A 144,179-nucleotide genomic window follows, 5' to 3' on the forward strand; every position below is an offset into this window, starting at 1 on the left:
CTGACCCTTCGATTTATCTTAGAAGCTAGATTAAGGAAGGGTAAACCTACGTTTCTAGCATTTGTAGACTTAGATGAAGCTTTTGACAATGTTGACTGGAATACTCTCTTTCAAATTCTGAAGGTGGCAGGGGTAAAATACAGGGAGCGAAAGGCTATTTACAATTTGTACAGAAACCAGTTGGCAGTTATAAGAGTCGAGGGACATGAAAGGGAAGCAGTGGTTGGGAAGGGAGTGAGACAGGGTTGTAGTCTCTCCCAGATGTTATTCAATCTGTATATTGAGCAAGCAGTGAAGGAAACAAAAGAAAAGTTCGGAGTAGGTATTAAAATCCATGGAGAAGAAATAAGAACTTTGAGGTTCGCCGATGACATTGTAATTTTGTCAGAGACAGCAAAGGACTTGGAAGGGCAGTTGAATGGAATGGACAGTGTTTTGAAAGGAGGATATAAGATGAACATCAACAAAAGCAAAATGAGGATAATGGAATGTAGTCGAATTAAGTCGGGTGATGCTGAGGGAATTAGATTAGGAAATGAGGTGCTTAAAGTAGTAAAGGAGTTTTGATATTTGGGGAGCAAAATAACTAATGATGGTCGAAGTAGAGAGGATATAAAATGTCGACTGGCAATGGCAAGGTAAGCGTTTCTGAAGAAGAGAAATTTGTTAAAATCGAGTATAGATTTAAATGTCAGGAAGTTGTTTCTGAAAGTATTTGTATGGAGTGTAGCCATGTATGGAAGTGAAACATGGACGATAAATAGTTTGGACTAGAAGAGAATAGAAGCTTTCGAAATGTGGTGCTACAGAAGAATGCTGAAGATTAGATGGGTAGATCACATAACTAATGAGAAAGTATTGAATAGGATTGGGGAGAAGAGAAGTTTGTGGCACAACTTGATCAGAAGAAGGGATCGGTTGGTAGGACATGTTCTGAGGCATCAAGGGATCACCAATTTAGTACTGGAGGGCAGCGTGGAGGGTAAAAATCGATGAGGGAGACCAAGAGATGACTACACTACGCAGATTCAGAAGGATGTAAATTGCAGTGGGTACTGGGAGATGAAGAGGCTTGCACAGGATAGAGTAGCATGGAGAGCTGCATCAAACCAGTCTCAGGACTGAAGACCACAACAACAACAACAACAACAACAACATGATGTTTTGATACAAAAAAAGAGAGGAGATACACTCTTCAATTTATTAATTCCAGTATATCTTCACTTGTTTGTTTGTATAAGTGGTAGCAGGCAGACATATGACTAGCTCCATCGTACCAGTATTGTTTAAAAATGTGTATTACAATATTATAGTAAAAAGAGTTATAACAGTTATTAGGAAGGTCAAGTTTATTCATATATTTACATCAAACACACCCGTCTGGTCATCATTTCACCCACGCTGAGAATCCTGCATCAGGAGGTTCGAAGCAGACAAGAGGAATTTGCTCGATCCTATATTGTTATTATAGTAATCAGCACTACACACAATGGAACTAATGTGAAGCAGTACGTAACCCAAAATCTGAATATTGATCTTAAATGTATTGACACTGAAGGTCTGCTGATATTAGTACCAGTTAAAGTGCACCCAGGATACGTGTACAGATTCATAAATTACCTTCCAATCATTTTTTTTTTTTAATTATTCAAGCATCAATTACTAATCAGTTTCCATTTTTTGCCAACCCACCTATATGCCACTATTCATCTTGCACAATTGATCCAAGACACACCACCAATATTGGTAATTTCAAGTAGAAAAGGAAATGAGCATTGTCTTCGGTTTCAATTTTATCATTCGCATCTTTTTTGGTCTCAGCAAACATCGGAGACCTAGTGTGCACTGTCATTTTGTGGTAGGTTCATACCGATAACACCAGTCATTACCCATGATGGTTTTGCCAGAAAAGAACTGTCCACTTTTTCATCATTTAAATCAAGTCACAGCAGGTGTCCATAAGCCATCCTTTTTATTTGCGAGTCAAAATGTGCAGGACAATTTTTGAACACACTTTTCTCTTCTTCAAAACATTCTGGAGAATGTCTTGAACACTTGATTTATAAATATTCAGTTCTTCAGTGATTCTGCGTGTAAGATGACAGCCAGGTTTCATAATATCACGAACTTTCTCAATGTTCCTGTTTGATGGACTCGAGTCAGGACACCCTGACTTCTTGCTGCCCCAGGTAACACTGCCCTCATTTGAAGTGTTTAAATACTCAAACATTCGTGCATGACTTAAAAAATTATTGTCATAAGCCTTTTTCATTGATTCAAATGTCACAATGGCAGTTTTATCAAGTAAAACGTGAAATCGAATCATTGATTGTTGTTCCACTGCAATTCCTTTATTTATTTGTTTTTACAGAGTATTACACTTTTCTCCTTGTTCCATTTATTTTCATATTGACACAAGAAGAATGCTTGCTTAAGTTCCTCTGTGTATACAGTAATTAAACTAATCTTCTCTTAGCAGTGCTTGCAGGAGAAATATGTAGGGGGTTGAAATATACCCTCAAATTTCTACCAAATGTTGGCTCTTGGTGCTTTGAAAGTGGGCTTTTATGGGATAGCTGGCATATATTTACAGTGTCTGCGAGTTGAAGATTTTCAGCATCTTCAGAATGCTTTCCAATGGTTCAAACCAGCCAGTAAAAATTTCTATTGCTCTTTTTTGTGCACGTTCAGTGTCCTCTGTTAGTCCTATTTGGACTGGTTCCCTCACACTTTAGCAATATTCTCAGTTGCATGAGTGTTTTGTAAGACGGCTCCTTTGTAGACTTATTGCATTTTCAAAGTATCCTACCAATGAACTGTAACCAGTCACCTACTTTACCTATAACTGAGCCTATGTAATCATCCCATCCCATATTGTTATAAATTGTCACATGCAGGTATTTCTACGAGTTAAGTGACTTCAACCGTGACTTTTTGAAATTGGAGCCATAGGATACTACATTTTTGCATTTTCTGAAGTTCACAATTTTACATTTCTGAATAATTAAAGGAAGTTGCCAATCTTTGCATCAGTTTGAAATCTTATTAAGGACAGAGAAAAGTATTTTTGCAAAATTTTTCACAGTACTTCATTTCAGAACATTGGACCATCCGAGGTTACTAATAATATTGTCTGCAATATCACTAATACACAACACGAATAGCGAGGATCCTAATATATTTCCCCTTGAGTTATGCTGAAGTTACTTCTATACCTGTTGATTAGGTTCCATCCAAGTAATGTGCTGCAAGCCTTGAAATCAACCCAGTCAAAAACTTTGTTTTATACCCATACGGTTATTCTTTCACAAATAATTATTTGTGCAGAACAAGAGAACTGAGTTTTGCATGACCAGTGTTTTCAGAATCCACTCTGGTTGGAAAGGAGGTGGTCAATTATGTTTAAGATACCTCACTGTTTGACCTAAGAATATTCCTCACATTCTACAGGTGTAAATCTATTCCCTTTGATAGAAAAGTTCATCCTTTTTTTCAGCAGAAAATTACACATACCAAGTAATGATCCTAGCACCTATCAAAGTTGTCCCCTTGGTGACATATTCAGTTGTCAATGTTTCTGGAGGTCTGGGAAGCAAGCAGGGAAATTTTGAACTGCAATGACTGTAAGCTTATTTGTCACAGCCCATTGGATGTCTTTGATATCCTGATGAAGCTTTCCTTTGAGTTGCCTTTTCACTCACAGAAACAAGAAAAAAATTGTAAGGCGAGAGGTCAGACAAATATGGTGGATGTGCAATGGCAATAACAGAATGTCTGGCCAGATACTTGGTAGAAAATAAAGTAGTGTGTGGTTTTTCATTGTTATCTAATAAGAACTAGTCCTGAGAATGCCAAAAATCAGGGCAGCAACATCAAATTGCTTGTAGCCAACATTTCAAGACTTTGATGTAAAGAGTTTGGTACATTCTTTGACCTGAAGGAACAAACACGTGATGAAATACTCCTTTCTATCAAAGAATGCAGTCAACATTGTATTTGTTCTGGAAGGTTGTCATTTGATTTTTTTTGTTTTTTGCTGGTGATCCAGTACTCCAACATTCAGCACGTTCACATTTCATGCGAGGGTCATGCTTGTGAGGTAACGGGCGAGTTGTGGTGCCCTGAAGACATTCTAAGTTCGGAGTTGGCGTGGCCGCGCTAGGGCCTCTCGGTGGGCCGCAGCTCATCGGCAGCCGCATGTTGCCAAACATTAGCCATGGTCCAGGCCTGCCCGTGTGGCTGGGAATTCCATGGTGATGCTGTGTCAATGAAGGAGACATGCCGGGAATGCCAAAGATGGCAGACTTTGTGAAATCTTACATCAATTTCCAAAATTTAAACGGTTCATCCAATTTTCTCGATTGGTGTGTCTTTAGAAAGCTATTAGTGTGAACCTAAATTGGTAGAAATTACAGGTGTGTAACTTGAATAGTACCTGAATTATTAGAGGTCAAAGTGGCTGATTACTATCAATTGTGTCAGGCCATAAGTACTCCACAGTTACACGAAAAAATGTTAGCAGCATGCTTATAAATATATTTATTCATCTATGTCTTTGCTTATATACAATACATACTATTCATGAAGAAATTGGTCAGTTATTTACTGTGTTTTAGACAGCACTGAGACATTAGGCTACTGGCTTACTTCTGTTCTATTCCTTTGGTATATGTTTATTTAATTTGTTTATGTATTTAATAATGTGTGTTAGAGCATGTTTATGGTCCAGAAGTAGGAATATTTATTTAATTTCTAGTTATTTAAATGTAAATGCAGTATTTTGAATGTGTTTCATTATGTTTGTGAGTTTGCGTTGACTTGAAGACATGGCGGGAGTGCTCTAGCCAATCACAGCACTCGTGAATGGGGAGATTGGATGGCAGTGAGAGTACAGTATGGGAGAAGACACAAAAGAGTGCTGGACAGTACGGCATGACAGACCCACAGTCGCGGTAAAGACTTGGAGACTGGAGCAGTTTTGCGTATGGTAGCGGGAGTGCTGACTTGTGCACTAGTGAGATTTCCATGGCTTCCGCAGCGAAGACGTAGTAGGCATTTAGAAGTGAATATCTCATGAGCTATGTTGCTGTTCATAACTAATCATGTGAAGTAGGAATCTATTGTTTACCTGTTATTCAACTTCTATTTTATTTATTGCTGGACCATGGGCACCAATAAGTGTTTGCAGCAATAAACAGCATTCTAAAAGGTACTTCTGCTATCGTACTCATCATTTATAGTTGTTAAGATAGTACCTGCATATTTTATTTAATTGCAATCTGTCGTTTATAAATTACTATGTTGCATTTAAAATTCGCAATTGCCGAGTGATAGAAACCATCGACCATTCGATTCATGTGTCTATTCATATTGTATACTGTAGACCCAGCAGTATTTGGCTTGTAATGCAACAATTATGTATCCCAGCCCCTACACAACTAAACCAGCCACAACTTTTAATATTTCAACTCTGAGTCCTTAGGTATGTAGTGGAGGGCCACCACACCCTCATAACTTTTTTTTTTTATTTGAAATCCCGCATGCTGGTAGCACCAACTTTCATTCCCACCAATAATCTTTGACAGAAGTGTGGGAACATGTCTGGCTCTATCCAATACCTCGGCAGAAATTATTTGTCTTTTGTGATATTCCAAAACAATGACTTTCTCAAGAAAGCGAAACACGTGCTCGGTGTGACGTGGTCGGGCTCCATCTTGCATAAACCATTCAGTACTTGGTCGATCCTCTAACGCTTGCTGTGTGGTGACAAATTGTTCCAAAATTGCAATGTAATGTGCACCAGTGACCGTTTCTCGAATGAAGAAAGGGTCAGTAATGCTTCTGCTGCATATTGCAGCCCACACAGTAACTTTAGGAGAATACAGTGGTTTTGCTTCACACCAATATGGCTTTTCAGAACCCCAAAATTGCCAGTTCTGCTTATTCACGTATCCATTCAGGTGGAAGCGTGCTTCACCTGTAAACCAGATGCAGCCAACATCAAATCCTTCACTATCAATCATTGGAACGCTTCAAACCAGTCTCAGATGCAATTCTACGGACGGATGACATTGGATTTCGCTGAATAATTCCACAAACTGTGGCGATATTTTCAGGCGTAACTGCGGTTTGCTTGCGGCCAACATGCCCCACTAGATCATCAGTTACGCTGCCAGTTCGTTGAAATTTTGCAAAGAGCATACGAATGGTTTTCGCACCGGGTCCTTTTGAAACATTAAATCTTGCTTGAAAACTTCACCTTGTTGCCGTAGGACTCTCTTCTAACCTGTGGTACTCTAGCACCAGAAAAACGCGTTGTTCAATGGAGTACATGGTTTTAATCGCTTCCTTCGGAACGCTAACCTCCTTTGAAGTTTCAATAGTGGAACTGATCGCTCTGGGCTTCGGATCACTATACTAGGCATTACGTATGGCGATTACAGCGCCATCTGTTAGCAGCTTTTGTAACTATTATTTTAAACTCCTGTATAAACTTCTTACTGCTTTCACAATAAACATACCATTTACTGCATTCCTCTATTGATCTTTGTTTTTGAGATATTTAATTTTGAAATCAGGGAGTCCTTTTCTGGACACCCTGTAAATAACAAAAAATAAACACTGATACTACAGTGACTGGATCCCTACACATAAAAGTAACAGTGGATCCAGAAGCACCTAATTATGAGACTGCGTACAAACAAAAGTGTACTTGCAAACATTAAAACATAGTGGAGAATACAAAAGACTAAACCTGCATAGTTAAAACCAAAATATCCATAGGGCAGATAGTCAATGAGTAAAAAGTTTGGGAACAGAAAACATCCCGTACCCTGTAATAAGGACGCACCAATAACCAAAGAACGAAAGTGAAGCACTGGACCAAAAGCAACATATCGTTGAGATGACAAGCAGATGGCCTCCCAGCAAGTCACCACATCATGGAGGCACCTGAGTGAGCCACAGCAACCACCGGCCAGGTGGCTCCATGATGTGGTGACTTGCAGGGAGGCCATCTGCTTGTCATCTCAGCGATATGTGGCTTTTGGTCCAGTGCTTCACTTACGTTCTTTGGTTATTGGTGTGTCCTTATTACAGGGTACGTTATGTTTTCTGTTCCAAAACTTTTTACTCATTGTCTATCTGCCCTATGGATATTATGGTTTTAACTATGCAGGTTGGCTCTTTTCTATTCTTCACTATATTGTTTACTATGTTTTAATGTTTGGAAGTGATAATGAGGTCCCATACTCCAAGGAGCATAGGAAACGATGCAGGAGACCCACACCGCCGACTAGGTCGTAGCAGAGGTGGTTTGCCATGCCTTCCTCCGACCGTAATGGGGATGGATGATGATGATGATGATGATGATGAAGACAACAACACGCACTCATCTTGAAGCAGGGAAAATCTCTGACCCCGCCAGGAATCGAACCCGAGGCCCTGTGTGTGGGAAGCGAGAACGCTACCGCAAGACCATGAGCTGCGGACATGTTTGTAAGTACATTTGGGTTTTTATCTGTTACCATAACTAGGTGCTTATGGTCGCACTGATGCTTTTAGGTATAGGGGTTCAATCACTACCAGTGTCTATTTTTTGTTGTTCAGATAGGCAGATGTTTTCCATTGCCCAACTATTTATACATTGACTTCACTTATGGATATTATGGTTTTAAATCTGAAGATTGAGATTTCTACATTCTCTGCCATATTGTTTACCACATTTTAATGTTTGTAATGTGCACTTGCGTTTTTATCTATTATAGCTTTGTATCACTTTGATATAAAGAGGTTAAATCCCCATCACTGTTTCTGTTTTGTTTTTTAGATCTGCACCTGATGATGTGGCTATAAGCCACGAAAATGGCAGTGCCTTGATAAAACTCATACAAAATACAGTTGCTTGCAGGGTTCTTGCCATAAAATTTCTTGCAATAGCTGGGGTACAGATAGATGGCCTAACTTACTGCAAATCCTATATAGTCTGATATGGAATCCATTAGGCCACGCACCTTTAAACTTTTTCAATGACACAGACACTCATATTAATGTCGTGCACCTTTTCAGTGGTGCGAGAATTAGATTAGGACAGTACTCCTGAATTTTCCTTTGTAAAGAAACTTTTGAGGAGAGTTCAAAATTTCTGCATGCTGCTCTATTTCTTACCCGTCAGAATGATCAGGCAGAAGTGTTATGGAAATGCTTCATTATTTTGGATCCTTACAGGGAAGGTGGTGGTCTTCTGGCAAAATGCTACTGAGGAAGTTTACACAACCAAAATTCGCAACAAACACCATAATAACTATACTGTCTGCAACATTCACATAGTGTAAGGACAAAATAAGGTGGACTGGTTTAATGAAGGCATTCGAGAATGGAACAGAGAAGGGGATGGTTAACAATGGTTCTAAGTACCCTCCAACATTTACTACGCAGGGGATCACAGTTTATGTATGTAGATGTAGATAAATTCCAAGATCTGGTCACTATACTGTAAACAGGCAATGATAACTATCACTTTTTAACTTTCAAAGGCTCCTTCCACGGTTTTAGGTAATCTTAGAAAGAAGAAAGCCTCAGCATAACATACTGAAGTTAAAAATCCACATAAACACTCCAGCTTTCCTGTAAACAATACTTTATTCTCAACTTAATAAATCTTGCAAAAATCCTTACTTTGATCAGCTAATTTTACACACTTAAGTAAAAATTTTGGGTTCTCAGCTGCAACTACTCGACCACTGTTAATGGTAACAGACTGCCTTGTAGATGCTATCCTTATTCTTCTGTAGCAATTGTATTGGCTGTGATATCATCAACACTCAGTCCACTGCTGTGCGAGACAATGTTTTTGTCTTACACCTACTATGCCCATATTAACATCATTATGGCCAGCTTCCTTAGTGTGTTCAGCTGCAAACTGCTGTGTTCTGTGATGGTGTGATCAGATATTTTGATCTCTGTAGCTTCTTTAATTAAATTATCCCAATAACTGTTAGCCTTTGTGATGATGGGGATGTCTTTGAATGCAATTTTGTTTCCATTTTACAATGCATATTCAGCCCCCTCCAATTTCTCACAATAGCGAAGATGCTCACAATGTGAAGAAAATCGTCTTGAGCTTCCAGACACATCAATTCTTTATCCAAGCAAGAGTTCTTTATCCGTGCAAGAGTTTTCATCTATCTCTGTTGTCAAAAACTTACCCCAAGAACTGGACCACCTACAAAATGGTATCTGTGGAAATGGCTACAATAATAAACAATGTTAAACAGATATCACAAGTTTATCTCCACAGCGCGTTTCAAAGGTTTAACCCTCCATCACAGGTGGATTTACATTTGTTAATATGGCATTTGTGTGTGTGTTGTGTTACAATTTTTTGCAGGAACTTGTGCCACTGTCAAGCGGGGAAACAAAACACTATTTCAGAACATGGTATTGGGTTTCTTTTGACAAAAAATTAAATGTGTATCTAATGGTAAACATAAAAATAAGGAAAATCAAGTACCTCCAGTTGCCACAGGTCCCTTTCACTGTTGTAACGCATCACATGTATACTCTCATATTTTGTAACCAAATATGGTGTTGGAAACTACTGGGTGCATGGATCGTATAGCAGATGAGAAAACATTATGACAAAGTACAAACAATATACGTCCTAACAACATTATTACAGAATAAAATTTTTTGAGGGATTTGTAGGTGTTGTTTGAGGTGTTGAATACATTCGTTGGAATAAATACCTTAGGTGGTATATAAATCCAATTCTGACAAGTGAAAATAGCTTAAACTTTATACTCATTTATACAATCAGGTGAAGTGTTATGAACTTTATGTACAATAATCATATTGGCTACAGTGGTAAAATTATACACAAATAACAATTTTGGTTGGGATTCACAGATAGATATGAAAGGCTGGAGGCAGAGGGGGAGAAAGAGAACGAGGAAGTGAGAGGGGGAGAGACTGGGTGAAAAGAATGTTTGTATGAGAGCAAACTTACAAGACAAGGGGTCTTAAGATTATATCTGTTAGATGTAATAAAAGAGAAGAAGTCCTTACACATACCATTAAGACTACATTAAACAAGAATAATTCAATAATTCGAAAAGCTGACATGGGTAACACAACTGTTGTAATGAACAGAGCAACAAATACAGAAAAAAACTTTAGACTTCTTCCAAACCAACAACATAACAGAGATACACAAAGATCCAACAGCCAGAATACAAAAGGAGATTAAACACATTTCAAACAACATCAGCTTCCTACTCATCATCCAAGAAGCAAGAAATATTGTAACTATGAGCCCACAAGCACCTTGCTTTAGATCACAACCTAAGATACACAAAGATGGGAGCCCCACCAGGCCTATAGTGAACAGTAGGAACAGCCCAACAATCAAACTCAGCAAAATGCTCTTCAAAATTCTCAAAGACGCATACGCACTCAATAACGAAAGAACACTTAAAAACAAACAGGATTTACACAACATGTCAAAAACATAGATGTACCTGCTGGAGCCACACTTGCCTCATTTGACATACAAAACCTTTATCTCTGCCAATAGACCCCACACTACAGATAATCAATGCCAACCTACAAAAGCACAAAAAATTCCTTCACCAACATAACTGAACTAATGGACCTGTTTGAATTCACACTTTCACACAACTATTTTAAATTTTACCATAAAATCTACAAACAAACAGAGGGTCTGGCAATGGCCTCGAATCGTTCAGGACTGCTAGCTGAAATATTTGTAAGTAACTTAAAAGACAAAATCCTGAATTCCAATCACAACCTCTACAAAAATATCATCTACTACTACAGATATGTAGATGATACCATCATTATAATCAAAGGCACCACAGATAATATCAGAAAGCTGAACCAGTTATTCAACAACTCCCATGAAAGCATAAAATTCACAGCCGAACACCAAACAGATGACAGTATAAATTTCTTAAACCTTACATTAGTATAAGGAATAACAGATATCAGTTTGAAATTTATAGGAAGCCTACCACAACACATACTACAATCCACAACTCCTCTTATCATCCGACAGCCCACAAAATGGCAGCATTCCTGTACATGATCAATAGAGCTATGCAACTACCACAAGACAAATGTGATCAAGAATTTGAAATAATGAAACAAACAGCTATTGCAAATGGTTATAACAGGTCCATAGTAGACATCCTGAAACACACAATAATAATGGCAAAGAGCAATCGCAACATAAAAAACAAAAAGAAAATAACATTTTCCAGACACACCCCTTTCTATGTAACATTTCATATCAGATTACCAATGTCTTCAAATGAAAAGGGATAAGCATATCCTTTACCACAGACAACAAGATCGGACAGAAGTTACCCCACATCATCTGCACACGAAACCCACTGCATCACACAGGTGTGTACAAAATGGAATGTTTGGACTGTGACTGCTTCTACATAGACCAGACACACAGATCATTTGAGATTGTTCAAAGAGCACATGGCAGCACCAAAAAACAGAAATATACCATACGTCAGCAATAGCCACCCACCTGCATGAAATAAAACACCATGTTAACAACACAAGTATCAGCATCTTACACAACCACCCAAAGGCAGAAACCTAGACATCCTTGAAACACTCCAAATATACAAAACAAACAAACAAAACAACCTGAATCCATCTTAAATGAGAAAAATGAAAATATTTACAATAGTATCATCTCTGTTTTCAGCAGCTGCCTACATCATTAAAACTTCCAAAGTGCGCGCGCACGCCCCCCCCCCCCCCCCCCCCACACACACACACACACAAACATTTACCATAAATATTTAGTTATGTTACCAAGACAGCCCCCGAGTGTACAAGAGATTGACCTCATTTACAGATATATCATCACACCAAGAGCTTGTACCCCTTGTCAGCTTCAAACTATATGTACATCACCTACTGGCACAAATTGCACAACCATCTGCATATTTTTAAGCATTAACCAATATATTACCGCAACCTTTAGGCAGTTATTACAAGTAACAGATATAATCTTAAGACCCTTGCCTTGTAAAGTTTGCTGTCATAAAATCACTCTTTCCACCCTCTCTCCCCCGCTATCTTGCTCTCCCTGTGTCTCCAACCTTTCATATCTATCTATGAATCCCAACCAAAATTTTAATTTGTGTATAACTTTACCACTGTGGGCAATATGATTATTGTACATAAAGTTTGTAACACTTCACCTGATTGTATAAATGAGTATGAATTTGAAGCTATTTTAACCTGTCAGAATTGCATTTCTATACCATCTGAGGTATTTATTCCAATGAATGTATTCAACACCTCAAATCCTTTAAAAATTTTATTCTGTAATAATGTTGTTAGGGCGTATATTGTTTGTACTTTGTCATAACGCTTTCTCTTCTGCTATACGATCCATACACCCAATAGGTTTATGACGTCATATTTGTTTACAAAATATGAGAGCATACATGTGATGTGTTACGACAGTGAACCTGTGACAACTGGAGGTACTTTATTTTCCTTATTTTTATGTTTACCATTAGATACACATTTAATTTTTTGTCAAAAGAAACCCAAAACCATGTTCTGAAATAGTGCTTTGCCTCAAGTTCCTCCAAAAAATCTTAACACAAACACACACACACACACACACACACACACACACACACACACACACACACACAAACTTCATATTAACAAACGTAATTCCACCTGATGATAGAGGTTTAAACCTTTGAAACGCGTCGCAGAGATAAATAAACAGTGACTGGTAACAGTAAACTTTTTGTTTCATTTAGTCAATAACAGTCACGGTAAAGCCTAACTTAAAATGTTCACATTTAAAGATATCACAAGCATTCCATTTCAAGAGGAACCTGCAAATAGAACACTGTTGAGGAGGACAGTTAAAAAGATAGCATTTTTGCTATTGTGAGTTTTAATTACGGGGAAGATTAACTGACTTCTGCATATCAACTCAATTTTCAGTCTCCAGCTAAAATATGCCAATTCACAAGGCCTATTAACTATAATGTATGCCTCAGAGTTTCTAGCATTCATAAAAATTCGATGTATGAGATTTGACAGTAATACATCTGGGTGGACCATGCACACAGAACACCAGGCTGTGATTACACTATCAGGAGAAATTGGCAGAAGCCGAACATTTACTGAAAAAATGGATGCAAAGTTGCATTCAATGACACCTCTATCACCACAAAGGTGAATGGTTCCTGGGACGGCATAATAAAGTGATTACATAGATCAAAATACCTGATAACATGATCAATAAAGATTGCACTTCGTATTTGAGCACAGGATGGAACCCAGTATCACAACTGTAAGTGGTCATGGCAAATGTGGGACATAAACATTGTCTTATATGACAATGGACAAAGTACTGCTGATGTCACAGCCAATTTAGTCAAACTGCCATGACACCATGTATTCATAGAAATTAGTTGTCTGATTTGTACTAAACTACTGAAAAAACTTAAAAAAACATGAGCTTGGACTAAATCCTCATGAGTTTGACTTTGAAATCAACAAATGCTGATCAGCTATTACTGTAGCACAGTTGCTGCCATAAAATCACACATGCCTATGCTAAAATGACAAAATTTTATCTGTGAAACTTTGGGACTGACAACAACACATTGTATAAGGGCCTTTTTGGGCCTGTCTCGTTCCTTTTAGAGTGTGCAAGACGAACTTGCAAGTTTAAGCTACTACCATAGTCTATTAAACATGAAGTATTCTTAACTGTCTCTGTAACTGCAGAATAGCTGGCTTGTTTCACACTGGTTCAGCCTCTATTAAACTTAGCACAACATTCCTTGACACTGTCACCTATCAGAATAACACTTGTGAAACTAAATTTGGCAAAATTATGACCAGAACATTTCTGTTTTCATGAGAAACCCTCTGAAAACTCCAACCAGTGAAAGCATTCCATGAAGCTACACTGTGCTCGGATTTGGGGCAATCCCCCCCCCCCCTTTCTCCATCATAAATCTGCCCCCGGAAGTGATATCCCAGCACCTGCACAGTTCAGATTGCCAATGACTATGGCAGTTTGCTGAACAGCAATGAAAGGGCATCAAATTACTCTCTGGATTGAAATCTGGATCAAATTACTTCTTTGATCACCCATTCCTATTGGCTTGGAAATGATATACTCTATCATTTAAAACTATGAAATCCCTGATCATGTGATCAGATATTAACTTTAGGTTGTTAACCACAAATGAAAACTGCAACTATATTCTTGTGAATAAAAGGATTATCAAGAGCAGATAAGGAACCACTGGAACATGTGGAAATAAAGAGAACAGTTACAGCTTGAATAAAATAATTTTTTGACTGACAGACTGCATTAGCTGGTGCAGTTTTGCTAGAATGCAGGCAGCCCCAACTGACAAGATTCAACATTTACCAAAACAGATAACAGTGAGCATGTGGCACTTAAGAGATAACTGAAATTCTCAGGTACACATTCAGTACCACTCACTTCATTGAGAGGTCAGTCACAAAATTATTTTAATCTAGCAAGTCAAATTCAGCATTCTGCCATTGACAGTTAATTTATCAGAAAATTAGAGAGACAAATATGCACAGAATACTGAACAGTAAGATAAAGTGTAAGCTAGGCAACATAAAATAATGTACAAAATGTTAATCATACAAAGAGAAGAGAGTATTACAAATAAATAGTAGCTTAAAAATTCTGCATATGATACTGTAATAATGTTTTTTAATGTAGGTAATAATATTTTTAATTCTTCAAAAAAGAAAATAGGTAACCTGAGATAAATGTTTGCTAAGTAATACTTAGTAGAAATTCATCAGTTAATAATGATTACCGCTATGTACTTTCATTTAACAAATAATATTTCAATCACCATCATTTTCTTACAATATGTATAATTACATGTTCATTATGTCATTTCTCTTTAAATGATACTCTATAATTGGTAGGAAGTTTTGATAGGAATATAAAGTTGGGGAAATAGCATGGAAAAAGACTAAAAGATACAATAAAAATCAATATATTGTGACAACTGCAGCAATTGTCTGTATGTACAAAAACATTCATTACAATTTTTGGAAGATCAAAACAGGCACAAAGGAAGGCCACCTTTGACACACAAATGAGACCATAAGTGAAGCTGAAGTATCACTTAAGAGGGGAGCCCAAACTGACATTTTTGATTTCTCAGTCAAGTTTTGGAAGAAGAACGATATGGGAACTTAAATTGATTGTTTCTACAATCACCAAGTATGATCACGTATATTAACCCTTGCTCTTCTTATATAAATTCTAAAACAAAGTGCAATGCACTTTATCCAATAAGCTGCTCCTCTCCTTTTTTTTTACTTTCAGTTTCACAGTAGCTCTCTGAGCTATTATTTCAATCATGTTAACATGACAGTTAAACACCATGTTTACTCATGCATTTACACTGAGGTAGCTGCAGTCAACACCATCATGATGTCGTTGTCATCAATGTCTGTCGATTGAATAAATACTGAGTAATGCCACTCAAATATAGCGGCACAGAATGATGAATGTGGAGGTTTTCCTGAATAAAATCTGGTAGAGATGAAGAAAAGGCTGTCTCCAACAGGTCAAGACTGTCATCAGATTTCATCTGCAGAAAAATGTAAAATGTAAAAGTTTTTGTCCATACCAACTAAAGTACTTGAAAACATTTTTACACTTAACTAATAGACATTACTTAACAAAATTGGTTCCAGAAAACATATTTACTGACTGTCACAAATAGCTGTTGTTTTGTATATTGTTATTTACAAACAGTTTATAAGGAAACTACAACAAACGTAGCCTGAAACATGTTCTAGATCTTCTATTGTAAATGCAAACACAAATGCACACACCAAGTCCCACTTCCCCTATGAACAAGTGATCCTTGCGATCTCTTAGTCAGTTGTTGACTGAAGATCGCCCAATAATCTGACAACTAGTTAGAAATAAAAAAAAAAAAAAATCTGTTGAACATAAACAGTTTACTTGTTGTCGTTGTTGTTGTTGTCTTCAGTCCAGAGACTGGTTTGATGCAGCCCTCCATGCTACTCTATCCTGTGCAAGTTTCATCATCTCCCAGTACCTACTGGAACCTACATCCTTCTGGATCTGTTTAGTGTATTCATCTCTTGGTCTCCCTCTACAATTTTTACCCTCTGCACTGCCCTCCAATACTAAATCGGTGATCCCTTGATGCCTCAGAATATGTCCTACCAACCGATCCCTTCTTCTAGTCCAATTGTGCCGCAAATTTCTCTTCTCCCCAATTCTATTATACCTCCTCATTAGGTATGTGATCTGCCCATCTAATCATCATCATTCTTCTGTAGCTCCATTTCGAAAGCTTCTATTCTCTTTTTGTCTAAACTGTTTATCGTCCTCGTTTCACTTCCATACATGGCTACACTCCATACAAATACTTTCAGAAACTGCTTCCTGACACTTAAATCTATGCTCGATATTAACAAATTTCTCTTCTTCAGAAACGCTTTTCTTGCCATTGCCAGTCTACATTTTATATCCTCTCTACTTTGACCATCATCAGTTATTTTGCTCCCCAAATAGCAAAACTCCTTTACTACTTTAAGTGTCTCATTTCCTAATCTAATTCCCTCAGCATCACCCGACTTAATTCGACTACATTCCATTATCCTCGTTTTGCTTTTGTTGATGTTCATCTTATATCCTCCTTCCATGACACTGTCCATTCCATTCAACTGCTCTTCCAAGTCCTTTACTGTCTCTGACAGAATTACAATGTCATCGGTGGACCTCAAAGTTTTTATTTCTTCTCCATGAATTTTAATACCTACTCCGAATTTTTCTTTTGTTTCCTTTACTGCTTGCTCAATATACAGATTGAGTAACATTGGGGATAGGCTCCAACCCTGTTTCACTCCCTTCCCAAACACTGCTTCCTTTTCATGTCATAGGACTCTTGTAACTGACGTCTGATTTCTGTACAAGCTGTAAATAGCCTTTCGCTCCCTGTATTTTACCCCTGCCACCTTCATAATTTGAAAGAGTATTCCAGTCAACATTGTCAAAAGCTTTCTCCAAGTCTACAAATGCTAGAAATGTAGGTTTGCCCTTTCTTAATCTATTTTACTTGTTATTCAACCTTAAATATTGATTCAGAGACAGAGGATAGGAGAACTGTACTGTGATGGAGGCATGTTCTCAGCTTGTAATTCACATGTGAATATTTGGGGGAAGGGGGAGGCAGAGAGGAGGGGCTGAGGATGGGGGAGTTTGGGGTGAAGCAGCACTGCAGTTATCCATGTTGTAGTGGGCACCATGCTCTGCCATTAGTTGGTTAACTTGTCCTTGGCTAAGCTTTGCCAACAGTAGTTCACAGAGGTGGACAACTGCTCATTGGTCCCCTTGTTAACTTTAAAAGCTTTGCAACTGCCATTCATAACTGAAATAAAAAATGAGTTTCACAGAGGGCCCTGTCTCTTATGAGAAAGACATGATATACCAATGGCAGAATTATATCAAGGGGGCATATGTAGACATGCCTTTTATACAGATATGAACAACCAAGGAAGGAAGATAAGTGTTAAATCCCATTGCCGCTGAGGACATTGAAGATGGCGATATGGACCAATGGCAGAAAATGGCATGTGGGTGGATCAGAATACTTCTTAGGTTGGCCAGTGATGAAGATTTTCTGCACAATGCTACTCATTTTAGGGCACAAAGCAGGACTGTTAAGTCACATCTCTGTGCAATAATAATGCAGGGTATTATTTACAGCGGGCATAAACGTTTTGGCAAGAAAACCGAACTAAGTTATGATGATTGTTGTTTGGTATTTGATAAAGCAATGTCACATCATTCTGGAGTACGTAATTATTGTGGCTGTCAATGCAACAACATAGTGTATGACCATTATTGTTCTCTTATGCTTAAAGAATTATTGTCAAATTGTCTTAACAGAATACCTCACTTTTGTGTTGTTATGTCAATGTAAATGCATGACAGGATATGCTGGATAATTCTCGTTACAATATGTGAGATATATAATGTAATTCAATGGTTATTTTTGCAAATATTAAAAGAAAAAAAAAAATTGTGTTTAATGTCCCATCGAGGATGAGGTCATTAGAGGCAGTGCATAAGTTTTTGCTATTGTTGTTTTCATTATTAACCATCACTGTTTCTGTTTCACCTTTTTAACTACACAAATATCATCACCATTATCTTCCTTTCCAGGATTAGGCTGGTGCCTGTTCTGAACTCAAAATCAAGTAGGGTGCAGTACCTAGAGGTGGCAGCCCCATCATGCAATTTAATCTGTGCAGTGTTCAAAACACAGCTAGGAGGTTATAAAGTTAATGGCAGACTCATAAACAGCCTCAAATACAGGACTGGATCAACTGAACTATACAAATATGTAAAGAAATATTTGATGGATTGTAGAATTTTGTCTCTGTTGTTAGTTTCATCATAACTGCTGAAATGTGGTCTCTATTGAGCAAAAGGTTCTGTTGCATTTAGTTCACGCTTTTATTGTCTCTTTTACCACAACTTTTTATTCCACATATATACATTTTAAGAGTACTTCAGCTTAATCCAATGTATTCTATCATGTTCCTATTAAGTCCCCTATATATGATAACTTCTTGGTCAAATTTGCTGTCTCCTATCCATGGGTTTGTCACGCAAGTGTGGTGTTACAACACAATCTGGCAAATTTAGCCTTATTTTTGAAGCAGCTGCCACACTATGCATATCGTGCCACGAAGTATTTTGACACTAGTGGGAATTGCTACCAATACACGGAAAACATTTCTTGCACTGACTTTAGCACTATGTATAAAGAAGAAAAATAAAACAAAATGCTGGTCCACGGAATGATTGAAATTCAGAAATAAATATACACATGAAAATCTGATAAAGGAAACATTGCACACTGAACATGATGATTACATCAACTTTAATTTATTTTTATTTCATTCAGCTCCCACTTTTGCGTTGTGCATGGAATACTGGTTTTCTTCTTAACATCTTGCTGCAGAATATATGCCCAGGAAAGACAACTCCTTAATCATTTTGGTAATTGCTGGTGCTCTTTTTCTCCATCCATATTTTCCTTAGGTCATAGTTTCCACAGTTGTGGAAACTCATGAAGCAATGAGACAAACTATAATAAAAACTCTTCCTCACTTACATTGCATTGCAAAACATCACATATCTGTCAAATCGTCTGTCAATCAAAATTTCTCTCAGACATCTGAAACACATCAAACAAAGTTGTAGACTGCCACATAATTTGACAAACTAATGATTTTTCTACCTACTTACAAAATCTTCTGCTGTAAATATAAGTACTTTAATCAAATAATTGCCTCTTTCATCTATGTCTGTATAACCATTATTTTTGAAGACGTTGAACTTGTTTGGTAACTATTATCAGGTATGTCACCCAATTCTTAAGTTAGTTACTTCATTCCACATTTCTGATTTCTACCTAGTGACTGTATTTGTTTCTAGTTTTTTACCTTTTTATTCTACATCTCGTAAGTCAAAAGTTCTTTAGGACCATCACATATTCAATAATTTCTTTACTGTTTCACAAAACTTACTCACTTTCATTTCTTCCTTACCTAGTCATTTTATGCTTGTTTCTTTTGAAGGTGTGTTGAGGGGAAACGTGTTCCTCTTAGCAACTTTTTGCTAATGTATTATAATCCAAAGTTCCCCACTGAACAAGAACTGTTTTAGGTTTTTGTCCTGTTACTTTTTATTAAATTTCTCAGCCCTCCCGCCTTCTTCCCCCAATCATCTTGTGGTGGTGGTTGCCGTCACTGAACAGATTTTGTAACTCTTCACAGAGCACCTCTACCTCATCAAAATGTGAAAGTGTTGGATCACAGACTTCAGAGATTTCTATAAAATATTTTTGTCTACATTTAAAACAATTATTACAGTTCTGTCTGAGATTACTTCAATATCTGTACTAATGTTATCAATTTTCTAGTCCACTGTAAATCGTATATGTAGTAATAAAACTTATTTCCCAAGTTTAATTTGAACATGTCATTCTTTCAGCTCACTTTTAATAACCTCATTATTTCTCATTTAATGTTATGTAACAACTCTTCTTACAGCTCCACTAACTCACTTTTTAGCCCTGAAGTTCAGCACTTTATTGTCTCTCAATAAGAAGTAGTCAAAACAGTTGGGGTTTTAAGGTCTCTGCAACTGCCCATTCAGCCAATATTTGTGTAGTACTGTGGAGGCACAGATGGACATGGGCAAGCTATTGGTGTGAGTTGTCATAGTCCATGCTCCCATCAATCTTTGACCTGGGTCAGGATACAGACTACCCATCATACAGTTGCCTGTCGTAGCTTAACGAGCTTGGTAATGCCTATTTATAGTGCAAAATCTCTGGAAGAGGATGGCTCCTAGCAGCCTCAACTCAGGCCTGAGTGCTTCTATACATGAGAGCTCTAGATAAACATTACCAGTTCACATACTGATAATGCACCAAAGGAGTCCAAGTCAATACTGTAATTAAGCTGTCAGTCAGTCTTTGACAGACACAGAGCAATCAAATATAAAGGATAGAAACACCATGCATTATGCAGTGTAGTTTAATAATAGTTCATCCATATTTGCTCCTTAAAAATGGATCCATCAATCTGGTTACATTATGAGTCTAACAGTTGCACAACCTTGAACAAATGGAGTGGAAATTAGGATTTACCATAGGTGGTCTCCTTGTATACACACATCCACCCACAACATTCCTGAGATACTGCGGACACACATGCATGCACCACTCAGGTTTTTCTATAGTACTATGGACATCCATATGCATCCTGGGCAGTCAACCTATCACTGCTGCGGACGAGTTCCTTCCATATCTCAGTGAACAAAAAAAATTCATACAGTATACGGGACTCATTGCATGCTATCATTTGAAAAAACACCACACCTTGTTTTGACATTTTGAATCGTTTATGAGATGCGACAATTGTTATGACCACATGATTTGCAATGTGCAGGGACGTGAATGGGCAAATTGTGCATGACTGTCCTTCAGATATACAACCCAATAACTCTAGAATGAAGTAGATATTGTTTTGCTCTACAATTTAAACAAAAATTCGAAATCTTATCTACATTTCATTTAATGCAATATATGAGCTAAAATAAACCATATGCAATGGGTTTTTTTACCTCTGCAAAATCTTTAAAATTTCGTGCAGTGATTTACTTAATTTGATTCAGTGCAGTAAGTATTGCATCCTTTATCAAGCAAAGACAAGACTATAAGATGTGCAAAAATCAAATTTTTTCCACCTAATAATTTTTGCATAATTGGACAATAAGTATTTTATATTGGCTGAAATGTAATATTTCAGCAGAGGCACCAGCGTTTGGTGATCAGTTCAGCCATAACAAAAAGCATTTCAGCACAGAATACAGAGAGGTCATTTGTAGCAGTGAAAGTGTTAAGATGCAATTAAGGGAGAACCCTCCCATTCCAAATGTAATAACCACAAGAATTAGTGATTAGGAAATATTTTACTTCATGTACTTTTTCAATTTTGGTTAATACAACCTCACTTGGTCATTTGCACAAATCATTACAAACTAACCATTCCATAAAAGCAGATGATGTTAAGACTTTTGGAGTGAACCATAGTGTTTCTTCAAAGCCAGCATGGGAAAATTTCTCACTTTTATAATCTTATGATGAAGGGTCATTCATATCTCTAACAACTACAGAACTGCAAACCACCACAACAGCAATTATGTAACAGTATCAGCTTCTTCAAGTGGATTAGGCATTTATGTGCTCCGAAGACAGTCTTTCATATTATGTTAAATAGAATGTATCTTGAAGTAAAAAGAACTCACTTCACATTGAATACCATCTTCAGCAGCCATGTCCTTTCCTACATAGCTGTAAAGGTGTATCTTGCATATGAACAGAATGGGTATTTACCAGCACTTATTTAAAATAACAGATAATCCCGACCAGTCTTTTCTCAGTTGAGGCTGATATGAAATGTTACCACTTCAAAAAAGTTCTGGTTTCATTGAATTAAGAAATTAAACCTTTTCCACTGTAGAAAACTACTCCTTGCAAACACCCTCTTACTCCTGTCGCACCACTAGAATTGTACAAAATTACAGACACAGCAACATACGAAAGCTCACATGACTTATCAACTAATGTGTGTATAGAGCTGCTCTTTGTGTAGGAATGACCACCACTAACCTGGCTGAATGTATGATTGAAAGAGACCTGTTTATTTTTGGGTGTCTAGTACCCAGCTGCAGCCCCTGCTCCATAGTGTGGCTAGTGTGGCCTGAGTGTTAACACTACCACATGATCATTTGAATCCTCCCACCTATCATTAGTGTTCCTGAACTCTAGAGATGAGAACTTGCTCTCCAACACAAGCTCGAATTCTGCCACCCTTTATGACTTAACAACCACTAGTATAACTTCCCTCCCACCCTTTCCTTCATGGTAGTTATTAGAATTTTATGACTTGCTTATTTATTTTCCTTTTTCACCATCTCTTTTGCCATTTTGTCCACCACAGCACTTACTCATCTAATGCCTTTCTCATTTCTCACAGCAGGTGGCCCCACTCAAGCTATCTTCTGGGTAACGAGCCCATTTATCCCCTCTGTCCCAATATCTTTTCTGGAGAATGAACATATTATTACGAAATCTAGAAGTCTGTTTCCTATTTTAAATATTTCTATTATTAGTATAGAAACTTGAATCTTCTGAACAGAGGTACTGGCTAGTCCTTCTGCATGTCTATAATTTTAACAACACTTAATCACAACCATTGGTAACTGAAGATGTTTATATCCAATTCTTCAGTATGACAGAAGATTTTAATAAGGAATTATGATAACTAATCACAACATCATTCAGTTCCTTGGGTACTTTGTATGAAACCTTTGTAGACACATCACATCAAACATGCAGTTATTTCCCAAGTTACCCACAATGAGATAATTTACAGCTGCAATTTTTCACATTTTCCTCTCATCAACTGTCTACATGTTGTAAGATTTTCCATGTCATTGCAATTATAAAGGTGACTCTGATACATAGAAGTACCTCCAACATATTCATCTCAGGAGAACAGTAGCATGTCAGTGGTTAAAGCCACAGGTCTTAAGTCTCTGTGTTCATGGACAATTGTCTCACTGTTTTAATGTTATTAACATGACAGAGACTGTGTCCATTTACACAGCACTTCACTCACTATCTGGTATAAGTCTTGTGTTTTCCTATATGCCTATACATCAATTTGTATAGAGATAAAGAAAAACATAAGGAAAGCCACACAAATGCATTAGTTAGTTACCAACACTGTATTGCATATACAACACAGCTTGAAATAAGACCATGTTGGTGGCTCAAGCTGCTGTTTACAGGGAAACTTACCTGATAAAAGCAATGTCAATAACAACCTGGGGAACAAGAATTAAAAGGTCAATTAAAACTGGAGACACTAGTAAATGATCTCCAATGACATATCACTGGATAAGAGGGCTATAGTTTATAAACAGAGCTTCTGGTACAGATTTCTGTATCAATACTATTCTATATGGGGCACAAAATATAATTCATTGCATTAAACAAAAATGTAACAATGAAGGATGATTACATATAAGAACATATAGGTCACTGAGTTAATGGAAACATAGACAGCCCATTTGAGTCAACTTTATTATTATAAGAGATTCACTGCCACATGCCCAAATTAGTATTACAGCTGCAGAAATAACCTAGAGAACAAATGAAATGTTCATTCTGCTTCTCAAATAAATGAATCAAACTAAAATATGAATATCCTTATGTGGATGACATGCATGTTGTGTTACCTTAAACATGAGGTGATCATCTTGTGAATCCGCATACATGCTCGCCAGACGGTAGTGATTCTGTTGAATGCGATCTATCTTATAACCCAAAAGCACATAACAAGCTTCACGAAATTCCTGGCCGGAAGATGTAAATGCCTCTTTCATTCGCTGCATTTTGAGCTGATAAGACGTCAACTGCTCACGGAGTTCTGTAAGAAGCAAAAATATGTTTTATAAAACTTCTTAACTTAACACATTCAATAAAATATGAGGTGATTACAAATGGGCACAGTCCTAAAGATATTACACTTCATAAAAGAAAGGCATTAAAGAAGCCTCTTCCAGCAACAATATTTTTTCCAATATAGTGAAGTGTAGGTGCAGCACACATTCTGCACTTTTAGTAAACTTTCTCCACAACTGATTACATTGCTAACACACCGATCAGTACTAGTATTACAGCTGCATTATGGCAATTATTGCTGTGATGCTTCCACCACCCACAACAGAACATTCAGTCACCAAGGTGACATCTATACACGTTTGGCCAGCCAGCCACCAGGACACTGAGCTGCTCAGCCACTATATCTGTATGGCCACCATACAGCCAGGCCCTGAGCAGTTTGACAGTCATCCATTCGAGAATACGGGCTAATGGGTATCCATGGCAGTCAAGATGGAGTAAGAAATTTGGACCTGCCTCCAAATGGAGTATGGAAGGGAAAGTGTTGGTGTATAAATTAACAGCTGGACGACAGGATTATAGAAGAAAGTACCAGCCCAATAGAGGCACCCAAGGTAACTGCATTCAAAAAGAGCAGGAATGAGAGGAGAGAATACTTACGCTGTGATTATCAATATTTAAACTAGTGGTTAGGCATGGAATGCTTACACAATGTTGAATGTTACGGAAACAGTGAAAAACAAAGGTTTTACAATAATGGATTTATAATGCAGATACCATCACTTGGCAGTAGCACAAATTGATCAATACGAGACTGAGTTTACAGGTGTGCGCGCTTGCTATTCATAACACAAATACCGTTTGGATTGAAGAATGTACTGGTGATGTTCCAGCACCTGTTAAACAGAGTACTACCAGGCCTGAAACCAAGGCATTGTGTATGAGGATGCTGTGTTTTCAAAGGACATCCAGGAGCATTTAGCATAGTTACAGATAGAACCTTGACTTTTACAAATTGCATGGGAATTTCCTATACCTAATGAAGCGAGATACCTGCAGTTCTTTATGGGCATGGCTAAAACATTACCACAAATTTGTGCACAGCTTTGCAGAAATTGGGACACCCCTCATATATCTTCTGAAGAAGTGGGTAGTTTTCTTGAACACCACATTGTGAAGGAACCTTTATGTGGTTGAAGGACTTATTGAACACAGATAATATTCTTGGCGGATTACCAGAAGCAGCCTATACCATTGTGATGGCTTTGGTTTGTTTGTTTTGTTTTATCTTGTTTTAGGGTGCAAACACAACTAGAGTCATACATGCCCATGTCCGAATTATAGAACACTAAGACAAAGGGAGAAGTTGAAAATGACTACATGCTAATCTCAAAAGACAGACGAGAAGACAGCTAAAACCAGGAACATATAGAAAGGTCTATAAAATATGCCATTGAGGAATGGAGGCCCTAAACTAAAAATTAAATGGCCTGCTGCCATATTGCTACAATGGGTAAAAAGTGAAATACCGTCGACAGCCAAGTCATTCACTAAAATGACTGATAACTCAGATAACAAACACAAATGAGAATGTAAGTGGATTAAAAAAGGGAATTCTGTCAGGAAATGGCAGACTGTCAAACGTTCAGGTCAATGACCACAAAGTGGTGGGAGAGCACAACTTAACAAACGGTGAAGGCTAAAAAGACAGTGCCAGATGCGCATCCTAGCCAAGATGATCTAACAGCGAGGGAGCCAAGACGAGGTTGTCCAAGCCGCTGAGAGAGGCTTAATAACCCAGAACTCGTTTCCATGAAGGGAGGACCAGTGGTATGCCAAAGTGGTACCACCTGTTGACAGATGGCAACACAGAGACCGATGTGGCCAGAAACCCACATAAACATCACATTGGCTCCATCAAGAGTGACCAAGCGACAGCTTTCCTGGATGCGTCGCATTAGGGGATGGATGGTGTACAGCAGAGTGTCTGAGCAGGTGACGCAATTCCAAAGCCTGTGTCGCGGGATGTACTGCGTCGCCTGATGCAGGACGAAGATCTCTGCTGTAAATACTAAGCAGTGTTTCAGAAGCTGTTGCTGAAATACATCGGTGCCGATAACGAAGGCACACCCAACACTACGGTCAGTCTGAGAGCCATCAGTATACACAAAGGTACTATCGCGAAGGTCCTTGCTTAGGTCGTGAAACTAAAGGCGACAAAGCAAGGCTCGAGCAGAGTACTTAGGAAGAGAATGAAGGCTTAGGTGAACGTGAACTGCCACACGAAGCCAAGGTGGTGAAAGGCGCACACCCACCGGGAAAGTGGTATGGAGTGTGAAATTAAGCTGCCAGAGCAAGAGCCAAAATAGAACTCCAGGAGGTAACAGAGACATAATGGTGATCAAAGGAGTCACCGAAAGAGGCGGCATAGGTTTGGTAGCCACGCATAGCAGACAAACAACATGCATATCTGCTGAGGACAAAATCACGGTAGTTTGGCAGCTTCTGCATATAGATTTGCAAACAGGCTAGTCTAAAAGGCGCCAACGGCCAAATGGATGCGATGATGGTGGATAATGTTACATGGCGTAGGAGGAAAGGATGTGCAGATGCATAAACAAAACAACCATAGTTTAGTTTCAAACGGACTAGGTAACACTACAAACGGAGGAGGGTGGTATGATCTGCTCCCCAGGTAAGTACCGCTGAGGACACACAAGACACTGAGGAACCACATACAGCAGGCTGCCAAGTAAGACACACGGGAGGACCAAGAAAGTTTCCTGTCAATCATGAGCTCCAGGAATTTCATAGTTTCAATGAATGGAAGACTAACAGGCCCTAGATGTAAAGACGGTGGAAGAAACCAATTGCGCCACCAGAAATTCATACAAATGGTTTTGTCAGAAGAAAAATGAAAGCCATTGTCGATGCACCATGAGTGAAGACGACCGAGACATCGCTGAAGATGCCGCTCAATGAGACAAGGCCATGGAGAACTGCATTATATGGCAAAATCGTCAACAAAAAGGGAGCTCCAGATGCCTGGCGAGAGACAGGTCATTATAGGTTTAATGGCGAGAGCAAAGAGGGGCAACACTCAGGACGGAACCCTGAGACATACCATTTTCCTGCATAAAGGTGTCAGACAATGCAGGGCCCACAAGTACCTTGAAAACTCAGCCATTTAAAAATTCCTGAAGGAAATGGGACAGGCAGGCAGCCACAGAAGCCCCATGACTAGAGGGTACAGATCCTCTGGTATTCTACCCGTTCTCCAGTAGGTGTTGTAGGCTTTCTCCAAATTGGAAAACATGGGGCACAGTCTGCGATTTCCGCAGAAAACCATTCATGACATGGGTGGATAAAGTGATGAGATGGTCAGCTGCAGAATGGCGCCCTCAAAATCTACACTGAGCAGTGGTTAATAGATTGCGAGACTTGAGCCACCATACCATTACCTTGCAAATACAAATGGTGAGAGAAATGAGGCGGTAGCTAGAAGGGAGGTGTTTTTACTTAATGGGCTTAGGTAGGGGTGTGACAGTGGCTTCATGCCAGTGTCTGGGAAACGTGCCCTCTGTCCTGATGTGGTTGTACGTAAGAAGCAGAAAGTGCTTGTCCACAAGAGAAAGGTGCTGCAACATCTGAATGTGAATATTGTCTGGCCCTGAGAGCATGATCTAACTCCCTCATACTAAAGGCAGCATTGTAGCATTCACGATTCTGAGAAGAGAAGGGTATCGTCCAAGACTCCTCCAGTCGTTTCTGATGGAGGAACACAGGGTGATAGCGGATGGAGCTTGAAATCCCAAAAAAAATAGTGGCGAGAGATAGCAATAGTGTCCACTATGACATCATCTGCTACTGTCAGGCCATAAAATGGGAACGGATCTTGGTCCCAGAGAGCCGTCAGACATTAGCCCAACCAACAGAAAGGAGAGTGGAGATGTTAAAAAGAACTAGTGAATGACATCCAGCTAGCTTCTTTAGTACACTGTAGAATTCTATGACACTGTGCACGCAACTGTTTATAATGAATGCAGTTTGCCATTGCAGGATGACAGTTAAAAATGCAGACAGCACGTCTCTGCACACAAATTGCATCACGGCATGCGTCAGTTGACCAAGGAACTGGGACACGGCTTGGTTCAGAGGAAGTGCAAGGGATGGAACATTCTGCAATGGTAAGGATAATGTTTGTAAGATATTTGAATAGTCATCACAACTGGGCAAATATTCTTCATTGAAGGTTGCCATGGAGGAGTAAAGCGTCCAGTCGGCCTTGGTAAGCTGCCATTTGAGTGTGCACGTAGGTGGGGTAGGATTCTGCAAACAGATAGCACATGGGAAATGGTCGCTCGAGTATGTGTCAGAGAGAACAGGCCACTCAGGACGATGGGCAAGCTATTGCAGAAGAATAGGTCCAAATAGGAATAGGTGTGTGTGGGGTCTGAAAGGAATGAGGGTGTTCCTGGGTGTTAAGGGGTGAGGTAGCTGCCCAATAAGCTGGAGGAAGTAAAAGGCAAACTGCAACAGCTTTAAGGTGAGTAGTCGGGGAGATGGGCTGGCTATGAACATCATCCCATATGAGCATCATGACTCTCTCATGAGACAGAATGCCGTCCTTGTGAGGGAAGGTCAAAACGGACCAGGAAGAAATGCAAGGACTCAAAGCGGTTGTCAGGATGCAATTTTGTTTCCTGGAGGCAGAGAACAAGCAGACGCTGCGATTCTAAGAGAAGCCATAAATCCTCTGTTTGAGCGAAGGCCACAGATGTTCTATTGAAGGAGACCATAATGAAGAAAGGGGAGGAGGGAAAAAAATGAAGGACTGTCACCTCGATGGCTGCTGAGTTGGCGACAGAGAAGACCACTTGGCTTTGTTTGACTTCTTAAATTCTTTGTTTGGCAGAGGCAGACCCAGATGTTTGTTGGCTAAAGGGACATAGGAAGTCTTTGTCGGAGTATTCCTTCTGCCCTTTCCGGCCTGCCGGTTGTGTAGCAGGTGACTTCACCCCAGGAGAAAAATGTTTGGTGGCTTGTCGCACAGCTGGATGAGGAGACAGCAATGCTACCTTGAGACTGGGCAATTTCACAACCTCAGTGCTGAATTTGGAGGTCACATGTCTGCATGGCCACGTCCTTCATGGAATGAGATGTAGCAAAAACAGTACTGTAAGTGCCAGATGGTAGAACGGAGGGTTTGCAGCTAGCCAATAACTTGCAAGCGACCGGAAAGGACACTTTGCCCTTTACCCGGATATCCTGGACAGCCCGCTCATCGAAATACATGGGACAATCTCAAGAGGAGGCAGCATAGTAACCACTGCAGTCGATACATGGGGAGAAGGAGGAGGACAATCGCCCTCATGCATTTCCCTACCCCAGGTTACACATTTAGCCAGGTGTCAACAAGACACTTGAGTATAGTGGAAATAACTACACTGGTAGCAGCGCATCGGATTCGGAATGTATGGTCGGACTATAACAACTTCATAGCCTACTTTGATCTTGGACAGAAGCACCACTCTATTGAAGGTGAGAAAAACAGTGCTTTTGGGCACTAAGGATGCATCTATCTTTTTCATCACCCGATGGACAGCAATGACACCCCGATCAGAGAGGTTTGTTTGGATTTCTGCCTCGGTCAGACCATTGAGCAGCCTAGTATAAATAACACCATGGGAAGAACTAAGAGTTCTGTTGGCCTCAATACGAACAGGATAACCACGGAGAAGCAAAGCGGCAAGCAGTTGTTGTGCTTGAGAATCAAAAGTCATCTCCAAAAGCAAAATGCCACTGCGTAAACGAGAGCATGATTTCACAGGACTGGCAATTGCATCAACACCTTTCTGAATAATAAACGGATTTACCATAGCAAATGGTTGACCATCTTCAGTGCATGAAACCACAAGAAACTGTGGTGCAGCTGGGAGGGTCTTTGAGTCAGAAGCTTCATTCCATTTACGTTTGGTAGATATAGAGTGCGAAGATGATGATGGGCTCATTGCGAGAAAATTCCCCATGACTACCAATATCTCCAATGGCGCACTCCTTCCAACTGGGGGACCTGCATCAGAGGGAGTGGGGGTATCCACCTTAGGTGATTGTTCACACCTCAGGTCGCACCTCCCGAACACCTGACAGAGGGACCAATCGGCAATCTGGGAAGGTAGCAGCTCAGGCAATTACCCCTCCCTGGGCCTGGCCCGTACCAGGGGGCATGTGCGTACCCAACTTGTCGACCCGGGGCTGGGAATTACGTGTCACTAAGTTACCTGTTAAGTGTCAGATGCATTGGCTGGCCTTCAGGAGCACACAGGGAAAAAGAAGAAAGAGAGGTACCTCAAACACCAAAGCAGAGGAAGGATACGAGAAAGTGAATAAAGAAAGAAAGAAGAAACAAAAAACAATGGTTAGACTGTTCTGATGTCTGCCACTGAAAACGCAGAACACATTCTGGAAACACCCCAGATATATTCCACAAGGGAAGAGAAAAAGAATAGTAAGAAGACAGACATGCAGCATGGTAGGGGAAAGATGCTCCAAAGGCTGGGGCCCTGTAGTAAGCAAATGCAAACTGTCAAAGGGTGGCGAGCCCCTGTGGATATATCATTGTGATACTAACAACCACACCTTACAATACATGTTAAGCAAGAAGAATGTGGAACAGAGCACCTAACAGCCTATGTTCCTAGGCATTTGAACAAGGCTGGAAGAAACTTTTCTACTATGGAGAGCAAGATGCTGTGCGTGATTTATGATATCACATATTTCCATTGCTACTTGTATGGTGTATGCTTCAAAGTAGTAACTGCTCATTCAGAGTTAAAATGGCTTGTAACCCTGAAAGATTCAACTAGCTGCCCCAGCTGAGGGGCCTTATGTCTCAGTGAATTTGACTTTGAACTTTGACTCTTGGTAATGCAGATGATCGAGTCAAAATGCATGTGCAATAGAATGTGTTGGTATTTCTGCACGTGTATGGTGAACTGCGCAAGCTGCTAACTGAGACTGTCAACAATAAACAATACAAACACAGTTGTAGGCTGGTGACAGGAAACCGTATTCAACCTAGCATGGTCAATGTATAGTCGTTCCAGCAACTCTACACAATGAGATGTTGGAGCAGGTCCACAATCCTATCTTGGCAAAATACTGAAGACAGCTAGATCTGAATGCTCGATTACAGTAAACTATTGGTCGTGGCCTTGCAAGTGAAATTTAGAGCAACACAAGGAGAAGCTTACAATGCATGTAAAGGGCAGAACTTAATCATCAGACAATGTCTTTATAAAGATTACTGGAAGTCAGTCAAGCATCTAAAATGAATAAATATGTACAAAACCCTTTGGCGAACACCATGGGGAATCACTATGCCTTGAACACTTCTTGCATTGACAACTATTGCCATCCCTGATCAGCAGGCTCAAACAGTGGCAAAAGCTGTGGTGAATAGTTAGGCATGGGGTGCTCTCCTAACTGATTAACAAGCAATTTTATGTTGCATCTACCAATGGAGTTGTGTCATCTCCTGTGAATCTGAAACTTATATACAAGCACATAACTTCTGCAAACTGATGGAAAAAAAGAGCAGCTATTTAGAGCTTTAAATAAGACGCTAAGTCATTATGTTAACAGCCATTATAATGATTAGAATGCCTCATTGCCATATGTTATAATGGACTATCACTCTGCAAAGTTCTCTATGGTTAATAAAACCATGCCTCGGAGAGGTCATTTTAACCGTCTGTGGATTCATGATGAGATTTAAAGCAGTGTGGCTCCAAGTTCAGAAAACAATCACTAAAGTTACAGAAAGCCTGGAAGGAGCACTATGAAAGTAAGGCAAATGATCAAAATTCCACAACAGTTAGTAGTTAATGCTAAATAATTTATACACTCCTAGGGAAGGAAAAAAGAAAAGTTTACCACAAGACATGAGAGGCTCCTTGTCAGTAGCTGAAATGACATCTCTGGTTAATGTTAAATTACAGCTTCAGCGTCGAGCCACCATGGTACACAAGGAGCAAGTTTGATCCTCAGAGGCGCAAACTATGGATTATTCTTGTATGACTAATGTGGAGGCAACATAGGATGATAGAATTCTTCTGTGAAGAATAGAAGATGGAATGCCATGCAGCCACAATCTCCTTGATGGCTCGATAGTTTATGAGGGAGACAGGTAGCCCACCAAATGTTATTCCATACCTGAGTGAGTAGAGGTCTTACCTGCACCTGCAAGTTCACATCGAGGATTGTCAAAACAATCGATTGGTGAGTAATTGCTTATCTAGCCAAGTGATTGAGCAGTTCATTCCCTGAGATACACATTTTGGGAGCCAGAGAAAGGCAACTGAACAAGTATTATGTGGAAACAATTTTTTCTTTCTTCTTCTTCTTCTTCTTCTTCTTCTTCTTCTTCTTCTCCTGCTCCTCCTCCTCCCCCCCCCCCCCCCACCTCCCTCTCTCTCTCTCTCTTTTGAACAAAGAGACTAATCCAGTGCATGAAAGGATTTGAATGTGAATCTCACCACAATAAAAGGAATCGATGATCTCAACGACCATTATGTCAGTTTTGCTTTCATGGAAGCACAAAATGCGGAAGTAGGATGGCAGCCCATCAAGAGGGAGGCGGGGCTTATTCCCTCACACTGTTCCTCTCCCCTCAGGTAGTCTAAGTTCTCATTTGTGTATGCTCGCAGCCGGCTGCCACAATATACTGTCCACACAACAGTATGACTTAGCTCTAAGAGAAGATTGCAAGCTGCCACAGGGTGACAAGAGTAACATGAATCAAGAGCATGAAGACTATAAATCAAACCATCGTCAAGGGAGATATATTTATTAAAATACAGAGCTCTGCTAATGGCTGGGGAAGATGTAAAAGCATATGCTTTATCCTGTCCATGGTTTTAGAACCAAGAATGTGAATGATGCAAGCACTCTGACACTCTTGAAGAAGTGAATGGAACAGAGGTCAAGAGGTCATGGGGGCAGCTGAAACTTTAGGTCCTTGCAATAAATTGATCTCAATTTAAAGTCTGTGCAATAAGCAAGGAGCAGTGAATGGGAATACAAGGGAACACATTGTTAGGGGAGTAACTGAACATCCCAACTGAACATCTCAAGGTGTATTTAAACCGAAAGTCCCAACTGAGACCGACCATCATCAGATAGTCAACCCCACCTGTATAGGGTGGTGGTGGTGGGGGGGGGGGGGGGGGGGGGGGAATTCCAATAAGTTAGGCGACTAGGAAATTGCCATATGCTGACTATTTAAGTGAGGAAGGGCCAATAACATTGGAATATAAGAATTAAGAACCTCAGTTTAGCGAAGAGCCTGCCTACAGGACTAGTCTGGAAGGCACCGGTGACCAGACTTACTCTACAATAATGTACTGGGTCCAAAAATTTCATAGTCCAAGGTGCCACTTATATATAAACCTGGAGAGTATAGTTCAGTGAAGATGATACCAAGGACCAATAAAAATAGAGTGGAGTTGTGTGGTCTGCACTCCAAGAGGTGTTGGTGAGGAAGCAGAGAGCATTAAGCTTCCACATGCAGCTATTCTGATGTAGACAAATAAAGGGAAGCCATCTCAGCTTTTTATCAAAGAGGAGTCTCAAAACAAGGACTGCACAACAGTGTCCAATTTTTGGGTACACACACAGTGCTCTGAGTCAAGATGAAATCACCATGCAATGATAGAAATACATGACACACATTTTCACAGCAGAAAACTGGAAAGGTTATAAGAAAATTTGTTGTGGATTGTCCATCCCAGAGACCTCACTGATAAGTGTACTGATAGCAATGTGGGTGATTAAGTGCAGTAGTATTTTCCTTATTGGGTGATAATGGGTGTTTTCTGGGGTCACAGAGTCTAGGCCATTATGTACAGAGAAGCATGTTGCCACTGAGTTTTGCGTCACACAGAGTGGAACTGCAGACAATGATATTATTGTAGATACTACAGGGAATGCGAAGGATGTTGCTGATGTTCACAGCTGTGTTGCAGATGTTGTGGAGGAAGCAGTATAGATGCATAAACGGGGTAAACATAGGAAAAAGAAGAGGAGATATAGTAATCAGGCTGAATCTTTTGAATGTATGCTTGAGGTTCAGAATGTTACAGTAGTGCAGGCACTATGTCACAGCCTAACAGAGCAAGCTGTGACAAATGCTGTAAGCTGCTTACCATTCAGCTGCAGTCCGACATGCGTGACAGGGATAACGTAGGTGAAGAGTATGACGAAACCCTGAGAGTAAACTATCATGCCTAAGTTGACCCTCAGTGAGTCATGGAAAAACGTGAGGGAACAAAATTACAGCTAAGGAAAGCTGTCAACAGTGGAGTACTGTCACAAGGTTCACCTGTCTTAAGCAATACATTGATTAAACTGTGAACAAAATCACTAAGGCTTAATTCGTATGATGTAGTGCTATTAGACACAAGGAAGTTGCTTTCAATGAACAGGCGTACCCAAGAGTAAAATATTTTGAGAGAAATCCAATCTGTGATGAGCATTACAGTGAGTGAGTTAAGGGACATTGCCTGTCGACAAATGAGTGTAGTAATATATGTGGAACAAGTATGAAGATAGTTTGGTGAATTATTTTATAGGAAAGCATAAGGGGAACTGTTGTAGGGCAAAGTTCTGACAATGTTCCTAAAAATCAGGTTAAAAACCCATCATACTGACAAGGGAGATGCCAAACAAAGGAATTTTGTGGTGTTAGACTGTACTGCTAAAGGCGATTTGTTAAGAATGAATTATTAAGACAAAGAGTACTTCAATATTGTTCTAACTTGTAAGTGAATGGGAAAAGTAAAAGATGATCATTTTGTGTGTGGAAAGTATTAAGGAGAGGTAATGTAGCATTGCCATTATTTTTTGAATGTTGCCACAGAAACTAACAGCCCAGCCGCAGCAGTTGGAGGCAGCTGGCATGCGCTAACGTTGGCATGCCCATTGTGGCACCAGGGCTGTTGAGTATACAGCACGAGGTGGACTACTGCACTGGTGAGATGCCTCCTGTCCCTCCACTGCAGCAGCCCTGGAGGGCAAAGGAACAAGACTGGCACGGTACAGTTGCCCACGTTTCCATGCTGGAGCTGGAGCCTAGGTGCTGTCACCCACAGGAGTGAGATCCATCACCAGATGCTGGCATGTCCTGCAAGCGCAGCAGTCTTCAGGACTGCTGGCTTCATTTGCATACCACTGTGTAAGCTTCTAGCTTCTGGAGTAAGCTTTCCAGGATACCAATAAAACATAGCCGTCAGTTCACCACTGCCACATGCTGTGTGTGTGTGTGTGTGTGTGTGTGTGTGTGTGTGTGTGTGTGTGTGTGTGTGTGTTTTATGACTTTTGATGCTGTTCGTCTTAGCTACTAACAGTCTGCTCCCTCCATCGACTCACTTTGCACAGAAGTGGCTCTGCACCCATGAACCACTTCATGTGTGTCAATTAATCCCTGCTCAAAACAACCAGATTGGCATTGAACATTTATTTCAACACATGCACTGATACTGAAGGAACTACGACCACCAAGCTACCATGATGAGAACCTCATCATTGGCCACCATCTTGGTCCTGCTTGTGGCATGTGCAGTATGCTTTTGCCACTGATGGAAAATCAGCCAAACCTCACGCTCATTTTCTTCTGCCTACAGCTTTGCACAGACACAGTCATAGTTCAGGAAAAGTCAGCATGAATGAATTAAAGCTGTGTCAGGTCAATGTGAATTATTTCGTGTAAATAGTTTCCCATGAACCAGCCTCAATGAATAATTTGTGTACAGAAAGTTTTGAATGGTGGAGGAATGTTACAGCAAGACGGTGTAGCACATTTTCCATACCTTTTCCTCATGTTTCCTCACAGGTGATGGCAGCAGTAGTGCACTGACTGTTACCAGTATTAAAATTGCATTACAGCAAGCCATGAACGTGGTCATCGAATTAACATTGAGGCAACCATCAAAAGGACTCTGCCACCAACCGTAGCAAAATATACAGTCACTGAGATGCTATTCATATGCACACAGTCTGCCACCAGGGCACTGCGCTGCTCATTGGCTGGGCAGCCATTGTTTATTCCACCAACCACCAATTGTTATCGAGGTATGGAGTTTGGCAACAGCAATAGTGTCTAGTACTATGGTCGTAGACTATAACACTGGATGACCAGAACTGTGGCCATGATAACCAGCTGCCAGTGTCAGCACTCAGCTCAAACTACAGTATAAGACACTGCCAACCTTCATCTGCATGCCAGGCTGGCCCTCTGACAATCCACTACGCCCGATGCTTTGCCACCACCATACTCCATGTGGTCCAGCTTACTACACCAGATCATTTTGGGTCTTATTGTTAGTAAAAAAAGTTTCCCCACCTCCAGTTGTGGCCCTACAAACCCTGCCACTAATTAAATTTCTCAGTGCAACTTTCTAAACATTTGATTTGCATTATTTGAAAGAAAATGACAAATAAGGCACATCTGTTGTGTTTATTTTCGTTGTTGGACCGCACACCCATCATTGAATCAGGACATCACAAAAATCTTTAAAATTGGAACACATGCATGTCCAGGACATGTGCCTAAGATACTTCAAGCTGGTTAGATACATAAGGTAGATTGAATCCCTTAAGTGTGGTAATCATATCGATTTGTAAATATTCAAACTCTGCATGCTGTATTACGGTATGTAATAGTGGACGCATTGAATAATATTCATTCCTCCTCCCTGCTCCAATTGCGAATGATGCACACGAATGACTGCCGGCAGAACTGTGTGTGATGGTCCACCATCCCCTGCAGAATACTATTTACATATCTTGTGAAGATAATACTATGATAACCAGGTTTCAAATAATGGAGTCACATGGCCTTGATCCACTCTATTTATGAATTAGTCATACTTCAGTATATTTCATTTACTTGATGAAAAGACCTCCTTAAAACACGGCTGATTATAGAAGACTGTATACATAAAGTTCTATGAGAGACTTACTATTACTTTTGGTTGGAATTTTACTACACCCTAAATAATCTAAATTTATCATTGACATTAAACCTAAACAGCACAATACATGACAAGGCACACACATTTTAAATTCATTAGGTACCTGTTCTTGAGAAACAGAATAATTATTTACTTATCACACACGCATTAAGTCACATGTTACAAGGAGACTTCCCCAGACACGGGATTGGTATTTCGAAATCAACTACACAGTGGGGCAGGTTCAAGTCCAAGGTATCACACCAAGTACCCACTCACACTGACCGACACTTGTTTACAAGCAATCAAGAAAAAAGTATTTCTCATGATGTACTAGAGTTTGATAATCACTCAAAACTTTAAAACTGTGCCATTCTGTAGTGATAAAGCTGCTTGGCTGGTGTGCTGAAGGTTGTGGGTTTAAGTACTGTTGGGTACTATCTATTTTGTTAGACCTTTATCAAAATGACTGTGATCATTATTTTTATTTCATTTTAACAACAATGAAAATTCCTGGATGGAATAATAAGTAAAATAAAAGCAACCATTAATCTATAGCTGAGTGACATGTGGTGCAAAAAAACACTCAGAAGAATACAGTACTTACACTAGCTTTCGAGCTCGTGCACTTTCTCTAGCAAAAGTACACAGATTAGCAAAAGTACACAGATTCACACAAATCGCTGACAGGCATACAAAAGCTTACACCTGCAGCCGCAGGTATTTTCATGTTACGCCATGTCTCTTATTCAAAATACGCTGCAATGTAGTAATATACCTTTCACTTCCTTGCTCCCAGCCACATTTTCTTCAACAATTTGTGTAACATTGACTGCCTGGCCCGCCTCTAAGACTCTTACTCTTTCCCGCAAACGTTCACATTCGACCTGGAGACTAGACAGCTCCTCTGTTCTCTTGTTATGCATTTCATCTGATGGATTTGACCTGTTAAGAGAAAAGATAAAGATAAAAATGAATCAGGAAAGAAAATATTTACCATCTGTCTTTGGTACTTCTTTTTATTTATCAAAGGGAGAATTGCTATTAAAATAAACAAATTATATAATAAACAGACGATCTGTTGAGTGTATTTAGGGCATCATTCGTAAACTAGCACTGCAAGCCCTGGCTAGAAGTGGGAGAAGTAAGGAAAGTTACAGTTAAAATTCGTGCCAATGGTGAGGTCATTTGACCTGGAAGATGTGAGGTGCTGAGAATATATATATATATATACCATCTCAGGCTTAGACTGGACAAGGATGGGGAAGGAAATCAGCCATGCCCTTTTCAAAGGAATCGTTTGCGTTAATCGTCAACAGTCGTGCCAAGGTGGATACACTGGCTCCCATCAGGTCACAGAAGTTAAGCACCATCAGGTGTGGCCAGTAGGCCTACTTGGACGGATGGCTGCCAGTACACGAAGTGCTGTCGATAATGTACCCTTTGCCTTTATGGCAGAGGGAAGCAGATGGGTGGGAGCATGAAGTCCACGATCACCATTCTCTGTGTCAATATCCTAAATAAAATTCCAAACCTCTCCACAGTGTGTTGCGAAGTGAGGGCACATGACACTGTTGATGGTGACCCATTCATCAGATGGGGATGTTAAGTTCAGTGGCCCCCTCGGTGCTCTTTGAGAGGAGTAGGCTATTGCCGGCACCAGGTTTTACCTTCTCCCTTCTCTTGTCCTCCCCGACATGAAGACCACACTACAGGCAAATGGAAACAATGACACAGAAATAAACGAGCAGGTAGAAAAGCAGAATGATTTCAGAAGAGTGTCTGAAGCCTGATATGGAGCAAGGATGTACCCCAAACCAGTAAAAAGGTTATATACCGGTCATACTATGTCCCAATCCTGACATATTCATCAGAAACCTGGGTTAGAGAGAAAAGCAAAGTACAAGCTAGTGAGATGAAATTCTTGAGAAACAGTATTGGAGTGACAAAGATAGATAGGTTAAGAAATGAGAGGATCAGAGAGTTAATGAAGGTGGAACCATTACAAGAGGAGATGGAGAAATCAAGCGTAAAATGGTTTGGACACGTTAAGGGAATGGAAAGAGAAGAGGATACCAAGGAGGATACATGAGATGGAACTGGAAGGAAAGAGACCAAGAGGAAGACCGAGAGACAGATGGCTGAAAGGAGTAGAGCAATGCGTCCAGAAGAAAGGAGAAGAATGGACCGAGGTGAAGACGGAGAGATGGTGGCAAGACAGAAAACAATGGAGAGGCCTATGTTCCCAACAGATCCAGCCAGAGGCTGGAAAATGTCCAAGATGATGAATGAATGGGAAAAATCTAAAGCTGGCTGCTTTGATAGGGATGTAAAGCTGACCTTTTTCAAATGAGAATCCAGAGACTTAAAACCAATGTGCCATTTCACTTGTTATTGGGTGAAGTATCTTTTTCCTGTTAAGTCGACAATGTGATCTTCATATTACTGATACGATACTCCAAAATCTCATTTCAATTACAGTACACAATTATTGATGCAATGAATGTTAATTCTAATAGTTGTTACAAAGCCATGGAGGAGGAGAGCAACCATGCAGTCTGTAGAAAGCTGAAAGGCTCACAAGGTAATAAATCACTACTGAATACAAATTGACTTTAATGGATCATAAAATCATTTTGTATTCAATTAATGACTTAATACCTCATAACTGACTCTGCTTTCTACAGACTACATATATCTAGTGTTTCAAAATCTTAAACTTGGCTGCTGAACAGTAACTGTGTAAATCTGAAGAGGCCGAAAAATCAGACAACCTTTTTGCAACTGGTTGGCTGATTTGTCAACCTCTTCATATATCTAGTAGTTGTGTTCCTGGTGTTGGGGAACATATGAATATCTTCTTTGGGAAGGAAATACCCAGCTCTGGATGCTCTTATAAATTTCAAGATAAACAAAATAATTTATGTTGATAAAGTTTTTAAATAATGTTAGGGAGATGAAACCAGGATATCCGGGTATCACAGTAACCTACAGAAAAAAGTGGGAGTTATACTAAATTTTGCTTTGAAATAATAAAATTAAACTACTTTCAAATTATACACATTACTAATAAATAGTTGAAAGGATCTTCTTACAGTCAGAGAAATGTATTTCATTGTATAATCTACAACATAATGTAACTCTTACAGTTGACACACTAAGTCATCAGTAAGTGCACAACGCTCCTGGCCTCAGTCTCCACTAGTCCCTGATCCGAATCCACTTCCATCCCTGCCCCATGACCCTGACTTCACTTATCCTGCACTCACACTCCCCCTCTCTCACTCTCCTCCCTTCCCCCTGTCCAGTTCATTCCTTCATGTCAATTGTGTGCCAGGCACAACTCACCCTGTCTATGGCCAGAATGACCTCATCAGTGCCACACTCCTATCCCATGAGCACGCAGCTTTTCACACTGAGCTTTCAGCTGCCCTTCCCCCCTTCCCCCCTCCCCCCCCCCCCCTTCATGCCTTCACCCACTCCATCTGACAACTACTCACCCCGGTCAACTTCCAGTGCTGGCCCAATGTAGTCGGCAGGAGCAATGTAGCCAAGAAAGCATATATGTATACCTATGTATTCTGTTAGCTCTCAAGAAGGTAATGGTAATTTAAAAACAAACGATCTTTGGAAACTAGGCTGATTACTTCAAATCCGTGAGCAAAGTGGGATAAGAATATTCTATTAAACTATCTTATATTCACACAGCAACTCATTCTATAATATTTTAGTGCCATTCATCCAAATAAGAAAATTGTTAGGAGTATCTAATTAGGATGAGGGTAACCTTTCAGTGGATTACGGAGAAAAAATTTACATTTATGTCACTGTGTAACACCACAACCCCTTGGGATCGTGTATCCTATTCCTATCTCATCTTCACTCTCCCAAAGAGGGCATATATAATAACAATAATAGTAATTTACACTAATTTAAACTGCTGTTTTGACAATGTTTACAATGAGCCTCACCAGTATTTTGAATGAAGGAAACATGCTGGATTAAAAACTAATGTACCACTACAATTCACATGCAATACAAACTTCAGGAACATGGCACGAATAATTTTGCTATTGCAATTATGGAGTAATTAACGATTAAAGTTAGGATATTTCCAAGTCATCGAGAGACAGCTATTTTTATGTTTTTAAACCATAAAATTGTTTGAATCTCTAATAAAAAATATGACACAATGATTTTTCAGTCAGAATTAAACATACTTATGATGTAATTGGTGTTAGATAATAGAACTGTAATTATGACCATACAGACTGGTAAAATTTTACTTGTTCAAAATTTAATTAATCGAATATAGGCCTTTCATTCAATAAAACTAATTGCTCTGATCATCTGAAAATAATAGGATGATTTTCCTTTAAGTAAATAAATTGTATATGCAAATTAACAAAATATATTTTTGCAATGATAAAACATGTAATTTATAGAGTTAACAGAAACGGACTCCTTCCTGTCTTTGTATGAAATTATTCACTTTTATTCCATGTAAATTTCTATAATTTGGGAAGCTATATGCAAAAACTTTAATTGTATAAATCCAAAATTCAGTATGTAACAATGACAGTAATTGTTTAAAACCCTATATATAGAGGCAATTTGTATGCTGCCAAAGCTCAGTCTTAGGTAAATCTTACTTCAGTCTTAGACCAAATATTGTATGAAGAGACTTTTTAAGTTTTATGTTTGGCGCCAAGCATCTAGTGTGTGAAATATAATCTATTGTAAACATGTAACACTGAAACTTATTCAAACTATTGCATAAATTCCGTGTGATGATGCAGTAACGTCAAAATGAGCTTTGACATCATAAAGATGTAGCACCCAGGATTACGCAAGATACGTATACATTTGGTGGAGAATATTTCTATTAAAACATGGCTACTATACATTGTTTCTCTTGTGTTAAACAACAATACACATCCCAAAATTCACCACAAAAACATTTTTGCCACATTTTACAACAACTGTAAACAGCTACTTCTCTGTACTAAACAGTCTTCAGAGCCGATGAAAATTCGTATCACATTTCATCTATCTGAAATGTAACTAACAAATTTCCTTAGCTTTTATTCATATGTCTTGTATTGGGAGAAGTTATGTTGCACTTACCTTAAATGCAACACCTTTGTTGTCATTGGATTGAAGTCACCCTTAAGAGCTCTATATTCAAGTTCTATCTCAAGCTCATCTCTCCGTTTCTGTAGAGCTTCTTTTTCCTTCTTCAGAGATTCACATTCACTTTCAAGCTTTTGCAATCTGACTGAAATTTGCCCACCACCTATAAAGAGAGATATTCTGGTTCATGGTTTATAGCTGTATTTATCACATCTCAAATGTAAGTTAGTAAGGAATAAGGTGTTCTGTGACAAAATGATTAATATAAATATGAATTTTGCTTTCTCAGAACACTGTCAGTTTGTAAGTGGAAGTGTGTGGGGAGGCTGGGGGAAGGATTTGGGGGAAAACAAAGAGTTGGTGGGGAGGGGGAGAGAGGTGAGGCGGGGGGAGAGGGGGGGCAGTACGGAGGGGAGAAGGGAGAGGCAGGATCGGAGAGGCAGGATCGGAGAGGCAGGATCGGAGAGGCAGGATCGGAGAGGCAGGATCGGAGAGGCAGGATCGGAGAGGCAGGATCGGAGAGGCAGGATCGGAGAGGCAGGAGAGGGGGGTGCGGTAGGGGGTAGAGTGAGGGGGGTGCGGTAGGGGGTAGAGTGAGGGGGGTGCGGTAGGGGGTAGAGTGAGGGGGGTGCGGTAGGGGGTAGAGTGAGGGGGGAGCCGGAGGGGGTAGAGTGAGGGGGGAGCAGGAGGGGGAAGAGTGAGGGGGGAGCAGGAGGGGGAAGAGTGAGGGGGGAGCAGGAGGGGGGAGCAGGAGAGGGGAAAGGGGGGAGCAGGAGGGGGAGCAGGAGAGGGGAGCAGGAGAGGGGAAAGGGGGGAGCAGGAGGGCAGAGAGGGGGGAGCAGGAGGGCAGAGAGGGGGGAGCAGGAGGGCAGAGAGGGGGGAGCAGGAGGGCAGAGAGGGGGGAGCAGGAGGGCAGAGAGGGAGGAGCAGGAGGGCAGAGAGGGGGGAGCAGGAGGGCAGAGAGGGGGGAGCAGGAGGGCAGAGAGGGGGGAGCAGGAGGGCAGAGAGGGGGGAGCAGGAGGGCAGAGAGGGGGGAGCAGGAGGGCAGAGAGGGGGGGAGCAGGAGGGCAGAGAGGGGGGGAGCAGGAGGGCAGAGAGGGGGGAGCAGGAGGGCAGAGAGGGGGGGAGCAGGAGGGCAGAGAGGGGGGGAGCAGGAGGGCAGAGAGGGGGGGAGCAGGAGGGCAGAGAGGGGGGGAGCAGGAGGGCAGAGGGGGGGAGCAGGAGGGCAGAGGGGGGGGAGCAGGAGGGCAGAGGGGGGGGAGCAGGAGGGCAGAGAGGGGGGGAGCAGGAGGGCAGAGAGGGGGGGAGCAGGAGGGCAGAGAGGGGGGGAGCAGGAGGGCAGAGAGGGGGGGAGCAGGAGGGCAGAGAGGGGGGGAGCAGGAGGGCAGAGAGGGGGGGAGCAGGAGGGCAGAGAGGGGGGGAGCAGGAGGGCAGAGAGGGGGGGAGCAGGAGGGCAGAGAGGGGGGGAGCAGGAGGGCAGAGAGGGGGGGAGCAGGAGGGCAGAGAGGGGGGGAGCAGGAGGGCAGAGAGGGGGGGAGCAGGAGGGCAGAGAGGGGGGGAGCAGGAGGGCAGAGAGGGGGGGAGCAGGAGGGCAGAGAGGGGGGGAGCAGGAGGGCAGAGAGGGGGGGAGCAGGAGGGCAGAGAGGGGGGGAGCAGGAGGGCAGAGAGGGGGGAGCAGGAGGGCAGAGAGGGGGGGAGCAGGAGGGCAGAGAGGGGGGGAGCAGGAGGGCAGAGAGGGGGGGAGCAGGAGGGCAGAGAGGGGGGGAGCAGGAGGGCAGAGAGGGGGGGAGCAGGAGGGCAGAGAGGGGGGGAGCAGGAGGGCAGAGAGGGGGGGAGCAGGAGGGCAGAGAGGGGGGGAGCAGGAGGGCAGAGAGGGGGGGAGCAGGAGGGCAGAGAGGGGGGGAGCAGGAGGGCAGAGAGGGGGGGAGCAGGAGGGCAGAGAGGGGGGGAGCAGGAGGGCAGAGAGGGGGGGAGCAGGAGGGCAGAGAGGGGGGGAGCAGGAGGGCAGAGAGGGGGGGAGCAGGAGGGCAGAGAGGGGGGGAGCAGGAGGGCAGAGAGGGGGGGAGCAGGAGGGCAGAGAGGGGGGGAGCAGGAGGGCAGAGAGGGGGGGAGCAGGAGGGCAGAGAGGGGGGAGCAGGAGGGCAGAGAGGGGGGAGCAGGAGGGCAGAGAGGGGGGAGCAGGAGGGCAGAGAGGGGGGAGCAGGAGGGCAGAGAGGGGGGAGCAGGAGGGCAGAGAGGGGGGAGCAGGAGGGCAGAGAGGGGGGAGCAGGAGGGCAGAGAGGGGGGAGCAGGAGGGCAGAGAGGGGGGAGCAGGAGGGCAGAGAGGGGGGAGCAGGAGGGCAGAGAGGGGGGAGCAGGAGGGCAGAGAGGGGGGAGCAGGAGGGCAGAGAGGGGGGAGCAGGAGGGCAGAGAGGGGGGAGCAGGAGGGCAGAGAGGGGGGAGCAGGAGGGCAGAGAGGGGGGAGCAGGAGGGCAGAGAGGGGGGAGCAGGAGGGCAGAGAGGGGGGAGCAGGAGGGCAGAGAGGGGGGAGCAGGAGGGCAGAGAGGGGGGAGCAGGAGGGCAGAGAGGGGGGAGCAGGAGGGCAGAGAGGGGGGAGCAGGAGGGCAGAGAGGGGGGAGCAGGAGGGCAGAGAGGGGGGAGCAGGAGGGCAGAGAGGGGGGAGCAGGAGGGCAGAGAGGGGGGAGCAGGAGGGCAGAGAGGGGGGAGCAGGAGGGCAGAGAGGGGGGAGCAGGAGGGCAGAGAGGGGGGAGCAGGAGGGCAGAGAGGGGGGAGCAGGAGGGCAGAGAGGGGGGAGCAGGAGGGCAGAGAGGGGGGAGCAGGAGGGCAGAGAGGGGGTGCAGGAGGGCAGAGAGGGGGGAGCAGGAGGGCAGAGAGGGGGGAGCAGGAGGGCAGAGAGGGGGGAGCAGGAGGGCAGAGAGGGGGGAGCAGGAGGGCAGAGAGGGGGGAGCAGGAGGGCAGAGAGGGGGGAGCAGGAGGGCAGAGAGGGGGGAGCAGGAGGGCAGAGAGGGGGGAGCAGGAGGGCAGAGAGGGGGGAGCAGCCGGGCAGAGAGGGGGGAGCAGGCGGGCAGAGAGGGGAGCAGGCGGGCAGAGAGGACAAAATGTGTCAGAATTTTTCCTTAATCTTTACTCAATGCAAGAGACAATTATGAAATTATTCGGTTGCACACTACATTAATTGTCCAGAAACAAGTTCATTGTCAATATACAAACTCCAATAAATTTCAAAAATATATTTTACTGGACTGCTTCAGTAAGTACACCATTCTGAAAAAACTTTAAAACTTGAGCCCTCAAATATTTTATTGTAATATCCACAGGTTAAAAGAGGATGTTCTGCAGATTTGTGGCTTCTAGCTGGTGAGCACAGCTGGACATGAACTCAGCGATTAAGTTCTGAATTGAACATGAGAGGTCTGGGCTGACAGCAGCTAGCACCCTGTACTAGCAGTATACAAGTTAACAGAGATTGCTGTTATGGCTGTGCAAACTATTCCACTTTGGCACCTTGATGGCACCATTGTTTGCTCTTATTGAAGTTATTAGCTATGACACCACAACACAATGCATGTACTGACAGCAGCAACTACTACAGTGTACTGACAGCAGCAACTACTACAGAAACATAATACTAATGATTGCACTATAACAAATTGGAATGCATTTCCATCTTCAGTCCACACAAATTAGTTAATGATTGTGAGACCATGTTTTGTTGGAATATGGTATGATTTCATTAATCTGAACAACCGGAAGACACCTAGATATGTAATACATCATGAAAGTGTTACATCAGATATATGCCTCTTATCTCATTAAGATGGATAAACTACACAACAATTTTGTTGAGGTTTTGCAATCACAGAATTGTTTCAAAACTTGAAAAGTAGTTTTGCAGCACTAACCACATTAAATAACAGGATATTTTTCCCACTTGTTAGGAAGAGAGAATTTATCGTAGTAATAAATGGCTTGATGGACACTATGTGATCAAAAGCATCCGGACACCTGGCTGAAAATGACTTACAAGTTCATGGCGCCCTCTATCGGTAATGCTAGAATTCAATATGGTGTTGACCCACCCTTAGCCTTGATGACAGCTTCCACTCTCGCAGGCATAGATTCAATCAGGTGCTGGAAGGTTTCTTGGGGAATGACAGCCCATTCTCCATGGAGTGCTGCACTGAGGAGAGCTATCGATGTCAGCCTGTGAGGCCTAGCACAAAGTTGGTGTTCCAAAACATCCCAAAGGTGTTCTTAAGGATTCAGGTCAGGACTCCGCAGGACAGTCCATTACAGCTATGTTACTTATGTTACTGTCGTGTAACCACTCCGCCACAGGTCGTGCATTACGAACAGGTGCTCGATCATGTTGAAAGATGCAGTCACCAACCCCAAATTGCTCTTCAACAGTGGGAAGCAAGAAGGTACTTAAAACATCAATGTAGGCCTATGCCGTGATAGTGTCACACAACCACACCTCCGAATTTTTCTGTTGGCACTACACACGCTGGCACATAACGTTCACCAGGCGATCACCTTATCCACACCCTGTCACTGGATGTGTGTACCGTGATTCATCACTCCACACAACATTTTTCCATTTTTCAATTGTCCACTGTTTACACTCCGTACACTAAGCGAGGCATCGTTTGGCATTTACCGTGTGATGTGTGGCTTATGAGCAGCTGCTCAACCATGAAATCAAAGTTTTCTCACCTCCCACCAAACTGTCATATCACCTGCAGTGGATTCTGATGCAGTTTGGAATTCCTGTGTGATGGTCTGGAGATCTGTCTATCTATTACATAGTACAACCCCTCTTCAATTGTCAGCGGTCTCTGTCCGTCAACAGACGAGGTCAGCCTGTACGCTTTTGCGCTATACTCATCCCTTCACGTTTCCACTTCACTATCACATCGAAAACAGTAGACCTAGGTATGTTTAGGAGTGTGGAAATCTTGGGTACAGACATATGACACAAGTGACACTCAGTCACCTGACCATGTTTGAAGTCTGTGAGTTCTGCAGAGCACCCCATTCTACTCTCACAATGTCTAATGACTACCGAGGTCACTGATATGGAGTACCTGGCAGTAGGTGGCAGCCAATGCACCTAATATGAAAAAAACATATGCTATTAGGGGTCCAGATACTTTTGACACAGTGTAAATAGGAAGCATTTATCTCCACTGCACCCTAGGTTGTCTTCCAATAGGTATTGTTCTTTCTACCTTAAATGTATCTGTCAGCTGTACTTCGAATTCCATCTAATGAAAGTAGTACTGGTCAACCATTCTGCTCCCTTGAAACTTATATTCATGTAGTTATAATGAATCTTAACCCACAGTCTTTTCTTCTCAACATCTAATGTTCCCTAATCTGTTGGATAATAATGTAATAAATTTAATAGTTTTACGTATCTGAGAACCTATCCCAAAAATTGTTAAATCAAAGCTGAAGCAGGGGAAGTAAGTTCTGGGAAAACAGCAGAGATAATAATGCTAAGATTGGCACAGGAAGTTATCTACAAGTATTTCCATCATGAAAATAAAACAGAAAGAAACTTCCACATGGGAAAAATATATTAAAAACAAAGATTCCAAGACTTACCAAGCGGGAAAGCGCCGGCAGACAGGCACATGAATTTGATGATCTGTACAAATCAGTGATTCAGTGAAGGAAGGAAAGAAGGAAGGGAGGAAGGTAAGTAGTAAGTTCAGTGTTTAACATGCGAAGATACAAAGAGATGTAACTGCAATTATTTCAAAAAAGAAATAAATAATCAGTGACAAAAATAATAATTTAAGTAATGAGGTAATAAAGAAAATGTTAAATAGCGGGTGATTCAAGTCTGCAATCAGATGGAACTCAGTTTGGCACAAGGTGTATAATAGACAACTAATTCTCATAGTTTTCTACTGTGACTCTTCACTGCAGGTGAATTTATACTCATCTAAATCTAACTGCAAGTACAGTATTATCAATACCTTCCATTAATTTGCATTCAATATTTAATTCACCTGGTCTGGCTCAGTGTATACTGGTCTACTGACAACTGTATGTTAAATTAAATTACACTTCAATATAAGTAACAATAAATAAATCTCTGGTATTATGACCAAGAGAAACATCAAACACAACTGCGTTTACACATTGTGCAACATTAAAGTGAAGAATGTGCCAACTGTGCCAATAATCAGTTAAAGAACAGCACCAAACAGATCATTACTGGTTACATGACTTTTGGACATGAAGAGTAAAAGCATACCTCCCCCATCCTGAAAATTTGCCACTTCTGCTTCTAATCTTTCTACAAGGTCTTTGTAGCCATCAAGGGTCTTTTGTAGTACTTCTATTCTGTTTGCCTGTTGTTGGGTCCGAGACATTGTTGAAGGAGATGCACAAAAGGTAAGTTCATTTTCATAACTATCCAGCTGTGATCTGTAACTGTCCCTTTCCTGAAATAAACTTTTTGTATTTATTACAAAAGAAGAAACATGTATAACTCAAAATTAAAATTCTTTTAAGGAACAAAATTTACACAATTCAATCAAACACAAAAAAATGAGGAACAGCATAATAAAAAGAGAAATAGAGTCAATGACAATAGTCAATGATGAAGGGAATGTCTTTTTCAATGAATGAAACAATGACCTTGACTTTCTGTCAAATCGTCACTAGCTGGCTTACCAAATTAAAACCTGATTGGATGCAAGGTAAGAGTGTTGCTTGGTTTTCTTCTCTCTGCCCCGAATAACAAAATTTTCCTGATCACTCAGGATCTCCAAAAATCTAGTAATTATGAGTCTGAGTTATATAGAGGACAGGGGGGAACCAAAGATACTTTCACTCAAACGTCCGGGCCACTAGTTTTTGGTGGTACACCGGAGCATTGGGTGAAGATGGCAGAGTTTCCATTTGCCATGAAGTGGCATTTTAATGAAACCTATGAATCAGAGAATGAACCACTGTGCTGCATCCTATGTGGGCATGACAACCAGCATGCTATATGTCTGCATGAATGGTCACCGACAAACTGTGGCCAAGAAACAAGTGGCCCATCCTGTTGCTGTGCATGCTGCCAACATGACATCCTTCCAGAATGAGATTTTCACTCTGCAGTGGAGTGCGCACTGATATGAAACTTCCTGGCAGATTAAAACTGCGTACCAGACCGAGACTCGAACTCGGGACCTTCACCATTTGTGGGCAAGTGCTCTACCCTAGGTTCGCAGAAGAGCTTCTGTGAAGTTTGGAAGATAGGAGATGAGGTACTGGCAAAAGTGAAGTCGTGAGGATGGCCTGTGAAATGCAAAGGTCCCGAGTTCGAGTCTCGGTCCGGCACACAGTTTTAATCTGCCAGAAAGTTTAATGACATCCTGCCAATCATCACCAGCTTTTGTGAAGTGTGCATGTGGGAACTTTTCCTGCAATGTACCCCACGTTCCCATAACCCTCCTGGCCTCAACCTTAATTAGTCATTGTCCTCTCCCATCCAGATCCTTCTCTGTTCCCATTCCAGAACTACACATCCCTGTGTCAGTTTTTTTACTTCTCTCCTTCTTTGCTAGCTCCCACCCCCACCCCATCTCTCCGCTGCCCTCTGTCTAACCTCCCAACTGCACATAGATGCCCTACCCTCTTTCCACCTCATTCCTGCGTGCTCCCCAACAGCATGTCACAGTCTGCCACACCTACCATACTATCACTCCTCCTTACTCCCACCCAGTCGCCACTCCCATCACGTGCTAATGTTGCCGCTCGCAGTGTGGCCACAGTTGCCTGAGACTGCAGTCATGTGTGGGAGTTGTGTTTGCTGGAGTGTATATGTGGGTGTCTGTTATCTAATTTTGACAAAGGCCTTAGTGGCCGAAAGCTACATTTGTGATAGTCCTTGTGTAGTGCCTATCTGTGACTCAGCATCTCCTCTGTATGGTGAGTAGCAACTTCCCTCTTCACAGTATTGTTACATTCCATCCTGGATTTTCCACTGTTAAAGAATGTGAAGAACATCACTTTGCCTCTGGCTGGAAATGTTTTAACTTCTGAGGAACATCTACTGGGATTCAGAGTTGAGTTGACAACTATGAGGCAAGAAGATGGTTTTTGATATACTCTTGTAGAAAAAGAGTGTCACTGCTTGGGGAAAAAAGTAAATTATGTGAATGTTACAAAGTCAATAAAAATATTAAAGTAACATTCAGAGTTAAAAACTCACTTTTAAAGAAATCCTACATTTAACAACTATTCCTGTCTGTGCTGGTGAAACTCCCATATGAACTATTTTATTCCTCTCTACATTTAATGAACCTCACTTTAAGAAAAAGTGGTCTTTTAAGGAATGAACAGAAAATATTCTGCAAATTAAAATCCAGTTTTATTCAATTCCTAACATGTCCAAGGGAGTGTCATGCAATAAGAGTAAAAGGTAATCGATTCTTTGAGTCAACCTGTACCTAGATCATTGTCTTCTGGTCAATAGCTCCATTTTCCTTGTAATGATGCCAGAAAATGTGTCAAATTAATCAGAAAGCAATTTCTGCCCTGCGTATCATGTGGCCTTGATCATATGATCTGATGTCACAGTCACTGAATCGACGAAGTGCGAGCTGACAAGTGTAGTTGTTTAATGTCAAATTTATCAATGTTTACTTCAGTAGAGTTATGACCCGAAAACATAGAAAGCTGGCAATTTAGAAAAACCAGATCATCATCCACAATGTCGAGGATAAATGTAACAAAAAATTTTCAGCATGATTTGGCACAGTCTTCACTGTGCAGCATATTCAAAAGAAAGAAGCAATCTTACTTGCCAACCCTAGTGCTTTGTTTGGATCCAAAAGGAAGAACATTCACATGTCAATGTTCAATGAAGTGGAATTTTAATTTTTATTTTTATTTTTTTATTTTTACGGTGTCAAGGAACGAGATGTGGCAGCATTCCTATAAGTGGGAACATATGACAATAGCACATGAAATTTCCCTGAAGAACATATGACAATACCACATGAAATTTCCCTGAAGAAAACAATCAACTATTTTTGATTTTTAAATAAAGTGTATATATAAGGCACATTTACTTTGGTGTATTGGCGTATATTTTCAATTTTGTTTTTGTAATGAGTATAACCCACCCACTACATTATTGCACTTCACCTCCCATGGCTGTTATCAGAATCACATAGTGACATTGCAGTAAACAAGTACAGTAGTGACTAAGGAAAACAAATCACATTGCGAATGATTTCAGGAGAGTTATGCATATACTATCATCAAGTGGTTCAGTGTGCTCTTGTGAACTACCATGATAAAAACTCATGATAAGCTGACTGAAGTGCCCTCATTCCCAGGTGCAATAATTGTGGTTAATACATATTAGTAAAACAAATATTGCACTAGACTGATTTGTGATCACTACACATAAAATTCTGCTTTAAAAATAATTTTGTTTAATGGGAAATAATCCAATTTCTTTTGTCAGTGCTGGATGTTGCATGGAAAACATGGTGAATACTATTTGCTTGGACTGAGTCAATCTCCATATTGGCAAAAATAAAATTGCAAACATCTGCCAAAACACCAGACAAATGCACCTGACAACACTTAGAAGAAAACATACACACAGGACATTTAAAAAAAAGTTTTCCAAAAATGTGAAAGGTGGTAAAACAGACCAAAGCAAGGAAAAATGTCCAATAAACATGGGCTCTAAAATCCACACCTAAGAGCTATGTGCACTTGTTCAGTAGAAAATATACATTTTATAGTAGCAAAGAACAAGTGCTCATTTCCCCTTTTAGAGCCCATGTTTACTGGAATTTTTATCTTGTTCTGATCCATTCTACCACCTTTCAAAACATAAAATAATTTACACTAGCTTTCAAGCTCTTGCTCTTTCTCTAGTAAAATTACGCGTTTTTGTACACACAACCACATGGAATGTTTGTTTCTCTAGTAATATTACACATATTCAAACACACAACCACACAAAATGTATATATGTGTAATTTTATTAGAGAAAAAGCAAGAGCTTCAAAGCCAATGTAAAGACTGTTTCTGTTGCATGTTTCTTTTTGTGCATGTACTGTATTTAAAGTTTTAGCACAAGATATTGATAAGTTTGTAATTAAATAGCACTTATATCACTTAAACATCCTTGAATTATTATTTTGGGTCATTCCTTCCATGCACTTGGCTTAATCCCACATTTAAGGGAAACTGCTGTTGAAAAAAAAAAATATTTCGGTCTTCCGATGGTCATTAAAAGGGGTTTTGTTATAATATTCTGGTTAATAGTTTCATTATTTAAATGTATTGTTAGCAAGAAGCAAAATATTGGAACTTGCACTGTGTAGCATTAAATTTGATAATATTCTAAGCAAGAAATATAGAAAGACGAGTTGATTGTTGCAAAATAATTAGTAATAAAACACTCATTATCTAAGAGACGTATGTATTTTCTTCGAATATCAGTGTCCCTCTATTTCAGGGATGGAAATTCTCTCTCCAACATATCCTGGACCCTGGACTTCAACCTTTATTAGTCTCACCCCACTCCCCTTCCCATACTAATGTTTGTCAGAATTTCGCCTTATTCCAATATACATTTATTTATTTCATCTTCCGCATGTGTGTGTGCCCCTTTTTCCTCTATCTCTCTTTTCTTTCTTTTTCATCTCTATCTCCATTATTTTCACATATTTTCAATTCTCTTTCTTTTTGCCTTTAATCCATCATTACTTCACACACTCTCTCTTGTATCACCTTTCGAGCTGTGGGCGGTGTAATGCACTAACTCCTACCTTCAATACTGTTCCATCCTTTTTCATATCCAAGCTCCCTAACCATTTCCTTGTTCCTCCATGAAGAGGGAAAGAGTGGTAGGAGTTAAGAGTGCTACGATCAGTTCTATTGTGTTTCTACCGAAAGTAGGCAAGTTGTTCCTCCTAACTGCAATTGTTATAGTATCTTTACAGACAAGTCTTCTGAATAAATTCATATCACAAAAGCAACTGTAAATGGTCTCTCAGACCATGACATGCAGTTCATAAAGTTTATTAACAAAGAAATATGAGTATTTGAGGAGGCTTTTCAAAGCATGAACTTATGGCTTGAACGAAAATACAAAACATTCACTAGTAAAACTGTAATCTAATAACATTTTCCCCTAAAAGTAACTCGGATCAAGTAGATACCAACAAGAAAGAAAAGGGAATAGCACCTGGATTACTTTAAGAATAAATAAATCTTGTAGGACAAAAAGGAAACATTCTGTAATTTTGGAAAAGTTATGATGTCAGTGAAGCACATTAAAAGGAGTATCATATCTGTGAAGAAAATAATCCTAACATCTAACCTAATGTATTAAGCTATATTACGAAAAGGATAGTTGCTACTCACCATGTAGAGGAGATGCTGAGTCACAGATTGGAACAACAAAAACACTGTCACAAACAAGCTTTCGGCCAACAAGGCTTTTGTCGAAAATAGATGGCATGCATGTGCCCACGCACGCGAGCACTCTCTCTCTCTCTCTCTCTCTCTCTCTCTCTCTCTCTCTCTCTCTCTCTCTCTCTCTGACACACACACACACACACACACACACACACACACACACACACACACACACAGAGAGAGAGAGAGAGTGAGAGAGAGAGAGAGAGAGAGAGAGAGAGAGAGAGAGAGAGAGAGCAGTGTCTCTAGCAGCTGAAGCCACACTGCGAGCAGCAGCAGCAGCAGCAGCAGCAGCAGTCGCAGTGCGTGATGGAGTGGCAACTGGGTGGGAGTAAGGAGGAGGCTGGGGTGGGGAGAAGGTAGTGGCGGGGTACAGTTAAGTGATGCTGGGCAGCTGGAGAGAGGGTAAGGCAGTTAGGTACAGTCGGGAGGTTAGACAGATGGCAGGGGAGAGGTGGGGGAGGGGGGGGGGGGCGGAATAGAAGAAAAGGAGAGAAGTAAGAAGACTGGGTATGTTGGTGCAATGAGGGCTATGTTGTGCCAGAATGAGAACAGCGAAGGAGCTGGATGGGCGAGGACAATGACTAATAAAGGTGGAGGCCACGAGAGTTTCGGGAACATAAGATATATTGCAGGCAGAGTTTCCACCTGCGCAATTCAGAAAAGCTGGTGATGGTGGGCAGGTTTCTTATGGCGCAGGCTGTGAAGCAATCACTGAAATCAAAGATGTCATGTTGGACTGCATGCTCAGAAATAGGGTGGTCCACTTTTTCTTGGCCACAGGTTGTCGGTGGCCATTCATGTGGACAGACAGCTTGTTGATTGTCATGCCCACATAGAATTCAGCAAAGTGGTTGCAACTTAGCTTGTAGATCACATGACTGCTTTCACAGGTAGCCCTGCCTTTGACAGGACAGGTGATGTTTGTGACCATAGGTGGTGGTGGGAGGATGTATGGAGCAGGTCTTGCATCTAGGTCTATTACATGGATATGAGCCATGAGGTAAGGGGGGGATGGGAGCAGGGATTACCATAGTGGGCAGAATACTTCTCATTTCAGGGCATGATGAGAGTTCAAAACCCTGGGGGAGAATGTAATTCAGCTGCTCCAGTCCTATGCGGTACCGAGTTATGAGGGGAATGTTCCTCTATGGCCAGATGGTGAGACTTTGGGAGGTAAAATAAGGCAAGGGAGATTTGTTTTTGTACAAGGTTGGGAGGATAATTACGATCTGTGAAGGTGTTGGTGAGACCCTTGGTATATTTCGAGAGGGACTGCTCATCATTGCAGATGTGATGGCCATGGGTGTCTAGCCTGTATGGAAGGGACTTCTTGGTATGGAACTGGTGGCAGCTGTCAAAGTGGAGGTACGGCCCAGTTCCTTAACAAGTATTTTCCATTTGTTACTGATAACAGTGGAGTAGTTCAATTAAGTAAATAATGCCGGGGAATAACTCAGGTTTGCCTTTGCAGATAATTTCAGCAGTACAGATATGCAACTTAATTATTTTACTGGCAGAAGTAACATCAACCATAAAATCTTCATTCCCTATGATCATCCAACAATGATACTGTCCTGTAGACTACAACATGGTCAGTGGCAAAATTGATAGTGATGCTGAGCCTATTTGATAAAAAGTTAATATTATGGAACTGATAGATAGCTACTTACCACATAGAGGAGATGTTAAGTTGCAGACAGGCACAACAAAAGGGCTGCTATGCATTTAAGCTTTTGGCCAAAAGACTCTCTTCTAAAGTAAAAAACACATACACACACACACACACACACACACACACACACACACATATTCATGCAAGCACAACTCACATACACATCGCCACAATCTCTGCTCACCGAGACTGGACTCTTGTTGTGTACATCTGCGATTCAACATCTCCTCAATATGTTGAGTTGGACTCTGTCTTTTTCATAATATTGTCATTATTCCATTGTTTAAGATAATGTTTACCTATATTAAGAAGATCAGTGGTCTTACAATGCATTGTTGGTGCACACTCAATATGAATTTTATTTCTGTTGAACATTTACCAACAACTGTGATGACAAACTGGGATGTGTCAGTTATAATTATTTAAGGCAATCATATCTGTAAAGGTAATACATATGATCATAGTTTGGTAATTCGTGGATAATGCTGTATAGTGTCAAACACCTTTCAGGAATCTAGAAAAATAGGCTCTATATCCTCACCTGCCCCTATTATTTACAAGATGCAGTGGGTAAATAAAGCAAGCTGTGTTTCACGTGAGTTGTTTTTTCTGAAACTGTGCTTATTCTCTGATGGAAGCTTTTTTCCTAGACACATCAGAATGTTCAGCTCACAACACATTTTAGCATTCTGTAACAGACAGATGTTAGTGGCACACTGTTCTTTTGGCGTGCCTGACAAAAGTTGAACAGCCAGTTATCAATGTAACTTCATATATGTATACACTACTGGTGGACATGTTAACAATTATGAGATGCAGTTTTCTGCAACGATGAAATGGCCACCAGAGTAAATTAGTGTTGTTCATGTGTTATGTTGTTATCAGACCTGGTAGAGTATATAAGGGGCACGAACAGTGCCAAATGTGGAGTGATGACTGAAGGACATGAAGATGCTGCGTATTCGTGAGAAACAGTGTTAGCATCACACGACAGAGTTATGGCGGCAACCAGAGAGAAGGTCCCACTCTTTCAAAGTTTTGGTGTTTCTTCTGGCATCATGATATGGGGAGCTATCATGTATGACTTCAGATCAAGGTTTGTATTAATAGAGGATACTGACAGCACAATTGTACGTCACAGACATCCCTCACATGTGCCATTTATCAACAGGGCAATACTTGTCCACATATGGAACGTAACTGTATGAACTGCCTGTGTAATGATGAGGTACTACCCCATGGCCAACAAGATCCCCAGATCTTTTCTCAATAGACAATGTGTGGGGCCAGCTCAGATCTCTACTCTGTCCCAGTGTCGGTATTCAGAACATCAAGGACCAGTTACAGCAATTGTGGGACAGCTTGCAATAGGAGAGGATACAACAGCTTTACGACAACCTTCCCAACCAAATCAGTGCGTAAACCCAGGCCAGAGAGAATGGAACACCATACTGATAAGTGAGCTTGTAATGTCAAGTTATCCATAAATTTGACTCGATTTTTAATCACTAAAATAACATCACAGACATCTCAACTTGTTAAGTTTCATTTTGTTTCCTCCTCCCCTTCACGGTGTTTCACTTTTTTTGTCACACACCAGATAATTAGTCGTACGAGGATTTTGGAGCACAATACATTCTTAACAAATATGAGTCAGTAAATCTAAAAGGTGTTGCAATAACAGGGCTAATTATTTGAATATATCTCATTTACAGGTTTATGCAATGGTCAAACATTTGTTTGGTAATGTCAACGCATACTGTTGACTTTTAGCAATGAGACATGGATTTTCAATGGGAAAACAGATCAAACACAAAGATACTCAGTGAGCAATGTACAGATGCACAATGGGAGTTATTAGAAAAAAATGTGGATCAGGGAACAAATTGGAGGGTGAAAGGTTAAGTATAGCTGGAATGAAAATAAAATGGTGGGCAAGCAAATGGGTAGTAAACAACACAAGAAGGAGGAGAAATGTGGGAGATAATATGGAGAGTTCTGAATTTGGTAAGTGTCCACATTGTTTTATGGGATTATCATTACTATTCAAAGATGATGTGTTTTTAACAAACCCAGTTTGTTAAATATACAACTGCTATATATACATAAAAGAATGGAGTTGGGAATAAAAATATCTTTTTCAATTTAGAACTAACCCCAGAAACAAGAAGTAGTTTCTTCTGTAGTCTTCGAATCAGTAATGTTTGTTGCTCAGCTTCTGTCTGGTTCTTGGCGGTATCTGCTTTTATCTTATCTAGTTCCGATACAACAGAATCAAATTTCAGTTGTAAAGCCTTCAATCTGAAAAGAAAATTAAATAATATTTGTGACAATTTCTGAGACAGTGGGAATGTTAAAGCTTGTTCCTGTATATAACATTACAAAACTGATATACACTGTACTAAAACCATCACATACAAAAAATAAATTAAATAATATATTTAAGTTCTAAGACTATGTCGCCTTTCATGTTAATAATGTGTCACCGTCACCCAGGAGCAAGTAGACTACAACAAATTGAGTAGCATGTCCAAATTAAATTTTCTGAAGGTTAAAAGCACATATATGTGGTTTCACATACTACTATAGTTCTCAAGAATTGACCAACAAATGAGCAAACTGAAGTACAGCTCCTATTTTGTTCAATCTGTCTTTTCACCTCTCCCTCACTTTATTTACAATGTGAGAGCCATTCCACCACCCATATAAACTCATTTTTTCTCTTCCAGTTTCATGCCATTTTTCAGATAACATCTAAACCAATAGAAAAAAAGTTATAAATACGAAGGACAAATGGGCCAAGTATCTCTGCTAGTGTCTGCAATAGGTTCCTGTAAGCTGGCATGAGATAAATGAACAACATAACAAATGCAAAAGAATGTAAATAAAATTGGGGTGGGGAGGACACAGGCAGACAGATGCCGAAACAAATGCAGGAAGAACAAAAAAAATTGAGAACTGGGTGAATAGTGTTATTGGCATGAGCTACCAAAAACTAAATTGTGATAACTGATGATATAAACTATTTCTATATTAATTACAATAATACTGACTCTGTGCTCAGTGATCCATTCTCTGACTTCAAAGACAGCTCCCGCTGTTGCAAGGCCCGAACCACAGAGCGAACCTTCTCAGCCATTGGAGTAGTAGCAGAAGCAGATGACTCACTTTCTGCAGGCCCACAGACCTCTTGTCCTAGAGTCTCCCACTCCTGAAGACGGTGTTGCAGGGTCTCACAACTGGCCTGAACACGAACCAACTCTCGCTCCCGTTCATCTGCTCGCTCTTGTCGCTCCTTTAGATCTGCTACCATCTCCTCCAGCAGTAACTTGTTTTGCACAGCGTTCCTGTAAAATGTTGTTGCTATTATTTGATGTTTTATAATGTGCTGAACAAAAGTAGTTCACATCTCAGTACCACATTTCACAACTGTGAGGAATGCATGTTCTGAACTAGACAATGGCCTAGAAAGTTTGAGTGAGGCTGAATTTTCATCTGAAGTGCCTTACATATCAAAATTTTGCACCAGACTGGAAGTCAACATGTACCTTTGTCTTTCATATGCGAGTCTGTCCCCGACAGACAACCAGGTAGATGTAGCAATAACTCTAATCTACTTTCCTAATTCGCAGAAACATGACTGCATACCTCGTTCTAGCAAGGGTGTTGTGAAGAACGGCTTAGTCGTGATCTATAAATTATTTCCAGAATGAATATTTCGCTCTGAAAATGTAATTTACACTATGAGTAAGCTCACAGACAGATTAATGCTGTGTGCTGCATTAGCAGTTGAATCAACAAAAATCTACATCTTCATCTACACTCCTGGAAATTGAAATAAGAACATCGTGAATTCATTGTCCCAGGAAGGGGAAACTTTATTGACACATTCCTGGGGTCAGATACATCACATGATCACACTGACAGAACCACAGGCACATAGACACAGGCAACAGAGCATGCACAATGTCGGCACTAGTACAGTGTATATCCACCTTTTGCAGCAATGCAGGCTGCTATTCTCCCATAGAGACGATCGTAGAGATGCTGGATGTAGTCCTGTGGAACGGCTTGCAATGCCATTTCCACCTGGCGCCTCAGTTGGACCAGCGTTTGTGCTGGACGTACAGACCGCGTGAGAAGACGCTTCATCCAGTCCCAAACATGCTCAATGGCGGACAGATCCGGAGATCTTGCTGGCCAGGGTAGTTGACTTACACCTTCTAGAGCACGTTTGGTGGCACGGGATACATGCGGACGTGCACTGTCCTGTTGGAACAGCAAGTTCCCTTGCCGGTCTAGGAAGGGTAGAACGATGGGTTCGATGACGGTTTGGATGTACCATGCACTATTCAGTGTCCCCTCGACAATCACCAGAGGTGTACGGCCAGTGTAGGAGATCGCTCCCCACACCATGATGCCGGGTGTTGGCCCTGTGTGCCTCGGTCGTATGCAGTCCTGATTGTGGCGCTCACCTGCACGGCGCCAAACACACATACGACCATCATTGGCACCAAGGCAGAAGCGACTCTCATCGCTGAAGATGACACGTCTCCATTCGTCCCTCCATTCATGCCTGTCGCGACACTACTGGAGGCGGGCTGCACGATGTTGGGGCGTGAGCGGAAGACGGCCTAACGGTGTGCGGGACCATAGCCCAGCTTCATGGAGATGGTTGCGAATGGTCCTCGCCGATACCCCAGGAGCAACAGTGTCCCTAATTTGCTGGGAAGTGGCGGTGCGGTCCCCTACGGCACTGCGTAGGATCCTACGGTCTTGGCGTGCATCCGTGCGTCGCTGCGGTCCAGTCCCAGGTCGACGGGCACGTGCACCTTCCGCCGACCACTGGCGACAACATCGATGTACTGTGGAGACCTCACGCCACATGTGTTGAGCAATTCGGCGGTATGTCCACCCGGCCTCCCGCATGCCCACTATACGCCCTCGCTCAAAGTCCGTCAACTGCACATACGGTTCACGTCCACGCTGTCGCAGCATGCTACCAGTGTTAAAGACTGCGATGGAGCTCCGTATGCCACGGCAAACTGGCTGACACTGACGGCGGCAGTGCACAAATGCTGCGCAGCTAGCACCATTCGACGGCCAACACAGCGGTTCCTGGTGTGTCCGCTGTGCCGTGCGTGTGATCATTGCTTGTACAGCCCTCTCGCAGTGTCCGGAGCAAGTATGGTGGGTCTGACACACCGGTGTCAATGTGTTCTTTTTTCCATTTCCAGGAGTGTATATTCTACAAACCACTGCAAAGTGCAAGACAGAGCATACTTCCCACTTTATCAGTTATTAAGGCTTATTTCTGTTCTATTCACATATGGAGTGTGGGAAAAATGGCTGTTTAAATGCCTTTGCAGATGCTTTAAACAATCTAATCTTGTTCTCATGATCCCTATGGCAGTGATATGTAAGGAGTCAAAGTGTATTCTTACTTTCATTCTTTAAAGATGGTTCTCAAAAATTTGTATGTAGACTTTCTTGGGATCATTTGCAACTATATTAAAGTTCTGCCAGTTCAGTTTCTTCAGCATCTCCATGACACTGTCCAATGGGTCAAACAAATCTGTGCGCATTCATGCTGTCCTTCTCTGTATACATTCAATGTCCCCTGAAACTCCTATGTGATAAGAGTCCTACACATTTGAGCAATATTCTACGATGGGTCAAAAATCAAAATCAAATGACTCTGAGCACTATGGAACTTAACTTCTGAGGTCATCAGTCCCCTAGAACTTAGAACTACTTAAACCTAACTAACCTAAGGACATCACACACATCCATGCCCGAGCAGGATTCGAACCTGCGACCTTAGCGGTCGCGCAGTTGCAGACTGTAGCGCCTAGAGCCACTCGGCCACTCAGGCCGGCTAGGATGGGTCACATTAGGGTTTTGTAAACAATCTTCTTTGCAGACTGATTGCATTTGACAAGTATTCTACCAATGAACCAAAGTCTGCCACCTGTTTGACCTATGACTGAGTCAAAGTGATCATCCCATTTCATATCCCTATAAACTGTTACAACCAAGTATTCGTGTAAGTTGACTGATTCCAATACTGAATCATTGATATTGTTGTCATACGACATAACATTTTTTTTGTATTGTGAAGTGCATAATTTACATTTCTGGATATTTAAAGCAAGTTTCCAATACTAACACTTTTTTGAAATCTTATCAAGAACGAGTGAAATGTTTGTGCAACCGTTTTCAGACAGAACTTCATTATTATAACATAATCTGCAAGGAGTCTTGGAATACTGTCTAGTCTGCATAGTGTCTGCATACACTGAAGTGCCAAAGAAACTGGTACAGGCATTATTATTCAAATATACAAGCATTGTTATTCAAATACAGAGATCCGAAAACAGGTAGAATATGGTGCTGCACTCAGCAACGCCTATATAAGACAACAAGTGACTGGCACAGTTGTTAGATCAGTTACTGCTACTACAGTGGCAGGTTATCAAGATTTAAGTGAGTTTGAACGTGCTGTTGTAGTTGGTGCATAGTGATGGGACACAACATCTTACAGGTAGTGATGCAGTGGGGATTTTCCTTTATGATCATTTCACGAGTGTACCATGAATATCAGGAATCCAGTAAAACATCAAGTCTCCAACATCGCTGCAGCCAGAAAAAGATCCTACAAGTATGTGACCAATGACGACCGAAGAGAATCGTTCAATGTGACAGAAATGCAACCCTTCTGCAAATTGCTGCAGATTTCAATGCTGGGCCATCAACAAGTGTGAACCTTTCAATGAAACATCATCGATATGGGCTTTCGGGCCTGATGGTCCATTCGTGTACCCTTGATGACTGCATGACACAAAGCTTTACGCTTCACCTGGGCCCGTCAACACCAACATTAGACTGTTAATGACTGGAAACGTGTTGCCTGGTCGGACGAGTCTCATTTCAAATTATATCGAGCAGATGGGCGTGTACTGGTATGGAGACAACCTCATGAATCCATGGACCCTGCATGTCAACAAGCTGGTGGAGGCTCTGTAATGGTTTGGGGCGAGTGCAGCTGCAGTTATAAGGGACCCCTGATACGTCTAGACACAACTGACAGGTGACACATATGTAAGCATCCTGTCTGATTACCTGCATCCATTGATGTCCATTGCACATTCCGAAGGACTTGGGCAACTGCAGCAGGACAATGTGACACCCCACACTTCCAGAATTACTACAGAGTGGTTCCACTGACACTCTTCTTAGTTTAAACACATCTGCTGACCACCAAACTCCCCAGACATGAAGATCATTGAGCATATCTGGGGTGCCTTGCAATGTGCTGTTCGGAAGAGATCTCCACACCCTGCAGGATTCATGGTGTCAGTTCACTCCAGCACTACTTCAGATGTTACTAAGACCATGCTACGTTGTGTTGCAGCACTTCTGCATGCTCACGGGGGCCCTACAAGAAACTAAGCAGGGGTACCAGTTTCTTTGGCTCTTCAGTGTATAGCACAAACAATTAGTCCCAGCACACTTCCCTGGGCACACATTTAGTTACTTCTACACCTGACAGGTTGTGTTCTCCCTAACAAGAAAATGTCAATTCAGTCACAAATATTATTCAATACCCATACATATGGTTGTACTATCAATAATAAGTGTAGGTGTGGCACTGAGTCAAATGCTTTTTGGAAATCGGGAATTACAGCACCCACCTGACTTCCTGGATCCACAGTTTTTGGGATATCATGAGAGAAAAGAGTTGGATTTCATATAATCATTGTTCTCAGAATCCATGCTGGTTGGCATGGAGAAGGTCATTCTGTTCAGTTTATCTCAATATATTTGAGCTCAGAACATGTTCTAAGATTCTTCAGTCAATGGATGTCAAGAATATTGTATGGTATGAAACTTAATGACAGATTAAAACAACATGCTGTACTGGGACTTGAACCTGGGACATTTGCCTTTCACAGGCAAGTGCTCTACCAACTGAGCTACCCGAGCACAATTCATGACCCATCTTGACAGCTGCACTTCTGCCATTGTATCATCTCCTACCATCCAGACTTCACAGAACTTCTCCTGTGTAACTTACAGGACTAGAACTCCAGGAAGAAAGGATATTATGGAGACATGGCATAGCCACAACCTAGCGGATTGTTTCCTGCATTCATTCTCAATATTGGATAATAGTCTTGTAGACCAGTTCTGCTACTCTTGTAGATGGGTGTGATCTGCACTTTCTTCCAGCTACTGGCCATGATTGTTTGTTCAGGAGATCAGTTAAAAAGAGGGGCTCATTCAGTATAGAATCTGATAGAGAGTCCATCAGGACCTGTAGCTTTGTTCGATTTTAGTGATTTCAGCCCTTTCTCAACATTAGTGCATTTGCCTTGCCTTGACAGACTACACATAGTACCTTTTCCAACGAATGAAATGAGGCTCACTGACTCACTTTCAGTTTCAGTGGAAGACAACACCTTGAACTTATGGTTAAGGGGAAGGGTGTAACACTGAGTTCTTCCTGGTCCCTGTCTGACCTGTACAGGATGCCTATACCTACCACTGGCATGCGACTCACTGTCAAGTGGGCACGTACTGGTAGATACTGTACTTGCTGTACAGGAGACAGGATTCACAGGAGAGGACAGTACTTGAGGTACCTTTGGTATCTCTGGCATACAAATCTCACGAGCCCTCTAAACAAACTCATTCAGAGCAGCTTATGAATATCAACTACCTCGTCCCACGTTTGAGAACAATATCCACTGTTGGGCTGCATTATGGCTGGTGCAATGTTTCGCACAAGAATACACAAATAACTTTAAAACAGACCTGCTCATTATCTTTTAATTTCTGGATCTGTTAACCTAAAGGTATTACTACAGTTTCTATATAAGAACTGAAGAATTTAACACGTAAAACAAGATTTCTGGAGGGGGGGGGGGGAAGGTTGAAACTTTTTCAAGATTAATAATTTATGTAAATGCAGACAATATACAATTCTGTTGAAAGGGAAATCCAAATGTGATATAATACAATAGTTATAATGTGTGCTACAAGTTTAAATCATACACTGATTTACTACAAAATACTCTATCTGATCAAAAGTGCTGAGGCCGCCTACTTCGGACATTGTAGCGCCTACTGCATCGGTATCCCACTCTATCTCCAACCAACATGGGATGCCTGCATCAGGGGGTGTATATTCACAAGGAAATCCTACGTCACCTGTTTTGTCAACACAAATACTTACCAGTGGCCACAACCCGACACGAGGTCTTCACCAATGGCCACCAGGGACCACTAACCGTTTGCAGAGCCTGCAGAACAGCTTCACCAGAGGTCGCAGCTAGCCCAGGAACTACTTTGATACATCAGGCACGTGATCGAAAATAGTTCTGGCAGATACATCTGCCAACGGGCTTTATAAGGCGGCGCACTGCTGGCAAAAGGGAGTTTGATGCAGCACTTTGAAGGATACAGAGCTGCCGCCCCAGCAGCTAAGGTCCGACGCCTCTTCTAGCTGGTAGATCTCTTGTAGATGGTCTTGGTATAGTCAACAAACCTCTCGACATTGTAGAATTTTTTACTGTTGTCATTCCCCATGAGGAGTCGGGTCATTCCTGTTATTATTGTTGTTATTTTGTATTGGTGTCAACACCAGTAGAGAAGAGTTGGTTGTTCTTTTGGAATTTGTATTACTGTTTCGTTTTGGTGAGTACAATAAATTGTTTTTGGATTTGTGTTTTCTGCATTTCTCTTCAGCTAGTGCAGATACTTCAAAAGGTGTCCTGACACCTATTAGTGGAACTGATATGGAGGGTGTTCACCATTTGCCTTAACAATGGCTTGAACTCTGGTGGGGAGATTTTCAGTGAGGTGTCTGAATGTCTGTACAGGAATAGAGGCCCATTCTTCCTCAAGAGCCGAAATCAGAGAAGGTAGTGATATTGGATGAAGGTGATGTTGGATGCTGCAGTTTGGAGTGAAGTGGACTTTCTAGCTCATCCCAAAGGTATTCCATTGTTCAGTTTGAGACTCTGGACAAGCCAATCCATTTCAGGAATGTTATTGTTCACAAACCTTTGCTTAACAGATGTTACTTTATGGCAGGGTACTTTGTCATACTGATACACTCGTCTTCAAACTGTTCCTCTGCAGTTCCAGTGCCATAAAATGTGTTCACATACTCCTGCTTTTTTCATTTTCTTAAGCACAATAAGGGGACCACATCCTATCCAGAAAAATCACCCCAATACCATAACACCCCCTCCTCCATACTTCTCTGTTGGTATTACACATGACGGCAAGTAACATTTGTAACATTTTTAAAATATTTGCCAAACCCTTGCCTTCCATCAGATTGCAACTTGATGTAGCATGAATCATCACGCCAAATCACTTACTTTCAATTATCCACTGTCCAGTGGCATCACATCTTGCATCACCTCAAACATTAGTACTGGGTACAAATATGTTTGGATTAGGAGGAGCTCCTTGAGAATTGTACCCCATTCTTTTTAACTCCCTACACAGTCATTATGTGGGCTGGACTGCTGGTAGCATCTTGGAATTCATGAGTGGCTCTTCCGCAGATTTCATGTGATTTTTACAACCACCCTCTGCAATGCTTGATGATCCCTGTTCATCAATACATGAAGTCAGTATTGATGAAGCTACAGTTCTTCCTTCATGTACCCACTTTAAAATCACATCACCAGTAGTTGATCTGGGCTGCTTTAGAAGAGAGTAAATGTCACTGATGGATTTGTTACACACATGACATCCAATGACTAGTCCACATCTGAAGTCATGAGCTCTCCTGACTGATCCATTCTGTTGTTACAGCTTCTCTACTGACATCACGATAATTCCCATGCCTCTTCTTATTCTGGCAGATCAGCCTCTCTTGATGTGTAATGGTCAATTCCCAGTATGCAGGGATTTTCGGATGCTGTTACTCAGATAGCTTATTGTTATGCACTACACTTGTAACAGCCAAAAATTCTCAAAAATATATGTTTATACAAGTAGGTGTCAATCTGTATATTGATCAAGCAGTGAAGGAAACAAAAGAAAAATTCGGAGTAGGTATTAAAATCCATGGAGAAGAAATATTAACTTTGAGGTTCGCCGATGACATTGTAATTCTCTCAGAGACAGCAAAGGACTTGGAAGAGCAGTTGAACAGAATGGATAGTGTTTTGAAAGGAGGGTATAAGATGATCATCAACAAAAGCAAAAGGAGGATAATGGAATATAGTCGAATCAAGTCGGGTGATGCTGAGAGAATTAGATTAGGAAATGAGACACTTAAAGTAGTAAAGGAGTTTTGAAATTTGGGGAGCAAAATAACTGATGATGGTCAAAGTAGAGAGGATATAAAATGTAGACTGGCAATGGTAAGGAAAGCGTTTCTGAAGAAGAGAAATTTGTTAACATTGAGTATAGATTTAAGTGTCAGGAAGTCATTTCTGAAAGTATTTGTATGGAGTGTAGCCATGTATGGAAGTGAAACATGGATGACAAATAGTTTGGACAAGAAGAGAATAGAAGCTTTCGAAATGTGGTGCTACAGAAGAATGCTAAAGATTAGATGGGTAGATCACATAACTAATGAGGAGGTATTGAATAGGATTGGGGAGAAGAGGAGTTTGTGGCGCAACTTGACTAGGAGGAGGGATCGGTTGGTAGGACATGTTCTGAGGCATCAAGGGATCACTAATTTAGTATTGGAGGGCAGCGTGGAAGGCAAAAAATCTTAGAGGGGGACCAAGAGATGAATACACTAAGCAGATTCAGAAGGATGTAGGTTGCAGTAGGTACTGGGAGATGAAGAAGCTTGCACAGGATAGAGTAGCATGGAGAGCTGCTTCAAACCAGTCTCGGGACTGAAGACCAGAACAAAAACAAGTAGGTGTACACTGCAATTTGAAGTAAACATCTTTTTTATTATTTTATTTATCTATTAACTTTTTTCTGAGGAGATGACTGCTGAAATTGGGGCAGCTAGTAATGCAAAAATGCACCAAGCTTGACCTTATGGTGATAAAAATTTTTATGGTATATTATTAAACTGCACTTCTGCACAGGATTTACATTTTATATCAAAGTAATCACAATTTCTTTAATTACACTTGAGTGTGGCATTTGCTTATTAAGCAACAATGATTAGGAGCGCTAGCAACAAGAATTTAGGGAGATTAGTCATAAATAAATCTCTTTGGACCACAGTTATTCAAATCCAATTTACAAATTACTTTTACTCATGAAAAAGGAAATAATAATTTGCCCATTATCCATTACAAGAATCTCAGGGTCATTACCAGGGTGTTCAAATTGTGATTACTGTGAGTCAAATGGAACTGGCAGGCAGACATAGATGAGATCTGTAATGCAGTGATCTGGTTTCTATTGGTGTGGTATAAGACATGCTGCAGGTCAGCACCGTGAAGGCAGCAGGTAGAAATGCTGTGATTGGCTGGCGTATCTCCTGGCAGTGCATAAGTAACAGGCAGCGCTGTCTTGATGACAAGTCTCCTCTTTCCAGTACCTGCCATTAAGTGACCCCTTCAAGGTGACTGCTTCGTGTTCTCCAGAGACATGGTCCCGCCCAAGAGCTCAACTGGCTAGTTTATGTTTCTCTTCTGGCCAAGCAAACTATTGAACATCATCATTGCTAAACATTTTGTGCCAGCCACAATTATCATGGCTGGATGATCACATACAGATTTTATTGTGGATGGAATTCCTCCATTGGGCGAACTCCATGTCGCCAGTTAAGAACAGATATCCTGTGATTGTCTATCCATTAGTCACAGTATGTGCAAATGCTAAAGGGCATTCACAGTGAGCATTCTTCCCCTTAGCAAATTGCGTGATGTTATTTTCCATTATCACCTCACATCCTGTCTGTCCTCTCTGCTCCACCCACTAACAGGTCACTTCTACTCTTCTCAAAATCATTCTGGTGTATGATAGTGACTGTCCAGGGACAGAGAGTCTATTGTTAGCATGAGCCATGCACACTTCACAGGCTAACTGAGCAGTAACACTTATCAAAGTACTTGTAACCAAAATGGTGCGACTGATATGAAAAATGTATGGGTTACAGTGGAAGTGGAAGTTTCAGGGAAAGTATACCATCACTGGTGATAGTGCACCTTCACTGGTCCATTTAGTTAAAGTGGATTACTCATTCCAGTTCTCCCACACAACACACTAACTAGGGATAGTGCACTATCATTAGTGAATGTATACCTTCAATGTCAAGAGGTAAGGAATGTGATGCATGGCTGTAATAACGAAACAGTTGTACTTTGAAAGTTGCATTTATCACCTATAGTTTGAAAACAGTCATACTATGCAAAATTCATTTCTTGCAACAAGGACGTGCACCGAGACAATTTGAGTTGCACAACACATTTTTGTTTTTGCAAAAGCATCCCACAGTCTGGCATTTTTGCTGGCAGTTGCATTTGAAAAATCCCTGGACACTTCCCATCGACTGTCCTCAGGACAATAGTTTTCTCTGCTGGAACTTCCTCCTCTGAGGTTATTCTTAGAGAGCAAGTATTGAACTGGGAACTAAAGCAAAATGTAGTTATAGCTTCAGCGGCATATAGTATCGTCCCTTCCATAATTATTTAAAAACAAACAATTTATTACCGTGCATATAGTTTGCTCAGCACACCATCTCTCATCTCGATTAGGTAGAAGCCATAGACCGTTGTCTTGAGGATGACACCTAAGATTGTCCTAGCATCTCCTCTTCCTCTATCAAAGTCAGGAACTGGAACTTCCCACTGTTGGAAAACAGCAATCTGAACACTGCCATGTTCTTTGCACTTGTTATTCTAAGCACTTGTATGCTTCATTTCTGTGGCTTTTAATAGCACAAGTTGAATCGTCTAAATCAGTCAGGCAGTAGTCATTGTTAGGAGTACTTTCTCTGTGTTTTCAACCTATGTTCCTCTTGGTATGTTACCCTCTTGCAATGAAGATTTCCTGTGACAATTATCCTGCAACATTTCATCCCTGTCTCACTGCTAACACTCACTTTATTAATTTTACTTTCACAGTCACCCTCAGAGTGAACATTCGTCAATGCTCCAGCATATACACTTGTTTAAGACAAACCATGTTTAGGAGGGCAGCCAACAAATTTAGTGAGATGGTCCTGACAAACCATTATAAATTTGTAATCGCTTTGTACGGAGATCTTTTAATTCCAAAGTGTACAGCGCTATTCTTCATTAGCTGCCCATATCTTAATGCATGGCTCCATTCCACAGTGTTGTGCTCCTGCATCCATGTAGTTAGCATATTTTCTATCTCTTGATTTGCTCACTCTACAATGCCTTGGCTCTGACTGTGTCTAGGTTTACCGTGGACAATCTTAAAATTGAGCCATAGTTCAGTTGACCTTCTCATTATTTTGTTAATGAACTCTCTACCATTGACTGCAACATACTGAGGGAGCGCCTAACAACGTAAAAATATCAATAACGTTATCGCATATCTCTGTTATCTACTTAATTTCCCCCAACTAAGAAAGGGTATAATTCGAGGGAGGGCTGGTAACCCCACCCAGGCCCCCAGTGCGGTCTTCCACTTGGCGAAATCAGTGGGCCCACGTGAAGGGGGGAAGACCGCAGGTGAGGATAGGCAAAGAGGGCTAGGCCCATGTATTGTGCATCACTCACCCTGTACCTACAACCCAAGGAAGGAGCCACACAACAGCAGCCCAGCTGCAGGAAGACTATGCTTTGAAAAACAAAGTCCGCCTGTAACCAATATGCCACTAAAGAGAGTTTTGGACTTCAGTGACCTGAGAACAATGAATTTAGTGAGGTGGTCCTGATAAACCATTGCAAATTTGTGATCTCCATCTGGTTGCGATTGGAAGTAAATGAGATCAACTTGACATCTGGAATTTAGCTCCTTGAACAGCATTGGCTTCACTACGATTCCTTTGTTGTGACCTTTTTGCTTCTGTAAACAAGGCTCACGCACACTGATATAAATTTAGACATCTCTGTATGCTATATTACAGAACTTTGATGTCAAGCATTTTATCATTCGGTCGCGTCCACCATGGCCAGTCATTACATGAGCTTCAAGCAGAATATCATACAGTTCTTCATCATAAACATAGTATTTATTTAATCTTACTTGCTTCAGTTACAGGTTGTATTAATTTGGTTACTCCATTCACTTCCAGCACTTCCTATCTCTTCAAAAACTTGTAGTTGTTGCCGTTCCTCTTTTGTCCAGGTTTAATGATTTACCCTTGCTGATAAGTGACTCTTACTTTTCTCTGTCCAAGAAGACAAAATTATAACTGAGATTTCCCCATTCCACTCTAAGATGTTCGTAGAACTTCACTGATTCAACCACAGCTGCACTGATGTGAACTGTAACTGCAGTACTGTCAAACCGTAACTACACTACTGTAAACCATAACTGCACTGCTGTATAACATAATAATGAGCTGATGACAATTTCATTCATGCTGATGTGTGGTAACATTGTTGGACGCACCGTTAATAACCCGAGAGTAGCGGTGGTACACCTTCACTAGTGGATCATATGCTATGTTCACGTTACCTAGCCGAGTACAGTGATGGTTCACCTTCATTAGTGGATGCATTTTTTTCACTTAATGGTGCACTGTCACTGATCATTTTAGTGATGGTATACATCCATTAGGAAAGGTTTGCCTTCCCTAATCTTCCACTTCCACTATGACATACACTAGAGGTACAAAAAAAAAATCAGAATGGCCTGCATGAGATTTCTGAAAGGAAGATGCACAGCCTAACTGAAGCCTTAAGAAATGAATCTGTAGAAGAGTGTGAAACTTATAAAGAAATAAACACGATAGAGCATATGCTGAAGAACTGTAAAGATTTATGAGAGAGGCTGAGACTTCTACTTTATGAGTTAAGACAATGAACAGTGACAAGGAAAAACCGAAGGGACAACAAGAACTGCATATAGTTTCCATAGACTTATCAAACAGAGTATTTGAGTGTATCACGGTATATAATATAGCAAAGCATTGTAGGATATACGATTTCTGAGAAGTGCCTGAGCTTACTGCACATGTAGCACCATATGGAAATATATTTCTGACTGAAACCACTGAACTGATAGCAGAACTGATATCTGTGAAGGCACAGTCATTGAAAATTTTTTTATTTCAAATGGCCACTGACAGGTTTAGTCAAGCTGTAGTCAGAGGAGACTGTAGCTGCAAGCACATGTGTGCAAGAAGAATGCTTGTCTGAATGCTGAGTTATGATCTCCAACTTTTTGTTTTAATGCCTGTCTGCTTTATGTTGTCACCACCATGCGTTGAACAGTGGCTGTGTTTATTCACTCCATTAGTTTTACCACAATCAGAATTTTCAATGGGTATATAAAAAGCTGACAGAAAAGTCATTGTTAAATTCCAAAATTCCCACATGGTATAATGTTACAACTACTGTGAGACAATTCTGCTGAAAATATTCTTATTAATGGACACTTTTTTTCATAGTGGCTGAATTTTTGGTTCACATTCTGACCTCCAATTCTGTGTTTCTTTGCTTGAAATTGTGTTTCACAACACATAAAATTAAACATTTACTTTTAGAACTAGACAACTGCTTGTATCTATAAATCCCTAACACATATAATCAAACTTCCAGTTGTATCAAATCTGGACATATGCCACATAATCATGTAGAATATGTATAAAATTTTCCATGGAATCATCTTGAATTACCTGACAAAGGATACACCATTTCATGGCTAAGAGCAAGTATTTTACAAATGTGATCTCAAAGGAGCTATTCCTTTTGATCCTACTGCAGCAAGAATAATGCTGCAGAACTGTACGAAACTGTGTTTACAGTAATGGTTGTGTTTTTTCAATTGTTAACACCTAAAAATTAAGTACCAACAACAGCGACCTAGAAGTAGGCACAAGCAAAGTAGCAACAATTACTATAAAAAAGTGGCTTTTATAAATCTACAAAAAATATTTAAATGTTTTCCGTTAGTGAGAATTCATATTTGTGTTACAATGCATTCACACTGGTATGTTATACTGCTGAGCAATTTCTTCTTGAGGCTGTATTTATCTGTAGAGGGAAATTAATTCTACACATCATGGAGAATGTAACTGTGGTTACTGTTCTGGTATAAAGTCAAGTGCCAGCACGCCAGGTGGGAACGTTAGATCAGAGAGGGCTATGAGATGACGTCAGCCAATTGCACGCTGTCTGACACCTCTGCAGGATGACAATGCAATGGCAGCACCCTCTACACGAAAAGGACATAAGCGCCGTGCCAACTGGCTGCAGCCCAGTTCTGTGAGTTCTACAGCAGTGAGTTCAAGAATAGCATCAAGACCAGTCATTTTGCTTCTACTATGTAGCATTTTCTATACTGAACAGCTTTCTTATTTTGTCTGTCGCCCTTCGCTTGTGACATATCGGTATTTCACAAAGTTAAGAATTGCAATAATTTCCTTTTGTAATATACTTCATTAATATGATTTGCTTGAACTATTGTCTAGCGATCCAAGAAAGCAGGTTTCCTAGGCACCCCATATTCGACGTGTAGGCAGGATAGCATATTTACAAATTAAATTAGATACAGCAACTCTTCTATGTATAGTACAGGTTTCTGTACTGTTGCGCACAAATTTAGATTGTTTACTGCACCTGCTGTTGGAGACTGTAATGAAATTATAACTATTCCTGAAAATATTTTCATCTATGTGTAGATACAACATTTAACTGCTTTTGACAGCATGCAGATTCTAATATTTATTTTTTAAATCCATAAAACAGACACATTATAAAGATGCCTGCAGTTATTTCTGTACTTTTTGAAAGAAACTGAACACAACAAAGGACCATTTCTTTACAAAATGAAAAAAAGGGGAGATAAAGTTTATAATGACTAAAAATGGAAGAATTTTCGATAAATGAAAGGAACAAAATATTCAACGATTAGCACAAAATGTCAATACTCAAAGAGAAAGTTGTTCATACACTGCTGAACGTGGTATTTATTGCTACACAACTGTAGATAATTTTTTAAATAATCAATTCTCATGAGCAGTTTTTTTGTGGAGAGCTAAAAGCTATTAGCATTTATCTCTGTTTTGTTTGATGACATGAAAGTACCTCCAACTATAAATAGTGTGCAAGCTTCCTCATTTAATGTTTAGTGACAAATACTAACTTTTTAAACAGGGCACTGATCTCATTCATATAATAATTGTAGTGTAGCAATGAAACAAGCAAGCCTATACATTTACAATTTCCTGAAAGCAAACCTTACACAAAAGAACAAAAAAATACAACTTAATAATACGTGTAAGTTTTCACTGAGATTAGACTCCACTAAAGGAGATAGAGGTACAAGAGGTTGCAGAATTGTTTCAAATAGACATTTACACATATGCGGATAATTGTGCCTAATTAAGAAACTAGGAATGGTACTGCCACAAATCAGCTGCTTCTAAACTGCAAATCACACATCATGCAATATCATTACATACAGTTTCCTTAAAATAGCAGCAACAATGATCTTACAATGACAACCTACCTCAGTCGCTTGTTTTCCTCCTTTAACGAGGCAGCTTCTTTCTCTAAGCTTGGAAATGCAAGTAGTTTCTGTTCTTGAGACTTTGCATATGCTAGTGTCTCTTGATATGATTCCTGCTCCCTTTGTAAATCCTAAAATTGAAGCCCATAAATTAGCTGGATGATTAAGCCCAAAAATAGATGGATCTTGTTGGTATAGGTATTAACAGAACAATTGCAACAGTACCTTTATTTTACTATTAGCAAGCTGCAAATTATCTTCTGCATTTTTTAGTTTATTTTGCATATTTTTAAACTCTTGCAGTTTCTCCTCTAAACTGGTATTTCTCTCCGACATATCAGCAATTTGCTGTTTTGTATTTTTCAGTTCATGCTTCAGCTGCATCATTTGTCGTTCATTAGCTTTAATATTCGCTTGTACATCAAATTCAAACTGTGAACAATACACATGTATCACTTTCATGATATGTTGTTTGGGCATTAAACTTTACAAAAATATTGTTTCTTAATATAATACCTTGATAACAATAATAATGTACCAGTGCAGAGAGCAATTCTTTAGCATCTAACCACTACATTTATAATGAAAAATATATAGACAAGTGTGTGTACGAAACTGCATTGCACATGTGATAAGCTTCCCCTTACAACATTATCATTTTGGACAAACAGAAGAAAGATTACAGATACTCCACCTACATCAAGATCACCAGCTTCAGAACAGTAGTTTTATCGAGTGAGGAGCTAGAAGAAATTGGCTGTGGTCTTTAAAGAACAATTCCATCATTCACATCCAGTAATGAAAATCTAAATAAGAATGGCTGAAGCCTGCAACCCCTAACACAATTTTTGTGCAAGGATAACACTGCACCATAAATACTTTTACAATAGTGAACACAGGAGATTGAAATAAGATATGCTTCAAGATGTTAACTATCAAACACTACACTTACCATATGATCTGCTGCTCTAAACAGACATGTGAATGTGTGATGTAAGTAGTTTGGTGAGTTACCAAATAATAATTTTTCTGGACTTACCAAATTACTTATATTTTTTTCATATCTGATAAGAGTAAAGGAACAAGTCATCGATTCATGTTTATCTGCACAAAAACTATGGCCGTGGCAGCAACAGCTGGGCAATTCCATTCTGGATACATTCACGCTGTCTGTTTGCTTATGAGGGAGGTAATAATACTTATTAATTAATGGAAAATCTCATATAAAGATGTGAAACAATTACTAACAAAGAGATAGAGGGGCTGGCCAGTACTTATCTCAGCTCAGTGCAGCCGATAGAAACACAAAAAACAACCGAAAATTTAAGTTCCTAGCTTTCGGAATAAATGTTCCTTCATCGGGGAGGAGAGAGGGGAAAGAAAGGGAAGAAGGGAAAGTGGATTTAGTTACTCACAACCCAGGTTATGAAGCAACAGGGAAAGGAAAACAGGGAAGGTAGCAAGGATGGAGGCATGGTTGTCAGAGGGAAGCCAAAGATATTCTACTGCAGGTACTGTGCCAGCTTCAAACCAAAGAGGATGCATACAGAAGTAAAGAGGTGTATAGTATAAAGATATAGGATGAAAAGATGCATGAATGGCTAAAGAGGAAAGGGAAAGAGGAGAAGACTGAAAAGTAAATGGGAGTGAGGTTGTTTAACGTAGGTTCAGTCCAGGGGGATGGCGGGATGAAAGGATGTGCTGGAGTGCAAGTTCCCATCTCCGCAGTTCAGAGGGACTGGTGTTGGGTGGGAGAAGCCAAATGGCACATACGGTGTAGCAGGTTCCTAGGTCCCTAGAATTATGCTGGAGGGCATGCTCCGCTACTGGGTATTGGACATCTCCTAGGCGGACAGTTCGCCTGTGTCCGTTCATGCGCTCAGCCAGTTTAGTTGTTGTCATACCAATATAAAAGGCTGTGCAGTGCAGGCATGTCAGCTGATAAATGACATGTGTAGTCTCACACGTGGCCCTGCCTTGAATTGTGTATGTTTTCCCAGTAGCGGGGCTGGAGTAGGTGGTTGTGGGGGGATGCATGGGGCAGGTTTTGCAGCGGGGTCGGTTGCAGGGGTAGGAACCGCTGGGTAGAGAAGGTAGTCTGGGAATATTGCAGGGTTTAACAAGGATGTTACGGAGGTTAGGGGGACGACGAAAGGCAACTCTGGGTGGTGTGGGGAGAATTTTGTCAAGGGATGATCTCATTTCAGGGGTTTACTTGAGAAAGTCATATCCCTGGCGAAGTAATTTATTGATGTATTCGAGGCCAGGATAATATTGAATACATCAATAAATTACTCCGCCAGGGATATGACTTTCTCAAGTCAACCCCTGAAATGAGATCATCCCTTGACAAAATTCTCCCCACACTACCCAGAGTTGCCTTTCGTCGTCCCCCTAACCTCCGTAACATCCTTGTTAAACCCTGCAATATTCCCAGACTACCTTCTCTACCCAGCGGTTCCTACCCCTGCAACCGACCCCGCTGCAAAACCTGCCCCATGCATCCCCCCACAACCACCTACTCCAGCCCCGCTACTGGGAAAACATACACAATTCAAGGCAGGGCCACGTATGAGACTACACATGTCATTTATCAGCTGACATGCCTGCACTGCACAGCCTTTTACATTGGTATGACAACAACTAAACTGGCTGAGCGCATGAACGGACACAGGCGAACTGTCCGCCTAGGAGATGTCCAATACCCAGTAGCGGAGCATGCCCTCCAGCATAATTCTAGGGACCTAGGAACCTGCTACACCATATGTGCCATTTGGCTTCTCCCACCCAACACCAGTCCCTCTGAACTGCGGAGATGGGAACTTGCACTCCAGCACATCCTTTCATCCCGCCATCCCCCTGGACTGAACCTACGTTAAACAACCTCACTCCCATTTACTTTTCAGTCTTCTCCTCTTTCCCTTTCCTCTTTAGCCATTCATGCATCTTTTCATCCTACATCTTTATACTATACACCTCTTTACTTCTGTATGCATCCTCTTTGGTTTGAAGCTGGCACAGTACCTGCAGTAGAATATCTTTGGCTTCCCTCTGACAACCATGCCTCCATCCTTGCTACCTTCCCTGTTTTCCTTTCCCTGTTGCTTCATAACCTGGGTTGTGAGTAACTAAATCCACTTTCCCTTCTTCCCTTTCTTTCCCCTCTCTCCTCCCCGATGAAGGAACATTTATTCCGAAAGCTAGGAACTTAAATTTTCGGTTGGTAATAATACTTATCACTTTTCTGTTCACTGTCACAGCTAGGTAAGGATGTTCTGTCATGTAAATAAATAAGTTGTGGAGAGAAGCAATTCAAACAATAAAAACAAATCACAACTGTTGCATTACCAGCTGCAAAAATTGTATGCAACTGATTGGACAACTGCCCCAAGGTAGAAGAGCGTTGTGACAATGGTGGACAGTATAGAAAGTGGGATCAAGCTCATTCTCTGGTTGGTTGTTGCTACCCTAACTGTCATGTAAACAATTAGCTGCCAATCACTTCATTGTTCTGATACAGGTATAATACTAGTTAAATACAGGTATCGGCGATCGCTTTGCTCAATATATTGAAATGATCGGGATAGAGCCAGGTAACAGAATTAGTAACTTAATTTGTATCTGAAAATGGCTGCATCTTGACCACTTACAAACGAGATTGCAGAATACCATTTAATATTTAGTTTAGTAACCTGAGTACATATGTAACACCTTTGCACTACATAATCTGAAAGGTTCTACATGAAACCATATGTGATCATCATTGATATTGAATGATCACTTACTTAAGGATTTGAAATGCTTGCCTGATGTAAGTGAAAGTCAAATTACATGAAGAACAATGAACATAATTTATTTTGTAGTACTGTAATTATGTGTGTCATTATTCCCCATGAACTATTGACTATTTATGACAAATTTCATGAGAGAAAATAAGATGTCGGACAAAAAAATTAGTCACCCCTACAAGCAATCACACCAATAATGCATAACTGTTTTGTAATTGTATTAATGTTGTGATGAATACAGCCTAAAAATTTCTTCACTTTCACCCAAACCAGCTGAAGATTGTCAGATCCCACACAGATACCAAACTATAGGGATGATGATGGCAATGTTTCCTCTACTGTTTCGAACTGTGTCAGACTTTTCCACACTATATGTGACAATGATTTTACCTGCCTGTAAATCGGGCTTTGTCTATCTTTTCTCAGGTACATTTAAAATCTTTTGCACTGATGCAATTAATTATACTTAAAATGTACGATTCAAACCAAGTTTCTACGTATGTTTTTCTCTCACATTACTTTAGAAAATCTACAACTGAATCACCACACTCATTATTTGCTTATCTCGTCTGACAGATGGCATAAAAAATAATCAGGATGCCTCATAATCAAAGTCTTGCAGGAAGTATCTATATACAGTCACAAGTGCTTGCTTCTGTGTCCTGATCTTTGCAAATTTTACTTATTTCAATTTTCCTAAATTGCTGACATGCCTTTATATGGTAACAACTCCTCTTCTATATTTACTCTTCAAAATGAATATCCTACTGTATAATAACTTACACTTAACTTCCTTATCCCAGTAGTTAGATAGTGTTCAGGCAGGCACAATATATTATTATGCATTCGTGATCTTTAGGTCATTTACCTTATTTAATTCCATGACATTTCATGAAATAAGCTAATGCTATATTTGGGGAATTTCTTACAAAATATGTAGAAATTTTCTATCATTGTAATTCCCATGTACAATTGTATGTATAATGTAAAGAAAAGTCGCATATGCCTTTGCAAATGACAATATTTTTACAAACTGGACATTCTGCTGCCTTGTGTCTGACTAATGGGGTTAACAATTTTCCGCATTTTATGTAATGTGGTTTCTCATTCCTTCCACCACCTCACTATCCACTGCCAAAAGATACACCAGGTGATTCTCCTAAATACTGAAGAGCTGCGAGTATTTTTTGATAACTTCTTTTATTTTCCTATTCTCTAATTAGTCATGATACAACACTGAACTTACCTCTTGTATCTTATCCTTTAATTCTTTGTTTTCACTCTTCAGTGAATTATTACTTCTCTCTAAATTATTCACCTTAGTATTCATGCTCTTTTTATATTCTGAGTACTCTTCCATGGCTTCTTCTTCCCGCATTCGAATGGCTTCAAGGTGATTTTCCAGTTCTAGAATCTAAAACAAATTGTTGTAGAGGGAATGGGTATTATTTCGAAGACAACTGAAAAAATACATCAAATAATCAATAAAGAAATCCCTTACAAAAACAGTGTGTAGAAAAATCCATTTTCAGTCACAAACAGCAATTTCCAAGACTAATATCAAGATGAATATTGTTTCGTTAACACTAACAAGAAAAGGTGTCAAAGGGTATGAAGAAACTCTGAAATGTGTAGAAGTGATATTCATACTATTCCATCATGACAAGCAACAAACATATTTCTCTTTACTTACAACCATGTTGGCTGCTGAATCAACAGTGCACATTCTAGATCATTTTATGTTACTGGTTTTCAATCTTGTCACTGTGTAATTCTACATCATTTGTGTCCCTTCTTGTTTTCAGTCTTCCATCCATTGGTTAATTTCATTCTGGCCTATATTTTGTTAATCTTTTCATCTCTACTTCAACGTCCTCAATCTGTTGTTCACAACACCATTTTTGTGTTGTCTTATTAATTATTTTCCAACTACCAGTTTTCCCAATGCCAAGTTGGTTGAACCAGCTACGTGTGAAGGGTGTGACTACTGGATTACAGGAGCATCAAAGTTAGAAGGGTAGAAGAGCACTTCAAGAAATTAAATTAGATTGGAGATGAAATTGCATTTGCATTCCATACATTTGCTGGACATGAATTCCCAGCAGCTACTGAATGCAGAGGCTACTGCTGGTTGCACATGTAGAGTCAAGTAAGCAACAATGAAGTCTGTTCATTTGTTAATACATCACCAACAATTCTTTTTTTTCAACTTAAGAGACCACTGGCCCTACTCATGGAATGGAAAGAAGAAAGAAAGGAGGGGGTTTAACATCATATGAATAACATGGTATTTAGAGATAGAGCTGGAGTTTGGAATGGACAAGGATGGAAAAGGAATGTATGTCCTTTTCAAAGAAACTACCAGCATTTGCCTTAAGTCATTTACCATCAGTTCTTTGATTACACAACTGGCAACCAAATACTGGAAAGAGTCACACCTGTCGAGCATCTATGAACCTGCTGCTACAGAAATTTGAAGTTGAACAACAATAGTAAAACTAGTCATTGGTAATTCAGATGACAGATAGATTCACTGAAAAATTCTGTGCAACTGAGATTCACCTACAAAGAAGGTAGCATATGAAACCCTCCTTTGACAGATTACTGATTACTGTTTATCAGTCATGGAACCATGAACGGTAGGGTGAATAGAAGACAATGAAAAAGGCAAAAATAAGAGCAGCATGTTTCATCACATGTTTATTTAGAAAGTATGAGAATATCAAGGAGTTGCTCATCCATCACTAGGGGCAGATGCTACAAGAGAGGCATTGTGGGTTATGGAAATGTTTACTAGTAAAATTCTGAGATTCCAGCTACATATTACCTAATTCCAAACATATCTTTTGAAAAAACTGTAACTGTAAAATCTAAGAAACTCAAGCTCATTCTTTCTGTGTATCATTCAAAAATGGGATGACATATATGACTTATCTCTTGTGTGCTCGGCCCCACACTTCTGACTGCCATACATTGCTATATCTTTTCCATTACTGCCTGGCATACGAGAGAGGTGAGCACATAGCGATGTTCCACAGCTACTGTAACGACCACATCTGGCTTTCAGTCATACCTCTTGTCTGACACTTTTCTGTTGCATCTCCTCAATTCACTGACACAACCACTTTAATTCCTCTGTTGTCATGACATCCTTCGCCAGACTACTTCTGTGACATCTTTCAATAAGTGTGAGATTTTGTCGACCTTTGTCATACTCGGTTTAACTATGTGTTGTTTCCCAATGAGATTAGACCCTGTTCTTCAAATGTTCTTCTCCTATGTGGACTTGCTGCTGATTTTGAATTCTGCCTGGAATTTGCTCCAGCTATTGGGCCTCTCTTCAGTGTTCACAAACCACTGCTGGGCTGTACCATCCAAGTATAAGTATACATTTGCCAAGCACATCATGTCATCCCACTTATTGTATTTGGTGGCTCAGTCGAATCCTTAAAGCCATTTCGTCGGGCCCTGACCAATGCCTCAGGAAAACACTAACAGCTGACTTACCACTCTTTTGGAATCAGTATGCCTTCTGAATATACGAATCTTAGGAATTATGTAATACTTGTATTTCAATTCCTGTCCGTGTAGATGACGTCTCTTATATTGCCGAATTGGAACAACAGTGCAGCAGAATTTTTGAAGTATCCAGTGTGTCCACCAATTTCATGTCGAAACCACAATCAAGCCAAAAACCAAAGACAGTGTCATCAATGAAGTACAACACTTAGAACTGGAAGAATGTTTAGTACTGACACTAACGTACAGCCATGACAGAACTGCACTCCCAGAAGGAAAGTGCAATTATTTACACAAATGTCAAATATTTCAGAATTAACATTCAAGAATAAGTAAATCTTAAATAACAAGTAATTGGTAGTCAAGATCAAACAGGTGAACTGCAGCATGCCAAACAGCAATGGTAACCACTACACCAGACTATGTGCGCCATAGCTCAGGACAGTATTGGACTTTGCATGTAAATGAACTGAAGACTTCTTAGCAAATAGAGTTCAGTACATTTTTTCTAATGACAGCAGACTTTATGGTGAGAAAGCCATCTTAGAGGTTTGGTAAGACTGCTGTCACAATTTACATAAATGATCTGGCAGATAATGTCAGTAACTCTGAAATTGTCCACAGACCACATAGCTGTACACAAGGAGGTGCAATTACAAAATCTTAATTCTTCACTCTTTTCTGGTGATCTGCTGACATCTTCACACGTCAAGTATTTTGTTGGATATCAGTGTCGTACATGCACAATTTTTCGACAACATGTCAGTTATGCGATATATCAGTGGTGTCAATGCACAATAGTTTGACAACATGACCTACTTTCATCAGATACTATCAGACTACCGGTCAAGTGGAACAGGTCCAGTATTTACACCTACTGTCTTCCCCCTCCACTGACAGATCTATGTGCTCCATGTGCAGTTTGTTACCACTAGAATCATTCTGACATTTTCCGTTTTCAGTCCAGCGTGCCGGCAGCAATCTGATTTCCTGTTGTCAGAATGCTGCACCTGGTGCTCTATCTAGGGTTTGGTTCCCACATCCACATGTTCAGTTCTTTTTGTTGAGTTCTCCTGCTGTGACCATTCTGTTTTGAGCAACTCCAGTGCAGGATCCCAGACTTGCTGAATTGTGTCAAGAGCAGCGCTCTCTTGAAGACAACAGGCATGCTTGAAAGGGTCATCAAACAACAATCAGGAGTGCCTGTTCCACCAAGACTGTATGGACTGCCTAAGGTACACAAAAGTGGTTGCACCACTACACCCAATCGTCAGCAACATTGGCACATCATGCAATTTATTTGAAGACACTACTCTGCCCATATATGGGGGAAATGTATTCACCACATCCGCAACTCATAGGACTTCATATATCACCTCAAGCAACTACATATCACGAATCTGATAAAATGGTTAGTTTTAATGTGGTCTCCCTGTGTGACATGGTACAACAAAAAGATTCACTGGAACTTATTGCAGAGAAATTAGATGATTCCCAAATTGACCTGTTCAGGCATATACTGCCTTCAATGTTTGCAGCAGTAGAACTCAACAAAAAGAAGAACTGAGGATGTGGACACAAAGAATGAACACCAGCTGCACCTTACTGTTCTCAGTAAATGATGGAGCTGTCCACTCAAATCAAAGTCTCTGGTAGCATCTGATGATGCTGAGTCATACTTTCAAAATACAAGTGATGATTGGAAAGTAACTCGCAATAACTTTTTTCTCATGTGGTATTGCAGCTGGAATGTTGAAATTTCATGATGATATAGTTTGATGTTTGCACTACAGGGGGTACTTTGTTTTCATGTGAATCTCTAGTGAGAGAAACCTGAACTACGAAACAAACATGCCATGCATGTCACTGTCCTCAACTTGTGAAGAACAGCAAAGTGTAGTTCGATATTTGTGGACCAAAGGGCATAAACAGAGTGAAATTGACATGGAAATGTGTGGTGTGTATGAGGATGACTGTATGGACTGTAGCAATGTCACCAGGTGGTGTGCATTCTTCCCTAAGGGCCGTATGAACCTTAGTGGTTTATGATGCTCTAGGTGGCTGGTAACAGCTGCAACCTCACAGAATGTCACAGCCACTGAGGCAGCAACTTTGAAACACCAGCATGTGCAACTGCAAACCTCGCCACAGCAGTTCAGCATTTCCTATGGTGCAGCGTACGATATTGTTCGAGACTCACTGAAACTTCTTAAAGTTAGTGGTTGGTGGGTGCCTAACAAACTGACAGATAACCAAAAGAGCCAGTGAATGATGACAAGTTTGGATCACTTAACGCATTAGGCCACAGATGGGCACGACTTTCTGAAAAGAACTATCACTGGTGATGAGTCATGGACATCCAAGCAGACCTTTAAGGATTCAAAACAGGTTGCTTCCCCGATAGGAAGAAAATTCAAAGTGACTCAACCTGCTAGGAAATTGCTTGAGAGTGTTATGGGATATGCATGCTGTGTTACTCGTAGGCTTTGCTGAACCCAGGATAACTGTGAATGCTGCAGCCTACAATAAAACTTTGGTTCCGATGTGTCATGCCCTTTGTAATAAATGCCACAACATTAATGCTGATGGTGTCAAACTTCTTCACAACAATGCTCATCCCCCATGGTGCTGCACCTGTTTGTGAGAAAATCTTCAAATTTGTGTGGGAGATCTCCAGCGTCCACCATACAGTCCGGTCCTCGCACTGTCGGACTGACAAATGTTTTGGTTCCACAAAGAAATTCCTGGCCGGCCAACACTTTGCAACAGATACAGAAGTGAAATCAGTAGTCCACAGATGGCTATACTCCAACTATTGACTTCTACGAATATGGCATATTGAAAATGGTATCACAATGGGAGAAATGTGTTGAGAATGTGGGTGATGATGTAGATGTAGACAAAAGTAGGTAAAGGGTGGGAGTTCACTTGTGACTTTTTTTGTTTTGATACCTATTACAATTTTTGGTAATAAAATTATTGTGCATTACTTTCCAATTGTTTTTGTATTATGTGTGGGTAATACTGATAGCCGGTAGAACTCCTGGCACTTTCAAGGTGTCAATAAAAAAACTGCTACAAATCATAGAAAGACCATCAAATTGTCAAAATTTGGATTAATGACTGACAGGTGCCCATAAAAATAATAAAATACAGGGTGTCCCAAAAAGAATGACCCAATTTTAAATAGAATTATTTATTAGGAAGAAGGGCTTAACACCAACAAATTGCATATTAAATTACTCAGAAAAGAAAGAAGTTTATAAAATTCCATCATAAATGTTCAATATGTCCTCCACTGGCTGCACGAACGACATCTAGCCAATAGCCAAAATCATCCCAGGCTGAGTGTAAGGTGTTTTCTGTCACTGAAGCTACAGCAGCTGATATTCTGGTTTTTAGCTCATCAGTGTCACCAGGTAACGGAAGAACGTAAAACACATTGTTTAACATATCCCAACAGGATGAAAACACGTAAGTCAGGGGACCTATGAGGCCAAGTGTGTAAAGCCTGTTCTCGCGGCCCTGTACGCCCTATTCAACATAGAGGCACGTTGGCACTGAGGAAACTGCGCACATTGTTGTGCCAGTGCGGTGGTGCTCCATCTTGCAGATAAATGAAATTGTCAAAGTCATGATGCTTAGACTCAAAAGCTCGTCGGATTTGTTCCACAGTTTGTTCAGGAACGCATGGCCGGCCAGGACTTTTGCCATTACAGAGGCACCCCGTTTCTTCGAACTGTTTATACCACTGTTGAATGTTCTTTGGTGATGGTGGCTTAGCAAGAAATCGAACATGAAATGTCCACTGAACTGCAATCACTGATTGAGTATGACTAAATTCAGTAACAAAAAATTCCTTCTGTTGTGTGGATGCCATATTGTGCGAGACTGGCTGCATGCTCCAGGTCAGTGCTCGTAGCGACATCTAGCGGATCTTTTCTGAAACTCTAGACCATGCCGATTACATCTAACACTGTTTAAGTTACCTAGTGACATATGTCTCAATATTATTACAAGTTAAAATTGGGTCATTCTTTTTGGGACATCCTTTATAACAAAGTACTCAAATAACCAAAGGACTTGAAAGTAGGCAATCACTGAAATTAGTTACAGCTGTCAAAAATTAAGTGCAACTGTAAAACACCTAGATGTATCCATGGAATGCAGTTTACAGTTGAATGGTCATTGCTCATCCTTACCAAGATGGATTAAAGGGAAAAGACAGAGAAAATTCAAATAACTTTGCAGTATGCCACACATTTAATGAAACAGAACTGCCATTGGTCTACATAATGTAATGTACTATAAGTACCAAACAAAGTACAGACAAAACCTGAAAATATCACAAGTGCATAGAAGTATGTAAAATAGTCAAGAGATAAAGTTTCTACATACTGTAATATGAAAAGCGGAAATGAAAAGTTTTCTAAGTGTGAAATCTGACTTTTGCCAGGAGAATGAAAAAGCAATGTAGCTCTGTTTGAACATAAATGATTTGTACCCAAAAAAATTGAGAAGTTGTTTTCTGTTATTACAGGATTCTGCTGCTCACTGTATCACTCCAAAAACAATGACGCAAAGTACGCAATAAATACTTTATTAAGAATATTCTCTACATGACATACCAGGAATTTTTTTGTTTTAGGGTGCAAAAACAAATAGGGTCACATGCTCCCATTCAGAACCATAGAAAAGGAGGACAAAAAAGGAGATAAAACCAACTATGCATTAAGCCCAATCAACGGAAGGAAAGACAGCTAAAAGCAGGGACCTGGAAAAAGATCCATAAAATACACCATAAAGAAATGTCCTTCGCTGTATTGCTGCAACAGATACATTCAGATGGCAAACATAAATATGAATGTTAAGTGATTTTTTAAAAAAAGGCATTCTGTCAGGAAAACAGCAAACAGTCAAAGGTTGTGTGCAATGAGTACAAAGTAGTGGGGGAGCACCACTTAACAAGTGGCGATGGATAAAAAGACAGTGTCCAATACACAACATACCTAAAATAATCTCCTCACAGCAAGAGGGCCGAAGGGAAGTCATCCAAGTCGCTGTGAGAGGCTTCATTCCCTGAAGCTTCTTTCCACGAAGGGAGGACCAGTGGTGATGTCAAAGTAACACCACTTGCTGACAAACGGCAACACAAAGATCATCGAAGGAAATGGAAGAAGTAATGGGCTAAGGCACAAGGACTGCAGCCATAGCAGCAGTGCCAGCAGCCTCATTTCCCATCATACCAATGTGACCATGAAGCCAGACAAACATCATTGCAGCTCCATCAACAGTGAGCAAGTGACAGCTTTCCAGGACCCGTTGCACTAAAGTATGGACGGTCCACAACACAGAGGTTCTGAAGGGCACTGACGGAGTCTGAGCAGATGACACAATTGGGAAGCCTGTGTCACTGGATCTGCTGCATGGCCTGATACAAGACAAAGAGCTCTGATGTAAATACTGAGCAGTGTTCCGGACGCCAATACAGAAAATCTTAGATGCCAATGATGAAGGCACACCTGACACCACAGTCAGTCCGAAAGCCATCAGTGTACAGAAAGTAATTATCATGAAGTTCCATGCAAAGATCATGAAATTTATAGTGATAGAGCAAGGTTGGAGAAGTGTCCTTAGTAAGTGGATAAGGCCAAGGTGAACATGGGCTGCCGCACAAAGCCAAGGTGGTGAGGGTTTCTTACCCACTGAGAAAGCAGCAAGTATGAAGTTAAGCTGCCGGGGCAAGAGCTAAAAGCAAACTCCACGAGGTAACGGAGAAAAGGGACATGCCCCATACTGGTTATCTAAGGAGTATGTCAAAGGAGGAGGAGTAGGATTGGTGACCAGGCATGACAGACAAACAGCACAAGTATCTGCTAAGGAGAAAGTCATGGTGGTATGACAGTGATAGTTTGGCAGCTTCTGAATACAGACTCTCAACCAGGCTAGTGTAAAAGTAGACAGTGGCCAGTGGATACCACAATGGTTGATAACATTGAGACGGCGTAAAGAGGGACGAACGTGCAGATGCATACATGGAACATCCATAGTCTAGTTTCAAATGGAAAAACGACCAGTATAAACAGAGGAAGGTGGGCCTATCTGCTCCCCAGGAAGTACCGCTGAGGACACGTATGACACTGAGGGCTTCGTACAGCAGGCAGCCAGGTAAGACACGTGGGAGGACCGAGAAACTTTCCTATTGAGCATGAGTGCCAAGGAATTTCATAGTTTCAGGCCCAAAGAAGTAAAGACAGTGGAAGAAACCAATTACGCTGCCAGAAATTCATACAAACTGTTTTGTCCGTGGAAAAATGAAAGCCGTTGTCAATGCTCCTTGAGTGAAGCCAATCGAGACATTGTTGAAGATACTGCTCAAGAAGACAAGTCCATGGAGAACTGCAACAGATCACAAAATTGTCAACAAAAAGGGAGCCGGAGATGCCCAGTGGGAGACAGGTCTTAATACGGTTAATGGTGCTAGCAAAAAGGCTGACGCTCAGGACGGAACCTTGAGACACACCATTTTCCTGGATAAAGGTGTCCAACAAAGCAGAATCGACAAGTACCTTGAAAACACGGTCTTTTGAAAATTCCTGAAAGAAAAGGGGCATACGACCATGGAAGCCCCATGTGGAGAGACTACGGAGGATACCAGTCCTTCACAGGTATCTTAGGCTTTCTGCAAATCGGAAAACACAGCCACAGCCTGGTATTTCTGCAGAAAACCATTGGTGCATTGGGTTGACAAAACGACAAGATGGTCAACTGCAGAACGGTGTGCTCGAAATCCACACTGTGCAGTGGTTAGTAAATTGTGAGACTCGAGCCACCACACCAGCCAGGCATGAATCATATGTTCCACCACCTTGCAAACATAGCTGTTGAGAGAAATGGGGTAATACGTAGAAGGAAGGTGTTTGTCCTTACTGGACTCAGGTGTAGCTACGAGAGTACCTTCATGCCAGCACCTGGGAAATACGTCCTCTGCCCAGATGTGATTGTATGAACGAAGGAGAAAGTGTTTGCATGCAAGAGAGAGGTTCTGCAACATCTGAATGTGAACATTGTCCAGTTCAGAGGCAGAGGATTGGGCTGAAGTGAGAGCATGATCCGAGTCCCTCATACGAAAGGCAGCAGTGTAGCACTAATGATTCTGAGAAGAGAAGGGTATCGCCTGAGCCTCCTCCACTTGTTTCTGATGGAGGGATGCAGGTTGATAGTGGGTGGAGCTCAATATCTCCACAAAATAGTGGCCCAAGGTGTTGGAGATAACAGTAAGGTCCACTATGACATCAGGTGCTATTGTCAGGCCAGAAATTGGAGAATGGATCTCAGTCCCAGGGAACCGTCGGAGGTTGGCCCACATGATGGAAGAGGGAGTGGAACGGTTCAAAGAACTAGTAAAGGAAATCCTTCTAGCTTTTTTGCTATCTGAAAGAATGTGTGATGACACTGTACACATGACTGTTTAAAACAAATGCAGTTAGCCACTGTAGGATGACGGTTAAAAATGTGGGGAGAATGTCTCTGAGCCCAAATTGCACCTCAGTCCACCAAGGGATCGGGACAGGGAGAGATAAAGAGGAAGTGCAAGGAATGGAAATTTTGCGGTGGGAAGGATAATGTTTGTTAGATATTCTGGTTGGTCATCACAACTGGGAAAATGTTGTTCATCAAAGGTCACCAGGGAGGAGTAAAGCTTACAGTTGGCCCTAAAATGCTGCTGTTTAGGTGTGCACGTAGGCGGAGTACGAGTCAACAGCTGGATAGCACACCGGAAATGGTCGCGCGAGTATGTGTCCAAAAGATTGAACCACTCGAGACGATGGGCAAGCTGGGCAGTGCAGAAGGAGAGCTGCATATGGGAATAGATGTGCATGGACTCTAAAAGGAACAAGGGTACTCCCATGTTAAGGCAGATGAGGTTATGTTGATTGAGAAGGTCAGCCAAGAGAGCACCTCTCTGACAGGTTCTAGGAGAGCCCCAAAGGGGATGGTGCACATCAAAGTCACTGAGCAGCAGAAAGGGGTGACAGAGTTGCCCAATAAGCTGGAGGAAGTCTGCCCTGGTGACACTGAATGACACAGGGATGTAAACAGTACAAAGGGAAAAGGTGAAGTGAGGAAGGAAAATTCGGACTGCAACATCTTCAAGCCAGGTGGCCAGGGAGACGGTTTGACTATGAATGTCATCCTGGATGAGCAGCATGACTTCCCCATTAGATAGAATGCTGTCCTCGGGGGAAAGGTCAAAGCAGACCAGGAAGAAATCCGAGAGCACAAAGTGGTCACTAGGATGCTAGTTTGTTTCCTGGACGCAGAGAAAAAGCGGATGCTGCGATTCCAAGGACAGCCATAAGTCCTCTTTGTTGGATTGAAGGCCACAAACATTGCATTGGAGGAGAGTCATGACAAGGAAAGGGGAGGAGCAAAAAAATGAAGGGGAGGAGCAAAAAAATGAAGGGGTGTCACCTCCATGGCTGTTGAGTGCCAGCCTTCCAAGACTCACTGCTACAGGGTGCAGAGGCTGGAGAATTCTGCTCCATGGGATCTACAGAGGCCTCAGCATACTCCTCCTGTCAGTCTGCGGAGTCCAGGGCACAAAATGATTGGCAGTGTGCACTGGTGACACGGAGGTCAGCCGGGCAAGCGTATCATGTGGTGACAACATTGAAGAGGATCTCCAATCAGCAAAGGAGAAAACCGTTTGCTTTGTTCGATTTCTTGGAGCCTTTTTGGTTGGCAGAGGAAGACTCAGATTTTTTGGCTAGAAGGGCATAAGAAGTCTTCACGGGAGTACTCCTTCTGCCCTTTCCAGCCTGCCAGTTGTGTAGCACATGATGTCACTCCGTAAGGTGAAAGTTTGATGGCTGGTTGCACAGCTGGAGTAGGAGACAGGGATGCTACCATGACACTGGGCAATCTTACAGCTGCAGTGCTGAATTTGAGGTCACATGCCTGTGTGGCCATTTCCTTCAGGGAGCAAGGTGTAGCAAGAACTGTACTGTGAAAGGTGGATGGTACAACACAGGGTTTCCAACTAGCCAACAACTTGCAGGCGACCGGGTAAGGCACTTCTTCTTCACCCGATCTCCTGGATGGCCTGCTCATAGAGATACAAGGGACAATCTCAAGTGGAGGCGTCATGGTCACCACTACAATTAATACAGTGGGGAGGAGGAGGCAGGCAGTCACCCTCATGAGAATTCCTACCATAGGTTGCATATTTGGCCGGGTGTTGACAGGGCATTTAAGTGTGTTTGTAAAAATGACACTGGCAGCAGCACAATGGGTTTGGGATGTACGGTAAGACTGTGGTAACTTTTTAACCAGCTTTGATCTCTGATGGGAACACCCCTCTACCAAAAGTGAGGAAATGAGTGTGTGTGGACACTATTGATCCATCTACCTTTTTTATCACCAAATGGACTGCAATAACACCCTGATCAGAGAGGTACGTTTGGATTTCTGTCTCAGTACGACCATCAAGCACCCTAGTGTAAGTAACATGTGAAGGATTCAGAGTTTGATGGGCTTCAACACAAACAGGATAGCTATAGAGCAGTGAAGCTGCAAGTGGTTGTTGTGACTGAGAATCAGAAATAATCTCCAAAAGCAAAGTGCCATTGTGTAAATGAGAGCAGGGGTTCTAAGGTCGGCAACTGCACCAACACCTTTCTGAGTAATAAACAGATTTACCGTATCCAAGAACTGACCATCTTCAGTACACGAAATCACTAGGAATCATGGTGCAGCTCGGAGGGTCTTTGAATGGTTAGCCTCATTCCATTTACGTTTAGTAGACACTGACTGTTAAGGTGATGATTGGCTCACTGTGAGAAACTCCCCCACAACTGCCACCATTTCTGACAGTGTGCTCCTTCCAACTGGGGGCCCCCTCTCAGAGGGAGGCACACCCACCTCAGGTCACACCTCCTGAACATCTTACAGAGGGACTAATTGGCAATTTGAGAAGGTAGCAGCTCAGGCAACCACCCCTGTACCAGGGGGTACATGCAAACCCTACCTATCGACCCGGGGCTGAGAATTACACATTACCTTGTCACCTGCTATGTGTCAGACACATGGACTGGCCTTCAGGAGCACACAGGGAGGATAAATAAAGAGAGGATCCTCAAACACCAAAGCGGAGGAAGGACAGGAGATGGGGGACGACAAGAGAAAAAAAGAACTAAAAACAATGGAGAGACTGTTCTGATATTAGCTATTGACAATGCAGAACACTTTCCCAAAAACATCCCAGACGTGTTCCCCAAGGGAGGGAAAAAGAATACGAAGAGGACAGACATGCAGCATGCTGCAAAGGCTGGGTCCCTGTGGTAGCTACAAATGAACCTGCCAAAGAGTGGTGAACCCCCGAGGGGGATCAGGAAACTGACTGGTCCTAGGTGCCAATTAGAAAGTGTTTACAAGCTGATTGTTACAAAGAAGAAACAGCAACTATCCACTATCAATAATTCTATTTATTTACACAAACAGACTCAGTACCCGAACAGTCCATTGGCTGACGATGGCGACATGTCTGATCGCTGAAATATTGTGCCTGTTGGACACTATGAACCGGCAGTATACCCGTGGACTGTTCGAGCAACAAATACGCCGGGAGAAACTGAAGAATCAGACTCAGTATTGATTTGGCCAGACACTTATCTCCAGATGGTTGTTCAAGTTTATATCACATTTGTTGCTGTTTACATTACTTGTTGATTGTTTTTTTTTCCACCACTGAATTTAACAAATTTGAACAGCTGTCTGAAGAGAAATATGTCAGCTTGAAACTGGTAGTGGTGCTATCTTCATAAATAAACAGCATTATTAACAGTGGCTGGTTGCTGTTTTCTACTTTGCAAGAATCAGTATCTTGTACTCAGCCATGTTCTCAAAAATGTCAGTTTTCAACAAAATAGAAGGCAGAATTTTTTTGTTACACATGCTCTTAACACTGAGGCATAACATTTCATTTGTGATAATACAAGCACAGTAACGCAGTATTATGGTTTTAACCAGTAAAACCATAGTCAAGAAAACCCATTTATTATACCTTTTAAATTTTGGTACTCCAGAGGGAAGAATAGCTTGGCACAACTACCCTGTGCCATCTACTAATGTATGTTTGAAAGACTTTCCCTATGGTTTTTATGCCTTTCCCTTGGTTGGTTGGTTGTTTGGGGAAGGAGACTAGACAGCGTGGTCATCGGTCTCATTGGATTAGGGAAGGATGGGGAAGGAAGTCGGCCTTGCCCTTTCAGAGGAACCATCCCAGCATTTGCCTGGAGTGATTTAGGGAAATCACGGAAAACCTAAATCAGGATGGCCGGACGCGGGATTGAACCGTCGTCCTCCCGAATGCAAGTCCAGTGTCTAACCACTGCGCCACCTCGCTCGGTTGCCTTTCCCTTGTTCTTGTCAATCATTCCCTAAAGCTCCCTGTGAAGCTATGAACAACCTCTGGTTCTTTCAGTTTATCTAGGTCACATCTCCTTAAATTCCTACCTTTTTGCAGTTTCTTCAGTATTAATCTATAGTTTACAACCAATAAATTGTGGTCAGTGCCCACGTCTGCCCCTAGAAATGTCTTACAATTTAAAATCTGACTTTGAAATCTCTGTCTTACCATTACATAATCAATCTGAAACTTTTCGGTGTCTTCTCATCTCTTCCATGTATACAACCTTCTGTCACGATTCTTAAACCAAGTGTTAGTTATGATTAAATTATGCTCTGTGCTAAATTCTATCAGGTGGCTTCCTCTTTCATTCCTTTCCCCCAGTCTATATTCACGTACCATTTTTTCTTCTCTTCCTTTTCTTACTACCGAATTGACTATTAAAGATTTTAAATAATTTCTTGTATATCATTACATGTTTCTTCAACCCCTTCATCACCTGCAGAGCTAATCTGCATATAAAGTTGTACTACAGTGGTGGGTGTAGGCTTCATGTCTATCTTGGCTACAATAATGTGTTCACTATGCTGTTAATAACAGTTTATCCGCATTCCTATTTTTTTATCCATTATTAAGAGATGAAGAAGCTTGCACAGGAGAGCTGCATCAAACCAGTCTCAGGACTGAAGACCACAACAACAACATTAAATCTACTTCCGAATCACCCCTATCTGATTTTGTATTTATAAACCCGTATTCACCTGACGATAAGTCCAGTTCCTCCTGACACCAAACTATATTCATACTTTATCTTAATTTTTATTTATTTTCTATTTTAAGAGTACTGAATTGAAGCTGATGAAGAAATGTGAATTCTTAAACTCCGTCATTTATTTAGGATCCCATTTTTCCACGTTTGGCCATACATGAAAATTTCCATTTCCTCCAAGATGTTTTCTAAATTTATTTTTAAGATTTACAAAAAGGTTGCTGGGACCTGTATTCATATAAAATCTTAATTTTATGTATTTTCTATTTTAGGAGTATTGACTTGAAGTTGATGATGAAATCTGAATTCCTGAACTCTTTCACTTCATTTAGGTTCTCATTTTTCCACTTTTGGCCATGCATGAAAATTTCCATTTTCTCTAAAATGTCCATTTTCCAGCTTTTTTCTAAAGAATGCCGAACTTTTTTTACGTACCATGTACTCGATTGTGTTTCTTTATGTCTCATGGTCAGAAACATTAAGTGGGAATCACTGTGCTCTGTTTACAGAGGATCTGAATGCAGTTTGTATATGTGAGTTGGGGTGTGTGGCTGTGTTTGTGCACCCTAATGTTCAGTGTCTGGTTACTGTCACATACAAAATACCTATTTTCTTGTGTTTCTGGTGTTCTATGATGAAGTGGATGTTTTGTGTAAGTTATTGAATCTACTTTAAAAAGCTTATATTTTCTCTTAAATTCCATTATATATCAAGAATGCACCATCTAAATATCTCCAGTAGCATATGGTTTTCTGGGTGAAGATATCCTTGTTGTTCAGAAGCTTACTTTTGAAATGATTAGCAAAAATGTCCGCAATGATCTCACTTAGTTGAGTACCCATTGCTAGGCCTACATTATTTCATTAAATGTGAAATAGTTGTGGGAGTCTGACAACATCTAGTAATTCTATTAGTCCAACTATTCCACCTGTGGACACAGTCTGATATTTTAATAAGTTATATTTATTTTACATCTATGGATTCTTTGACAGGTATACCACTGTATATGTTTAAATGTCTAGGGAAATAAACTTTGCACTGACTGGGATCTGCAATTTTTTGATACCTTAAATTGCTTGATAACTATTTTTCACTGAAAAGAAGGTTTGAAATTTGTATTAGAAATTTTTATACATAGCCTAAAGTGCAAAAATGAGAACCTAAATGAAGTGAAAGAGTTTAGGAATTCAGATTTCATCATCATCTTCAATTCAATACTCCTAAAATAGAAAATACATAAAATTAAGATTTTATATGAATATAGGTCCCAGCAACCTTTTTGTAAATCTTAAAAATAAATTTGTCTGTCATTTTTAACATAAAATCATCACAGTCACTCATTTTGCTATATATTTCGACAAACAACATCAGTAATGTGACAGCAAGACATGCAGAAGGCACTACAACTGACTGGCAACACCAAGATTGACATACTGATAGTTAAATCAAAATGAGGTTTGTTTTGAGTACCATCTTGTTTTTCTACATTGTTGAATTGGTTTTGATATTGTGTTTCAAATTGTCTTTAGAAATCTGTGAACAATGGCTAATAAGTTCAAAAGAGCCAAAGAAATAGAGGCACCTGATCACACCATAAGAAGACAGACACACTACAAGAACACATTGAAGGATTACTGAAAATTTTTCTTGTGAACAGCAGAGCAACAAACAAAGAGAGACAACCTCTTATCAGGTTATACAACTCTTTCCCTGCAGAGTGACCACAGCACATGCCATGACTCTACAAATAAATTTTAATATCTATGTGCACTTGTGTTAAATGCTTTTTGTACTGCCACTGTACCCCGATGATGAGATCGAACCTAAAAACATGTTGCTAATTAAATTAATTAAGCAGTTAACAAATTCTGTGACTGGTGGCAGTATTTGGAAAAGCTCTTCACATTTTTGAAACAGTTACAGGCAATTATCTGTCGATATGGCTTCCAGGTTAATGCCAGATTACTATAAATATATTCCGCCTCTCTCACAGACAAGAACACAAATGTTGAATGCTGTAGATTTTGTATTACAACCTTTACTTGCCAAGATTGCAATGTAGAAAACAGTGATTACTAGTTTCAACAACATTACTGGCCATCTTCAGATTAAGGTACAAACATGTGGTGCCTTCATCAAGAGAACAAGTAAGACATATCTTTGAAGATTTAGACACAAAGTGTTTGTATCCTAATATGAAAATGACCCCTGAGACTAGTAATCACAGTTTTCTGCACCAAAATCTAGGCAAACAACATTGAAGTTTGCAGATAGCTCTCTCTTTCTATGTTGGCTATGTCAGATAATTAAAAACAAAAGCTGGTTACAACATACAGTAATACAGATAACAAGACTACTCCAAGCAAAATAACCGCAATATACTTCCAATAACATTATTAACACTAGTAAGTAAACCTAGTAACAAATCTACAATCTCCAATATAAAATAAAATGAAAATTGGTCAGTTACCTTGCATCTATCGGTTGCTTGTTGTGTTTGCAACAACTGTTTCTCACTTTCAAATGTTGTTTCCATTTCCTTTCGTAAAACATGCAGTCTTTTAATAGTTGTTTCTAAATCAGTAATTTGAGCTTTCGCTACTGCTAAATCTGCTCTGATGCGTCTGCTTTCCCACGGAGACTCTGCACACAATATTTCAATTTAAAAACAAATTGGCTATAAATGTTAAGAAAATGATTATGCTGACAGTCATTTCAAAATTAATATAGTTTTATTTGACACAGTAATTCCACTTGGCTTGGTTTGCTCATGTTAAGAGTCATGAGGATGAAACATGGCATAAAAAAACATTGGGGTACTGTATTTCGTATGTACTGGTCTACAGTCACTGACTCATCATCACAACAAATGGGTTTCTCTTATAGTGAGGTCTGTGTGACCTTTTAAAGTTCCCCAATCTATCCCTGTCTCCTTGATGAAAAACTATGTTCCAACAGCTAGGATAGTGTATGCTTTTTAATGTGTTTCTATTGACAATACTGACATTTCTCCTGAAGGTAAAGAGGCTAGAAACACTGTCTCCTGATTTTAAAGTACATTTCTGTTCTTTTATTTGACAGAGAAACATAGAACAGTGCCTTTGTTGTATTTTACACAGGTGCCAAAGTTACTTCTGTAATAATAACCTTGGTACTAAGGAAACTTTATTTATTTATTTATTTATTTATTCAGTACCAGTTGCAATAATAATGACACTAGCAAAACAAGTGCATAAATTCAATGATTAATAAGATTTGTAATTTTGCTACAAAGTGCTTTTTTCTGCTGAAAGGTAGTAAAATCAAATGTTGACATACTATGAGTAAGGCGTATGCATGTTCTCCATAAGAGAAATGAAAATTACTTTCATAGAAAGCATACTACCACTATAGTAAAAACACATTTGGATTCATAAATACATTGTCATGTTATAAACACAATTAATGACTGAAATCTCATCCATATTGCAGTGTCCCATCAACAGATTCCTTCTTGTGTTAGCATCGTCTTCCGTATACCACTATGACATCGTACTCTCAAACCCTCAGTGCCCATCTCGCCAGTAGACCTGGCAGATCCTTCAGGCTAGTCCCCTAACAATCACGAATGGTTTGCCAAATAAATATTGTCAGAACTTATACATGGCCCAAACACCTGCAATACTGTCTTTCTTGGTTGCAGAGTAGTTCATAACGAAGTTGAAGAATACCCTAGAAGCAGCTGCAGAGTACCGAGGAAGCATAAGCTCTCACCTTTTCAGCACCTTCCCGAACTTGTACTAGAACTGTCCACATTCCAGAACCACTAGTGTCGGTGCGACGTTCTGCCTTGGCACACACATTCTACAATGCTAGAGCTGGAAAAGACTTGCCTTGGTACAGAAAGACTAAGTTTCAAATCATCGGTAGTACATGTACATCCCAAGGAAACCTGTCACATCATGAATGTGCCAAGGAGTTGAATAGTCTGTGACTGCTTATTTTCTCTGGACTGGGGCAGACTCCATCACCAATCATGAGGTACCCTAAGACTTCCACCCCCCCCCCCTCCTTGGGTGACAAAGAGGCAGGTTTTTGGATTCAAACGGAGGCCTGCAATCTGAATGCAGCACAGCATGGTTTTCAGGTGGCTTGGATGTTCTTCAAAAGTCTCCAAAAAACAGACACTGTCATACAGATACCAAAGACACATCGTCCATTTAAGGTATCAAACTGTAACTTACTTGGATCTACTAATTCGCCTTTGGTTGTCTCATAATTTGCTGCCTTGAATCACTGTTCTACTATTAATCGGTTTGACTGACATTCATTAAAGAACACATGCTGCACTGCAGGACTTAGTTTTCGGTTCCTCGTACTTTATGATCAGCTTTTTAACGATCAGTAGTCTCAATATTTACACCAGATCAGCAAACTACACACACTAAAAAAGTATCACACTTGATTAGTGGCAGATTAGATGAAACATATACATGTATACTTCAACCACACATTGATTCACAAATACAAGATGTTAACGTAATGTTTGATACCCGCAGATTAAGTACATGGCACTGTGAACTTAAGACTGACTCCCAAGGAAGTATAAATTTCATAGACTTACTGATGATGACATGGAGAGATGTTGACATTACTGATGAATACTGATGACTGACTTGATCACTGCCCAGCACACTTACTTATAAACACATGTAAGATTAAAAATCAAAATATGACAACACAAACACAAGTTATTCTAGAAGAAGTGAGAAAAATCATGGCTAGAAAACTACACGACTAAATTTTAGAAATAAGCACAAGTTAAGATTCGAATATTATAGAACACAACAAGGCTGTTCATAATCGATAATTTTTCAAATAGGAAGTTTTAGGTGAAATAGCAAAATACTTACAGAGAAGAGGAATATGAGGGCTTTGAAATGAGCTGCATCTACTGGGCCAGAAATACCTATTATCTCACTGCAAATGTCATATTCTTGCGTACTTGAAACAGCTTAAATTACACATATTTCTTTAGGAAAATTAGTACCAGTTAAACCAACTGTACTATTATCATTGCTTGGGAAATTGCTCTATGACTAATATAATTTAATGAATTACTGCTTGAATAATATAGTACAGTAGCTACATTGTGTAGCTGTCATATGTGCTATCAACAAAATGGGATCAAATAAAGTAAAAGAAAATTCTGTAGATCCCAGGACTGGTACAAGAACAAGCAGGAAGGTTACACATTGCTCTGTTACAGCAGTAGGTAGACCACCACAAGTCCATAGACAGACATTTGAACTCACAGAGGTCATAATGAGATATAAAGACAGTCTTTTTCCTAGTCAGCCTCCCCAACCATGATTTTCCAGCAGCCTGTTTCCACATCCATAGCTGAGAAATGCCTGGTTCCTTTCAAGCAGTCTGCATTGTCATGAGTGTGAAGCAATGGATAGACTTCTTTCTTCATGATTCTGTCCTGTCATCAGCTGTTGTCACAGAAATGCCATGTGCCATTCTTCTTCTTCACAAAAACCAAAGGTAGGACCAAGACCTCTCTGAAGGTTCAATGACCACCTTGCAGCATCTTTCCCACTTCCCCCTGGATTATGTGCTGCTAAACTGATGACCCATACACAAGCACTGGTTAGTTGGCGGATGATCCCCAGTGTTGATACAGTGTTTGACTATGGACTGCTTGGCCTGTCTTTTTCTCTATTCCTAATCTGAAAGCAGCCAAAAGTTGGCACAGAACAGCTAACACCCGTCGACATTGTTCAACGGTCAGGCCAGATCACATTGGCAGTGTGATAGTAGCTGCCTCCAATGTTTTGTTTGTAGTGGTAGTGGAGCTTCTTCATTGCTGGGACTTAACTTCCTCTGCTGGAGAGGTTTGACTGTTCTTATGAAAATATCTTTTGGGGTAATTTGAGACTGCTCGTAACAGTTAGTGATCCAATGTTCTCCCTGACCACCTACAATGCTTATGATTATTGCTCGTATGTAGATTTATTTTGTGAAGCTTCTGCAATCAATAAAAACTTCAGTGTAACTGAGCATCTAAACTGAAGCCTGGGTTTTATTGGTAATGGTGACAAACAACTGCCCTGAGCAATCTTTATCTTCCACAGTCTATGACTGTTTGTGATACGTGCAATAAGTCCTATTCGGAATAACATTATGCCCACATTCTCCTAAAACAACAAATCGGAAGGGCCATGTTCTGTCACAGATAGTTATTCTTGCAAAACATGTTCATGTCATGTGGACAAATTTCCCTTTTATGACCTTCAGCACAATCACTTTTAGCTTTAACGGGCCATGATAAGCTTCTGAATTTACAGTAAAAGAAGCCACAGAGTTGACTACCACCTGGACAAGTTGGCTATCAATAAAACTTCCTGACATGTTGGTAACTGTCATTCATGGAGAATTTTCATCTGTTGTGGTTTCTCCTCTACAGGTAGTTGCTTAGCTTCTTTTTCTGATTGTGGTAGTAAGTCAAGCATCAGGTACCTTTACACAGCTACAGAGAAGAGCTGTGGTCTGGAATGAATTCATCCACGGTATTGCGATGAACTTAGTCCCACAGGGCGACTATAATTGTCTGCAGCTGGGTAGTACGAACAGGACTGTAGTGATGGCTGAAGTCTTGCAGCATAATAGTTCCCAAACACTGGTATTCTTTCTATACAATAGTGTAGAAAGTGCACAATGCAGCCACAGTGGAGACATACTGGTATGTTGTCCTCCATCTTTTAAACGTCTATTCTTCTGCACAGTGTTAAACTTGGCATTCTCAATTGCCTCCTGAGATAGGGGGCCAAAATTCATGGCTGCTCTAGTGTACCTGATCTGATGATTCTGGCTGCCATAAGCTGCTGTGTCTCTTGTCTTATAAATAATATGTGAGAGAGGTGAGGTTGTGTTGGTCATAGTGACCACATTCTGGAGTTAGCCACATTTCTTCACCATTTGATTAGATTAGATTTACTTTCATTCCAATTGATCCTTAGCAAGGAGGTCCTCAGGTCCTCCAGGATGTAGAACATGTCAGAAAAACAATAATACATGACAAATATCTACACCTGAAACAAATAAGCTAATGTTCCTTCCACAGATCCCTAGTGGAATAATCGTCATTTTTTTAATGAACACTACATGAAAGAATCATTTTACAAACACTAATGCACTGAATTTAAATTAAAAAATGTTTTTTATTTATGAAGTAATAAACATGTATTAGAACTACTATAATACCTATTTATAATGAACACATTACTGGACTGAAATGGTGCAGAAGTTAGATTGTACTAACACACACACACACACACACACACACACACACACACACACACACACACACACACAAATCGTGAAATTTATCAATGGAGTAGAAGGAGTTGACCACCAATAAATCCTTCAGGTTTCTCTTAAACTGAATTTCAGTGGTGGTTAGCTTTTTATGGCTGCTGGCTAGTTATTGAAAATGTGTGTTCCTGAATAGTGCACAACTTTTTGTACAAGAGTGACTCTAAATCCTTGTGAAGATTACTCTTATTTTTAGTATTGGTTCCACGAATTGAGCTGTTGGTTTGAAAAAGTGATATATTTTTAATGACAAAGTTCATTAAGGAATAAATATATTGGGAAGCAGTAGTTATTATCCCTAGTACCCTAAATAGGCTTCTTCTGGATGTTCTTGAGTTCACACCACATATAACTCTTACTGCACATTTTTGTGCCCGGAAAATTTTAGCTTGGCTTGATGAATTACCCCAAAAAATAATCCCATGTGACATTATGGGATGAAAGTAAGCATAATACGCCAGCTTTTTTGTTTCTATATCCCCTATGTCTGACAATTCGCATTGCAAACAGATATTTGTTAAGACGCTTCAGCAGTTCTGTGGTGTGCTCCTCCCAAGGGTTGATTGAAGCGTCCTCATAATGTGTACTTAACGACTTTATATGCGCCATATTGGAATCGTGGTTTATGGTCGTTTCCGCCATATTTATGACATCATGGGTCAAAGCAGACGAGTGGGATCAGACGCTTCCATATTTCCCCTCCTAGTTGAATTTATTATCAAGCTGTAATCCCAAGAATTTAACACTCTCCACTTCTTCTATCTGCTTGTCATATGTTATGCATATACTCATGAGACACCCCATCTGAACTGCATGTAGTGTGTGTTTTCAAAGTTTAGTGAGAAAGAATTGGCTAGGAACCAGTAATTAATGTCCACAAATATTTTATTAGCCGATCTTTCTAAGACTACACTTTAGTTGCAATGTTCGTATCATTGGCAAACAAAACAAAATTGGCGTCTGGTAATGATACTGATGAAAGGTCATTGATATACACAAGAAAAGTGAGGGCCCCAAAATTGGAACCTTGTGGGGACCCGACATGTATTTAGTTCCCAGTTGGATGATGACTGATAGCTTAATACATGTCTCTTTCCTAATAACACCCTTTGTTCTCTGCCAGAGATATAAGATTTGAACCATTTTTCAGCATTTCTTGTTACACCATAATATTCTAATTTACTTAAAAGGATATTGTGATTTACACAGTCAAATGCCTTGGACAGATCACAAAATATACCAGTTGCCTGCAATTTTTTGTCTAATGAATTAAGCACATTTTCATTATAAGTGCGCCTTCTCAGTATCAGAACCCTATAGAACTCCAAACAGTGACTTTGACAGTATGTTATTTGAGATAAGATGGTTATAAAGAATGCTGGCAAAAGTGAAATTGGACAGAAATTTGATGCTATTTCTTTATCTCCCCTCTTAAACAGTGGCTTAACTTCTGCATATTTAAACCATTCAGGAAATATTCCACTGATAAATGACTGGTTACACAGATGGCTTAATATATTACTTTAACTCAGTATCACATTCTTTAATTAACTTTGTTGATATTTCATCATACTCACTAGATGTTTTTGATTTTAAAGATTTTATGATGAACATTATTTCTGCTGGGGTAGTTAGGGTCAAATTCATATTATGGAAGTTACTTCAAATTTCTGATCTGAGGTATTCCATAGCATCATCTACAGAACCTGACAACCCCATCTTTTCAGTAACAGTTATAAAATGTTTGTTACAAAGTTCTGCAACACTATATACATCTGTCACCAATGTATCATTTACTCTTAATGCTATTTGTCCCTCTTCATGTCTGGTTCTACCGGTCTCCTCCTTCACTACATCTCATATTGTCTTTGTCTTTATTTTATCTGATATGTCTTCCTTAGTGAAATCTTTGCAAAGTGATCCTAAATCCTCTGTCACTTGCTCCAGACCAGCACTAGGTAAAAAAAAAAAAAAAAAAAAAAAAAAATAAAAAAGTGACCAGGTATTCTGATTCTAGCTCATCCAGCAAAAGTTGCCAACACTTCTTCTATGAGAACTACCTAACAACAACACTTTCTTTCTTGTCATAACATCCTTCACCAGAAGGGCTTGGTGCATATCTTCCTTCTGAGGCTTATTTCATCATGTGTGAGATTTTGTCACATTTGGATTCACAATGAGGCTCAGAGACAAAACATTCTGTATGCAAGACCATGAATTTACCGATGACATTGCACCATGCTCTTCAATTGTTCTTCCACTATCTGGCTTCTCTTCACTGTTCTCGAACCATTGCTGGGCTGTGTCATCCAAGTAAAAGTACACATTTGTCACACATATCACATCATCTCCTCTGTTGTATTTGGCAACATGGTCGATTCCTTTCAGGCATTTCATCAGACCCTGACCAGTGTGTCTAATAAACACTGATGGATGTTTGATGTGCTACTGACTTACTGCCATTGTGGAACCCATTGGTCTCAAAAATATATGAACCTTGGCAATGATGTAAGCTTGTATTGTGGTTCCTGCCCTTGGACGTACCAGCTTTTATGTTGCGTAATTAGAGCCATGGTAATGTAAATGTTTCAAAGTATCCAGTGTCTCCACTATGCAGTGTCATATAGTAACTACAGTCAAGCCCAAATCCAAATGCAGGGTCACCAGAAAAATTAATATAATTTAACTCTGAAAGCACATTCATAACAGATTCTGATGTGCAGACCAAAGAGATATGCATTTTGGATGGGAATTTGAACTGTCAACCTGTAGTACGCAAGACAGCCATGAAAGAGAGAGAGAGAGAGAGAGAGAGAGAGAGAGAGAGAGACGTACACATAAATTCAACAACCTGACAGTGCGGTACATTAAACGTCATGTATACAACCCGGTGGACTTGAAGACTGAATTGAAGAACATTCTGTTGAGCAACTACTCCTTCGCACTGAAGAGTATCTTCACAGAAACTCCTAAATTTAATGTTTTAGGTTATTTTGTAATCAGACTTAACACTGAACTAAAATAGGCCCTCGTAATGTTAAATCATTTCACAGCACTGTGCTAAACTAACTGGACATCTTTAACTGTTTTCTGCAGCAAAAATAGCGCTCTCCGTAGGCCAGCTCTAATGGAACGTAATGTATTACACAAATACTCCAAAATAATGCCACATGTGAATCAAACTACGCGAATGTCATTCTAAGTAGCAGGACGTAAACAAATTCGATCAAAACGTGTAAAGCACTTGTTTGACAATACATATTATTAACACAGAAATAACACCTTGGAAAAAATTAACTACATAAACAAACAATTTAAATCTGCAATAAAGTCTACTTGGTTTAAGGCTACACAGACAGACCTTTGGATACAGTCGGAGAGGTTTCATCCCTGTATTTCTTCCCTGGTGATGGTGAAAGTTCTTCACATGGTATTAACTTCCTTTTCGCAAGAGACATGTCCCTCAAATTCAACTTCTGGGGATATTTTTTCTGGGTTGTTGAGAGGGGCCTGAAGTCATTCAGCATTCTAGTGACAGACAGCGGTTCTGATTTACGAACTGATGTTTTTCCTGTAGACACACTACTTGCGGACGGGTCACGCTGAGTGTTCTGTACGTCGGATGTCGATGATGGGTCACTAAATGCGTGCTCAGATTCAGTTGTCAAATCCAAAGTCATCTGTCCACTTTCCGATGTCTCGCCAGGCGACAGAAGAATGGATGACGAATACCTCCTCCCATAAGACAATGTTCTAAGTTCATCCAGCATGCTGATAACAGCAGTGGAATCGAACTCTGCACTTTCATTCTCCATGTCACTATCAAGTTAACTCGTTTCTCTCTCATTCAATTTTCACCCGCCATGAGCATCAAAACAAACGCTTAAACATGCAAAGATCTACTACCCTTTATCACAGATGCTCCACGGACGACACAACTGAACGATGTTGACTCGATCCTAGAGGAATAACCCCCTTGACTTCACTTATAGAGTATGTATATCAATGGAGTGAGAATAGTCTGCTGCGCATATTCTCAATATCAAACAGAGCTAGTTTCGTTGTTTTGGGGCCAAGCTGCTTGTCTACAATTTGCGATAATAGCGAAACTTGAATATTGTACTTATTCGCCTTGTTTCATATACGTTTCTGCAGTTTCAGTTTTAGTAACAGCTGGTGCAGTATAGTCGTAGCTACGGATGTAATACGAAGTATATGCACAAAAGGACCAGTTACTTTTCCTATATATGTACATCAATTGGGGTCTAGTCTAATGAAGCAGGGGATAAACCCCTCGGCTTTGACATAGAGTAAATATCTCTGGAGTGAGCATTGCGTTCTGCACATGTTGTCAACATTAAAACAGGATTGTCATGTGTATTTGGGACTTCGCTGTGCGTGTGTGCTGTCTGCAGAATTTTAAGTTTATAATATCAAGAGTTTTTGTTGTATTTCACCGTTTTTTGATAGTGTAATAGCGATGGTGAATTACTGTTGTTGCTACGGATACAAAGAAAATTATGTGAAAGGAGGGATAGTAACTTTTGGATCTATTTTAGAGGGGATACAACCATAGACTTACTAAATAAAAACGATACAACCCGTCGGCTTTGACCAATGACGGCAGAATTGGCCAGAGTGCATGTATTACAAAGGGGAAAGAGCTGAGAAGAATGTTCAGAAACAAAGGAATGCAAGAGAGAAAAACTGCACTTCACATATATAAGGGCCAGTAATATTTTCACGTTAACGATATCGCGTGTTTGTACCTTAGTATTTCTCCGCAAAATACAATGGAAAGAAATATATTACTAGCAAAGAATACATCACGTTACATGTGTGTCAGTTGTATTTCGAAACTCTTTCGAATTGTATTGCTGAAGTGCAGCACGGGATACAAGTTCAGCGTACATCGATTTCTTCGGTTTCACTAGCATTTCTGTCCTGTTCTTCACTTGAACGATGTACCAAACCCTAAGTGGAAAACGGGATACAAATTGTAGATGTCTCCGCTATTATTAACAGTCTTTTGTTACGTACATACCAGTACTACGGATGAGAGAAGGACCTACGTATGTAATATATATATACCAGACTTCCGTTGGCCTCTATATATGTACACTGGAAACGAAAAGGTGGAAGTAGACGTACGTTACATTTGCAACCTGTACCTCAATTGAACTACACGGAGACAAGAAGACAACACATGTACAATTTGTATCCCCTACTTCACTATGGGGTACAGTTTTCTTGTTGCCTTGGACGCTAATAGTATCCCATTTGTTATTTTGCTCGCCAATTGACATATATAGTGTCAGTGTAAAGGCGAAGAGAAGGACGGGATACAAATTTTAGTTGTGTCGGGGGTTTCGCCTGTAATATAGCAAGTACACATTCGAAAATGTGTCACTGATACTACTGCTGGGAAACGAAAGAAGATCGACAGCTGAGAAATATCTATTACGTACTTCACAACACGAAAATACACATAGTGGTGGAATAAAACAGTGAAATATGTCAAAATAGTGAAATACAGTGAAAGAAGCAAATGTAAAACTGAACTTACCACACGGAAATATCGAGGAATAACCGAAGCTCGCGTAGACAGACAGTAACGAAAATTACATACCTACAAACAGACAAATCCATTCCTATAATGAAAATAAGACACTAAATATTGTTCTACAATAACAAACTAATACTCCAAATTACCTCAATATCATTACGAATAATTATTTTAATGTACAATGATAGCGCTTATCCGGAGCACAGAACTGTTTTATTATCTATGCCTCAAAGTGAAGACATTACTATGACTAATGTATGACGTCAGTGGTTAAAGCCGACTGGTTGTATCCCCTGTTTCACTAGACCCTAACTTTTCATGGGTACATACCATGCAGCTCTAATTATAGAAATCGTATTATTAAGAGACACTGTATATGTTTAAAAATTTCGAGACGAATTATAATTAAGGCTTAATTCTGTAGACCTATTTTTCTACAATTTTATGACTATATAATAGATATTACGGCTCGTACAAAATCTTACAAACAATCGCTTCCTCTTGTAAATTTGCTAGTGGAACAGGAAAGGGAATGGTTAGTTGTTTCAGTAAATGCTGTCCCCCCATGCATTTATCAGTGACTTGTCGATTATGTACATAGATTACTCACTCCACTATTTATTTAATAAACTGAGAGCAAGTACGTAGAATGCGTTAAATAAATACTTCAAAGTGTCATCAGTAAGAAAAATTGTGCTTTAGGACACAAAAACGAGAAGATAAATACCCAGAAATAGCAGGAAAAAAGGACGAACTAGGAGGGATATAATCGCTAATATGTGGCAAATTCGTTGTTTTTCGGACACTTGCAAAAGCACTAGCTTACTGTCAAATCGGTTTTGCAAGACTATCACTGCAAAAATGTACGTCAGGCTCTGAAATAGTATAAAGTGTCGTATCATACCGAAAACTACCAAAAATCAAGTGCATCTGAACTGTGACACCTATCGGAAAGAAGCAGGATTTAATATCATTTGCCCTTAACAGTTACGTAGCTGGTTTATTTCCGGTATCAATTGGATACTGTTAAAATGTCTGCGCAACATATATAAATAATCCACGACACGTACGACAAGAATCCGTCTGTACTAGGGATGTAGTGACATTCTAAATATTGAGGGCGCTATACGGACAAACACACGATGTCCCGAGATCACATGACCAGGCTGGCAATGTATGTTGACAACACAAAATCTGTTCTGCACATGTGAATGCTCTCTCCAGAGACATTTACTCTATGGGCTTTGACCAATGACGTCATACATTATTGACAGATAGTAATATGTTTACTTCGAGCCATAAATAATAAAACAGTTCTGTATTCCCATGGAGGTAGAATAAGGGGAGATGGCGCTACAGACCATAGACTTACTAAATAAAAACTAGACCGCGAATTGGCGCTAGTCTCGCTTCCCCACATTGAACGTGATAGAAGCCGCCATTTGCAGGGAAACAGTGCCTAAACATGATTCGTTCGGGTGCTGCTTTTAATTGTAACAGTAAGAACGGAAGCAAAGACAAAGTCGGAAACAATATTACATTTCACAGGTCAGTCATTTCTGGTTGTTTGTTACTTTCTATTACTTGTATATAGTATTTTCATGGAGAAATAATACATCATGAGCGTTTGTTTTTGTTTAGGTTTCCCCATACAAATGATTTTATAAATCGGAAATGGATAGCTGCTACTCGTAGATTGAACTTCCAGCCGACAGCAAATCATTTGCTGTGCTCTCTTCATTTTGAAGAAAATTCTTACATGGAAAATTACGTAAATAGAGGTCAACTGAAGGACGATGCTATACCGACAGTATTTGGATTTGGAACTAATTTGAAACAGATATAGTGTCCTGGAAATCGTGCAATACGGGCCTAGGTTAAGTAGTGTGGAAATACTGTCAGTGTGTATAATTTTGACCGTTCCTTTTCCAGGTTACAAAGGAAAGGAAACCTCCAAAGCCAAGAAATGTTGAGATAGCAGAAAACGTGTGTGTCGATGTGCACGTTTCTGGTTTCACTGGAGACCACAATTATTCATTTCCATCAAGTCCAAGCAAGTTGAAGGAAAAGTTCGAAAAAATTGAAGAAAGGAAGGAAGCAAAAATTGGGCAATATAAGACTAAGTTAAATGCAGCGAACAAAAAGTGCAAAAGACAGACACAGAAGATTTGCAAATTAACAAATATTTTAGAAGAACTAAAAGCTAAGAACTTAGTAAACGATAAAGTAATCTCGCTTATTAAAGCTACTCACAGCGACATGTTATTGGAGATGCCCATTATAATGTTGTATAATGTAAATGTCAGTGTGTAGCTGTTACTTATGATGGGCTTTCCACTAATATTGCAATGGCAAAGGAGTTAGGGGCAAATATAATCGTACTGTCTGCTACTTTAAAAGTTTCATGTAATTATCTAATGCAAATAACTCGATGTAAACTCGCTCCACCTTGTCAGGAAAGAGCCTTACATTCTTAAATTTCGCGTCTCTATGCAGACGTATTTCGGAAATTAGGAAACTTGATTCGTTTAAGTATACCTTTAAAATAGACTCGTATACTCAGTATTTTTTTAAACAAACATGTGTTTAAAATGTGCTTCAATTTGCTCTTGTTGCGTCTCATATATTTCAAATCACAACGCCAATACTAGGATCCATCCCTGCAAATGGCGACGATCTGCTGCTTCAATTGAGGGACAGTTGCCTCGCTTCCGCTAGGGCGCGGTAGGGTTTTTTTACAGACTTACGGTGTACGTTGTTTTGAAGCCAGTGGGCGGCGCCAGTCGTCATCTTGGATCCCCCAAAACATTAGCAGACAAGTGTTTACTATTCCTTCTTGTTCGTGGTTCTATCGTGTACCCGCGATATTTATTTTACTTAGTAAATGCTACACTGTTTTAGTGAATAACACAGCATAAGGAACGAAACTTCAGACGTTTTTCTGGTCTTAAATGTGTATTCGATACAGTTGTACGACACGAAAATATCACGCTTATGGTCTCAATACTGCAATTCCTTTTTGTTTATACACTCCACATAACCGAGAGGTGAAATATGTGCTATGAAAAGCGTACTTTCGTAATTCATTTCTATTCACTTTCATTGTGTTTGCGTCGATAATTGATAAAGCCAAAACTCCAAAAGCAATGATTGATAGTTTAGAGCCACCGATTTATATTAGTTGAATTTTCAAGTCAAATGCAAATTTTAAATGTTCAAGTTTGCAAGAAACTTGCCTTATTGCCTTTGGTGTTCCATAGATGTATGCAGGGATGATATAAACAAGCCAGCTGTCATGTCAACAAAGTGAAAGATTCTTCAAATTACGAAGGAAAAGAACGTAATTTAAGATTGTCAGGCCCACTGTAGTTTACATATCTGCTTTGTTTTTAAATTGTACCTACCGAGCAGCATACATAGCACACGCCCGTTGGGCATTTTGATCACATCAACACGATATCGACCTTTTCCGCAATTGGTAAACCGTCCATTTTAACGCAGGTAATGTATCACGAAGCAATTACCGTCCCCACTGGCGGAATGTTACGTGATACCAACCGAGCGAGGTGGCGCAGTGGTTAGCACACTGGACTCGCATTCGGGAGGACGACGGTTCAATCCCGTCTCCGGCCATCCTGATTTAGGTTTTCCGTGATTTCCCTAAATCGTTTCAGGCAAATGCCGGGATGGTTCCTTTGAAAAGGGCACGGCCGATTTCCTTCCCAATCCTTCCCTACCTCGAGCTTGCGCTCTGTCTCTAATGACCTCGTTGTTGACGGGACGTTAAACACTAACCACCACCACCACCACGTGATACCATGTACTTATAAGTTTCTGACTATTACAGCGCCATCTATCACAAAGCGAAAAATGTGGTCCAACTAAAATATTCATATTTATTTACGTACAACAAGAATATGTAATAAAAAATTGGGATTCCTATTTACGAAACGCAGTTGATATCCGTTTGACCTTTGGTAGCGCCATCCTAGTGAGCCAAGCATAGCGCCATCTGGTTTTCCCATTCAAGCTAGATGAGTTTCGTTCTTTGTAGTTTTTGCGTTTGATGCTTATTTCGTGAGATATTTGGCCCGGTCACTATCAGTGGACCACCTGTATATATGACATGATGTATTCCATGCTACCAATATTTTCCATCCATTTTTTTCCGTTTCATTTTCCAGAGAAATAATACGATAAAACACGTGATATCCTTAATGTGAAAATACTACTGGCCTTATATATGCCAACTATATCTTTCGTCTCTCGTATTCCTTTGTTTCTGAACATTCTTATCAGCTCTTTCACCTGTGTAATATATACTCTCTGGCCAATTCTGACGTCATTGGTCGTTGTATCCCCTGCTTCACTACACCCCAAAGTCTTATATCGTTGAGTTAATGTCCATTATTATTATCCGGGCTGTTATGCTGTGGTCGGTTGATGAATTCTGTGATAATTCCCAACGTTTCGTCTCCGACTGCGGGAGACATCTTCAAAGGGGTCCGTAGCTCGATGGAAGGCCCAACACATCCACTGGCTCGCTACTGTCAGTAGCAGGCAGTCAGTAGAGAGCCAGTAGGTGTCTTGGACCTTCCATCGAGCTACAGACCCCCTTGAAGTTGTCTCCTGCAGTCGGAGACGAAACGTTGGGAATCACCACAGAATTCATCAACCGACCATGGCATAACAGCCCGGATAATTATAATGGACATGATATTTCCAGGTGTGAAAGTCTACATTTTAGTTTGTTGAGTTAATGACCATGTAATTATGAGACAAGTGCTAGATAAATTTGAGAGTAACTGCCACTCAGTGTATACATATTGGTGCTAAGTTCGTATATATATAAAATTAATACATAGCAGTCCTATTAACCCTCGCACCTAACAGCGAGGTCCTACAAACCTCGATGTATATTTTATTGTATGTTACAAAGACTATGCTGGCTACAAATTATTGAAACTTAGGATATATTAAGTTTTTAAGAGTGTCTACATGTATACAAGGTTAACTCAAACATTTGCATTGTGGTAGCGGTAATGTAAAGATTGATATCGCCAGTGGGAGTTCTGTGTAGCTCATTTATACATATTGAAGCAATACAACATTGAAATAGATTCAAAATTCGTGCATTAGGTATGTATTACAATATGTGTTATATATTCCCAATTTATGCCTAAAAACTTGTTATAAACTATACTTTTTCAGCTAAAATCTGCTGTAGTGTGGTAGCCTACTGTGAAGCCCTCATTTCTGATTTGTGCAAATTAGGAAATTCATGATTAGTTAAGTATAAAATATTAATATATATTGTATGTAAATTATGTTGTAACTGTTTCCTTTAATTGTATCCCTTTATATTTTTATTTCACAGCTGCAGTGAGTAAATGACTCAGAACAGATGAAGGTATGCAGGTGATTCACAAAGATATGAAAATATTTTAATATGTTACTCTACAAGAAAAAGTAAAGAAAAAAGTTCTCATAAACATAGCTCAGCAAATGTTTAGTTATGGAGTTACACTTAATAAAAGATTTAGCCTGATATTTAGCAAATTCGCTAACAGAAGCAATTGCAAAAATGTATGAGGTTCAAGTAAAGCACGATTTCTATTTATTTTGTTGTTATTGATCTAATAAAACATGTCCCAGACGTGTATCTGCTGTAGCTTTCCAGACAATCCTGAGAAGTAAAGAAGTAATTTTGTAAAATTTGTAATTTATTAACTACTTGGCCCAGTTTATTTTTTAAATTCCAAACAATTGCAGAAAGTTTTCAACAGAGGTTGTAGAGAATTTAATTTTGTAAAATTATGTATAGTGTACATACAATTTCACAATACATTCATAATAAATTTTCTAAAAAGTCTCTACCGATTTTTATGCATTTAGCTGCACATGTATGAACAGATTTTGTTGCACATTTCAGTTTCACAGTGTTGTTCTTAATTTCGCCTATTGCATTCATCATGTAAGCGAGTAATGCCTCAACCCCATACACCATCCGTGTCAAATCGGGCGATCTGGTTGAACCACAGGCGTGTAGCTTCACGACCAATCCATTTCTGGGGAAAATGTTCATTTAAATGTGTAGTAACGGCGTTGATGAATTGTGGAGGCTCGCCGTCATGTTGTAAATACATTTGCAATTGCATAGCAAGTGGAACATCTTTGTGCAAATGGGACATTTCTTCTTGAAGGAACTGTAAGTACTTATCGCTAATTAGATGTCCTGGGAAAATGAATGGTCCAATAAAGTGTGTGTTGATTATACCACACACCACATTTATGCTAAACCACTGCTGGAAATTGCTTTTGCACTGTTGCATGTGAGTTTCCTTCAGACCATACATATCTTTATGTTAATTGTTTATCCATCTTGAGTAAACCGTGACTCATCAGTCAATAAAATGTATTTGTGTAACTGCAGACTAGTATTTAACCAGTTGAACTACTCCAAGCGAAGGGCAGGATATCCCAGATGTAAATGATGCAGTTCTTGTTTATGGTAAGGATACAAATTATTGTACTTCAGTGTACACCATACCTTAGGTTGTGAAATGCCTTATTGTTGAGAGATAAGTCATGTACTGGTACCTGGGCTACGTTGAACAGCATCCATAATATCCTCATCATCGTCTACACATAGCGAGCGCTTCTACTGATTGTGAATGCTAGGTAGAAAGTCAGTCACCCGTAACATACGAAATACTCCACTAATGGTTCGTGCACTTGGAATCCTCGAAGTTGGATAACGTATTCAATATTCATTAACTGCAGCCATAGCATTACCATCATATTTTCCATAAATAAACAACATATCGGCGTAATTCTCTGTTGATAATTTATAAATCATCCCTATTTCATAAATAATCTACAAACTACAACATTTACTATGTGGGTTCAGTTAAATACACTGTTGTTTTTATGTTATTTCACTAAACAATACAAAAAACTAACGCATTTCAAGGTTAGGAAAAGACTAAAACAGCTCACTAACTGTTGCCAACAATGACATAAACGTTTCTTCATTCTTAATGGAAAGTAAACAAATTTACTTGTGTAATAATCTTTGCTTCTCTGGATGTTCTGGAAAACTACTGCAGATGCACGTCTGGCACATGTTTTATTATATGTACCAGACGAATAACAACAAAATAAATGAAAATTGTGCTTTACTTTAACCTCATACAGTTTTACAGTGGCTTCATATTAGCGAAGCCATTAAATTTCAGGCAAAATCTTTTATTAGCCATAACTCCGTAACTAAACATTTGTGTACTTTAAGTAATCTTTTTCTTTAGTTTTACTCTTAGAATCACTTATTAACCCATTACTGGCCAAACTCTATCTGATCATTTTTTGCAAACTTCTATACATAAATACGTTACATCTTACATTCACATTGCCTTCTTTAACGGTTTTCCTCCACGTTTCTCAGTTGTTTGCTGTTCTTTTCCAGCCCCAACTGGTGAGATACACTATTAAAACCTCATTCCGTCCTCTTCTCGGTCTCCCTTTTCGCCTGGCAAAATGGATCACACCTTTCATCATTTTCTTTGGAATTTTATCCTTTGCCATTCTCTCCACGTGTCCTAGCCATCGTATTCATTGTACTTTCACGAATTTTACTATGTTCCTACCTTATATTAATTCCTGTAATTCGGCTTTGTAGCGTGTTTTCCAGCCTTCTTCCTCCCTTTTTGAACCATAGATTTTGGTTAGTATTTTCCCCTCAAAGGTTATCATGTTCCATCAACGCCCATACTGCTGACCCATATGTGATGTCTGGGCATACTATGGAGTTACATACTAGTAGTTTTGTTTTTATTGTAACAAAGCTATTTCTGAAAAGCTGGATATTTGCAAAGTAGGCTCTGTTTGCTGCTTGTATTCTTTCCCTTATAGACTTTCCAATACAGTTATCATTTGTTATTAGCTCCCACAAGTAGTTACAAGAGAACATTCCTTTGAAGCATTTCCCATTGATGTTTAGGTATTTAAGGGTGAAAGACGTGCACTTCATTCACCATTCAGTGTGCGTATTTCATATTTCTAACCCCAGCGTTCTGGTATACAGTAAAATAATAATTTAGGCGATATTAATCATTTCTATGGGTTGTCTGATTTATTTGACGATTTTTACAGTTGTCTCACACTGATCTGTGAGAGGAGCTTGAAGCCAGGAATTTTCTTTATTTATGGGCGAGGGCAGCAGTCTTCCCAGCAGCCATGATGGCTTTCCGTTTCCCATCCTTTTTCTGATCACCAGGGTAGCACGTGGTGTCGTTTGAACATTCAGTAGTGGCCAAAGTTTCTCCTGTTTCTCAGTTCCCCAACCTGCCTTACCAACCTTGTAAACGCTACTTCTGCTGAATTTTAACGTCGCGATGTCGCCACCCTGTGAAATTCCAGCCCTATGATTGGCCAATTCAGGTGTGCGCCCGTTTTTCGCGAGCGGGCGCCAACCACCCTCCGTGGATGGGTGGTGCACAAAGGGGCAGTAGCTCAGTTCTAGTGTGACCGTGCCTGAGACCGGAGGTGCCGCTTCCAGCAAATGAAGAAGGGTAAGCATAAGCGCCGACGTGCACTGTAGATTTGCGCCCTGCGGCCCTGAGGCAACCTGATAGGTCATCGTGAATAGTTTCGCGTCATGTGGCTTTTATTGCTTTAGTACGGAAGGCTACCTAGCGATACTCCTACAGTAGCATCTTCTTAGTCTTTGGCTGATTCCTGGTAGTGGTCGTTGCATGCCTGCAATCCCTTCCTTTAGGAAATTGGACCCCATTTGATAATATGGCGATCGTTACTGAAATTCCTTTCCTCCTGCTATCGTGGATTGTTAAGAACGTACGTTGGGGCAGGCTGATGAACTCGAATCTTTCTTCCCTCCACCCCCATTTGGTTGTATTATTGTTCGATTTTCAACTGTTTAATAAATGAGTCTGTTAATCTTACATTCTCTCTCTTTCATTACGTGAACTCACCCCTAGTGTAACAGAATAATGCAGAACAATAACGGTTGCTATTAGGTCGTGCAGGTCTCGCGCCATTAACGATAGTATAAAGATTCAATATCGTGCGCCTGGCGCGACCATTCCCTGCAAGGCACCGATAACAGTAATAATCATGTTCAATTATTCCCCATTGATAAACTGGGAAGTGTTCACAGCTCAGTGTGAGGACGTGAGCACTAAATCCACTTGATGTGATAGAAGTAGCGGCCTCTGTTTTACCTTGCTGATTCAGACAAAAATATCAAAAACCACAGCCCCTACAGCAAGGAATAGTAACATGTAAAAATAAAAAAAACGTGCCACCGCTTTTGCATGGCGACCCTGGTCCAGGATCGATATTGATTGGATCTTCCGACCCCCGTAATCAGATTATTCATTCCACTTGTCTTTCCTTGTTTTTGACTGTTTCCCTGGGCATAGCATAATAATTTGTATGTGTGTACTGTGCTCACTTTCCATAGGTGATCGTGCAATTCTGTTTGCATCTGTGATCGGCGTTGCAAAAAAACGGCGTTGTTTTGTTGTTGAATTAATGTTTTGCGTGCTTTTGAGTGGTCATTAACAAAGTGCGAATTCCGTAATTGCTTGCCCCCAACGCGTGCATTTCATTTGAGGCCGTGTGTTATTCATAAAAACGTGTTGCGGCCCTATCACATTATTAGCAGTATCAGTGTTACAACGCGATCTGGTGAGGGTAGGTCAGCTGAGCTCGAAGTCTCGCACGCGGCCATGGCCGAGTATAGCGGTCCGCGCCAAGGCCAGCGGAGGCGGGCGGATCGTTACGCGGGACAAAGAAGGGTGCACCAGCCCGCGCGGACCACGTGGTTGAGCGGGTACGTGCCGGTGTGTGTCGCCACCCCTCACCCCAGGTCAATGAGCCCGCACCCGCGCGTGCCAACCAGCCGGCTACACCGGCGGTGGCTGCGGCCACTGACCTAAGGCTGGGTTTACACTAGCAAGTCGCTTGCAGAAATTATTGCTGCAAGTTATTGCGATACGCTTGCAGCTGTGTTTACACTACAACGCAAGAATTAAGCAAGATTCTTCCGCAAGTTCTTTGGCAAGAAACTTGCATCACAAGTTGCAGATACTGTTTACATATGCTTTCAGTACCACTACGAGTGTCTGCCGAAGTATAAAATGACAAGTAGGCGTGTGAGATATACTGCAGCTCTTGTAATTGTAATGAAAAACATGAAGAAGACAAGTATTTGGGTTAGAGAGTGGATAGTGAGAAGATCGCAGTATGGTGCCTATAATAACCTTTTGCAAGAACTTAGTATCAAGAGCATGGATACTTTTGAAAACTTTTGCAGAATGTCCTCAAATGATCTGGAGTGTTTGTTGACGTTAATAGCGCCCGTCATATCAAAACGAGACACATAGTTCCGTACTGCTATTTCAGCAAAGGAACGTTTGCTTGTCACTCTACGATTTATAGCTACATGTGAGCTACAAATAAATAGGCCTTTTCATTTCTTTGTGTGAAACATACAACCAAAACAAATTAAAATTTTGAAATCTTTTCTTTATAGGAGACTCATACAAGTCCCTGATGTACTTGTTTCGTATGCCGGTCAGCACGATTTCTTTGATCATACATGACGTATGTAGAGCCTTTTTTGACGTATTGAAAAGGGAAAATTATTTGAAGGTATGTGAAAACACAAGAATGAAACTAAATTTTTTTGAAATAAACTGCATTTTAGAGAATGATATATATATAAAAAAATTCTAATGCTCATAAAATGGAAAGTGACTAGCTAATTAAATAGAACATGTAATAATTACACATCATCTGTTTCTAGACTCCTGAAACAACAAGCGAGTGGATGCAGGTGGCAAAGGGGTTTGAAGAGAACTGGAACTTTCCACATTGCACTGGGGCATTGGATGGGAAGCATATTGTGATGCAAGCTCCAAAAGACAGTGGAAGCTATTATTATAATTATAAACATTGCCACAGTGTTGTATTATTGACACTTTTAGATGCCAGTTACAAGTTGTTATACATGGATGTAGGCTGCAATGGAAGAGTTTCAGATGGTGGTGTATTCAGTACCTGTTTCTTATCTTCAGCCTTGGAGCAAGGACATCTTGACATTCCTCTGCCCAAACCACTTCCTGGCAGAGAAAACGACACCCCCATGTAATCATTGCAGATGATGGATGCATTTCCAATGAGGTCATATTTAATGAAGCCTTATCCATTCCATAACCAACCGGGTCTGAACAGAGTGTTTAATTACAAGTTAGCGAGGGCCAGAAGAGTTGTGGAAATTTTTTTTTTTGGACATATTGCACGGCGGTTTAGGATATTGAGGCGTCCATTGTTACGAGGTCCTGAAAAAACTGTTACAATAGTTTCAGTTATATGTGCCCTACACAATTTCTTAACGGGCAGGAAAGATGGCAATTATGCAAACTGAAGTAATTTTGATGTAGAGGATGTACAGAATGGTGAGGTAATAGGAGCCTCATGGAGGAATGAAGAGCATGGAACACACAATTTAATTCCCATTCAAACAGGACAATGTAACAGAAATTCTCATGATACTAGAGCAATTCGTGAAGAATTCATGAATTACTTTGTATCGCCATTTGATGAAGTACCTTGGCAGTATAGATACATTTAAAATGTAAATTGTATACTTGGAAAATAGATTTGCTGCCTGGGACTTATCATTTATAGCCTTACCATTAAGTTCAATAGTGATGTTCTTTTCTGTGGCTGGCTGTCCCAGCACTCATTTCACTACAATACATATGGCACTAAGCATGTTTTCGGAGTTACAGCTTTCTGACATTACATACATGTTCATGGACTTTATAGTAAAGTTTGTCAGTAATTTTGAGTATTATTTTAACGTGCAATTTAATGCAGGACCAGTTGAACACTTATTTACTTAACGTTAAAGATTGGCTGCAGTGAAAAGAAGTATAAACCCTATCAATATCTGCAAAGAAGCCTGTTAGTAAGTAGTGAAATTCAGTTTAAGATCAGAAGAATTGGAGCTTGCACTACTTGACAAAAGTTGTGCATAATTTTGTTTCACATGGCCATAATGTATGGGAACTCAATGTAATTACAGCTGCACAGAAGATAGAACATCATGTGTATGGTATGCTGTGGTGCAGTAGGATATTCTATGAAATCAACTATTAATGAATAATATATTTACAAATTAACAATTATGATGAACAAAAAAGGAATCATCTATATTTTGGTTTCTTTACAGAACGTATCTTACCTTTGTGTAATACCTTTAAATTGTGAACTGTGTGTTTTGTATGCTTATTCCATTCCAACCCTTAACACATTTTTAGAAACAGGAGGATATTCATTCATATTCCATTTACATTATGGCGCTGTTGTCTTGTATAAAATCTCACATTTGGAGAACTATATACTATTTTATTTATAGAAATTGTAGATGTAGTCAGTGACAGTACAAAGTAACATAATGGCACTGGCCCAACTGCAACAAGTTATTTGAGGAATCAAAATGTAAACAGTTTCCTCCAACATTACTGCAAATTGGTATTCACAATACTTGGCAATTTATGTTCACTATTTTGTTCTGGATGGTAGCAATGTGTAGGCAATGTTTTTTATTGGAGGGTAACATGGGAAATGGCAGCAAATATGTCCGATAGACTATATTTGACATGCAACCAAACATTTCAATTTTGAAATAAACTGTAGTCTGCACAATACAATTTACACAAGGAGCTGTGGAGGCCAATAAAGGATTACAACCTACCTTTGAGTTTCTTTACAAAAATTCTTTCCTTAATTGTAGTTTTGAAAATAACTATTCTGTATATAACTTTCACTAGGAGATCCGGATCAGGCTGGGAATTGAAACCCACTTTGTTTCTTTACAAAAATCCTTCCTTCGTTGCAATTTTGAACTATTTTGCACAGTACAATTACAGCTTTCACAAAGAGCTGTGTAGGCCAAGAAACTAAATACAGCCTACCATTCAGTTTCTTTATTAATTGTCTTTCATTTATTATTAATATAATCTTACATTTGTGGCTAATTATTTTGGCACACAATCGGAATAAACTACTTCTCATACAATCAGTGATAGTGTACCACATTTAAGCTTCTAGCTAATAATCATACAGATTTAATAAGCATTTACTGTTCCTATATGTCAAACATTTTAAAAATCAATTTCTGAAGATGTTATTTGTAAGACCTTAACTAAAGCCCAAAATGTACACATTCCAGTGAGCCTAAATTCACCAATCATTACAGGTTTACTGAGCCATTTTTTAAGGTTGTTGAATAAACACTACATTCTGGAAATAAAATAATGTTTTATTTCGGTATCATACATATATTCTATTATCATTATTCTATGTTCATAAAATCTGTAACATTAAGTATGCATTGACTGGCAGCACTTGTCTCTCTCACTGGCGAAACTGGAGCAGATGATATTTCTGCACTGTCAATCACACTTATTTCAATGATGTTTTTCAGAATCATTATTTTCAGTTTGTTTACATTTTTTCATTCTTCAGTGACCGCAGCTCAGTAGACATATAATCTCCAAAGGTTTGGAAAGCATCAGTTTCCTGGCCCAGAATTTTTTCTGTCTTTTCAATGAGCCCATTACCACTTCCTTTAGTCTCCTTTCTTTTTCGTTTCTTCCCCTCATTAGCAACAGGCACATCATCTCCTGTAACAATTTCTTCTTCCTGCAAAAAGTAACAAAATTGAATACAACAGCAGAGCAAGGAATACAAGAGGCAAACAAATAGAACATAACTAAGTTTCCATACAGTGTTGATAGACTTCATTGGAAGCATATTGCTCATACTACAACCAAAAGACAGTTAAGGTTATTAGAATTTAAGTTCACAATGTAAAATGTGACTAATACATATTAATTATACCATTTTGTACTATATGTGTTAATGTTATGCGAGAACAACTATTGTGTATTAAGTAAAACAGTCAGCAATCAAAAGATTGTTTTGAACATCACAGGGCTTTACAAGCCCTGGTTCTGTTGGTGGTGGTATTATGAAAATAATTTGTTTACACTCCCAAAAACTGGATCTACTCAATAATATGCCTAATGATCTTACTGCAAATGTATAATTCCACATGACAATCAAATTTGCAGAGACTAATATAGTTAGTTTCATGTTACATGGATCATTTAGTATGATAAATTGTAACAATGTGGAAGGAGTCATTGTACATAGCAAATTAATTTGTGAACAGGTCTACATGCTGAACATTTATAAGGCATATATATTTTTATATCCATAAAAGTCTATAACATACAAACTAGTTAGTGCCCACCACCTACTGCACATCACAGTAAAAGAAATTCTTCTACGGAAAAGGAGTTGTCAAAGAGAAATTTTTTCAGTTTCTTTTCAATTTTTTACTTTGCTATGTGTCAGACATTTCATATCACTGTGTAAGTGGTTAAAACTTTTAGTTGCACCATGGTGTGCTGAAGACAACTTCAATGTAGAGTAATGAATGTAATTTCATTAAGGCATAAATATACTGTGAAGTAGTAGTCAGAATACCCAATACCTTAAACTGGTGTCTACGGGATGATTGTGGATGAGCATCACATATTATTCTTACAGCACGCTTTTGGACAATGAAGACTTTCTTACTTAGATATGAGTTGCTCCCAGAACACTATTCCATATAACACTGTATGAAAATATGTCAACTTACTGATTTGTCTCTCCCCAATGATTCTAAGTTCAAATGTGGATGAACTGAGTAGTTTTAGAAATCCAAAATGTGCTTTTTCCAGTTCTAATTTTCATCAATATGGACACCTCAGAATTTTGAAGTTTCCACCCAATTCATTATTTCCTCACCATCTATTAACTTATCACTGGTGTAGTACACACTTGGATGTGCAGGACTGATTTTTTTCTTTTTAAATTGAGGGTGAGACCATTTGCAGAAAATCAGGCAATGATACTTTTAACAACACTGTTTACCAATTCTTTTGTTGAAGAATGCTTGGATTGGTTACAATACTAGTGTCATCAGCAAAAAGAACTAATTCTGCTTCTTGGATATTAGCTGGAAGGTCATTCACCTACATGAGGAACTATAGTGCTGGAAGGAGATAAGTGTTGTACTGAAGCATTCAGTAGAGAAATACTACACAGATACTTAATTATTGGGCTCTGAACAGTGATATTATGCTAGACAATCATTAAGTGTTATAAGAAGCCTTTAAAAAAATATGAACCCACACAAATCATTTTCACAAATATTGAGGCAACAGACAGTAGTGTAAAAACAAGGTTCTCAAACATCTCAAGGGGGATAAATAAATTATGAGAGTAAACTGTCACAGTATTTAACAGTTAATTCACTAACATGATACAGATAGGTGGTAAAAGTCATAAAATTGAAATCTCACAATGAAGAGCAGCCTACCCCACTTTTACTTCCCAACAAGGAGCTACAGCAAACAAACAAGGAATCCCAGCTTAACTTCACAGCTACTTACCTTTGTTGATAGCGAAGATATTCTGTTAGAGGTTGTGGCAACACTACTTTCTAGAAATTTCGTTGCAGAAAAATAAGGCCACCGCGAATCCGAAACTATGCCAGGAGAGCCGCTTTTTGTTTTCTGCAGTTTCCTAACTTCTTGAGAAAATTGGGTCTTCAAGTTATGCCACTTTCTTTGTACCTCTTTCACTGACGTGTCGAATATTTACGAGATTTCGTTCAATGCACACATCTTCTTCATTCTATCCTTAAAGTCCCGGTTATGTACGTCCCAAATTTCGAGGTAGCTCTCCACGGATTCAATAAAATTTTCTGTGTCCTGCTTCGTTCATTCTCGTTTATCCTCCATTTCTGAAATTTGTTGGCATATAATACGTGAGATCTCTGCATAAAATTAAGTCACCACATTAAGTAAACTGTTAAATATGAATGTTATGCAGACAACATACTTACTATAACTTGCGCTTCCTACTTGCAGGAAATAGAAATAAATCCTAAAAGCTGCAAGTTACTTGCAGATAGCTCTTGCGTGGTGTTCACACTGGAAGCGGAAAACGTGCAGCAAGTCACTTCCGCAATAAATTGCTACGGTCGCAAGTCGACTTGGCGATAAGTTTACACTCGCAACTCGCGCTGCAAGTTCCTCCGCGCAAGTAAATTGCTGCAATATGTTGCTAGTGTAAACCCAGCTTAACGGTTCCAGGGGAAGGCCAGAGTGCCGACGGAGCGGCCACACCCACCTCAGAACAGTCCCTGCTCCAGATCTTACTAAACGAAATGAGGGCCATGGAAGAGCGCAATAAGGCAGCTGCCGAGCAGCAGAATAAAGCACTTGCGGAGCAACAGAAAACACTTATAGAGCAACAGCAGGCTACTGTAGCGCAACTATGTAATGAATTGAAGGCAGATGCCGAGCAGCTAGGAAAGAAAATCGTAGCTTCTGAAGAACGACAGCGGAAAGAAATAAAAACTCTTAGTAATAAAATTGACGAACAGAAAGAGAAAACAGACTCGTTCATATCAGAGGTACAGGGCACAACAGCTGGACTTAAGAACGATGTAGATCTTGTGAAGGATGGTCTTGGAGCCATTGAGTCCTGCAAAGAGCAGCTTGACATTCATGTTGGAGAAGTTATAGAGAAACATTATAGTGTCAACCAGCAAGTAGAGGAACGACTGAGCGCGGTGGAAGGTAGTACGATTAGTGGTTCAGGGGGAGCACCGTTCAATCTGGAACAGATTCGTGAGGTCGTTAGTGATGCCAACAAGGAGCAAGCGGCAGCAGTACGAAACATATGTGAACGAGTGTCACGCAACGAGGAAGCAGTGAACCGCGTGAACGAGCAACTGGGATCTTTAGCCACTGCCGTAGAGCAGTTGTCGGCGCGAATAGCATTGCCTCAGATCGAACACAGCCTGCGGTAGAGCCGGCTGGAGCACCGGCCCCCTCCCACTCCGACGTGACGGAGCGTCATGTGGCAATGAACCGAGCCTGTCAAGAACCGGCACGTATTTTGCACTCGCCCACTGGGCGCGAGAATGCGGCACAGGGAAGAGCCGATGATGCAGTGAAATGTGTCCGCGACGACGGCGCCCCTACAGAAGTCAGTGGCGGTGACGTGAGGGCTCTTGAAGATAGATTGTGCCGGTTACGTACGTGGGATAACGCAAGCAACTCGAGCCGCGAAGTTTTTCTAAATGATGAAGAAGATGAAAATAGATAGCACTATCTTTCCATGCAAAGATAGAGCACGTTTCCTGATCCGGCCGTCGAGGTTCACCCTCGAACGCTCATAGATCAAGTTCAGGGCGTGTTCCCGTCTTCCTGGAGCTCTGCGCACAAGATAAACTTCGTTTGTGGGCGTTTCCGGAATGAGGCGGCGGCACGAATGCGTGTTCTTATGCGCGTCTGTCACTCTTATGACGATTTTAGGAAGGTACTCCTAGATGAGTTTTGGTCGAAGGGCGACCAAGATCGCGTAAAATTAGGGATCATGATGACGTAACCATTTCTTGAATCGAGCCATCATAGCCCACTCACATACTTCAAGGATTTTATTCAGCGAAATCAGTTCCTTGATTCACCATATGACGCGCCGGAACGCATCCGCATATGTTTGACGAAACTGCCACAACGTCTCCAGCGCGACATCATAATTGCCGGAAGGGGCATGACTGATTTCAAGTCCTTTCAACTCTTGTTGCAACAGCTCGCACATGAGAGGCGTGGCGACAGTCGCGGGCCACAACAGACTGGCGGTGGCACACAGGACAAGGACAAGGTCAACATGAATGATCAATCGGAGCCACAGCCGGGGTCAGATGGTTCGCGTCGGAACCGCAATAACCAGTGGTTCTCGCGTAATGGTTCAAATAGGCGTCGGAATGGGACGCAAAACGGAAGGTCGGCCAATGGTGTGCCGGCCGATAATATGGTGGAAATCCGCGGTCCTGATCTCTGGCGTAATGTGCCACGGGAAGGAGCTAACCAGGCTAACAACTGACTAAAACCGGCCAGCTCTGGCTGCAATTCGCAATATGATTCGCCCCCAATCTTGTACATGAATACTGAGGGCATTAGAGAAGATTTGTTGAGGGAACCAGAGGACGTTTCCTTTTTTTCTTACCCAGTGCTTAGTGTAAATATAAGTGGTAAATGTATTCTTGTATTCTAGGCACAGGATGTTACGTGTCAGTCATGAATGAGAACGTGTTAGAAAGTTGCATGAAGGAGAAGTCGTGGTCCGTATTGCCCCTTCAAAGGACGAAAATTCGGGATTCAATAGGAAGCAAGACAGTGCGTGCCACTAAACAAGTTTTGAATTATATCATATGCCAATCGGTGCGATTGTGTGCAAACTTTCTAGTGGTTTCCTACCTGCCGAGGCAATATTAGGACTGGACTCCCTCCATCTTTATCGTGCAAGCCTTAACATGGAAAGCCAATACGGGGAACTTAATGTGTAGAAACAGAAACTCCGAGGACAAAAGGATCACGAGGTATGCACCACATAACTAACCTGAAGAAGTTCAAGGAGCTGTAGACTATCCTTTTCTCGTTAGCTTGTTTAGAATGATTTAGTGTAGTTGGTTGTTTTTGTGTTCTTGCATTCCTTTCTTAATGTTGTTTGTATTGGTTTAAATGTCACCGTTTTGGTTGACCCTTTCCCGTCGCAAGTGCTGGATTGAGTTGGTTCTTACTGTACGTTTCTCGCACGATAGGAGAACAGAAATCTTGTCTGTGACGGGGAGGACTAGGAATTCGAGTCAATTAGCTCTGCCAGACGTGTGGAATCGTTCTCAGTATGACTTATTTGTGTTGCCGGCTACAGGTATGAGAGTGCCGTGCCATTGTCTTACGAATGCACTACTCCTTTTTCCAGAAAATCAATGATGAATCGGAACCTGTCAGAGAGGATAACCCAGTGGAGCAGACAAGGTACAATACTGAGCGAACAACAACCGGTACCGAAGCTCCAACTACCCAAGTATTAATGGAATGATAATTATAAAGCAGTAAGTAAACACGCCGATCGGTAAGCAAACTGACCTTTACCTAAGCTAGTTTCACTGTATCTCCTTGTGGTGAACGTATCTTGTGTCCTTGAGCTTCACTAGTTTTCGCACTTTGTTTCAGACACCTAAGTTACATGAGATTCTTTTGTCAAATCCCCCATGATGATGGACAGAGAGCAGAGAGAGAGAGAGAGAGAGAGAGAGGGGGGGGGGGGGGGGGGGAGTGAGTAAAACCCAACCTACAGATGCCAGAAATCACGTCCATTAAAGTAAATCTAGAGGGACGGCCTAAATTTAAATTTCTTTGGTAATGGCTGGGAGAATGACTAGGTTGTATGACATCGTATTCATTATCCTCTTGCATGTAGACTGTTGTTGCATGTGGACTAACAGTCGTAGTACTGGTGACAGAATTAACACAGTGCATGCTCTCCCTAAAGATCCTGTGTGACGTCACCTTCCCTACCTGCGACTTGTTTTTTATGAAGTAAGACAACTCTATAGCCCTATTGGGTCAGGATAGGTTCTTTTGTAATATTGTATACCCATAAAATTTTTGTGTCAGACTTTGTCAGAGTAAATGAGCTGGGTCCTATTAATTGTAAAAGCTACAAAACCAATGCTCCAAGTGAATTTTAGAAGACTGTTCAATTTGTCAACTATCTTAAGACCTTTGTTATAGTCTTCGCTTAGTGTGTAATTTTTCTCATACAGGTAAAAATTACCTTTGTTAACCCATGGAATGACCTGGGCCCTCCTAAGTGTTAAGCCAGCGCCTATTGCTCTTTATTTGTGAACCTTATTGTAACCTTTTTTTTAAATGTAACCCACTTTCATAGGTCAGTGTACCAGTTGTACAGGCTTTTTATGAAACTGTTGTTATTTGTCACTGAAAAAATTGTTGCAATGTAAACTGCTGTAAACTCCTATGAGTCAAATGGAACTGGCAGTCAGACATAGATGAGATCTGTAATGCAGTGATCTGGCTGCTATTGGTGTGGTGTAAGACATGCTGCAGGTCAGCAGCGTGAGGGCAGCTGGTAGAAGTGCTGTGATTGGCTGGCGTAGCTCCTGGCAGTGCGTAAGTAACAGGCAGCGCTGTCTCGATGACAAGCCTGCTCTTTCCAGTACCTGCCATTAAGTGACCTCTTCAAGGTGATCGCTTCGTGCTCTCCAGAGGCATGGACCTGGACATGGCCAAGAGCTCAACTGGCTTGATTATGTTTCTCTTCTGGGCAATCAAACTGTTGTTCAGCATCATTGTTAAACATTTTGTGCCTGCCACAATTATCATGGCTGGATGATCACATACAGATTTTATTATGGGTGGAATTCCTTCATTGGGCGAACTCCATGTCGCCCGTTAAGAACAGATATCCCGTGGTTGTGCAGAGTACCAAAAGAATTTTTTTCTAAAGGAATTTACGCACTTTGTAAGCGCTGGAGGACTTGCATTGAGCCTGGGAGAGATTATGTTGAAAAGTGATACAGCTTTGTAGCATTTCTGCACAGTAAATAATATTTAAAAAAATATTTAAGCTTTACATTTGACTCACCCTCGTAATAAAGAAGTGTCTTGATGCTCATGATTCAGTTAAACTTTTGTTTACACTGAAAAAATTGAGTTACCATTTCATTTATTATGTATTGCTAATTTTCTGTTTTTGTTAGTGAAACTGTACGTGGAAGGAGAAAAGGTTAGATACGTATTCAGTGCCCAAAAACTGTTAGCTTAATTGATGTCTCACATAACAAAAGGTGACGAAAAATGTTTTTATTGGCCTATGCAATTGTTGTTATTTTACAACATGAACCAACATAAGGAAAACTACATTCCATTGATATCAGTGCCATGTTTGTGGTAGGCAGAGACATTGTCTCCATTTCGTCATTTCAGAAGATGGTGTGTTACTTTTTTTTACAAATAACTGATCATAAGGGGCTGCTGCATGTAAAAATTATATTCTATTGTACTGTTTAAAGAAAATTTTGCCCCTTCAGAAAGTGTGTATTTACTTAGTTGAGTCAATTATTTTGGAATGACGCTAACTTTTCACATACATAAAAAATTATTCTAGCTCTGTCCTGGCATATGATTGAGAACAGAAGACCTAGCTAATGCAGCTCCCGAAGCTTGCAGGCGATGATAGGGAAAGCAACATTGTGCAAGAAAGTACAAGACCTTTCATCTTTCTTAACTTACATGTAAGTTGGCATGACAGTGAACAAGTTATGTAAGCTGAATTTTGTGAGACTTGATAGGGCTATGCACATCTATGCCTATGGAAATCCAGCTAAAAGCTGCTTCCCCCACCATCACCTATGAGCTTCAGCAATTGTCACTAGATGGATTTACTCTTATTTTGCTGTGGTTCATTTGGCAGCACTAGTTTGTTAATGTATGTTTATTTATGGATGCCAAAACTTAGCATGATGCCAAAATTTTGAGTTCAATCTTCAATGAATTAAAAAAAAACATTTTAAATTGGAAAAATGTTCTTAAACCGTGTGACAAGGTCTCATTCTAACATTCAGCAATTATTTATTGTTACTTATCACTTTTTTGCAATAAAGTAACATATCATTGTTTGAAGTGATCAAAAGGGCTCTAAATGTGTTATGGCTGAAAATGTGAGCATTCTGAGGTTCATAATACCACACTGCAGAGCAGAGAATATTGTAAAGGTATTTTTATTTCAGTATAATGACAATAATTTTTTGCTTTAATCACTCAGTGTAAATATTACTGTGGAACGGAAATTATTTGTAGCTTTAGATATTTACTGCTACACTTGACCCTTGTTAAAATTGTAAATCAACACAACAGTGTTTGCATTGGCGTTACTGTTGAATAATGACTATTCTGCCCAGTAGTAATAAGCTTGATTACAACATTAAGTAGACTTATATTTACTACACCAGTAATCTGTCCACCTTTCCTAACTAAAAAGAAAAACAAAATTCTTACTATCCAATTTATATTCAATGTACTGTAGATATCATCTAGTATTCCCCCAAAAAATTTACAAATAGTCTCTTTTGAATGCAGGGTCCCCAGTGGCCAGATATTATGATGTTACCTGTAATTTAATGTGAGCTGCGATGACATCTCTTGTATGTGTATTAAACACTCGTATACAGACAGAAAAGTGACTCAAAAATATTTCAAAGTTGCTATTATTCATATGAGAATGATATTCAAACGAAAAGCATCAGCAGGTAGCTCCCTTTTCAGTGTATTGAATGTCTCCAAACGATTTCTGTGAACATCATTTGTGGGTCCATTTTTTCGTTATCATTGTCACTATAAGCTCTTCGATAAAAGACGCACAGTTTTCTGAAAATAATTTCACTTGGCACCATCTTGAAAGTCGTGTAAGTAGGGTTTCTAGCTTCAGTGACTGGAAAAGCTAACTTGCATGAAAGGATAATGGGGGGGGGGGGGGGGGTTATGAAAGAAATTAATGCCAATGGGAAGCCAGCTTAGACTGTCATCACCCCACCAGCACTCACATAAGTCAGCTGATGTATGGAATGACTCTATGTCCAAGTAGGTATGCCAACTTTTATAAAAGTTGCAAAAAATTAACAGGTTTTCTTACACAATGCTGCCTCCAACCCATCAACCATGAACTTCAGCAACTACTGCTAGGTAGATCTATTCTCACTCTGCTGTCTCATGGATCTTGAATAGTTTGTTTGTATGTGAATCTACATCTATACTATACAAATCAGGTCAGGTGCATGGCAGAGAGTATGTGCCATTGTACCAGTTATAAATGTTTTTACTGTTCCATTCATGTATGCACTGCAGGGAAGAATGATTGTTTAAATGACTATGTGTGCTATGATTAATGTAATCTTGTCCCTACAATTCCTATGGAAGTAATATTTGGTGGGTTTTCGTAAATTCTTAGCATCCTCATTTAAAGCTGGTTCTTGATACTTTGTAAGTAGGCTTTCTCAGGATAGTTTATATCCATCTTCAAGGGCACACCAGTTTCATTCTTTCAACATTTCTGTGACACTATTCCACAGATCAAACAAACCTATAATCCTGCATGCTGCCTTTATCTGCATACCTTCATTATCCTCTAGTAGTTCTATTTGGTAGGGGTTCCAAACACTTGTACAGTACTCTAGGATAGGTCACATGAGTGATTTGCAGGCAATCTATTTTCTAGACTAATTACATTTTCCTAGTATAGTACCAATAAACTTAAGTTACCAATAAACTTGTGTTACTCAAGAGTGAACCTATGTGATCGTTCCGTTTCATGTCCCTACAAAGTGTTACACCCAGGTATTTTTAAGAGTTTTCTGGATCCAACTGTGACTCGTTGTTACTGTAGTCACAGGATACTACGTTTCTTCTTTTTTGAAGTGCATTATTTTACATTTATGAACATTTAAAGGAAGTTGTAATTCTTTACACTACTTTGATATCTTATCAAGATCTGACTGAATATCTGTGAAGCTTCTTTCAGATTATACTTCACTGTAGATGAACTGCATCATGCACCAAATGTCTGAAATTATTATTAAAACTGTCCACAAGGTTAGCAATACACAACATGAGCAGAACTGCACCCAACACACTTCCTTTGGATACACCCAAGAAAAGAATATGTCTAAGAAAGGTCAATCTAGACACTTGGAAAACCAATACATATTACAGGAAATTACTATATCTGAGAACTGTTTTTTTTTAATGCACTTACATTCGCACTGTGCTTCAGCCCTCTCGACATCTAGCTGATGGTCTAGCTCGGCCAACATGCGCGGGATGAATTCTAGAAAGTTGGAAAAGACTGAGTATGGAAAAAATCTCTGTAGCACACACATACATACACATACACAATCACTTAAAGGGTGCAGCAGTCTGCGGTCCAAATACATATATAGCACACACAAAAACCGTTTAAGGACGCAGCATTCTGTGTAGAGTGCGGTCCAAAACAGATATTTTACAAACAAACACATAACACAGACATAGAATCTGTTAAAGGGCGCAGCAGTCTGTGGACTGTGGCCCTGAACAGATATTTTTAAACAAACACATAACACAAACAGAGAATCTGTTAAAGGGCGCAGAATTCTGTGTAGAGTGGGATCCAAAACAGACATAACATAGAGGCCTTGAATACAGTGACACTGAAGATATAAAATCCGTTAAAAGCATGCAGCAGTCTGTGTGCAGTGCGGTCCAAACAAAACAGGTCTAAGACACACACACAAAATCAATTAAAGGAAGCAGCATCTAATTATTGTGGCTCAAACTGGTATTTTAACACTGAAAAAGTACTTACCAGGTAATTGATCTTCATCTACTCGGCGACGTTTGCCGCTCCTTCTGCTGCCGCTGTTGGTGTTGCCTGTACGCTTCATTATGCGATCGAAAGTACAGCTATTGAACACTGAACCAAGTACAGAAGCAGACTGAGGGCGAGTTCGGTTGTGGTTTGGTTTATATAGGTTCTATGACATCGAATCGTGTCAGTAATGCAGTAGCCAATAGGAGTGTAGCATTGTAGGGGTGGGGGAGGGGGGTGCCATGTCATGAATGAATGATCACTGTGCTCCTAGTGGGGAAACCTCAGACCTCTCATTTGATCATTGAATATCCAAGGAGTACATTCAGTTGTGGAATATGATTAAAATTGGATTGGAATTATTCACTTAGGTAATTCATACGTTAGATGCATGATGTGGGTGCCACATTTTTCAGTTATAAATGGTTTGCATATTTAAAGAAGATGATCTATGGCTCCAGTACAGGCTAGAGGCTATGACGTCAGCATTCCTGCTCTCGTGGGCTATACACGCGGCGCATGTCCCGTTATAAACGTATGAGAGAGAAAGCATTGCAGCATTTCTCCTCTCAGCACCTGACTAGAGGGGTGACATGTGTTTAACATACTGTGAGCGACGATCATGGATTACATAATGGGATCGTGCTCTGTCTATGTCCTAGACCACATGGCGACCAAAATGTCTGCTGCCATCTTGGATAACAGTACTCATGTCATCAACTGATGTCACAGTAGCGACCTCTGGTGCCAGTACTGGGTATTAGGCCACATGGCAAATTCACTGTTTGCCACCATATTGGATAATGGTACTTGCGTCATCACCTGACTTCATGATCGCCATCTTTGGCGACAGCGACCTCTGGTAGTGAGGCTGTGGACTAAGTCAGTTGGAGTCCTGACTGCATGGTGAACACACTGTTGCCGCCATATTCGATTACATAACAGATGAGAGCACCCTCTGGTGGTGACGATGTGTACCAAGTCAGTTGGAGTCCGGACCTCGTGGCGAACACACCGGATGACCGTATTGCATGAAATTGTTTAAATAAAGACTTATGTCCAAGTCCTTTTCTCACGAATCCTTAGGAGGAGGTGGCGGTCGGTTGACTGAGGTTAGTGCAAGTGTCCTTTCTTTTTCGCCATTTTCTCAGCATAGTACAGATACTCGAACTGACCTTTGTTTACTGCCAAAATACAAACTTGGGGCCAGTTCATAGGAAGAAGTGGCGGTTGGGTGACTTAGGTTAGCCCAAGTGGCCTATCTTCCCGCCAAAATTCAAGCTTCCCGCCAAAAGCCACCATCTTAAATGACGTCATGGCAGCCATCTTGGATGACATTATGCGCTGTTGCCAAGTCTACATGTCGCCAACATGGATGACATCTTCGCCGCCAGCTTGGTTACATCTGGCAACAACGCAGAGTGCGCCAGAATGTAGGATGTTCCAATACTAATATATATATATATATATATGTGTAATAATCGAACAACTGACTTTTTGTTAAGCTCCAAATTTGCTGCAAAATAGATTTGTGTGACTTCAGTATTGGTATGTTGCATTGCATTTTTTTTACACTGTGGGGAAGACTGTTCATGGCACTAATTTAGTTACGACAAGAATTCATGCATTAATTCCAGTACTGCAAGTGGTAATTATCTCTTATTAGGTAAATTTCATGCCAATTCATGCTCTTTGTGTTAGTTGTTGGGCTGTAAAATGTTCAAATGGATGTGAAATCTTATGGGATTTAGCTGCTAAGGTCATCAGTCCCTAAGATTACACACTACTTAACCTGAATTATCCTAAGGACAAACACATACACCCATGCCCAAGAGAGGACCCGAACCTCCGCCAGGACCAGCTGCACAGTCCATGGCTGCAGCGCCCCAGACCACTCGTCTAATCCCGTGCGGCTGTTGGACTGCCTCCCAGCACAGTTTTCCCAACCAACAGACCTAACGCACCTTCACTACCTGGAACTTTGCAGCTCTGTGCTGGAGAGGAAGGCTCTCATGAAAGGGAATTCAAGGGTATATTGTCTACTTGTAAAAAAAATTCAGTTTGCAGGGGTTGGATACCTCTTGTTCATCATTGATTTTTGGGAAGTTTCAGAAATAATTACATCAATCGCTTTTTTTATTCTTAACGCACAAGGAGTACTGTCATGAAACTCCTTTGACAAGTGAAAATGAAATGAGCATACGGCATTGCTGGCCGGAAGGCCCCATCCGGGGAAGTTCAGGCACCGAGTTATGCCACATTGGATGACTCGCATGCCGGTGATGAGGATGAAACGATGATGAGAACAACACAACACCCAGTCCACGAGCGGAGAAAATCTCCAACCTGCCTAGGAATCGAACCCAGGCCCACAGCAAGGAGGTAAGCATGTTGCCATTCAGCTAAGCACGTGGACACCCATCACATGTAATGATGCTGTTAAAAATCGTTCAATCGCTAAACGTGTGCTGTCGACTGGAACCCACAGAACACCATCCACTCTGGCATGCAACCTCTTCTGATGGGCCGAGGGACTCGGTCAGGCAACATGCCAGGCTACCTTCCCCAAGCCTCCGCACTGGCTTACGGCACGGCCAGGCGGTAGCCAGTAAGCACTTCCTGACGCATTGGAAATACCCTATTCCCGGAGCACGGATACTCTTTGTCGTTGAACACGAACTGCTTCAGAGTTATTACATCTGGTGTTGGGGAATATTGTCATAGCCGGCCGTTGTGTCCGAGCGGTTCTAGGCGCTTCAGTCTGGAACCGCGCGACCGCTACGGTCGCAGGTTCGAATTCTGCCTCGGGCATGGATGTGTGTGATGTCCTTAGGTTAGTTAGGTTTAAGTAGTTCTAAGTTCTAGGGGACTGATGACCTCAGATGTTAAGTCCCATAGTCCTCAGAGCCATTTGAACCGTTTTTTTAAAAATAATATTTTTATAAACATAATTTGAAGATATCACAGGAACTGCACAAAGAGAGAGCGCTTTGCGGATGGCACAAGAACATTTAAACAATTTCACGTTTTCTTCCGAGGAATACCTCCACCGCCACACTTGAACACACACTTCTGAAACTGGTCCTGTGGCACATCGCGCGCTTTTGCAGGAAATACACTTGTCTTTGAGCACGAACTGCTTCAGGAGCTCCTAAATCCAGTTGAACATGGCTCTAAACACACTTTCAAAAAGATCACTGCACAGTAACTTGCATCAATTTTGCAATATGTAGCGCTACTGACTCAAAAAAAGGACTGCGGTATGCTTGTGAAACCTCTCAGTCTTCCTCCACTGCTCCAAAACATTTCCATGCATAACAAATGATGTAATGTATTTAACGCCTCAGTACATTTGCAAATGTTGCTTTAAACAATTTGCTTCAAATACACCCCCACAGAAACCAAAAACTGTCTTCCCAGGGGCATGTGGAACGGAAATACAAAAAATAAATAAATATCGTGTGACTAGGGCCTCCCGTCGGGTGACCGTTCGCCGGGTGCAAGTCTTTCGATTTGAAGACATTTCGGTTACTTGCCCGTCGATGGGGATGAAATGATGATGATTAGGGCAACAAAACACCCAGTCCCTGAGCGGAGAAAATCTCCGACGCAGTCGGGAATCGAACCCAGGCTCTTAGGATAGACATTCTGTCGCGCTGACCACTCAGCTACCGGGGGCGGACACGGAAATACATTATGGTAAAATACACTAAATAAAATGAGCACAAATACACCACGTCAAAACTTTCAAATATTGTTAAATATACTATCACAGAGGTTTGCTGCATGAGACACGGTAGTACCTGGGGACCTGCAAAGCGGCGGCACGTCCAACCATAACCACAGCTCGTCACAGAGTGTTGTGCAGACCGGAAGCCAGGTTTTTCCGGACCGGATCCACGAGTTCGTGAAAACTGCCAGACGAGCACCAACTTGTCATGCGAGCTCAGACCAGCATTCATCTGCAGGTGGGGTAGAACGTCGCACTGCCACTGGCTCCCTGGGTAAAATGGCAGGTGGAGGGGTCAGAGGTTATATAAACCCTGTTCATGGTGCAGTCGTGCGCACGCGCTACCGATTTATTTGGAAAAAAGAAGAAGCGATCAGCGACAACAGGCGGCAGTACCAATGCCAATGGCGGCAAACGCCCGAGGCTAAGGCAGTTACCAGGTAAGCGTATATTTAATTTCATAGCATGAGGTCGGATTTCGCAGTGTACATTTTCATAAAAAGTTTTGCAGTATCAAGTTATGATTTACGTGTTTTTTCTTTTTGTTTCGGTATACATCCATCAAATCGTGGAAGAGCTGAAGGTGGAGGTCGCACAGTGGCAGCAGTATCATCGTAAGTAGTACTGTATATATGTTTTTCATCGTTTACGTAATATGCTGTTGTTGCTGTAGATGATTTGGAGGATCAAAATCGATGAACGTTACTTCTTCTTTCATTTCAATAAGAATTTCGTATTGTTTGAGTGTATACATCCATAGTACTGTGTATGCGTATTTAAATTTCTTCATATATGTAAATGGTGTATATTCCTTGTTGCTGCAGATGATTCCTGGCACATGAAGAAGGGGATAGGGAAGGGTATGTGTTGGAGATATGCAGACCCATCGCAGAACTCGTGTGAGTGTATATTTCCTCTGGATTTTGTGTGTGTATGCTTTTTTTTTAATTATTATTAGATCATTATGTTGCAGGCGATATAGGGGAGATGAATCGATGGCCCTCCCCAGTTCAGGCCAGAGCGAAATGCCACAGTGGGTGGAAAAGATGAAGGAAGACCTTCATCGTCGTGAGGAGATGAGGGAGGCGACAAAGAACCCGGGCAAAATAGGTAATACATACTCACTCTGCTTGCGAATGATCGGTATTCTTTCTTTCCCTGGAGCAGCACCGACAGCAGGCGATGTCTAGATCATTGTACTTAATTTTTTTCATTATTCTGGAGGACGATTCCTACAATACACCGTGGCTCGGGTACCGGGGGTGGCGAAGACCATAACGTCTAAAAGAGGTCCTGTGTGTGGTGTGCTTCGCCCCCGTAGCGGCTTCCATGGCACAGCTCTGGCGTCCGTGGACTGGTCCCTCAGGCTAGTGGGTCACGACTGCAGCAAGTAGGGTGCTCGCAGTGGGCGATTCCGAAGCTTCTCCTCCTCCTCCACTGCTGTCACGTCCTCGCCTATCGCGTGACGTACGCCACATACCCCTCAACATATCACCGCAAGCAATTTCATCGACTAGTTGTAGTTATAGTATTAGTAATAGACAATGTCTCTGCCTACCACAAACATGGCACTGATATCAATGGAATGTAGTTTTCTTTATGTCGGTGCATGTTGTAAAATAACAAAAATTGCACATGCCAATAAAAATATTTTTCATCACCTTTTGTTAGGTGAGACATCAATTAATCTAACAGTTTTTTGGGCACTGACTACGTATCTAACCTTTTTTCCTTCCACATACAGTTTCACTAACAAAAACAGAAAATTAGCAATACATAATAAATGAAATGGTAACTCAATTCTTCAGTGTAAACAAAAGTTTAACTGAATCATGAACATCAAGACACTTCTTTATTACGAGGGTGAATCAAATGGAAAGCTTAAATATTTTAAAAAATATTATTTATTATGCAGAAGTAGTACAAGGCTTTATCACTTTTCAACATAATCTCCCTCAGGCTCAATGCAAGTCTTCCAGCGCTTACAAAGTGCATAAATTCCTTTAGAAAAAAAATTCTTTTGGTAGTCCACGCAACAACTCACCACGTGGCGTACCTCTTCATCAGAACGGAACTTCTTTCCCCCCATTGCGTCTCTGAGTGGTCCAAACATATGGAAATCACTTGGGGCAAGGTCTGGTGAGTATGGTGGATGAGGAAGACACTTAAAATAGAGGTCTGTTCTTCTTGCAACTGTTGTATGGGCAGAGCGAGGCCTTGAATTGTCATTTTGCAAAAGGACACCTGCTGACAGCAATCCATGTCGCTTTGATTTGATTGCAGGCCGTAGATGATTTTTTAGGAGATCTGTGTATGATGCACTGGTGAAGGTGCTCCCTTTAGGCATGTAATGCTCCAAAATGGCGCCTTTTGTGTCCCTAAAAAGAGTCAGCATAACCTTCCCTGCTGATCGTTCTGTTAGAAACGTCTTTGGTTTTGGTGATGAGGAATGGCGCCATTCCTTGCTCGCTCTCTTCGTTTCCGGCTGGTGGAAGTGAACCCATGTTTCGTTCCCAATAACAGTTCTTGCAAGGAAGCTATCATCTTCTCGTTCAAAGAGCCGAAGAAGTTCTTCACAAGCATCAACACGTCGTTCTCTCATTTCAGGAGTCAGCTGCAGTGGCACCAACCTTGTAGACACTTTGTGAAACTGGAGCATATCATGCACAATGTGGTGTGCTGACCCATGACTAATCTGGAAACATGCTGCAATGTCATTCAATGTCACTCAACGGTTTTCCTTCACTATGGCTTCAACTGCTGCAATGTTCTGTTGAGTCACAACTCGTTGTGCCTGACCTGGACGAGGAGCATCTTCCATTGAAGTCACACCATTTGCTAACTTCCTACTCCAATCGTAGACTTGCTGCTGTGACAAACATGCATCACCGTACTGAACCTTCATTCGTCGACGAATTTCAATAGGTTTCACACCTTCACTACACAAAAACCGAATAACAGAATGCTGTTATTCCCTGGTGCAAGTCGAAAGTGGAGCGGCCATCTTTCTACTGATAGTGCGACAGTATGTGTGCATCTGCACTATGCTGCCACCTACAGGCCATTATGCACACTGTTTGTAGCACTCTTACCAACTTAGAGAATAACGGTGCGAAATGCCGATTTGTTATTACAAATTTAAGGTTTTCATTTGACTCACCATCGTATATAAAAATTGAGTATCCATTGGCTAATATTTCTTCTCACTTCTCCTTCAAGTATCTACAATACGCTAGCTCTTTTCCTATGAAGTGCCTGTTGCACGTCTTAGTAAAGTGACCAACAGTAGTCTGCCGTTATATTGGTACACCAGAGATCCAAATATCGTCTTTCCATCACTTCGATGTCTTGGTGAAAGCACTCAGCTAGGTCTCCACTGATACCAGCCAGATTATCACTTAAACAATAATGTGACCGTTCGAAAAGTGGATCTTGATGCTCATCAAATACTCTGACTTCTTGAACTTTTTCAGCATTTTGGCAAAAATAAAATTACAGTATGGGTTCGGAATGAGATTTTCACTCTGCAGCGGAGTGTGCGCTGATATGAAACTTCCTGGCAGATTAAAACTGTGTGCCCGACCGAGACTCGAACTCAGATGGTAGAGCACTTGCCCGCGAAAGGCAAAGGTCCCGAGTTCGAGTCTTGGTCTGGTACACAGTTTTAATCTGCCAGGACGTTTCACAGTATGGGTTCTTAATGCTCCCTTAAACGATAGCCAAGTCTCCCTCTCACTGATAATCATTTTTGAGTCAAAGTTTCGAAAGGTACTTCTTGAGTTAATCTGATATAAATCTATGGAAATATCTGGGGCTTATAGTTGATAAAGACTTTCGACTTTCTAACAGCTGATTGTTCTTGTACGACTCGGACACATTAGCGACTTCTGTCACCAGATATCCCACCTTTCTCAATTTCATTGGTCACTGACCATACATTCAGTGGCCCATACTGTTTTGTCCAGAATGAATAGTATAAGCCCTGAATTTAAGAGAGAGTTCTTAGTGTAAACCTGCAGACAGTAACTCTAACTCGGTACAGCAATATGGAGATGGCCACTTGATCACTGAATGTAATTTGTATCTTTCTGATTCACACTACTGATTATGATGATGTTTGGATTAGGAAACTGATAATTTAAAAAGGCGCATTGTAAACTATGACATTTATTAACATACTCCAGAACGATTGGTGTTGGATTGGATTACAGAATTATGGAAAATTACTGCACATTATTGCCCTGTATGAATTCGTATCAGAGTGAAAACCGAAGGGAAGACTGATCATCGTGGGGCGGACTCTGTGCCGTAAGGAAAGGAATACTACATCTGAGTGAGATGTTGGCCATGTAAGCAGGAGGCATGCTCAGTTAAATGACTTATCGAAACTGTCAGAGAGCACTAATAATTTATTGGAAAATACTACAGTGCATATAAGATACAGTAGTGGAATGGCTAGTTAGAGAGCCGCTAATTAAAGCTTTGATAGACAGTTGCAGGATAGACCATTCCAGGACCTCACTTTTCTGAAAAGTAAACGGCTCTCTTATGCAAACTGAAACAATGCCTCAAAATTTGCTCATTATTTACAGAATCTCCGAGAGAAGTTGATGTACAGAGGAGGTTATTAATTACATCATGGCCTAAAATTCATTGCTAACCACGTTTACAGTCACATGTTTCTTACCATTTTGGCTTACAGACCGAAGCAATTTCGAACGGCAGTAACCTCTGTTGTCTTCCATCCTTCCATCAGCCATATGTTGGATGCGAGAAAGATATGATTTATGCACCGCCCAATATCTACCTGGTACTCTCTGAATCGTATTCACCCCCTATTGACTACCTCTATTATCTGAGTGTATTTTGCTTCAAAGGTATTCTTCATAATCTCTATTACACCCCTAACAGTACCTGACTGACCCTTATACAAGGTGGCGCACGGTAAGCCACCTGATTTGTTTCATGAATGACACATTTTTTGTTTTTTAAAGATATGTAATTTATTTACGTAGAAGTAAAAAATACAGCTTGAAAATACAACCTAATGAATCACATGGTCAATATGACTGCCGCTTTGGTTTACAACTTCTTCAAGTTGCACACGTGCATTTGTGACGACTCTCCGAGACAAATTTGCTGGACTGGTGTGGCATAACTCCACAATGATGGCCCTAAGTTGCACTGCATTTTAGGGTTTTCTGTGGTACACCTTCTATTGGAGAAACCCCAAAGGGAGAAGTCACATGGGTTAATGTCCAGGCTGTTGGGCGGCCACATTCTTCCTCCTGCATAACGTCCTGGAAATCTGTTTGACAATACCCTAAGACCAAGTTTTTCGTTTAGGAAATCAAGCACAGCGTTGGCAGTATGTAGGCATGCTCCATCCTGCATGAACTATTGTGTTTTTAATGGAAGACATGAAGCCATGAGTTGAGGAAAGAACTGGTTTCGGAGCATGTGTAAATAGTGGTCACCAGTTACTGTAGCATTGAAGAAGAACGGACTGATGATTCCATGGCTTGACATCGTGACCCACATGCACGCTTTCTCCTCGTGGGTGTCTTTCATGTGGATTACTGGAGGAGGTTCACGTGCCCAGAATCAAACGTTTTGTTAGTTCACAACATCGTTCACGTAAAAATAAGCTTCGTCAGAAAACTATGTGTTGTGTAGCACTGCCTCTTGGTCTTGCTCGATTGCCGATCTTCAGACTGCAGTCTCTGCTCCTTATCTCTCGCAGTAAGCTTATGCGCCTCAGTCATCTTGTATGGATACAAGCGAAGGCTGGATTGAATAATTCTTTGTACAGATAGGCGCGAAATTCCCAACTCGGCACTGGCTCCTCTTGTTGATTTGCTTGGACTATGAGTCAAAGCAACTCTAACTGTTTAAATGTTTTGCGGCGAACGCACGGTACGTACATGAGGCCGCTGACACTCGAAAACAGATCCAGTACATTCAAATTTTTGACTTAATCTGCGTATTGTCTGTGAGCTGGGAGCCTGCCGTGTGCCGAAATGAGTACGAAACCTTCTCTGTGTCAATGAAACGCTGTTCGTCGCCGAGAACAGTAACAGAATCTTCGTCTTTTGTGCGACAGTCAACCGTCCTTTATCCGCCATCGCGGCAAACTGAAATGCGGACTCACAACGGAAGCGATGTACTCTCAACGACATCTGGCGTAAGTTCCATCAACTGCACGAAGTTGAGCGCACAATTTGAAAGCTATTGCCCCAATAGTATACTTGTAGAATCAAAATACAATCGAGTGACTTATCGTGTGCCACCATATACAATAACACAGCTATCTGACTGCACACAAAACCCCATGGCTACCTGAACTGACCCCAAAGCCGTCTGTCTTCTCGGCAACGGAAAAGAAGGCTCCATGCCTGCGTTTTTGGCAATATTAATTGACCAATTCCCTATTACGTTTTACGATGTGATGGTGTAGTCTAATTAGATCTTGAGCAGAGTGGATAGGAATAACCATTTTGGGGCCCTTGTGCAGAAAGAAAGCTATCAGATGCTGGTAGGATCTTCTCCTGCGAAATCTGAAGAACCGATGAAACGTCTCACCTAAAAATAACGTTACCTGTACATCTTAACTTTCCAAGGCAAAATTTAACTAGCAAACATTCGTGAGGATGTTAAGTTAAGGATTCCAACTAAAGAATGAATGTCAATGGTGTGAATAAGAACTACTACAACAACCAAAATTTTGCTTAACTGAACGTTAACATTTACAGTGTGGGTTAACTACGAACAGATTGCTGGAGTACATCAGATACAACATATTCTGTGACACGGGAAAGATCTTGATGCTGTCAACAAGTTGGTAACCGCTCGTCTCTCGCTTCAGTCCCTTACCTCATTCTTGGAATTTTTTAAAATTATTAACATGTTGTATACCTTTAGAGTGGTTGGTTCTCACGGGCTCAACCTAGACAGTTCTTTCATGTAAGTTTTTCCATAAACACTAAAAAATTGTACTAATAGTAAACTGATGTTTCCTTGACAAATAACGCGTTTTAACTAGGATGTTTTGTCCATTAGCTAATTTGAGCTTCCTGATCCTTTCTTTTCTTTGCTTGAGTCCTTATCCTATCAATTGCCAGTCTTAAGATATAGTGGTGTCTTTCCTTCCGAGCATCAGGTTATGCCACTTCGCTCCCTCGCTGCATACGAAACCTACGTACCCGATTTCTGCTGCTTCCGCTGTTTCAGAATAGTCATGAAGCTTAATTTTACAGCAGTGCCATTGTACCAACAGCGACAAGTTTTCGAAAGATTCTCAGTGTGCCTAACTGATACACAAGAAATGACGTTCAGTAACGAGTACTTTGTAATTGGTAAAATTTCTCGACTATGCCCAAAACACACAGTACACAATTAACTCGTCGCTTTTACAGGACTACTGAAGAAAGGACATACCTCAAATCTCTCATATAGCTTGCTTTGTTATACTTGACAATGCTCCATATGACGCTACTCAAGAAAATAAAACTTGAGACTTTCTTTCGAAAAAGAAAATACTGTACATTATCATTGCTGAGAAAAACAGTTATGTTAGTCAGCAGAGGACATGAAGAGGCGAATACTGTCTTAAATTGTCAAGGAAAATAAACCTAATCTTGTTTAAAATGTGGACAGATTTTATAATAAAACAGGCTTCATATTCTTAATGACCTCCTGTCACAGCAGCCTGAATCTATTCGAACTGATTTGGAAGAATTCTTCAAACCATTCATTGTAAACTGGAAGCGTTTGATATCGAGCTGTATAGAAGAAGTAACTAAAGAAGACTGGGTGAAGGCATGTGCACATTTGAAACAATTGTAATGTATAGTTTATTCTCAGCTCCAGTTGCATATTTTTTTTATACGGTATGACCATAGTCTGTTTCTCGTAAGAACAAATCGAACGTAAATATTACGCTGCATATTCTTCAGCGTTTGCTATTACCTTACTGGATTTTATTTCTCATGGAGCTTCAGCCGTGAATAGTCGGGTGCAATAATGGTTTTATGTGACAGCGTGAACTCACCCGCACTGCTCAATGAAGATAACCGAACGCTTTGCTGTTACATTTAAACAGGGAAGCTGGTCCATTAAGCCCTCAGTGATGTCAACGACTGCAGATAATCATATGGAAGTTTATTTGTTTCTGAACGATGTTTCACAGCTGTATGCTAATAATGTTTCATTTAATCTGCTTTCAATTGCTTTAACACTTCTCAGAGATAGACATTTGAAAATGCTGGAACACTGAAATCATTTTCGTCAAAATTATTCAAAATGTGTGTTCAAATGTGTGTGAAATCTTATGGACTTCACTGCTAAGGTCATCAGTCTCGAAGCTTACACACTACTTAACCTAAATTATCCTAAGGACAAACACACACAGACATGCCCGAGGGAGATCTCGAACCTCCGCCGGGACCAGCCGCACAGTCCATGACGGCAGCGCCTTAAACCGCGAAGCTAATCCCTTGCGGCGTCAAAATGATTGAAATAATAATTCGGAACCAGATTAGACTAAACATTACACCTGCAGATAATTAACAAAATAAACAAGCAGTAGCCAAATAATAAAACTTGATATGCCATTTAAATTTTAAGAAGGATAAACTAATATGCCAGTTATACTCAGTTAATTTCATCAGTGAAACTGCCATCTTTAATATTGACGAGTAGCCGATCAACAACACAATCTACGAAACCATCAAAGTGTCATAGTTTGTCTTCTACTTTTGCTATATGTTGTTCTACATCTCACCTGCATTCGGCAGTGTCGTATGACTGAACTTCGTGCATTAATTTTTAGCACGTCCGGTAGTTTAAACGTCGTATTATTTCTTGCGATGTATCCGTTAACCTGGCTTCCAATAAGTTCTATGGGGTTCAAATTGCAGTGGTACGGCGGTAACCTAACGACACTGTGACCCGCAGACTGCCCCGTTTCATCAAATGTACTAATCTGCAGCGTCGAGGTTTAGCCTGTCTCAGTAATTGAAGCTTAACTGCAGCAGGACCGACATGTGCTCCCTTTTCCGTTAGCGTATTTACAATGTCTTCTTCCTCTAAGATTATTGTCACTTACGTTCAACCTCAACACTCCGATGTGAAGCATTGTCTATAATTTTAGCACTGTTGAGTTCTAATTTGGATGAATATCTTCGAAGCATTAGGATCACTCCATCAATCATATCTTCATGATAATCACCAGTCTTTTTTTACTCGAAAATCAATTCAGCACCTCCCACAAAACCACATTTTCTTCATATAAGCGCTATATTTAGCGTCTTTTCTATTCCCTTCTGATTTTGTAAACCCCGGGGTAGAACTGCACGAAATGCTTGTCTCTTATCAGTCACTGTTGTGTCAGTCCACATTTTTTGTGTGACATGTCCAGCTACGTCAAGCTAATGAATCGCCCGTTTCTTGCATCTGAACAATTAAATCTGCCGGAGGCAAGGCCTCCTCTACAAAGCAGTATCCTCCCTATCTGTAATAACGCTATTTCGTTTCCTACTTTCGAATTCAAAACCAATATCCTTCATCATTTTATAAAATGTTGTTCATTTAAAAGTAGGGAAGTCACTGTCATTATTTACCACTTGAGGTACCTTCTTTACTGCAAGCGCTTCGCTCCTGAAGAAAAATGCGTGCACTTTTGAGCGCAGAGCATTT

The 144,179-nt window shown here is 40.6% G+C and overlaps 1 protein-coding gene and 1 long non-coding RNA gene across 2 annotated transcripts; both read right to left on the reverse strand.

The window, feature by feature from the left end:
• Positions 1–15,058: 15,058 nt before the first annotated feature.
• LOC126282515 (mitotic spindle assembly checkpoint protein MAD1-like) lies at positions 15,059–105,077 on the reverse strand. The gene is made up of 12 exons (XM_049982173.1): positions 104,183–105,077; positions 95,933–96,105; positions 79,011–79,178; positions 74,202–74,408; positions 73,977–74,107; positions 58,439–58,732; positions 57,542–57,686; positions 48,525–48,714; positions 42,251–42,419; positions 37,902–38,068; positions 23,948–24,138; positions 15,059–15,677 (listed from the first exon to the last, which is right to left on the reverse strand). The coding sequence occupies exons 1-12, from the start codon at positions 104,634–104,636 to the stop codon at positions 15,513–15,515; spliced, it is 2,454 nt and encodes an 817-aa protein (XP_049838130.1). The 5' UTR covers positions 104,637–105,077; the 3' UTR covers positions 15,059–15,512.
• A 13,781-nt stretch (positions 105,078–118,858) lies between these two features.
• On the reverse strand, positions 118,859–122,643 carry LOC126281564 (uncharacterized). The gene is made up of 3 exons (XR_007551286.1): positions 122,379–122,643; positions 121,924–122,276; positions 118,859–120,121 (listed from the first exon to the last, which is right to left on the reverse strand). It is a non-coding gene; the product is annotated as an uncharacterized LOC126281564 (long non-coding RNA).
• Between the last annotated feature and the right edge of the window lie 21,536 nt (positions 122,644–144,179).

The sequence above is a fragment of the Schistocerca gregaria genome, chromosome 7 (genome assembly GCF_023897955.1).
Source record: "Schistocerca gregaria isolate iqSchGreg1 chromosome 7, iqSchGreg1.2, whole genome shotgun sequence".
NCBI lineage: Eukaryota > Metazoa > Arthropoda > Insecta > Orthoptera > Acrididae > Schistocerca > Schistocerca gregaria.

What these genes read in the sequence shown, in the direction of transcription:
- LOC126282515 (XM_049982173.1), bottom strand. Translation starts at nt 104,636, where the DNA reads ATGGAGAATGAAAGTGCAGAGTTCGATTCCACTGCTGTTATCAGCATG. An exon ending in TAAAGGATAAGATACAAGAG is followed by an intron (nt 74,409 to 79,010) that starts GTAAGTTCAGTG and finishes TATTGTTCACAG; the next exon opens with TTTGAATTTGATGTACAAGC. An exon ending in ATGATCACCTCATGTTTAAG is followed by an intron (nt 15,678 to 23,947) that starts GTAACACAACAT and finishes ATTTTTCTGCAG; the next exon opens with ATGAAATCTGATGACAGTCT.